The 144,179-nt window shown below is 40.0% G+C and overlaps 1 protein-coding gene across 1 annotated transcript; it reads left to right on the top strand.

Annotated features, from left to right (window-relative positions):
• Positions 1 to 70,439: 70,439 nt before the first annotated feature.
• SPSB4 (splA/ryanodine receptor domain and SOCS box containing 4) lies at positions 70,440 to 136,633 on the top strand (the record flags this gene model as incomplete). The annotated part of the gene is made up of 2 exons (XM_079539753.1): positions 70,440 to 71,142; positions 136,506 to 136,633. Exons 1-2 carry the CDS (start codon positions 70,449 to 70,451, stop codon positions 136,631 to 136,633), a joined length of 822 nt encoding a protein of 273 aa, XP_079395879.1. The 5' UTR covers positions 70,440 to 70,448.
• Between the last annotated feature and the right edge of the window lie 7,546 nt (positions 136,634 to 144,179).

Genomic DNA, 144,179 nt, shown 5'->3' with positions numbered 1-144,179 from the left:
TGGTTAATTCTGGTTTCTGATGGAGGAGAAGTTCTGATTGCTGTACATAGTTTTTCTTTTCTCTTAACCCTTGACATCTGTATTACTGAATGCTACTTATTTTTCATTATCTGTTTGTTTTTAAGAGATAGCTGCTTAAAAATAAGTTGTTATCAATGCCTACTAATTAATTGTTGTTCAGTTGGCAGTGTAATAGCCTAGTTTTGAAGAGAAGAGGGAAAAATACAAAAGAGAAACGGAATTAAGAGTTAAGATTATGGTAAGGACAACGGATTTGAAAGCTGACCTACTGGCCTGAGAGCTTCTACTATCACATTCTTTGATAGAATTTCAATTTGTACTTTAACAGGGGCTTCTTATTTTGATTATCAATCTATATGGATCTTGATGAGTACTCAAAAGCATATTTATAACTAATCTTTCTTTTCCTGTACTTTGCCTGTCAGTAGTACCACTGGGTTAGCTGAAAGTTGCTGGTGTTAGTTTATAGAATTAGTACAGGTAGAATCGTGTCTGTCAGATTCTCTCACTTTGTTAGGCAAAAAAATAAGTAGATCAGTGCCGGGGGAGAAATCCTTGATCAAAGTATCTTTGGATAACCTCAGTATTGCAATGTAATACAAATTTAATGCTGTATTAATTAAAATTATACACTGTCACATTTCTTTCCTGGTATGCTGAAATACATTAATGTTCTTGGAAATTTCTGAAGTTTCTGTACATATTTTTTTGCTTAGGATAGATGCATTTTCACCAGCATTTCTGACTGCACTAAGCCTGCTTCTTTTCACACAGTTTGGTTCCATTGAGGACTTTCTTACTGGCTCTGCATATTTGACAGGGTGCAGAAGCTGACCTTTGGATGAACTTCTTGTAATTTGCTTTTCCTATTTATTAATGATTTGAGATTTTGTAGAGAATCTCTAGCAGCAGAGCAGGAGATAAACAATAATTTATGCCCTCATTAAATCCTCAGTACTACATTTTCATTGAACTTTTCAGTAACTGGAAAGAACTAAGCCATTGTTCAATGTTTCTGTAATCAGAATTGTCCTTCTTAAGTAACCAAATGCCTACTGAATTTCTTAATGTGCTTTCAGTGAAAGGATTACATAGTGGCATTATTTGGAGTTGAGCGTAGTAGCTAGCAAGCATGTTTGTTTTCCCCAAAATGGCTTTTTTCCTTCTAGACTGCTCTGATGGAAAGTAATTTGATTGTATGTTTAAACAGCCCAGCCAAAGATCTTTTTAATCACTTTTCAGTGCAGCTCATTCCTGCACCTCTGTTTCCTGTTGATAACCCACTATTTTGTCATTAACTTGAAAGTTCTGCATGTAAACCTCTATCAAAGGTTTTTAGAATACTGCATGAAGTTCTGGCACCCTCTGCTTCTCTGGCTCCCCCTCGCCCTGCCTCCCTTCTGAACACTAGGTAGTGTTTTGCTGATTTCTGTGGTGGCTTTTAAATGCTGTTTTTCTTTTCCCTTGTTTGTTTTCCTCACTTTCCTGCCCTCCTGTTTTATCCTACAACACAGCGGTGTTTTTATTTTTGAGCTTATGTATTTGAGCCTTTATTGATTTTTTTTTAATTATTTAAACATTAATAAATTTATGGACATCGCTTATGAGTGTGGTTGATTGTCTGCTGTAAAATCATTGTTCAGGTAATATTATAAAGGTACTGAAATTGGTATTAAAATGTCTGCTCATATCATCCCACACTTTTTAAAATGAAATTGCAGACACTGAGGAAGTTTGAATTCAAATGTGAAGTGACACGTACCTGTGTATTTAACATATGGTGGCAGCAGCTTTGCTTTTTCTGGCTGTGATCCAATGCTTGAGTCTCCTTTTCTGTTTCTTTGCTCATTGGAAGTTCCAGTCACTTAAGGTGGATCTGAAGAAAAGCTATTAGGAAATAGATGACAAAATAATGGTTAAAGAAATGTAGAGTGTATGAAATATAGTCTAAATTGGGTAGTTAACTGCTTTCTGATGCTCTATTTCCGGATCATCAGCATCATTCCAACAGGATTTTTTTGTTTCATTTTGAAAATGCTGTTTTGCTTTTTAAAAAGCGTTTTAACATTTTTTACTTTTTTTACATGAAAAAAAATATTTGTGTGAACATGCTTTGTGCAGTCGCTGTGTAATGTTGCCACATGATTGGTAAATGTGTCAAATTTTTTATAGTATCAAGAAAACTTCTAGGATTATGCTAAAAACAGCTCTGTTTGCATGTAACTTTGTTCCCAATCAGAGCAGCATGATTGATCCTAAATAGTTTATAAATGCTTTCTATTTTTATGATTAGCTTTTTTCTCTGTAGAAATATAAGTAAAGCAGGCCCTTTTCAGGATATTGCATTCCTCTTTGCAGCAAAGCACTGTTAGTAAGATATACTCTATGCTTTTATTCTTTTTTGTTGTTTTTTTTCCTTCTCCCTCAGGGTCTGCCTTAAGTTGTGTTTGTCTTTGTATTCCTGAGGCAACACATTTCAGCTGCCTGAAGCACAAACACCTCAATCCCAATGTCAAATGGAATTTTTCTAGAAAGATCCACTGACAGAGTGAAAGGGAGTAAAGAAATCCATCAGCTTGCTAAAATGAGCGTTGAAAGGCCTGGAAATTTTAGCATTTAAAAAAGAAAATGTTGATATCCTGCCAGCCATCTACTTTCTGTGCTCAATGCTTGTGAGCTGCTAAGATATCAAATTAGGCTAGTTAGCCTCTTGAAGCTATCCGGGGGAAGCTGTCTTGTCTCCTTCAGCTCCCTGCTGACTCAGGAGAAAGGAACTAGCAGGCTGAGCTATGAAATGCATCTTTTAAGTGGACAACTTATTTACATCTATTTTTTTTCAACTCTCTTGCAAAGACTGAAAAATAAGTTTAAAGTTCTACATTTGAAGTAGTACTGAAGTAAATCTTCATGCTATGTGTACTCTACTGCTAGAAAAAAGAACTAAAAAACAGTATCTTCCTTGAAGCCTTTTATGACAGGATGTACAGAGGAAGATGACCTGCACATTGGAACCTGTTAAACTTGATAATATCAATGTTGAAATCACCAGGTACCCAAAGAACATAAGGCTGACATACAAATCACAACATTTGAAGCTGTTTGTTATTTTGACTTCCCTCTATTTAGTAAGAAACTATTTTAAAACATCTCTTAGCGCTCATGAGAGCTGGAGACCCCACTTTAAAACCTGGGATTGTCATGTAAATGTTTCATTTCTGAAGCACACCCTTGTAGTAGGGTTTGCATATAGTGAGACCCACTATACTAATGCCGTTTTCTAACCTGGTAGGGAAGAAGTGAACTTGCATGTTGGGCTAAACTTTCTGTCTGTGCAACCAGAGTTTGGTTCCTGCTTTCTGATGCCTGTTCAGAAACAGTAGAAGAAACGAATGGCTGCTTTGAATTTCTAGTTTTGCAGACTGTTCCCCCAAGCTAAGGGGGACATAGCACTTTGATGATCAGAGTCTCTAGGATCTAACTCAAGAAACAACCTTGTCCTCTGCCCAGCCAAAACTGGGCAAAGCGAGCGGGCAGATAGGCACTGTGGTCAAATGCTGTGTTAGTGTTAGTGCATCACGAATGGTGTTGAGAGGAGGCAGACTGCAAGTCACAGTGATGCAATGTGAAACGTTCTTAGAGAAATTTCATACTGATCTGTTTATACTCCACCTCTTTTTTCTTTTTTTTTTTTCCCCTCCAGCAGAAGAAGTGTTTCAAGATACTGAGCTTGGGAATTCTATCCCCAAAATTAATGTATATGACATCAAGAAGCAATGAGCAAATTTTAATGATTATTTTCCTTTCTACTTTTCTAGGAAATATATTACTTTATTTTATATTTTCTTTAAGATTTAGGGACTACCACAGAGATGGCAAAGCCAAACAATAGTGCTTTATTTTAGTTATAATTCTTCTATGTGGTATCTCTTAGAAAATTACAGGGGCTGAAGCAGTTTGTGGGAGAGCAGTAGGGCTGCTTTCATTCAGAGTTCTGGGTTGTTATGATTTTTAAAGTCAGTTCTTCAAAAAAAAAATTAAAAATCTATCAAGGAGCGGCCTTTAAACAGAAAAATAAACTAATGATGAGAACCAAATTGAGTGCAATCCCATTATGTTACCAAGGTGACCTCTTGGTGTTTTTAGCAAAGATAATCTACTATCTTTGTTCAATAGTAAAACCCTTCAGGATATCAATTTACATTATTATTTTGGTAGTCTCTGTAAAAATCATTAAGAGAAAAAATGTAAGATGAATTGCATACTGTGTTTGATCTTCTGTATAAGAGAGTAAAGGAGATGGATGGCTCTGATTTATGATTCCTTAGTTGAAGAATTCAGGATGCTGAGTAGGCAAAGCTGCTATTTCTCAGTGCTGAGTCATAGCTTGTTTTGTTCTGTTCTTTGGCCAGCTAGTTATGGTTTGCCTGCAAAAGGGAATGGCTTAAGATGAGTGCTGTGCCTTTGATGGGTGGGCATTGCTGTCACATTCTTGGGCTTTCATTTTCATGTTTCTTTAATCTCTTGTGTTTTGCATTGGAAGAATAAATGAAAGTTTCAATCATTTCTTACATAGCAAACATTTTTAACATCATATGCAAGACTTTTCCCATTTAGTCAGAACTTAACTGTTTTTCAAATGAGAGCAGCTATTGAGGATGCTTACAGGCAGTTCAAACCCTAGTTGCATGTGCAGCTTCCACTTGGGAGCTGCAGTAATTTCTGCTTCATGCAGAAAGCACTGTCCTCTCATCTACTCTCACAATAGAATTTCTCTGAAATGTGTTCTGCTAGTTTTTAGGGTGGAAAGCGTGTAGGAGAGTATGTGGGAGAAGTAAAAAAAACTTTGATTTTAGTGATTAATGTTAGTATTACACTTCAAGGAAAATAAACATCTTAAGTATTTGGTGTGACTATGGAATTAGGACAAGATTATTTTAGGACTAGTTTTATTTTATCTTGAATTCAGTGCTGAGAATTTTAAGGTCTTTTATTTGTATTCATTTCCTTTTGTTTCCCTTTGCACCCTTATTTCTGTTAAGCCTCGTAAGTCTATAATCTGTTGTGCCTTCACATCTGTCTAAACACAAATGGTATTTCTGATGTTTTTTGTATCCTGAGGGAATTCATAAACTTTGACCCTATAGTTGATATTAATGAGTCTGACTGACCAAAATCTGTTTTGGACTATCTGTCCTTTAAATGGCTGCTTACAGTAGCCCTGATATAGAGAGCTGATGCTATCTTAAATTGCAGGATTTAAGAAATAAGTGGTTTAAAGATTGATTTTCTTTGAAGTTAACAATAAAATGTCTGTCTACTGCACTGCTTCTTTGCATATGCCTATAAATGTCAAGACACAAATTTTCTTTTAAAACCAGTAGGGGCTAGAATCAGTTGAAATGTCTGCTTTCTTATGTTCCAGCCACTTCTAATGAAATGGCTTTAATATTTAAGTAACTGTTTTTATGAGCCTCTGTTAGGCTTTAATAGGTGTTCCTGGAGTGCAGCTGACTTGCTCTTTAATAGTTAGCTGAGAGGAAAAGCTTTTATTCTTTTCCAGCAGGACCCTGAGGGTATCATTCAACACCCCAAGGGCAAGAGGCAGAGCCTAACTCTAACTCAGCATTAAGATGTAATGGTAAATTTGGATTTGAAGATTTAGCGGGTTAGATCTCAGCTGCACTCATTATCTACTTTTTTTAAATTCTACATGTTGTATGTCCAGAACATAATCAGATGCTATTTCCTACAGATAAATTTGAAAGTTAACTATTAATGCAAAGGAATTTCTCTTCGTGTTTTGGGCCAGGCTAAGTTTTGTGTGAAAGATGATTCTTGAGAAAGCATCTTCCTCTATATTAGAGACAACTTCATCACTTTCAAAAAAATCACAAATGATTTGTTTTATATACACACACCTCATAAGGCATGACGTCTTATGTCATAGTAGATCTCATAGTGAGACTTACTGTCCTGCAATACTAATGCTGGTAGGCATCGTCTTCACAAGATTTTCATGTTAGATGGGAAAAACAAAACTGTCATTTCTACTAGTGTACTATTGAGTTGTGGATATTTTATAGTTGCATTCTCTCATGTTTGTTGGTTGATTTGGGAAAGCTAGGAGACTTTTGTCTGTTTTAAGAAACAAACAAAACTCTACCACCAACAAAGAAAAACAAAGCAGCAGTAATTTCTGCTTGCTGAGATGCTGAACCTTGTATTTTATGTTTGGGCTAATCACTTAAATCCAAGAGAGAGTGTATGCTTATATTCTACCCTAGAACGTAGGATCCCATTTGCTAGTTAAATACTGTGTTTCAGTAAGAAACATTGAAATATGATTTCTTCCTAACAGATGTTATAGCTCCTGTCTGAAGAGATGCAATGCAACTGGGACTCAGACTAAAACATCACTGAAGGTGAGGCCTCCAAAATCTCACAAAGTATAAAATTGGAGCAACTGCCAAGGTTAGTCTGTATTTTCCACTTACGTTCAAAATGGAATTTGTGAAAAGCTTGCACATACTGGAACCTTCTAATGCTATGATGCACAGTCATGAGACAATTTCTTGTTTATAGATTATTAGTATTAAAAGCAATTTATATATTTTATTATAAATAAATATTAGTATTTATAAGCAATACTGGTTAGAGAAAAGTATATTCATTGGAAGAGTTTTTTAACGTGGAGAATAAGCTAGGTTAGCAAACATTTGTAAAAACTGTAGATTTGTGGGACTATAATGTTTGAAACAACTGTTTTACAGGAACAATAGATCTGTAATTCAGCTACCTGCAAAAAATACATAAACTTCATGCATTATTCCATGTTCCAAGGAAAATTCATGTAACTTTATAATTCAAGTTATTAAAAAATACTTAGCATTTTAATTACTGCAATTTAATTTTTAAAAATCAAATCTGCCGAACAATGGTTCTTTTGTGAGGATAACTGATGTGTCTAAAACATTTCCTTAAAAATACCTTAAAAGTATGTTTAAAGCTAAGTCACTACTGAAGACCAAATTTGCTGAAAATAGGTAAAGTAAAAGTACTGTCTTTGACTTAATATTTGGCAAAGAAAATACTATTGTGGGTTTTTCTAATAGAAATGCTTAAGCACATTAATTTTAGTTATAATAAAGTATCTGCAATATCTGCTGTCATATTTGTTTTCTAGACAGCTAAACAGTTCAGAACTTAAATCTGTACATATTTTTTTCCCCAGTTTTCACTTTTTTTCCCCCTTGCTTTCAGCAACTACTGTTGTCAGTGATGTGCTTATGATATTTTTCCTTTTGCGCAGAAGTGTTGATAGGTTGTAAATACTGCTTTAGGGTTAATTTTCTGAAGTGATGTTTTGAATTGTAGCTATTTTAAGTCACTAGGCAGCATAAACCAGACAGACTAACAAAATGTGAAATATTATGGCTGCTGGGCATAGATTGAAGGCTAAATATAATTAAATTGAAACAACAGGATGAACAGCGTCAAGCTCAAAATAGAATCCACATAACTTACAGTCTAGTTTGAAGCACTCAGTCTTACTCTTGCAGCTCTAGGACATCGAGCAATGGACATTTAGTGGTTATTATTTTCACTCTTACTAGAAAGAGGAATTTAGTAACAGAATTTATTGGTTTTCTTAAATGTAAATTATATAGTTCAGTATAGAAGCTAATTACTGTGGAGCTTTACTTGCTAAACATGGGGTACAAGTAAAGAATATTTGTGCTAAAGAAAGGGAGTAGCTTGTCCCTTTCAGTATAAATCTCTCTGGGAGAAGATCAGGAAAGTGAAGTAGAATTCTGTTTTGTGATGTAATTTCCCCAAATCATAAATCTTAGTGGCAGAAGGAGACATGGCTGTGGGTTGTTTTTTGTTTGTTTGTTTGTTTAAACAAAGCATCTGTATGTGACTTCTCTGAGCCTTCATCTGACCTGGGTTTTTTCACTCAGTGGTATATGGCGTTCTCAGTAGTGGCAACCTGCTTGTATTTAAAGGGTATCTCAGGTATAGAGGAAATGATGGAGTACATAGTACCTGAATCTAGTCACTCTCTATTAATCAGAAATGTAGGAGATGGGGATAACTTATTGTTTTGCCCATTCTCACATGAAGACAGCTCTTCCCATTGTCCTTCTGTCATCCTCACTATAGTGCATTCTTGTGTTCTGAAAGAGGCATCTTACTGCTAGAGAACTACAAAAAAATGGGCCTCATCTGTGGAGACTCCATGATTGCTGTCATAGCAATGGAGGCTTGCCAGTGTGACTCTCATCTGCGAGAAGGGTTGTAAGGAGGAGCTGGGGAACTACAGGCTTATCAGCCTGAGCTCAGTGCCAGGAAAAGTTATGAAGCAGATCATGTTGAGGGAGATCACATGGCACATGTGGGACAACTGGGAGATCAGGTCCAGCCTGCGTGGATTCATGAAAGGCAAGTCTTGCTTGACCAACCTAATCTTCTATGATTTAGTGACCCACCTGGTAGATGACAGAAAGGCTGTTGACACAGTCTTTGCAGACTTCAGCAAAGCATTCAACATTGTCTCCCAGAGAGACGATGCCCAGAGAGTGGTGGAGTTAAATCCTAATGGCGATCAGTGATCAGAAGTGCTCCTCACAGGTTGGTATTGGGGCCTGACCTCTTCCATATCTTTATTGATGACCTGGATGAGGGCACTGAGTGCACCCTCAGTAAGTTTGCAGATGACACTAAGCTGGGAGGAAGTGTCAATCTGCCTGGGGGTAGGAAGGCCCTACAGAAGGACTTAGACAGGCTGGATCACTGGGCTGAGGCTAATGGGATGAAGTTCAACAAGACCAAGAGGTGAGTCCTGCACTTTGGCCACAGCAACCCCAGGCAATGCTACAAGCTTAGGGCAGACTGGCTAGAAGACTGTGCAGAAGAAACAGAACAGGAGGTGTTGGTCGATGCTCAGCTGAAAAGGAGCCAGCAGTGTGCCCAGGTGGTCAAGAAGGCCAGTGGCATCCTGGCTTGTATCAAAAATAGTGTTGCCAGCAGGAGGAGGGAAGTGATTGCCCCTTGTACTCAGCACTGGTGACTGAACTGTGTTCCATTTTGGGCCCCTCACTGCAAGAAATAGATTGAAGCCCTGAAGCATGTTCAGATGGGCAATGAAGCTGGTGAGGGGTCTAGAGAACAAGTCTTCTAAGGAGTGGATGAGGGAACTGAGATTATTTAGGCTGGAAAAGAGGAGGCTCAGGGGAGACCTTACTGTTCTGTACAAGTACCTGAAAGGAGGTTGTGGCAAGGTGGGGTTCAGCCTCTTCTCCTGTATAACTAGCAATAGGACTAAAGGGAATGGCCTCAAGTTGCACCAGGGGAGATCCAGGCTGGACATTAGGAAAAACTTCTCCAAGAGAATGGTCAGGCAACTGGAACAGGCTGCCCAAGGAGGTGATGGAGTCACTGTCCCTGAAGGTGTTCAAGAAACGTTTAGATGTTGTTCTAAGGAACACGGTTTAGTGGTAAATATTGGTGATAGGTGGATGGTTGAACTTGGATGATCTTGTGGTCTTTTCCAACCCAGTGATTCTATGTATTTGATTTGGAGAGAATAGTCATTAGTAGTGTTGGAGCTGCTCTACCAGAGAAGATGCTAATATCTTTACACTTAGGACTAATTTTGCATTTCTTGACTAATGTGTATGTACCTTTTAAAAAAAAAAGTTATTTCCTTCCAAATACCCAATATATATATTTATGTATATATAGTTTTTTTTCTAATAACAAAATTAGGCAATATACGAAGGCAAAAAGCAGTTTCTCTTGCACTGCTTGTGAGGTTAGGATACTTGCTGTTTTTAAGATGAGCCAGTATTGCACTGTAAATCAGAGATGATCAAAGGAGCGCTAACCTGGCTGTATGGGGACTGAAGAAAGCCTAACTGCATTTATACAGAGATTTGCTCTTTTTACTTTCCAATGGGGTGGTTGTACAGTGCTGTGATGTGTGCAACCTTGTGTTGAAAGGATATTGTATCCAAGCATTTGTTGGGTTTCAGCTTCCTGCAGTCCCGTTTGTCTCTGGTTCATCCCCCTTCTAGTCTGACTGTGTCTGTAGCTGTGAACCAAGTTCACAGATACTTATCACAGTGGCTTGGCTTTTGCAAAACTGTATGAGGAATTCAGGTTCTCCTTTATCTATCAAAAAATGCATTTGCCTTTAACTATTAAAAGTGACTAGTAAAAGGTATTTTAATATAAATATGAAGTAATTTGCCCACAATTCCAAAAAGTAAAAAATCTGATGGTTTTTATGTAGGTATCAATATACAGGCATACAGACACACACATACACTTAATCATTGCATTTTATGGACATTTGACTGTATTTGTGTGTGTTTATGTTTGTATATATGTATTTCTATTTTGTAATTGTTTTTCTCTTATTACTGTAGAATTAATAAAAGGTAATTTGCCAGCTTCTTTAAAAAAGAAAACAGAAAACAGAAAGCCGGAAAAATTTGTTTAGATTTCTGCTAGAATAAACATGTCAAGTTGAACATCCTAATATGGGCAATTTTGTTCAGCTCTGACATTTTTGCCTTTGGCAGTGATTAGAGAATTGTGGTTTATGTCACAACCAACCACCTACGCTGCCTAATTTGATCCTGAAATTTCCATAATCTACATGTTTTATTTTGTTTTGTCGTTGAAATTGAAACCTCTTTGCGTGTTTTTTAGCTAATTAATATTTTTGACTCTTCTAAAATGTTTATACTTAGCTTGAAGTAACGAGAAATTGGCCCTTGTGAGAGGCAAACGTAATTTACATTGAACTCTTTGAGATAATTCTTTTAAAAATCCTGCAGGCTCTATCCATAGTTCCTCTTCTCAATTGAAGACCTCTCCTGGAAATCTGTAATTTACTCACAAACTCCTAAGAAAACCAGTATGTCATTCCCTATGAGGCATCAAGCTCTAAACAACGGTACAGAGTGAAAGGATGAGAAACAATGAGCATAAATTTAAAGAAGGAAGGTTCAAAATGGATTCAGTGTTTTTATTTATGTATTTTATTATTGTTGTTGTTTATTTTTCTTTTACAACCTGAAAGACAGTGAAGCTATGGCACGGGTTGCTGAGATTGCTTAATCCCCATCGTTTGAGGGTTTCTGGACCCAACCTGCTTTGAGCAGGAGTTTGGACCAGGAACTCCCCGAGGCCCCTTCCAGCTTGATCATTCTGTAACAAGTCATTACATACATGCAAAATCAAACTTTTTTTTTAATTTGTAAGGTATGAAACACTTGGTCTGAAATTTAAAATTGTTGATAACAAAGCTGTGCCTGAGATATTTCAGTATAATGGGCAATTAAAACTGTACCTATTTATAAAATATATGAAATTTATAAAAAAGCAGGCACTTTCTCCCCTTCACAGCTGTTCACTTCTGGAAGCTTTTCTGCTTTTCCTATTTAAAGGCCTGTCACCTTCTTTCTTCTTTCTTCTTTTCTTCATCAGATGTGGAAACATCCTTCTTGAAATTCGTTGTATTTGACAGCACACTGCAACTTAACGCTCCTTTCTCATTGTATGAGTATGCTAAAATATGCACTGTGGGATATGCTTGAGAAATTAAATTTCTGTTGAAGCTGTTGTTTGTTTTTTTTTTTCTTTTTGTTCTGTGAAGTTCTGTAAAAGCCTGCTTGACTTAAAAAAGAAAACAAAAAAGAAGCAAAATTTTAATAGCAGAGATTTGACAGCTGCTTGCAGGATACACTACTATTACATTTCTTGATTTAGGACCTACATGCATGCATTTACATGCATTTTTAAGGAACGTTCTTTAGTCTAGTCTCCTTTAGGGCTAAACTAGATGAATGGGGATGGATTTAGGTATGTACAGAGCACTTAACTTGATGTGTAATGTCTATACCATAGGTGTCCAACCTTTTGGTTTGCCTGGGCCAGACTGAGTGAAGAGGTATCCTCTTGGGCTGCAAATGCAGAAGTGGTAAGACCTAAGTCACTCAAAGTAATGCCTCCTATTTATCTAGTTTCCATGGAAACTAGAACCAATACAAAGAGCACAATAGCACTGTTTGATGGAGTGCGTTCTCAGCTTCAAAGCACTACTTTTCAAAATAGTCACCATCATTAGCTATGCATTTTTGCCAGCAATTAACTAGAACCTGCATGCCATGCTCAGTAAAAATGTGCATCAGCAGAGGTGACACTGTTGCCAATGCTGAAACGCACCACCCACTGCCTCACTGTGTTCATATCCACTGTTTGCTCTTCAGAAACATTCAGCAACCATCCATGGATGTCAATGGGTGCAATTTTTTCTGCACAGAGGAATTTACTTCCACACCTTTGCTTAATGCACACTTCCATGTCAGATGCCATTCTGTCAAAGTACTCCTCTGCTGCCATCTGTCACACAGCAACAAAATGTAAAGGAATATTGTTAGGAAGGTTCAGCCTCTACTGTTATCCCACCATCAGCCTCTGATGACATGGGCCAATGTAATAAAACAGGAGGCATTGCTTTCTGAGCAGTCCATTAACTGCAACTCTGGGCAGACTTCAAAACATAATATTGGAAGGATAGGGGAAATGTGCCCTGCAAAAATGTTATATTACTTTTATAGCTGCATGTAATTCCTTAGCATTATAAAAGTGGACAGAGACAACATTTCAAGTTCTTTTTAACTTGAATGCATGTTACTATATATGCGGACCAGCTGATAACAAAACAGTAGCCAGTTTGCCTCTGTTAGTGAAATGTGCAGCTGTAACGTAAGAACTATTGAAATCAGGGAGAAGGATGAGAAATTGTGTGAGAGGATGATTACAGAACAGAAAAGGAAGCAATGTGAAACTGAAGGAAAGTCATCTCTTTACTAGAAAGGATGTGGTCTCACTACTGCAGAAGGGTTTAATTTTAATTCTCAGAGATTTGCACTTCTTGTCTTCCTTGGAAATGAGTCCCGCTCTGTTCATGGAGACTGTTTTTTCTTCCCCTTGAGTTCCATTCAATCTTTGTTAGTCTGAGTTTTCCTCTTCCCCAGATGATTATACTTTTTAATGTAATTGCTGTATTATTTCTTTTTGAAATCTGGCTTATGATTTAAATTACAAAAGAAAAGCTCAGAGAGATTTCCCTGAGCTTTAAACTTCAACTGACAAAGAAAAAAAAAATGCAGCCACACCATTTTCTCTCGTGATATAATCAAGTTTTTTGAGTTTTAAACAAATTGAATCTTACATTCCTTTAAAAATTTAAATAAATGAAGAAGATCCCCATTTTGCACTAACACCTTTTAAAAAGTGTGGTAATGATATCAAAACAGGCTTAAACTCAACCTGTGGCATTCTCAGCTCTTACTCCTGGGTACAGGAATGTAGTAATGAATGTATAAATGTGTGGGAGTCTGTCTATACATATATGTTTACAAAGTATGAATATATACTAATTACATGTATCTTTCCCCTGGAAGAGTAATCACAAAAATAAAAAAAATAATAATAAAAAAAAGAAAAAATGTAAACAAGAATTTTCCAACAGACAACACAAAACTAAGTATCCAAATTAAAAAAATGACCAATTAACAAAAAATTTAAAAATTGTGTTTCTCAGTGCTGGTTTTTGACCTGAAGCAGCCTCAGTGGTAATGAGAAGACTCTGTGAATGCTCGTCCTCTGGCTTCGTGAATGCTTGCTGCACAGTAAATAATACTGGAGAAAACCTATCCCTTTGTCTCTGCTTTTTTTTTAGTTTTATGTTAGTGTTACACTTTTAGATACTCTCAAACTCCAGGTTCATCCTGAAATCTAGTTTTCTGTTGCTCCTTGAATGCCCTCCAAACAGTGTTAGCATCCCCAGGTAGAGTCTGTTCTGTGAGCTACGTGTGCCTTCAATTATTTTTACATGAATTAAGACAATTAAGGCATTGATTTATACTGTTTTGAGAAAATCCTGCCCTTCCTCTCATATGTATGTATAAAGATACTCTGCACTCTCTAATTGCTGAGCATGCCCAGACCCATATGGATCAGGGTCAGTTACATTGCTCAAACCAGCTACAGAAAACTTCATCAGCAAAAAGAAACGTGAAGGCCACGTGCACAGTTACACAACAGAGCTTTTCTCAGGGAAGCAGGCTGACATTGGTTGTTGTGACTGTTGTGATATGTTCTGATGCTGACCCTCAATTATGAACTAATTGATCTGCTCTCACAGCACAGTAGTTATTCCCAAATGTAAGTTTACTTCTGTTTTCCCATAATAGAGTGTTTACATGAATTGTTGGGAGAGAGAGGCTCTTGCACTATTGCTGAAAAAGTCTTGAAATAGGCAGTTTCTAGCATGTGTAATACATAGTGTGTATTAATGCTGTACATAAAGAGCTAGTGAGACTCACTGAAATGAACTGTGAACTTCAGTTTTGCAAAAAGCAAGTATTTCAAGGGATTGGATCTGTTGGAAACATTAACTGTACCACACAGTAAATTAATTAAAATAAAGCAATGTCAGTAGTATGGGAAGGGAATGTACATATTGGCTGAAATAAAATTCAGACCCTCTTATTTCTTAAAATATGCAAAAATATGCAACTTATTATTATATGTATCCGAACTTGACATCTCAGTGTCTTTGCGCTTGGATGGGACCTATTCTTGCACTGCAGAGATGTGAAGGTCTGTATACAGTGTTTGTGTAAAACATAAAGCTGTTTTAATAGAAATGTAGAAAGCCGTTCTCTCTGGATTGTTTTCCCGTGTCTGGAAAGAATAGATCTACTTTCTCTCGCTAATGCTGTTGTCTGTGTTTACCTGAACAGGTCAGATCTTGTGATTTGCGTTTTGTTATAGCTTCTAGGGTAGAGAATCACACTGTTCCCTCTGTTTCACAATGGTGAACACTTTTGTAACAGCCTTTCTTTCTTATCCTTTTTTTTTTTTTTTTTTTTTTTTTTTTTGCATTTCTTTGGCTGAAGTTTGTTTTCCATAATCTTTAATATCAAAGAATGCATTTTATAGAGAATTGGTTATGTGAAGCCCAACTGAAAATGTGTACAGAAGTTTTATGACCACTGCATCACCTCTGCCTTTCTTTTAAGAGATCTTTTTGGTCTTTAGAAGAAGATCAGCCCTCCTAATCTGTTTGCAAAGCTCCTATGGAGTCTCTTTATGTATGGCTAGGCCTCCTAGATAGGTCCAGGATTTTTGTGCCTGGCAGGTGGATTGATGTACAGTGTTTGTGCTTTGTCTCTTGTGGGAGAACATTCTTTATGTTCACATTTAACTTGTCAGTAGCGATCAGACATCTTGTGGGATCTCAGCTGTGCCTTTCATATTCTGTCACTGCTGTGAACAAGACTGCATAGCAGCGTGCAGAAAAAAAATTGAGGATAACTTGATGGAACTTAATTCAAACACAACTGATGCTGCGTTTTCCTTGTAAATTTCCTTGAACAGTCCACAATTCTTTCGGAATCGTGGAAAGCAACACCAAGTGTGCCTGAAGAACGCAAAAAGAAAATAAGTTATGAATACTGAGAAAAAAAGAGAAAGAAATTGCAAAAAGGAAACTTTCTTCTATAATGCTTCTTCTAAGTGGTTTATCTCTATGCTATTTGATGTAATTTTAGCACTGGATGAGGTGACGTTTCTAGCAAACTGCTTCACTATTTTGTTTTCATCTTTTTCATGTCTGATTGACAGTCCCACCTAGAAATAACAATGAAAAATTCATGAGGTCAATCCCCAAGTGATTCAGAAAGGACTTTCATGGGATTTGATGGTGGCAGTTAAATTTCCTGGGGCACAAGTGTGTTTTAAAGAAAGGGGTAAAAGTGCATTATTCTCAAAATAATCCTGACTGAAATATGAAGGATAATTTTGGGTGAATAATTAGAAAAAATGTCCCAAAACTGTTTTTAATGGTATAGCATAAAAAGCTGTATTAATAGAGACAAAATATGTTTGCTTTCTCTACAGATAAGTGAACGATGTATCTTCTCTTACTTACACAGGATGACAACTTGCATTTTTTGCTCCCTTTAGTGAGAATGACCTGATAACTCTGCGTCATTGAGTGTGGAGAGTACAGAACTGTTAACTAAGTCTTAAGATGTTTTTGTGTTGTGATATGACAGTTAATTCTTGTATTTTCCATTTTCTCCCTCTATAGGTAACAGCATTTTCTTTCTCTTTTTTGTTTTTATTTAACAATTGGCGAGGAAATATCAGAATGTGTGACTGACGTTAATTTGTATTTGTGATCTGCACCGCCAGGAGATGAAGCCCTTTGTTCCTATACTGCGAAGTATGCGGATGTATAGTTACAGAAAAATGAGGCTGCATTCTCCTCCTGCCTATAATTCATTGTTACGTGCTGCAATCAAGTACTGGGCTTGAACTAGCAGGAGGTAAACGCGTTTCAGGAAATCAAATTTCTGTGATGATCTGCTGGTGCTTTTAGAGGAGCATTTCAATGAAGAATTTGGCAATGGAAATTCAGCTGTTATGATGGCACATACCTGGAGAAAAGCTGGTTTGTGGGCTCCAGGAGTAACACGGTCTTTCTCATGATGCATGGGAAAATGGTTCTGTTTTCAGATATTGAGAGAGGAGCAGCACAAAAAGATGTATGCCCAAGGGATCTGGCCAGGATCCTTACATGTGGCTATGGTTGTTGGGTATTGAGTCATCACTGCATCATTTGGGCTTCTCTTGGATGGTGGTAATTAACTGAGCTTTGGCAGGTCTTTTATGTTCCTGAGATGTCAACAAGTATGGTGTGTGATTTGTCTTATATATCCTGCTTAAATCTCGAGTTGTCCATTTTCTTTGTTTCCGTTTCTGGTCACATTATGGCTGCAGTATGCCTTCTTGCTGGTGTAACAGGATGAGAAGTGATACAGGTTGCTTCATTCTGCTGCAAACATCGTGCTCTGGTGCTTGCCATTTTGACTGCTGGCAGTCGGATTATCAGTACTTGCCACTGTTCCAACTCCCAGCATTTCTTTGGGTGCTTTTACACATGGATGTTTCCATTCATGCTTCATTTAGACCAGTCTTAATGTTTCTATTGCAGATATTTACATTATTGTTTGTTGCTCATTGGTGCTCTTTCTGCTTTCTGTCACAAAATTACCTTTTTTTCTGGAAGCAGCAAATTACTCACTAAAAGTGCTTAGAAGAAATGTGTTTTTGATAGCAGAGGATTTGTTGGGATGTTAGGTTAAAAAGACATTCACCCCTTTGAGTGTGGTCCATGTTGGCACCTGCTGACAGCATTTTCATAGTAGCTGTAGAGAACTTCTGTCAAACTCTATTGTAGTGAGTTGGCAGCTGACTCCGGAGTCCTGTGGGTCCCTTTTGCTCAGTTAGCATTAAGAGTGAAGGAGCACTAGGAACTGTGAAGAATCATTCCACTGCCGACAGGTTATCTTTAATCTTCTTGCCTTCATTCATCTCAGTGTCATATTTCACTTGTAGGATGTGGGCGGGATCTTCTTAAACAGGAGGTTGAATTTGGTACTTCAGAGTCACTGTGGTTAGAGATCTTGCTACCGTGATGGCTGTAATCCTTTAAAAACTGCTTTGTCCAGAAGAAGAGTGTAACTTTTATATGGATAATTCATGTGGAAACTAAGTTTTGTGTTTTCTTGGATTTGTTTTGGGCTTTGGTGTTTTTGTTTGTTTGTTTGTTTTTGTTGTTTTTTTTTTTTAAGATCTCTAGTATATATGATAGTTGTTCAAACTAATTTTGAACAGTAAGAACATTATCATAGTAATTACCTGAATGTTAGTGCTTTCTTTGTGTTTTGCTTTTATCTATGTTTACCCATGGTTCTGTTATGGCACAATAGGTTTTGTGTCTTTAAAGTTTGGTTTTTTTAAAGAAAGTATTTCCTTCTGTGGGAGAAAAAAAAGTGCTCCCTTCTCCTGATATCTTGGCAGTGTGTATTCTCTCTACCCTTCTATTTCTCTTTGACAATCATCCCTACTCTTCAACATGGCTATTTTGGTTCTGCTGAGATTGCCTTTTTCAAATAACTGATGTACAAATAACACAAAACAGACTTGCTTTGTTTAGTTTGCTTTGGAAAAGCTTGGAATATACACAAAGAAAAAGGTTCCACAACAAATTCCCTGTTATCATTCATGTGGCACTTACTGTTTCTACTGCTGCTAAGTTTATTTAGATCTGCAGGTATCCAAAAATGATTTTTCTGATTACCTTATTCTGGAGTGTTCTCAGAGCATTTGGATTGCCTGCTGTTGTTTTACCCAAATTCACTTCTGCCTTTCAGCTTGCTCTTCATCTCATCACACTTTGAAAGCTTGTGCGTGAACTCAGCTATTTCACAGAAGGTCTCTGGAGAGGCGTTGGTGGTCTGAGGGGTTCCACAGTTGGGTGGTCTACAAAACAGCCCGCCTCAAGTCTGGGTGAGGTACAAGAGGAAAGAATGCAATTACAGGCTAATTAGAAATCCAGATTCCCTTTTGCAAAATGTGAAGTTTCCTTTTCTGCCTCAGAGGTGAAACAGACCTTAGAAGCACTTAAAAACCAACTTGCCAGCTAAGAAATGACATAGTGCAAAATAGCTGGTAACGAGAGAATGTATTTTCTTCTTGATTCACATCAGCAGTCTCTAACTACTCACCTGGTAGCTACTCTGGTGGGAAAATAGAGCCCTGTCACAATGAGTTTCTCCCATAAAACCTTCTTTAAAAAGGATCCATTCCTAGAAAAAGTTTCTCTTTTCCCTTTGTGTACAAAGCTTTTTTTTTCCTTTTCTGTTTGTTGGTTTGGTTTTTTTCTGGTTTTGCTATACTGCTAAGAAGTGAGATAGTATGCTCTGGGCAATATGGCAACTGTCCTTTCTAGAGAAAAGACAGTTGCTTACGAACATGACTGATGACATATCCATGCTGTGAGACTGGCTTTGTACTTGCTTTGGGTGTTGTCTAAGGATTTTAGTAGTGCGTAAGAACAGTTGTCAGAAAGATCAGTTTACTAAATGGGTCTGGCAGAGGCTTTCTTCAAAATTATTACATATTTTTGGATTGTAGGAAAGCATCTCTCTTCAAATGTATCATTAGATTCCTAGTGGAAATATTTGTCAGATGTTCACAGTCTACATAAATGTTCATGCCTACATAGATGTTAAGTAAATCTTATTAACTATGTTAATTCTAGCTGTGTATGTCCCTATTCTAGATGTAGATGTCTCTGTTCATTACAGGGGAGTTGGACTTAGAAGACTTTTAAGGCTATCTTCCGACTCAAAAGATTCTATTATTCTAATTATACAATCAATAACCTTTTAAAATGTCAATTCCCAAATTGCAGAGTTCTCAGATCATTTAGAAGCCGAATCGTTGTCCCATTAATTTGAAAATGTTTCCCTTGATTTAGTTATCCCTCTGGAATCTAACCAAGGAAAGTAGAAAGCAACAGCATCGTGTTGGGCTGTGTGAATAATGAGCAGGAAAGAATTCTTTACCTTGGGGTAAATTCACTTCCCATGTCTCATTCACTGTCATATGATTAAGTATCTATGAGTTCTGCTAGAGCTAAGTTGTAGGTAACAAATTTCCAGAATAGGGACTTGATGCTTCCCATAAAAGAAGGAACATACAGAAATTCTGAGAATGATTGAGAAAGATCTGCTTTAAGACCTAATCTTTCTGATCTGGTCAAACAGATATCTTTTATTTTAGTATCCTGCAGATGAATCTGATCATCTGCCAAGCACCACCCAAAATAGATTGTTTACAGTAATGTGATTTTGTGAGAGGGGCCTTCTTGATTAAAGCAAGAGAGGAAATATTGCAAGTAAAATTAGGATACGGCTCCCACTTGAATTTGTTCCTTCCTCAAAGTTTTGCAGGAGGTACTGTGGCTGGAAATTAAAACTTATTTTACATAAATACTGGTATTTCACCACTGTGTGCGTTATTGGATACTCTGTATTGGTAACTGTATTGGTAACTAAAAAAAATGAGCAGCTTAAAATACTGAAATGTGGTTAAAGCACAACGGTGAGGGTGTCATAGGAATGCCACTGGGACAGACTGGAAACAGAGCGGGGCGGGAATCCTATAATACAGGTAATACAGGATTTGGAGTGGTCAGGATTGCTTTCGTTTTGTGGAGTTTCAGACAAATTGGTATGGAATATGTTCATTTATTTACAGAACTGCAGAATTTCAGTTCACCCAGATTACAGAACTAGTTGGTTATTTATAACATAGAGGAATGAAGGAACTTGTGCTCACAGTACTTGCCTGTTTGATACCTGCACACCTCATTCTGTGTTTCATCAGATACTTTTGTTGATTCTATCTTGCACTGTACTTTATAAAAAAGGCAGAACAAGTTGTGAGCACCTCTTAGGCCCGTGCAGATCACCGATGCTGTACAAAAGTAATAGTTCTCATCCTGTGAAAGACAGCATATCCTCAGTGGTGTACATAACTCACTGAGTTTGCTAATTCACAGGCACAGCGATACAAATTATTCACAGTCTCCTCTTTTCCTTATGCTGTCGTTGCAGTTGCTTGTTTTATTCTGAAATCTCATTATCAGATTTGATGAGTGTTTGATATTTGGTTTTGTTTTTTTTTAGTGACCCTTTTCTTAAGGCTATCACTAGAAATACATGAGGGGTCTGCTGGCCAGTAACACATTGGCAGCAGCACGGTTCCTTGCTAGTTAGCACCTATTAACAAGGACAATGCTAATTTGCATTTCTAAGGGTAAGTGTGAAGAGCTATATTTGAGGTTTGGGTGGTGTGGGTTCTTTGTTTTCTTTGGAAATCTGTACACATAGCACGTTTTAGCTTCCTAATGTTCCTTTTTCAGCAAAGGAACTAAAACCATTGAACTAATGGCATAAACTAAGCATCCTGTACTGTTTTTGTGAAGCCTGCTCGGTTTAGCCTGAATCTGAAGTCCTTTGTGATGGTTCAAGTTACATTTAATGAATACTTTTTTTTCTCCTATATTCACTTGTTTCCTTTCTTGATGTTAAAGTGTTTATGTATGTACTTTATCATACCTGTGAATAGCTGCTTTAGTGAGTCTCAGAGATAACGTTAGTATGAAGCTATTACCTGTAATATGGTTTTGTTTTTTCTCTTCTTAATAAGCTGTCATGGATTCTACTATACAGGCAGTTTAGTGTCACAATTAGTCTAGTAATATGCCTGTGTTGCTCTTTATCCTCTCCTTCTAAATTAGGGAGCCCTAATGGAAGAAATTCTATTTTGTATTTATGTAATCGTGATGTTTTTTAAAGGTTTTTCATTTTTCAGCATTGTTGTCTTGCTTAAAAACAATCAAGGAAATGAAACAAAGCACCAGCAACAACAACAAAAGAAACAGTACAGCGGTGATGATCATCCAATAAGCAATAAATGGGCACCAATAAATTCAGCATATGCCAGTGGTACTCTGCAGCTATTCCTCATTCTAATTATATCAGAAGTTACCAACCCAGTCAATACATGATATAAATTCTTCCTGTTATTCACCAGTGCTGAATGCTGTCTCTCAAGCTGAATTTAAGTACATTCTTGTTGTCTCTCATTTCATCCTTTTTAAATGGACACTATAAGGTACATCAGTGATGGCTTCCTTTGCCACTTCCACTGTTAATGAGTCCAGGTCAGATCGGTGAGTTCCCTAAAAGCTCAGTGGTGAATTGATTGCTTTCAGTCCCGTTTGAAAGAGATAGTTTTGTTACTGAGCTTACCAAGGCATCTCATTCTGACAGTTTCAAGTAAGCATTTGCTGATTCATGTAAAATGCAGATTCTCAGCTTGGTATAGTTTGTCACCGGTAGTAACTAGGATCTTCTGAAGTAAATTAGATTTTGATCCTTTAAACAAAATGAGAGCAGGTTTTGCAGTGGACAAACAAGGCGTGCATTGCAGCAGTAGCTTATGTTGTTCTCTGCTTTTTAAGAAAATATCTACAGATGAAAGCTGTTGTTTTATCATTTTTTGAAAAACATATTTTAATAGAAATCATTGCTTTTGAGCAACACATTGAGATGTCCTTTAATACACCCCCAGTAAAATAAATAATAAAAAGTGCACTACAACAAAATTAATATGAAAGTTCAAGATATTCTGTACAAGAGGTTTTTGTGTGTGTATGTGTTGGGTTTTGTTTGTTTGGGTGGTCAATGTTTTATTTATAATGCTGTTAAAAATTGAGATAGTAGCATTTTCAGTTTTTAAGTGTACACCAAAAAGCCAATTTAGAAACTTGAAATCGGAGACTGAATTCCCATTGATTTTGCTCCTTGTTATTGCATTCTGGGAGTTAAACTAACCAGAGTAAATTAGGGAAGTCAGTAGAGAGCATTATTCAGTTCCTGGCGCTACGCGTGTCTGACTGGATGTAAAATATTAAACCTGTTTTTTTAAATGATGAGTGGGACTTCAAGACTAATTTATAATAGATGGAAGGCTTGCTATTCCCTCTGCTCATACTTTCTGCTTTTTTTCTTGTATTGGCACAGTCGTGACAGTTTTCTCTCTTACTTTCCCTGACATCTTTGAACACTTGGGCATGGTAGTACTGCAACTTCCAGCAAATCAAAAGAAAACAGATAAGAAAAACAGTCCTGCATAAACTTCATTTAATTTGCATTCCGTTTTTAAATTCTAAGACAATCTTTTATAGCACTGAAGTAAGTAGTCAGAAAACTTTTGAGAATGTAGTGAGTTTTGACAAAGATGATTTGGGGGCGGTGGTATTGTTACTACTTTTTCTAAAAGATTTTGATCCCAAATAAAAGCTAAAACCAATGTAGATTGTTTCAGCTTCTGAATAGTGTTCTTGCTCCCTTTACAACATGTATTGTCAGAGTATACTCTGTAAAAAAAAAAAAACAAAACAAAACAGAAAACAAACAAAAAACCCACAAAACAACCTCCAGCAATGCTAAGATTAGTACAAGGTTTAACAAATGATGAGCTGTCCTACCTAGTAGGAAATATGTTAGCAGTAGTAACTTTACTCATGGAAAATATTGTGAAAAATTTAATTTATACAGAGGCACTGAGCAGGCAAAAATGTTTGTTATTACATCTTCTTATGTTCTTATGTTCTTTTTTTTTTTCCTCTGTGTAGTTTTTTGTATACTACTTCTAAGTTTCTTTCACTTGTTTTTAAAATGCTTTTTTTGGAAAGGTTAGCTAGCAGAGATTTTTCCTATCTGGATTTTTACCCTGAATATTCAGTGTACCTTAGGTTATACCACACTAGCTAGCATTTGTATGAACTTTCTCTGGATTAAGATAGAATCAGGAGAAGCGATTAAGTTCCTGTAAACTACAGATTACTTCTTACAGATTGTTCTTCTTTGAGACCCTTTAAGGATTTAGAAGCAGGCTTCCCCCGGGCAGCCTCTTGCCTGTGGATATCTTTATCTTCTGATAAGAGTCATTTTTTCCTGTGTCTGAGTTCAAAAGTGATATTCCTGAGGATTCTGAAATGTTTACAGGTGTTCACGAAATTAAATATTAAAAAATCGATGTAAAGTAACATATTCAGGTAATAGAATGGTCTAGTCAATTTCAACCAATTCTATTAAAAATCTGCTCATGTTGAAGTATTCATGCTTATCTGATGGCCTTTGCCTGCAGCTGGCATGTGAAGGTTACTGGCCAACTGCAAGTAGGCATCTCACTCCAATGAGCAGGTGCCTTCTTGGACTCTTCTCCATGCTTGTCCAGAAGGGATCTCCAACTGCTTTGCTGTGCCCAGCCCTGTGGCTTTATTTTGTCTTAAGGCAGGGTGCAGATTGTACTGTCTGAAATGGTGAATGAGGCAGGAAAGAGTTAAGAAACTTTGCTTCAACCAGGCCACACACAAACTGGAGGCATTCACACCTCCCTGTTATTCTGATCCAGATAGCTGAGAGAAGGGGAGAGGTGTCAACCTCCTGCCAGGGTTAAACAACAAAGTCCTCCCATGCTCTTGTTGACAGGTTTCAAAGGTGACCAAGAAAACTCAGAGGAGAGACAACGTGGAGACATAGGTTGGGCGAGCTGAAGGGAATTTAAGAAGCTGAGGCTAGGATTGTTTAGGTTGAGAGCTTGAGCAGAAAGATTTTTATGGACCCTGAGGCAGAGTTTGTTGTTGGTATTTATTATGCTCGTTCAGTTGTTCTAATATTACACAGTGATAGAGTAGAAGATGCAACAATGTAGCCATCTGTAGTTAAGGCAAATTGTTTTAATTACTCATCCCCTTTTCAGAATGATACACCTGCAGGTTGCTGCTTGTGATGGCTGCAGTGTGGTCAGTTAGCAAACTGGCTGTCTGCGTGCTGCTATGTTTGGCTGCATGCTCATCACAGAGAGAGGAATGGACTGATTATGCACTGCAGGAAAATATGTTCAATGGAACGTTTTCAGAGTTACAGAATTTTGTCTTAATGATAGGTAAGGAGAATTTTGTTCTCTCTTCCCAGAAAGTTAGTTGCAGTTCAAGTCATGAGATGTATAAACCAAGGAAAGCAAATAAAGACATGACTGTGGGAAAGGCAAGAATCCTTAAAATCAGGGAAAAAAGGAGAAGTCTTTTTTTGTACGTATGTAACCAAGCTGTAAGTAGCTGTGTGTTTTCAGTAGCTCTTCCTGAGCTGCCAGTGGCTAGATGAGACCTGCCACATCATTTTTTGCTTATTTATAATGCCTTTCTTCATCAGATAATGTAGTGTCTGTAGTAGTAAATAGTGGCTACCAAATTATCTGACTGCTTGGTTCAGATGTTTATCTGTAAACAGGTTTAAATCAGTAATTTTTCTGTTAGTAAAGCAGAATATATATCGTGTCCAGCTGCACTCCCTGGTTTATTTGACACTGGGCTGCTTACAGGTTTTCCATGCAGAAGAAACTCAGAGGAAGCATTGGTTTTCTTTTACTGACTGATATTGATAGCCTTTTATGCTTAGGAAGCATGTAGTAAATCAGAAATAAATGCTAGCAATCTGGAAGTTAATTTGTTTCTTTGCAAGCATCAAAACCATACGCAAATATTCCTTGAAAGTATTTTAACTCATGGTGTTAAATTACTTGGGAAATTGGAATTGCTAGAAAAGCATAATTGCAGTTGGATATGCAATCTCCAACTGATTGAAAGTGTATTTTAATGGACACTGAAAAAGGTAACAGCCATATGCATCCCTTTATGTGTGTGAAAGAGGTGTACAATGATAGTACTTGGTGCAAACTCTGAGTTTGCTACTTTCTGGGAAGACTTGAGGATAAGTTTTATGGTAATCCCGTTGATGCTACAATGAATTTTTGTGGTAAGTGTGAAGAGGAAATGACACAAAACTAAATGATGTTTGAAATACTGAGACTACAACTGTGTACATCGTTTAAAATGTTTGTACTCCTACTGTTTGTACTCAAGTGGTTCATTTTTAATTCTTTTATCTTCAGGTGATGATTTGTGCCATGGAAGGCTTATTCTTATGAAGGTTTCTTCCATTGAAGTTTGGTACACACTGTATGAGTGAATGCATTGTAAAGGGGTTGAAATTTAGCAGGAGCATCTGATGAATTTAGAAACAATGTTGTTCTCTCCTATAATTTTCAGACTTTTCTGAAGGGAATGCATTCAAGCCACAGAATCCTATTACATTCTGTAAAGTAGTTTTGAAGTAATGCATACTTTACTGTTCTGTAAATTACTATCTTCTGCTAAGTTTTAGTATCATACACATCTCCAGGGATTTCTACTGAAAAATTCAAAATTATCCATGTTTGTCATTAGAGGACTGATGGTCCTCTAATTCATATCTGATGTTTTTCTTGCCTTTTAGTGAGGCATCAGGACAAGAGCTTATTGCTTTAGCCTCAGCTTTAACTGACACTAGCAGAAAGGAAGGACTCCATAAATATTTGTACAATTGAGTCTCCCTGGAAATTCACTTCCACAGATGTACTCAGGTGATGTTAGCATGTGGTGGAAGAGGAAAACAAGTGAACTCTAGTCTGCAATTGTGCCAATACTTTTTTATTTAAACACTGCATAGTAAACTTCAATATTGTGAGTATGTTGTAGTTACATTACATCATTTATTTATTTTAAAATATTTTTTAAACAATCTTGTATATCTTTGCTTTTATGTCATGGATTTTAATTTGTTTGTACAAATGTTGGAAGTTTATGCTCTATTCAGCTAAGTTCAGTTGAAGGTGATGAAAGTTGTGGGTCTCTCCTGAAGGATTTCCTTAATGGCCTCTTTTTTTTTACATGAAGTAAATGTCCTTAAATTATTTAAGAATTCAATGTATTTTTTTTAAAGATTTTGAATGATATACTGTGGCACTGATCTTCTAATCTGGGATGCTATTTATTGTGCACTGATGCTGACAGAACTGTTTTTCTCCCCTTTGTGCTTTTTTCACCTTTAGAACTTGCACAAGGTGATTCTGGTATCCAAAGCGATGTTTGGGGGTAAATAAAATAGGTGATTTATAAATGCCCAAGCAGAGTCTTGAAGTGTAACTTGAAAGATATGGGTTTTTTTCACCCAAAGTTTGTAGATTTTTAGGTAGTCAACAGCATTCTGATTTGAAAGATCCTGAGAACATCATGTTTAAAGAGTGACCAAGGAAGTAAGCAAATGTTTAAGCTTTTTCTTACCCTGTAGATATCGAACACAAAGTTCCTTGAAAAGTCCTCATCTGGATTTCTTAATACGTCAAAAGAGAGAAGTTATTTCTAGTATTTCCACATAGCTGCATGTTCTTCATTTCCACAGACCCTGTACTCTTTAAAGCTGCTGGTTGAGCAGGTGCTTCAGCCTTAACAGTGGTTAAATCTGTCGGACTAGTTCTGTGCCAGCAGCATTTCCCGGCTCCTGGTGAGGGGGCTCCTCCCAGAGGTGGGGAAGGCACACGCCCTGCCGGCCTTGCTAAATTCCACTTCGAGTCTCAAAAGAGCAGGAGGTGCACCTGAACCTTTCCAAGTTGCCATTGGCACCTGCCAATGTTCTGCTCCTCCAGCACATGCCTGCAGCACAGGGACAGTAGCTGCTACCACCAGTGCTGGCATAAGTAGCCTACCAGCCCTCTTGCCCTGTTTGAGAGCTTACAGAAAGGCTTTGCTGCCTCTTGAACTGTGTTCACACCAACTGTTCAGGGCACTGATTTGTTCCCAAGATTGCCTAGTTTTTTTTTTCTGTTAGGAATATAAAATTTCTTAGGTGTTATAGGAAGTCACAATTTGCAGAAATGCTAAGTAAGGCATAATATGGAGTGTATGTAATTTAAATAAAATGTTTGAGGTTTATGCCAATTACTTTATTATCTAATGTATGCACTGTTATTAGGACAGTTGTTAGGAGGTGCAACTAGCAGTCTGCAGATGCACAACTGAAATCCTTTATCAATTTGTACTTTTGTGCTCACACCAAGCAAGTGGAAGAAATAAACAACTTGACCTAACCACCTTCAGCCATCTGCATGGAGAACTGTATTTGAAATCTATGAGATGGGAACCATGATAGTAGTCACTTTTCAGGCTAAGAAGCCATTGTAACTCTGAACAAATGACTAACTGTGAATTAACTGAAGGAATTGTGTGCTTTTTCACCTTTATTTGTACTTACTGCTTTTGAACAGATCGTGGAGAACTTACTGTTTTGTCATTTGCTCGTTTATTATTTACATATTATTCCAGCAAACTATTGCTGGATGGCAGGTCATTGGAGTTCTTGCTTTGAAAATTTGTTACTCATTTTATGGTGATTTGAGATTTTGTTCTGCAATGTTTTGTATGTATAAGATCTTGTTTAGTTTCATGCTGTTATGGGAAAACTCAGGAGTCATATAATAAAGTTAGAGTAGAAATATTAACACCTCAAAACTGTCGGAAAGGAGGTATAATATTTTGATGAATGTTACAGGAACCTTATATAACTCATACTTTTTGGAAAGAAGTACTTCATGTAGCCTGTACAAAACTGGAGGCAGAGGTAGTTAGAGAAAAGGAAATTACACAATAAATTTTCCTTTGTATTATTTTCATTTGCTTATAGTTTGAACCATTCTGGAATTGTAGATTATTTATAAACTGCAGAAATAAACTATACAAATCAAAGTGTAGAAATGTCATCACAACTCTTTTCTGATGATTTTCTACTTAAAAACTGCAAGGGTGTATTTTGCATCACTGCAGCATAAATTTTACTGGTGCGTCAGTGATGAGCTGGGCAGTTGGTGCTAAAGGTGTTCTAGCCTGATAGGTATGCTCTGTGCTGCCTCATTAATGCTGCATGTTCCATTTTTCATGAGGAAGGAAAGCGAATGATGGAGACTTAACAGGCATTGCAATCTATGCTTTGTAGCCTACTTATACAAATTCTTTTTATTCTTGTTCTCATTTTTTTTTCTACAACAGGTGGGATATACAATCAGTGATCTTCAGCTTTTTAAGGAAATTGCACTTTGTGTTTTGATTTGTAATCTATTTGCATGAAGCAGAGGAGTATCTTTCATTAACTTCACAGATAGAAAAATATGGCTTAAATTTTTTTCTTCTTCGCAGAAAGTGTAATTAAGGTGTAGAGTGTCTTTTTGCTCGTTTTTCTTTTCATTTTTCAAGATTTTTGCTAACTTACTGCCACCACTCTCAATCACTGATGAATGTCGTTGGGTGCCATTTTATCCAGATGGGAGATATTCAGTGACACACTTTGCTTCATGCGCACTTCCGTGTCAGATGCCATTCTGTCAGACTGCTCCTCTGCTGCCGTCTGCCACACAGTGGAATGTAACAATATTGGTTCAATCTCTACTGCCATCCCACCAACATCTGCCTCTGATGTCATGGGCTGATGTAGTACAGTTAGGAAGCATTACTTCTGAGGCAGCCCTTGTAGTATTTTACAGTATGTAGGAGCTGTGTAACTTGCCTTTAATTGTACTTTGGTTCTGCTGTGCAGAGCTGGCATGCTGTTTGTGTTACTGCTTCAGTTGTCATAGAGCTAAATTCCATGTTTGCATTTCTGAAATGACCAGCAGCAAGATATCTTTTGCTTGGTATCTTCTCTTCCACTGCCGCTCTAGATTTCATGCTCTTATCTGTGGTATAACTGGTATTGCAGTTTGCATTCAAACTATGAAAATGTTTACGTTTCTGAGGACTGAAGAAGTCGGTCAAGGCTAAGTGGCTGAAAAAGAAATTGGTTTGTGCCTCTGCAGAGTCCTGCTCTTTCTAAACATTTGAGGAACCTGGACTGGCAGCACTTGTGCAGCTGTTGAATAATATGTATGATTAACAGGAACATCGCTATCAAAGGCAAGGCGGGAACTCTGCTGCTGTATTTTGTTCTGCCCTTTAGGTTCATCTGCTTGGAGAATGATGCAGCTGATGAATCCTTCATCTCTGCAGTACAGCTGCTTGCAAATAGTTTTTTTCTCTTCGACATAAAACATCATGTTAATGTTTTAGAATTTCATGTTGTTATTGTACGGGGTCTTAGTAGTTAGTAGTAGTCTGATACTTTTAGAGTACATGTGCAATTTTCTATAGCATTGATGCTTAATGTATGTCTAGAAATAATGTTATTACATGCACTGATAAGTAGCTGCTCTGGGGAATAATAAGCAGTCACCAATTCCCCATTCCATGTATCACTGCAGAAGCATCAAGATATATAAATTACCTTGGGTTAAAAGGAATTGCCTTTCTATGTCTATTTCAGCTGACTTGTGTTGAAGTAAAACCCCCATAGCTTCAGTTCACTAGAAATGCCTATTATTTGTGTATGTTTCTTGATTTGAAATCTCTCAGTAGAACATGGACAAATTCATGAGGAAACAAATGCCAGCATATGGCAAGTTCACAAAGTCATGATGGTGAAGGTGAAATGTTTGCAAATAGTGTCTGCAGTACAGCCAATGCCCACATATTTGTTATAATCACCAGGTGTGGCTGAATACTGTGAAACTTCTTTGTTTTCTCCTCTTTTTTGTGTTATAGGGTATAAGTCTTATGTGTGAACAGTATTTGTCAGCAGTGAGCGTGTCAAATTGAGGCCTCATTAACTTCTCAAGTAAATTAGATTGCCAGGTCTAACCTACTTGTGCCTTTTATTTGATGTGTCAGTTGTACACGTTACGTTCCAAAAAACTCCGGTGTGATTATATGTTCTTGAGTTGAGGGTTAGATGAAGATTAGGGAGAACTTCAAAGCTACAGTTAATCTGAGGAAAGATGAGTTAAAACCAAGTCATTAGAGATCCCTTTGAAGTGTTTTCAGATTAAGCCCTGTCTCTTTTAAGTGGGATACTTATCTGCCTTTCAATATTTAAATAATAAGACATGACAGGCAGTGCTTTTCTGAAGGATTATTGTATGCCTGTGGTGTGCTGTAGAGGCGTGAGGCCAAAGGCAAGGAACTTCAGTTGTGGAAACACTGTAGTAATCCTTTCCAATTCACTGCCAGAATCCTTCTGCCAGGGTTAAGCAGACAGTTTGAAGGTGAGAAGACCACACACTGTATGCACTTCCAAATGGATCTTGCAGATGATCGTGTGACATTGGCATTAGCTAGAACTGAGTATCACTGTGAATGTGATGTTTTTGTTTTAGAAGAGATAAAGAGATGTTACAAAAACATTTTACTAGAAACAAGTTTATTAACCTTAAGCAAATTAAAATGCTGCCTTTTTCTGCGACCCATGCAAATCCATTTTGGCCTGTCAAGCTTTAATGCAACAGTTAGAACAAGCATAGGAGACCTGTGGGCTGCGATCGTGTATATGTTAATGCAAATGAAAGCAAACTGAATTTTAGAGTGCTTTTCTGTATAAAAAATGACAGATGGCTTTGTGTGTGTGTGTATGAATATCTACATATTCATAAAACTCTTAACATTTCTACCAATTATTCTACATATTCATAGCCATACCAGAGTTGTTTTCATAGAGTGTTTTGGTCTCTGTAAAAAGAAAACCTGAGTACAAAAGTTCATGGAATTGTGGAGTAATTTATGCTAGAAGGAACTTCAGGAGATTGAGTGGCCTGGCATCCTATGATGGAATACTACAAATGAGACAAACAGGAAGCAGGGATGGAATAATTAATATAAATACAAAAAGTGTGCAGTACTCATTCAGGTCCTAATAGGTCCAGTTACTGTCTATGAGCTGGTGAATGCAATCATCTGTGTGTCGACAAGTAGTGGTGTTTCCTTGAGTGTATTGAGGGAGCACTGGATTAGCAGGTGCACTGCTAAATCCACTGCACTGATAGAGAAAGGGAGGGGAAGGTTTCTGCATTCCACTATAAATGAATAACTGACAATTTTATAAAATTCACATTCTGTTTGAAGGCTTCTGTTCTTGCTTTTAAAAGCAAGAATTACCTATATGTGCTGGAGCAAGATCTGAACTTATTTCAAGAAGTGACCCATGTAATGAAAAATTAATCATAATAATGGCTGTGCATTTCAAGTAAACATAATATGCCAGACAAATCTCTTTTGTGCAGTCCTGTTGCTGCATTTGTATTTATCCTTTCCCTTGAGAGCTGTTGCATATAAATTCTATTAGGTCACCTCACAGATCGTTGTAGATGAGAATGTGTTAATGCTGACAGTAATTAGTGTTTTAATAGGAGATTGGTATTAGAGAGGCTGTTGTCTTAATTTGGCTAGGGGCATAATGTTTCAGAAATAGAGTTTGTAAAGTAAAGCTTTCTCTGTCAAAAAGAACCTTGAATATGTGCATATACCTATAGTGGGCATCAATCCAGGCTGCTTGTCAGCAGAAACTTGATTGCATGAGAATTTCTTTTTCCTGATGATGCAAAGACCAAGATCTGATAACTGAGATGTTGCTAAGCAGCTGGCATGCTCCCTTGATTTCAGAAGTCTTTTCCAAGTGGATTAGTATTAGAAATCATTACCTGCAGATCTTTAAAGCCTTATTTCTCAGTCCTAGGCCTGTCAATGTGAGCTTTCAGGCTCAATCTGTATTTTGTTTTTTATAGGTCACTTTCTATAAAGACCTGCATTTCATACCTTTGTTTTCCTATTTCATTATTTTCAGTGCAGTTTAGAGTAGAAAAAGGAAATTCGTCTTTTATGGAAGCAAATATTTATTTTTAACACGGTGCCATTCAGTACTCATTTGATGACTTTAGCATGTGAAATTTCATTAGAGATAACCTTATAAAGGTTATCACAGCTGGAACTGAAGGTGTTGAACTGTAGTGCTGTTAGTATGATGAAGGCTGGATAGCTCTGTGGATGCCACATCACTGCCATTTTTATCAAAGATGCCTGGGCAGTTATTGTCAGGGGTTCCTGCAGCAGCCTGCTGGTTCAGGGAGTAACATAGGATTTTCCCATTTTCCTGTTACACATTTTGTTCTCATATAAAGAAAAACAAAAAAGCAGCATGGTTTGCATATTATTAATATTATATGTAATTTATCTCCATGATAATTCTCAACTTTTTTAGGAACAAATGGTTCCTGATGTCCAAAGTCTCCCAGTCCACTCAGGGTGATTACTAGTTACGTAAAGCAGCAGCTGAAGTGTGTGGGCAGAGCCCACTGCACATGTATAGCTTGATGTGGATGGTGGTATGTTAGAACTGCACCCATGTTACCAGTCACACTCCTTCAGTTTTGGACTTGGATTCACTGGGCTCCATGCACAGGGATGCCATGATGCAGTGTGTGTATGTGTGCCCCTCTGTGTGGGAGCTCTGAACCTGTGTGGCCTGGAAATGTGATGGTTGGGGTATTTTTTGTTTGTGTTTTTTTGTTGTTTTTGTTTGTTTTGTTTTTTATTCTTTGTCTTTTCTCCTTGGGGAAATTTCAGTTTTGCTTAAAGCGTGGTTTTAATTTAACAAATGTTATTTGCCTAAAGGTTCAAACTAGATTACAAGCCAAACTGCCATATTGTGATGAAATTCTTATGGCTTTCTATTTTAACAGTAGCTGTGGAACTGGCAAATGGTTTCCTGTGTACAGAAGGTTATTCTTTGATAATGTGTATGACACAATATTTTCAAGGTAATGCAGTTTTCTGCTTGCAACAATTAAGTGCACAACCTGTGATAACAATCCTTCTATGGAATAGAACCATAGCAGATTTTTATTTTTATTTTTAATTCAAAGGAGAGTTTGAATCACAAGTCAGACAACGTGGTATCAGTGTGATGTTAGCTGTGGAAAATACACCCAGATGCAAACTTCCAACTTACTCCTGTCAAACGTAAAGACACCACACAATGAGTTCTGGTACATGAGGACAGTAGATACACAGAAATTACAGAATTTTCACGAATGTTTTAAAGTGCATTGAAAAGTTATTGTTGTTTTACACATCCTATTGTATATTAGGTAAAAAATTTTCCCCCAGTGTGAGGATAACCATCTGCATCATGCAATATGAAAATGTGTTAATTATTCATGAAACTTTTACTGACTGTTTCCAAATGTATCTTCATTTACTACCAAAAAGATACAGACAAAATAACAGTGAGGGCAGCAGTATATGGTGAGAATTCCAATTTCTTTCTCCTGCAGACTTTAAGATTGCCATGAGTTCTCCTTGTTGAAGGGTCAGCTGAATGTCGCTCCTGATAGGCAGTATTTTCAATTTCCATGTCTTTTTTTCCATTCCTCTCCCAAATACTCAGTATGTTATTTCTGTAGTGGAAAGCAGGAGGATACTTGTGTTTCATCCTATCCAGTTGCTAGTTTAGGATTGTAGATGAAACGCCCATATATGCTATGTAATGTCAGGGAGGAATGTTGTCTGCACATTCCCAATCTATTTGCGATTTGGCTGTTTGGGGAACATACAATAGAAGGTGTTAACTTAAAAATTGTCCTCTTTTTAGTATCTTTGTTTCTCTTGTTTTGGAACTTCAGTAGAATGCTACTTACTGATCTGGAGTTTTCCTTCCAATTGTATTTCTAAAAATGAGTTTTACAAACATTTCAGACGTATTATATGCACAGCAAATCTGTTCCCTCAATTTATAATTCCTACAACTGGAATATCTCTCTCACTGAGAAATATTTTGTCTGCCTGCCTTATTTGTTTCAGTTGGCAGATAGAAGATGGTAAGAAAAGTTTTAGGATAAATCTTTAGATTGAAGTTGTCAGAGCAGCCTAAAGAAATTCAAGTGGCCGAATCTCTGTCCTAGCCAGGAGCTTTACAACCTTTTTATTCCTGTCTATCAGCTCATCAGCAACGATTAAACCAGATTAAGTCTTCCCATTCAGCCAGTTTCTGTGGGTTAATGTTTACTAAGCGTTTGACATAGTGCCACTGGCTTTTTTCTATGGCACCTGCTGTTACAACCCAGGGGTTTCCCTTCCCATCCCAGTGACAGGCCGGCCCAAGTCTGCCCAGCTATAAGGTCAGGTGCGTTCAGCCCAATATTGTGTATATAAAATATCATTTGCTGAAAACGTTCACTTTTGGTAAAATTGAATTTTCCACTATTGATTTTTATTGTAATGAGGGATTGTATTACCTGAACATAAACTGCTGTTGGTTTAAATAAACTGATTTTGTCTGGTATAAATCGTTCACGATTGTGCCCATAAAGATTCTTATTGACCAGAGCTTTGCGGATATCTCATTAAAAGCATTTGTCACTGCGTGTTGCTATCTTTATGCAGTAATAAAACTGCGATATTACCTAACGTTTGATTTTTCACCCTAACATGGTATAAAGCTAAATCTTGATTTCCTTTCAAATGGTAAACAAGCGGTTTTATGCTCTCAACGTTAGTGCTAAACATTTCCAGCCTCGGCCACATTCCACGGAGGAAGACGAAGCAAAATTCAGTGAGATTGTTTTCAGGTAGAATTCCTCTTTTTAATTGTAGTTTCTGCCATCTAATATGTAGTTCGAGGCAGGAAGTCTGTTAGCTGACTCACAAGAGAAAGAACTGCCTGATTTAAATTTAAATTGTATTGTTCAACAATGTTGTGTAATTAGATGGGAAAGCAGGCAAATCCTTTTATTAGACATGTCTTTGTAGACAGTAGCCATGAGAGCCACAGTGGTTGATGCTAATTACCATATTTTGTTTAAACTTCCATCTAACTGAAAGGATCATTCAATTCAGAAGCTGCAGCCATACAAAAAACACAAGTGCAGTTGAATTGCTGCTGCCAAGCAGATGGGGCTTTGATCAGAATAAGTTATTTGCAGCCTTATTGTCTGCTGCCAGGGTGGGGCTTGTATGGAACCACCTCGTGCAGAAGGAGAAGAGGAGAAAAGGGTCTTGCTGATTTGAGAGAAGTTTGTGGGAGAAATTTCTCGTTCTTGGTTTATTTTTGCATATTGAAATACAAACTTGCAAAGAAAAAGTGAGGTCGTTGGTATTGGGCTACACTAATGCGTGTGATGGTTTTGTTAGGAACATGTTGTTAAGTTTGTTTTAGCCGTAGGATGGGATGAGGGAGAACAGGGGATATTGAGCACAGCTGACATTGTGGTTTTTTTTCCAAGGTCTGTTCTGTCTAAAGTACACGATGAGAATATTGCACTGCTGTACTCATTCACTGCAAAAACCAGACAGCTTTGCAGGTCTGGGATACTTTCTGCATATCCACTGATGTAAACTATGTAAAATAGTGACAATTTACAAAGCCATCCAAAGAGTAAGATTGAGGTGAGAGAGGAGACAGGAGAAGGGACAACATATAAAAAGTAGCATTAGCTAGTATTACTGGGATGTATGGGGGATCTTTGATTGCATCATTTTATTGCCACAGAAACTGATTACAAGCATTGACTGGAGAAGGGTGGGAAACATTACTTGGAGCTGTGTGGATCTCAGGTGGAAAATCTTTACAGATGGGCAACACTGAAGAACAGAAGTAGACAATACGTAGCACATTTATTTCCTGTTATTGAATTATACTGTCTCAGACTTCTCTTCCAGTGAAAATTAAACTATAAAAGTGAAGGTAAATAATTCCTTCTGATATATATAAGCATGTATATATACTTAATGAAAAAGGATAGCCATGAAGTTGATCTTATTTTGTCCTGCACCCTAACTGTCTGCATTCAGGCGCTGAGCCTTTCTCAGGCATGGAAAGTCTTTCACAAGCTGAAGCAAAACAAAAGTCAGACTTGGAAACACTGTATTTCTTCAGCGCTGTGCTGCAAATGGTGTGGCAGAACAGCATCATTTCCAGGCAACTAAAATCGGGAATATTTGGAGGCTGCTTCAGAATTACCTTATTTGATGCTTTTTTCCTGAGATGACAATCCTGTTTGTGGGTGCGTGAGTGCATGCTGATGCTCAGAGTGCTTGAGTTTTGGCCTTCACCGTGCAGATGAGCCTTGATAGTGATTTACCCCCTAATAATAATGCATGGTCATAAATCCAGATGTTCAGATTGGTTTGATTAGTACAGTTGAAGTGGATTGGAGATAAATGTTTAGATTTACTGAAGCTCCCTCCAGACCAATCATAATGTATCTCGTATTGTGCTGTGTTTTCCTTACACCCCTTCCTCTTTCCTTTCTCTCCTTGTCATTCCTGAAAAGAAGATCTCCCTTATGCTTTATACAATAGTTTCAAAAGAAAGTTTGCAATCTAGTCTTTGTATCAGACTATTGGAACCGAAAGCGTGATAAATTTTAAACTCAAAGCATAATTCTTATGCTTTGTAAGCCATACTTGGTTTTAGAAGCACAAAAATAGAGATATGTTTGTTCTAGGTAAATGGAGTGCTCCTCCTAAAAGAAATAGGTTTGAAAATTGTTTTTGTATTAAAAGTTTTCCTTTTACTACAAAAAAAAAGAAACTTAGATTTGAAATGCTGTGTTTAGTTGAGCAGATTTAAGATACAAATTTCTAAACTGAGTCCAGTAGTTTTACCCACCTTGTCTCTCAGATGAAACCGTAGTTGAGAATATGCATTAGTAGCTTAGTCAGTAGAGCGTTATTATTAGCACTTGGCTTTCTAAACGTGGTGAACATAGAGTTAAAGATATTTCCACCATCATAAGCGGTATGGCAGCACATGAATGAGACACCCAACAAATCTCAAGCTCTTCTGCAGAGGTGGCACACAATAAATATATACATTAAGTAAGGCATTCATATACATGTTTCCAAGATGGTATTCATCTGACTTTCTAAAAGATGGTAGAAGACTTGGGAACCTCTTAGGGCATAACTTTTGGAAAGACTGTGGAACAGTAGGACAGGTCTTTTTTCTTGTCTGTGAGAGTGCCAGTGGATAAGCAAAACCTTTTTGTCATATTTTTGGCAGTAATTTAACTTTTTTAAAATCTATTTTCTAAAAGTTTTGGCTTTTTTCCAGATGCAGGAGGCATCGGTGGTGCTGGAGAGTGAAAGCATTGGTGGCAGGAAGCAAGTAGAAACCCGGAGGGGTTCACTGTGATGGGAAAGGTTTAGATTTCACTTAGCTGTAACATTTGACCTGACAAGAAGTTATGAGTAAAAAATCCACATTTTGATCATACACACCTGAATGCAGTGTACTGCCAGCATAACAAAAGTTTGTTGCTCTGCACTTGAGAAATGCACAGTGGAGTATTTGGATAAGCATACCTGGTGTCTGCTGAATACTTGGGCTCAGGGGCAAATGTTGGAGAATGCGTGCTGTTCCAGAAGATGAGTGTGCTGCTTCTCATGGGGATTTCATCACAAGAGCACTTCTTTGCTTAGTAAGAGCTTTCCATCGCTACAATGTCCAGATTAGTCCTCAGACTGAACTCGCAGTTTACTTGTTGTGTAGCTGAAAGTTCATTATTGAAGTAATCCTCAAAGTACAGTAGGAAGTTGGAGTGGTAGAGAATAAAGTCTCCACACACTTCATTGTTTAAAGACCAACCTGTGCAGCAGAAGGGCAGTCATAACACCGATCTGTGCATGAATCTAGGGACTAATACTGCAATTTACTGACTTGACAATACCATGAGCTTTGCACTCATTGCAAATTTGTGGCTTTAGAAGTGAACAGGTGAAGTGATAAAAGAGGTGATAAAGATCATAATCTATGTGGAGTAACATGGAGGAGGACAGAGTTGTTTCATTCACTTTTATCCTAAAAAGCCATTTGTTTGACATGGTTCTAGAAGTTCAAATCAGGTTAAACAAAATGCAGAAAGTCTGGGAAAGCGCATTAATGAACTAAGATTATTTATTAGAGATGTGAATTTACCACCAAGTTGTGCTATAGATCAAGTTATATTATCTTTGGGTAGTTTATGTATTTATCTGTTTGTGTATTTTTACAAGAATGAACTTTAAAAAAGATCTGCTAAAAAGCTGCATAGTTGCTTTCTTTTTACTTTCTTTTTTTTGAAATACCAGGATATTTTATGAGCCATTATCATATCACAATGACCTTTGGATTCACAAGTTTCTGTTCTTATTAGTGGTTAATTTAAAAATTCAAGGTGACAGCTGTGTGGTTGCTATAGTGATAGTTTGAAAATAAGAAGCGCAGAGGATTTATTTTAACCAGGAAAGAGGAAAAAGCAAACCAAAATCCTGATCATGTGTAAATAATCTAAAATTGGCAGCAGTTCGGACATGAACTTCCCAAACTGTTAAGCATGGATTACAGCCATTTGGCATGGTTTTTTTTCAGTTGTGTGATGTTGTGTAATACAGTAGCTGGATGATTATACCATATTTTGGGAGAGTATGTAAATACTTGAAAACTTTCATGTAGACACCTCTGCCTTTTCAGTTCCTCAGGAAATAGTTCTATTTTTGAATATTCTAGTTTAGCCAGCGTCTGTGAAAGCCATTAAGAAATGCTAAAGCAATGAGTTCTCTGTCTTATGGATTTCTGCTCTGTAGTATCTGCAAAGCAGCTGATGCATTTTGGGACAGTTTCTGAGGACTGATTTATTTGGGGAAATGAATGTTCCATAGGCTGAAGGAGAAATTACACTGTATTCATGCTGTTGTATTTAGCTTCTGTCTTTAGCCTCTACTTTTGGAGTCTGATGATTCTTAGGTAACTAACAGTAATGCATAATAACTCAGCAGGTAGTTTTTTATGTTTAATTATAAAATAACTCAGTTCTCCTGAGAATTGTGTCCGTTTCCATATAGGAGACACTGTAAATGTATCTCAGTGTGGAGTTGTGAGGAGAGGGGACTCCTAATTTAGGTTTGTAAAGTTAAAGATTGAGAATAAAGACTGTGAATGTTGCCCTTGATGTGCAGCATATCAGATGACATAAATATGAGATGAAAAATAATTGTGCAAACAAATACTCCCAATTTTCGTGGCAAATTTGCCACTCGCTTCAAAGTGAGCCTGCTTGTAAAACAAGGACACGAGTAATTAAGGAAACTGTTTTCAAAATACCTGGCCTTACAGACAGCATTTGTTATGAGAAAAAATATCAGAAATTGAGAAAATTTTTGGGGGGACACTTGAGTAGGGCATCAGTAGAACATTACATTTTAATGTATGTTTCTCTGATAGATAAATGAGAATTCATAATAATCTAATTTTTTAAAAAAATAAGAAGAAATACTTGAAATAGCTGCTCCTAATCTAGGAAGGTTTTCCTGTATATTACTAAAATTAATTCATTTCAGATTAGGTTCTCAAGAGCAGTGAAGAATTTAAATAAATTGGTTCTTTTTGCTGTACTATAAAAATGTATGTGGTTAAAAAATTGCAGTTAACTAATGCATTAAGAATTGTGCACTTAAGTACTTTCCTTATTTAAAGCAGAACTTCACTTCTGCAGAAGCTATAGATGAGGCTGGATAAACCGTATAAAGGAGACTGGCAGAGCTTCCTCTGGGTTGTTTTTGTTAAGGTTTTTCCCTTATAAGACTTATTCTTCTTTATTGGCTCAAAATCTGCCAGTGACTTTCCTGGCTCACTTGAAGCACAGCAGAAATGAGAAATGTCTGTTGTCTGTTGCCCTTGGAACTAGTCCTTAAGAAGGCTTTTGTCCTTAAAAGTGTGGAGGAACAACATTGAGCCTCAGCTAAATTTTCACTCAATTCTTAGTTTCTAGACAGAGAGGCTGGATGCATTTCTTTCGCTCCTTAAAGATTTCTCCTCCCTCTCTCCACTCCATCGCTGTCTTTGCAGAGGTATTTTGGCTGGAACTAGAGCTGTGGTTGGGATGGCTGACACACAGTAGTGGGAGAGAGGGAGATGAAAGCCTGAACTGCTCAACTGTTAAGACTGTCCTGTATTTGCCAACCTTATTTCTATTGGAGTTTTACATTGAATAAGACTTCAGTACGTTGTCTTAATGATTAGGTGATGCTGTTGTTGCATTAGTGCTGCTTGCTAATACAATTAGCAGGTATCAACCACTTTACTTTTCTCAAAAAAAAAAAAAAAAAAGCAATAATAGAATTTCCTTATCAACTCATTTTCACAAGCTGAAATCCTGAGCTATACCTTTATAGAAAAGTAGTACAAATGTAGTTCTTTTTGATTTGAAAAGTCAGGCATTGGATTTGAAATAGCTTAAATAGCCCTACGAATACATTCGAACTGTAGTTGTCTTTGTAACCTGTTTTAGGTACCGGGACTGAATCTTGACGTATATTTGTTTTATTTTTGTGTTCTGAAAGCAATACCACTTCAAATTACAGGTTCGTTAATCAGCAGCATTAATTAATGCTATCAGTCAGTCCCTTCCCTCTAGGTAGCTATTTTCTAGAGAATGTATCTTGCTATGCTGGAATGAAAATAAAATTGATGCATGATTTTGTTAAATGATGGCTAAGGTTTTGCTATGTGTGTGACTTGGCTGTTTGTTTATTTTTATTATTTAATACAAATGTTGATGGATGTATTTTCATCTTCATTTTAATAACTTCAGGAAGGGATTATCTTTTACTAAGGAATCAAAAAGTATTTTTCATTTTCTTGGCAGAAAAACTGTAGATTTGAATTTGACTTTATTCTTTAAATGGAATTTTGAGGGCATTATTTTTAGTTCTTAGGATATTTACTTTTGTATGAGGAGAAATACTGACAATTTTTAAAATCTATTTTTCTTCCTGTAGTGAGAATCTGTCAATGTATATATTAGAATTAAGATTTAGAGATGCTGGTTGAATTGCATTTAACTTTTCAGTTCTGTCCATCCACTATCAGAAGGAAAAAAAAGAGTACAGTCAGGTGCAACTACCTGGTGCCTAGCAGTGCAGAGAGAAAAGCATTTGACTGGAACCATGTCTTAATAGCAAGATGACCAGTGTTTCAAAAGCAAAAAAGCAATGATATAGTCAGTAGAACAGACGCCTGCTCCTTAAAAACAAAAGAAAGCAAAGAAAATAATAATGATTACAATGAAATAAATCCTGAAACCTACTGTTTGTGAGAAAGTGAGTTACTGCCTTACGAGTTTGCTCATGCAAACGCCAGTTGAACAATAGTTAAGTTTATAGTATTCACTTTAAATATATATTCTTTGGTGAGTACTTCTTTTACTGAATATGCTTTATGTTGTTTTTAGTTTCTTGGTAGCATCCTCCTCTCATCTTCTAGATTTTGAATACGTTTTGACAGCATGATATATGGTTTGGGGAAAAAAAAAGCAGCTCAATGCATCTTGTATGTGGGACTCTTTTTAACCTAAGAAAGTTGTAAAGGATCTTGTCAAAGTTGATTTCTTTGTGTTGATCTAAAGAGCTCAAGATAACAGTGTTTAGCAGCGTTAGTAATTCATACGGATGGCAGATCAGAGCTATATATTAAATAGCTAGCTGAATATATGTAAACTTCTAAAAGCCTGCTGTCTTGTCATTTGCATAACATGTTAATTAAAAAAACAAAACGCAAAAAAAACCTTCTAATATACCTTATAGTAGCACTGTGGTATGATTAAAGGAAGTTTAATTTGAACTTGTATTCATTTACTTAGCAATGTGAAAGTTATTTTGGCAACATGCTATTTATCTCCATCTCCCAATTGAGTTCTCTGCACCACAGTAATATTATTGCAGTTTAATGATATAGCTGCTGACTTGCAGCTTCACTACCATGTGATTACCAAGCTTCTCAAGCAGCCCGCTCCTCGTCCAAGACCCTTATTTAGAGGCTGTGGGCAGCTGCCCCAGAGGTGCCTAATGCTCTGTGCTCACAGTTCACTTCGTGCCACAAAGTACTTGGGAGGCAGAGGCCTGCGTTCCTGAATTACTTCTAAAGGGAAGGATTGAATATTCTATTCCTGCTATAGTATATCAGGTTCTAACAAGGACCACTGAAGTGCTGAAACAGACAACAGGGGAATCTTCCTCCATACCCACCCACCCTGTGCAGTTGCCTCCTTTGCATGCCGAAGACCAAGCTTTGCTCTCCTCCCACACAGCACAGGGAGGGAGAGCATCCTTGCAAGATCACTCCTTGCCCATAGGAAAAGGTGGCTGGTGAATGCAGCCCTGAGCTGCCACACCAACACGGTGCGGGCAGTGAGGGTGCCAGAGCTGGTTCTCCTGCTTTGCTACCACTGATACTGAGCGGCGCTGACTGCAGCCTGGAAGTTCTGGTGGTCTCATGCCCAGCCAGTGCAAGAGATATCCACAGTGTGATACCAGACAGTTCCTCAGTCCAGGGTACCCAAACATGAATGTTTCAGGTCTTATTCAAACATGAGCTAATTTTGTGATAAGGTACTGATGTAGTATAGCACTGAGCATCATTTGAGATTTAGAGTTAGCAGTGGTTCTCTAATCTTGTGTTTTGGAATTGGACTGATTGCTATAGGGTTTAACAGGGAACAAAATTCATTTAAAACCTCCCCCCACCCTCCTTGCAGAGACTGCATTCAGAAGAGAGTAGGAACAAAGGGGTGCTGGCTTCCTGGGAATGTCGGTCTCAAAGCTACACATTGCCTTAACAGAATATAGGCGCTTAATGAGAAAATTCAGAGGTTTCAGGATAGATTCTTGATCCTTGTCTTTAAACAAAATGAAACTCTTGCAATAGAGGATGTCAGTTCTTCAGTGGTAATTTAAGAATAAAATGACCCACTACTGAAATAGTTGTCTTTCACACGTTCTTCATGCAAACAATCTGACAATAGTAGTTAAGCATATGATCTCCAGTAACGTATGGGATGTGTAATTTTGATTTGGCTAATGCTAACAGTGCTCTACCACGTGAAAACAAGGAAAGGTGACAATGCAAGAATTTCTGCTTCCCTTTTTCTGAACGAAGAGGGTCGGTCTTCCATCTATTTCATAATAAACCTTTTAGTTCCCTTGTCTTTTCTCATCAAATGTTCACTCATGGCTTTTTATGCATCTCAAGAAGACTGCAAGGAACAGAATTGCCTATACAGAAAGGATATGAAAAAATCTTTCTAGAAGAAATTGGACTTATCACAGGAGAGTAAGGCTTTGTCTGTGTGTCTTTTCTTGTGAATGTATCTATATGTGCTGAAATACATATACACATATACAGATTATAGTGTTCTGCAGATGTACTGTGAGAGGTCTGCTGCTTTGTTTTGCAACTGTGTAATATGGTGTGTGCTGTTGTGAGATGAGCGTGGGCTTGGTGGCTGAGAGGGGCATGTCAGATTCAGGCATTGGGGGGCAGCCCCAGTTAAACTTAATTTGCTTGGATCAAAACTCAGCAAATGAACACTGGGGAGTATGTTAGCATTTTCGTGCTGAGTTTTTTATATATGGTACCTTATGTGTTTCAAATAAAATGGAAATGGAGCCCGTAAGTAGTATCAAGAGTGAATTTGCTTTGTAGAAAGTGTTTCTGAGTTATCAGTATTCTCTATGTCTTCAAGACAGGTTTTACTGTTCTTGCAAACAGTTGTGTGATGGCTTGAATATGGAATTGTTACCAGTTAGCTTCTAAGGTTTTGGTTACATTTGCTTTTTTAATTTCTTAGCCAAATTGTACTTCTACAAGAAGTTAGGACTTCTGTCAGAATTGGGAAGAAGTTACTGATCAGACATAATCACTTTTATTGACAGAACAATCTGGAAACGTAGATACTAAATGCTGGAGCTCATGCATGTGGAGAGCATAACATGTATATTTTGTAAAATACTTTAGAATTTAGTAAGGGTAAAATTTATCAACACAACCAAACAATTTTGTTTCCATTGAAGTGCCTTTTAATAGATTTCTGATGAAGTTGCAACTTCCTCCAGAAAAAGTGAAAACAGCTAAAATGAAACAATAATAGAATCTCATGCAATTGCAATGTCGTCTATGAAATACATCATCTTTCAAAGGAAAGGAGGTCTTGGCTTATCCAACTCCATGTCCTGACTGTGCTTCCTAGTGTCATTGATTTCAGAGTGTGTGGCAGACTTTTTCCAGACAATGAAGTTCTCAAGTTAAAATGTTTGGATCGTGTTGTCCAGGAAGCAATCAATTGGAGGTGAAACGCTTGGGATATGAATGTTGTGTTGCAATGTGTTGATCCAATTAACTGGGGAGAAAAAAAAAAAAAAAAAAAAAAAAACTTCTTAAAAAGAAGTTAAAATTTCTGAAGTAATTGTTTTATGTCCAGCACATCTCTTCCTGTCCCAGTGAACTCAAAGAAACAAACTATTAATTAGCTCGCGGGTCAGTGTCTGAACCATGATAGCATTTGTTTCAAGCTAATGCCTGCTAACATCTCGGAAGTGAGCTAACCTGAGAGACAAAATATACACCAGCATTAACTTCTAAGAAAACTAGATTGATATAATAGGAATCCAGTCGAGTTCTTATATTCATCGGCCACTGTGTATGCTCTTTCATTTTCAGTTTTCACAGTAGGATTTCTGTGACAGAGATGTAAAAGAAATGGTGGGTCTCTAGGTGTAGGGGCTTTTAGAACAAAATTGTTTATTTTAGGAAAGGGAACTGTATATTATGCTTTTACATCATCAGACGTGCATTGTGTCTTCTCTGCATTCACATGGCAGCAAAATATTTCTAAATTTGCTTACCTTAATCTCCATGAAAATCCATGTGCTTTCTCAGCGTTAGCTCTTCTCATTTTACTCTTCATCCTTACTCTTCTGTGACCTGCTGTACTTGCCTGAGCAGCTGTTCCTGCTGCATTACCTTTTCCCCCATCTGGAAGGCAGATGGACTCATCCGCAAAGAGACAGTATTTGTTCATGGATCAGCTTTTGGAATCTGAAGTGAACAAGTGACAACCTTCCCAAGGATGCTGAACATGTCCGTGCCTTGGCAACGTTCTGCAAATACAGAAAAGTCTTTCAAGGATGCATAGATTTTTGTGCGTGTGCATATATATATATATATATATTGTAATTAGAAGATTACCTTGTATATACCCTTACACTAGCATTTTATGTCTATGCATTTTTTTGTTTCATTCTGTTATTTTTAGGAGAAAATATTATGAAAAGAAAGGACTTTCCTATTAGATAGCAGCAACTGCAATAGTGAAAATGTGTTACAAATTCAGCAAGGACTGTGCCATTTCAGAAGGCTGGTGCCTGTCTATATTGACCTATGGACTCTTTCAGACTCTTTTTCAGAAAGACATTTTGCTGTTTATTTAAATATTTGGGCTTTGTTGCCTGAAAGTTACTGCAGTGACTCCTTGCAGTTTAAATATGATGTAAAACTTTTCTCAGAAACTTAGGAGAAGTGCAAGATGAGCTGAAAGTACACTTAGCCATTCAAAGTTTTGTTAGCAGTGGGATGTACTGTATGCATTACTGTATGGAAAAGCTCTGTCCAAGGGGAACTTGTTTCTTTATTAAACCTATTTTTAAAACAATTGTAACATATTGGATGATTAAAAGTATTGAATAATGTTTTTCAGGTGTATCTTGTGTGAGTTAAATTAAGTAGTTTTCTTTATGTTCTCAGACCTCAATTTCTGTTCTGAAAGGCAGACAGTGAGTTGTGTCCTCTGACAAGTGACTGCTAAACGAGTATCCCTGCAGCAGTGTGCATTGCTTTCTTTCCCAGATACCTGTGGGTGCTGCCAGTTAGTGCTGGTAACACCTTGCAGAAAGCGAGAGAAATGAGTCTACACGTGCTGTGAGTTACTGGGAAGTTGGCCTGTAGTTGTGAGAGTCCCAGAAAGAAAATTCTACTTTTAGGCTGTGGCTGTTGTAACTGAGGAGTGAAACCGCCTCCCTGTACAGAACCCTGCTCATTGTGTGATTTTCACCTTTGTTCACCATCTGTCCTCACTGGAGCTGACGTCTGCCATCTGAGGGCTGCCTCTCTGATGCTGAATTCTCTGATTAGATGCTTATGGCACCTTCAAAAAAGCATGAAAGCAAAGACAATCGGGTGTCTTTGTGTGGTACACGCTTCCATATCCCCATGGTGCTTTTGTGCATGCACCCTTAAGAGCAGCCTTTTGTGTGCCTATACCCCAGATGGTTGCCTGCAGTCACAGTCTTTAGTAGAAGAATCATATTCAAATGGTTTAATGGATAATAAACTGTACTGACTTTGCTTTTGATGTGAATGGATGTTTTCAAGTTGAAGAAACAAAAGATCTCCTGGGGAAAATTGCCAAAGATATGTATCATTGTAAATCTTGAAGGGGGTTGAGGGCAAACTGAATAAATCACTTAGGGCAAACGACTCAGTGGCTTTGCTGCAAAAACAGGCAGTGCTGAAGTTAATAATTGAAACCCAGAAAGTAAGGTGGATTAGCAGAATCTCTCTTAAATCCTGTTGTCTAAGTTATTGCACCTAAGCAATTAACACAGACTTTTTTGTTTGTTTTGCATTCTCACAGGCCACACATTATGCCTGGTATATTTAGTGATTTAATTTTACTGAAACCAAATGCTTTCAAATGCTTCAGAGTTGCAAGAGTACTCCCAGAAATGTGTGCAATAGTGATAGCTAAAAACCTCTGAGAATCTCTCCCCTCCCCTCTGCCCTTCGAGTCAGGGAACTGAAATATGTGACATGCTCTGAAAGTTTCAGATGAAGTTTCCTGGAATTTCAGATGTTGGTGACCAGTCTTTGTAGAAAAAGAATCCAAATGGATATTAATCAAGCTTAGGTGATATCTTTGAGTAATTATTCAGGGCTGGGAAAACAAAGGGTTTTGTTGACTTTTTTTGTTTGTTTTAAACATGATGGAAGAAAAATGTGTTAATGTTGATATCTTTTTTAGTTCTGAGGCATGTTGCTGTATCACGATGCTTTCTGAACAACAAAAGTGTAATTTTTGTGGAAGTAGCAATTGACACTGGATTTTTTTTTTTTCAGCATAGTAAGATTGTGAAACAGAACTCATAGATGTAGCTAATATTTGAGGAATGTTAGGAATATATAACAAAGTTGAATGTCTGGAATGTTTTGGTTAACAGCAACATTGTATATTTACAGGGAGGATGTGAATAAATCTGCCTTTGGTTTCCCAAAGTTATATAAAATGCAGGATTTTTCTTCAAGAATCAAGGCAAATGCAGGGTAAGTTCTATGTTTTCAAGAGAATAATCTGGTTTGGACCTACCTCTTGATTTGTTTGATATCTATCTTCTAAAACACTGTGGAAACTAAGTAGATTCGGAAAGCAGTTTTAAAACAAAAAGCATTCTGCTTCAGCTAAGAAACAATGACTTCTGACTGAGGTATACATATTACTTAGGTATTCAGAAATGCATCATGTGGAAATCTAGGTGATACATCTAACCACATCAGTTCTTGTGACAGTATTTGATATAACAGCTAATGTACTATGGATTTGCATTCTGTAGTTGCCTGTGATCCAAGTATCTCGTGGCTTTCCACAAGTAATTATTCTGAGATGTCTTATTTACTTCAAAAGAAAAAGATAGGAGAGAAAAGATCATTACAGTCGCTTCTGCTAACTGTAAGGTCAGTGAGAAAAGATCATTACAGTCGCTCTTGCTAACTGTAAGGTCAGTGCTTTTCCCATGGGAGACCATAATGACTTATTTTCTCACTTGACCAGTTCAATGGACAAATACTGACATTAGCAAAAGCATCAGTAACAGTTAAAAGAGTTTCCTCAGTAGCTGATGTGGCAGAATGGATAAACAGTGCTTTATAATCCAAGCAGTCTGGATAACTCAAGATTCAGTCTAAATGTAGCTAAGATGATCCCGGTGCTTTAAGAGTGCTGAGTTCTTGCACCTTGGTCTGACTGTCCCTTTGAAAACAACAGCAACAAAACCAAAAACATTATCTACTGCAGCACCAGCAATCTTGTATACTAACTTGGTTTTTGAGTTTCCTGTGACAGTCATGGTCCCAGACTCCATATCCATTGCTTCTTTACTGAGATTTTTGTGTTTAATTTCTCTTTTGAAAATGGTCTTTTAATAGTGGCATGTGATTGCTGTAATATAGTCTGGAAAGTGCTATCCAGTGATACCATAAGTGCTATACAGTGATACTTGAAAATTAGAAGTTGTACATGGTACGATTGTCTGCATTAATACATTCCAAAGCCAAGAGTACAACACCAGAGTTCTTTGTTTAACTAGAGGTCAGTCAGTTTCTGATGACACTTGTGACACTGTAATGAATTCAAGGGGTTTAATGTAGTTTCAAAGCAAGTTCTAGTGAACACCTACTTGTCCTGGGTTGCAGCAGGCAGTGGAAGTAGGCTGACTTCCCTAACAGGAACTGCCTCCTCAGAGGTCATTCTCAGTCAGAGGCTTCTGCATCAGAATGTAACCACTAGAATTTGCCCTTTTGGTCTTGCAGAATCCTGGATAAGTAAGTAGAATGAATTTTTCATTGTTTTCAGTGTTCTAATAACTGCTGCCATTGTTTGTCAGTTGATTGTGTTATGTCTTCTGAGATGTCTCTGCCTTGTTTACTGCTGGCACAAGACAAGCAGTCATTACTGTGTTTAAGAGAAAAAACTCTAAAAACCTTTGGCTGTCTTGCTTCTCTGTTGGTGGGAACTTATGGCCGCCTCTGTCCAACTAAATTTTGCATAAAGGAACCACTTAAATACCAACTCCATAGAGAAATCAGTGACTTTAGTCCTTGTGACTCTGGGCTCTGAAAATAATACATGAACAAAAAGAACATAACAGCTTTCTTCTTAACTTGTAAGTATTGTGCTTTCGTAGTCTGAAAGTAGTGGTGTTCTTTTTTTTCCTTATCTGATGTGTTTGGGAAAGAAGCTTGTCTATGTTAGAGGATATGAAGTATATAGTAAGCTTTGGAAGTACATTTGGGAGTACGGGTGGCTCTGCTTTTAGATGGACTTTTGACATTTTAAAATAAGCCACGTCTGCAGTGTTAAGTGTTTCTGAATGTCATCCTTGTTTCTCAAATGAGGCATTCAAAATCTTTATGCTCTGTTCAAAATCTTTGAACTAATTATACATTTATGTAACCACTGATTTTCTAATCTGTGTGGGCTTTCATTGTTGTGGTTCTACAAGTTTTTACTTGAAGAAATAAATTCCAACTTCTGCCCAATGACATGGGAGAGCAGATCTCTGTCTTGTAGCCATTTCTCAGCTCACTGAGATGCAGGTGTCCTAGCTTCCTAGTTAATAGCTTTGATAGAGTGCAAGCACAGGTGGTAAAGTTTGAATTCGCTGCTACAAGGACAGATATGGTAGAGAAGCTGTGTCACCAGGAAGTGCTTTTCATGTGGATTTCTAAAATCTGTGAGAAAAAGAAATCAACTCATCATAATTTTCAACTTTTGTTCCTTTATAAGAATGATGATTCTAGTATTGCTCTAATGAGGGGGTTGTTAGAAAAAATACAGATTTCTTAAGTGCCTTAAATAGAAAATGTGATGCAAGAAAACATAGTATTTATAATAAAGGAATGTTTGGATGTTGTGATGAGGGACATGGTTTAGTGAGAACTATTGGTGATCGGTGGATGGTTGGATTGGGTGATCCTGTGGGTCTTTTCCAACCTTGGTGATTCTATGAAATCACATTTGTATTATGTCTGTTTTCTGTTCCTTTAATGATCAGTGTGGAGAGGTACATGTGTATTCTCATCTATATATGAGGCACATACATATTTTGATCTATATAAGACAGTGTATTCTAGCCCTCATTAATCAAAATGACACTTTCTACACCTTCAAGTATTTTTGCACTTGCACATAAAGTGTGTTCCCAAGACTCTGTTCTGCTTCATTGATCTCTGCATTGTTCAATTTTCAGACCTAGGTGTCTAAAGCCTAGCTGGAAAGATAGAAAAGTTGACTTCTAATATGATTTCTTTCATCTTTTATATGTGGAATTGGTATTACAAACTGTGCAGGACTTTCCAAGTTTGCTTTTTGCATTGAGCTTGGCACAGACACGAACAACATCTCATCTTATGCTGAAAATCATACTGCCTACTTCCAGAGAAAGTGCTAGGAGACACAGTTGCACTGGGAAACTGCTTAAGGGAAAGGGTTCTGTTAGAAACTGAGGAAAAGAAAGCATGGCACAGGCTTTCCTCCTTAACTGTTCAAACCTTGCCCATTCTAAAGCTTCTCTCCCAGATGAAAGCCAAGGGGTAGATCCTACTGGTACTCAAATCCAAGAGAATCATGGGATTTAAATTCAGTAACTTGTCCACTAGGAAAGAATATGGAAGACCAGTCGTTCCAGGATTTCCCATTGTGTGTATACAAATCAGCAGCCACCTGAGTGAATGTGGAGCAGGAGAAAACCTTTTCTTGACTTGAAGAACTTTACATATGAAGACTTCCCATTAATCTATTTAATGCATAGAATACATGGTGGTTGGGAGGTAGGTGTGTACACAGGGCCAGGAGGGGGAATTCGATATAAGTCTAGCTTCCTACATCAGTTTGGTGGACATTCTGAGTGTGGGAGCCCTACAGGCATCTCCAGATCCCCACAGAAGCCACTGCCATCATCTTATGTTTGTCTTGCCCATGGGGAATGTGTGAAACAAACGGTCTTTTGCATTGCAGCTCATCCTGAGGTATTTTTGCTGAAGACTCAAAGAGTTTGCAGCTTTAGGGTCTGAGAATCTTCTCTCCATTGTTTATGGTTTAAGCACAGCCATTTTTCTTGTCCTGTTAGTGCTTTGTACTTGCTAAGGTCTGAAGGCTTCAGTAAAAAAAAAAAAAAAAAAAAAGGTAATGTGAAAGTAAATATCATCATGAAAATTGTAAAAATTTCTTGCACTCCACCCCAGAAGTACAGAGTACAGATAGCATTTGAAGAAGTAGAATTTGAGGAAAAGCAACAGTGGCAAGTACTGTAAGTTGTTCACCTCTGTAAGCTTTTACTGTCTCTTCCCACAAGAGACATCTGTTTCATGTCACCCATAAGGAGTGCAATGTAAGGACTGCTACTGTGTCCCCTTAAAAGGTTAATCTTCATTGGTTCCCTCCTTGTAGTAAGTTTTGGGGAGGAATGTGCATAGGCGGTGCAAGAAAAAGCTGCTTCTGAAGTGAGATGTGTGGAGCTGTGAGCTGAGCAGGGTGTGTGACGGGCAACTTAGAGCCAGGGTTATAAAACAGTAAAATTATAAAGTTAGGGTTTAGAGATGTTAATGAGCAGTGATGGAAGCGCTCACCTTTTGACTCTTGTGTGGCTTACAGTGGTTTGACAACTTGCTCCGGCCGTGACTCAGCGCTTACCTGGAAGCATGCGTTTATTTTTGGCATCCCAAAGTGTAATTCAGCTGCCCGGTCACAGGCAGAGAGCGGGATGAAACACTGAGAAAGATCTCATAGAGAGATGAAACACTGCAGAAACCCCCCTGCAAACCCCACGAACACGCCGGCCCGCCCGGGGCGCTCCCGGCTCCGGGCGGGCAGCGGCGCCCTCCGCGCAGCCGAACTCCGGGTGCCGGGGCCGAGCTCCCCCTCGGCGCGGGTCCGCCCGCGGACGGGAGGGCCGGGCCGGGGGGAAGGGGCGTCACCATCTGGTGTTAATTCCCCGGCCATCGGATTCGTGACCCGCCGCGATGAGATCAGCGGGATCGGCTTTCGCGAGGGGGCACGGCGGTCCCCGCCGCCGCTCTCCCCAGCTGCGTCGGCTCTCGCATGCGGCGGCGGCGGCGGGCGGCGCCGGGGGAGGCAGCGCGCACAAAGCCCGGTAGCCGCGCCAGGCCGCCTCCCGCCCGCACCGGGCACCGGGCGGGGCTCCCGGGCGGCCCGGCCCGGCCCAGCCGAGCGCGGCGCAGCCGAGCGGGGCGCGCCGCCCCGGTCCCGCCGCCCACCCCCGGGCGCCCTGCCCGCCTCGCCGCTGGGCCGCGGCTCCGGGCAGCGCCGCGCGCCAGAGCCCGCGCGCCTCCCGGGGCAGCAGCTCCCAGCGCGGCGGGGTCTTCCTGCCACGGGGAGCACCGCGTGGGGAAATTGTCCTGCGAGTCGCGGCGAGTTTCTTCTCGGCCTTCTTTGAGTTTACTTACACTTCGCGTCCTCTCCTCTGGATTGCCCTTCTGGTCGCGTAGCGGATCCGTAGAGTTGCTTTGATGGTTCTTTTATGGTAAGTTTGGGGCGGATAGGTTCGTCTGCTTGTGGTAGTTCAGTGTTTTGTTGCATGGGAGGTCTGTGGAGACGAGGTGCTTTTTTACACAGTGCTGTTTTCCACGCTGGTGTTTGAAGAAATACATTTCTGGAATGTTTGCTGTTTAATAATGTAACGTTTTGAAGAAGAAATTACTTATTTGACTTGTGGAAGAGAATTATTCCTACATGTTAGCTTAGCTGAAGATTTAGGTTTCTTATAAACTTGTGTTGATTTGACTTTACGCTGGTGAAAGCAGACCCTCCTGTGTAACGCCTGCCGCAAGCCAGTATTTGGCAATTTTTAGTTGGTGCTTTTTCAGGTACTAAAACCTCGGCTTCACCGTTCAGATTGGCTGGAAATATTGAGCCATCTTAGTGAGGGGAAGAGGCAACTCGATTCGTGTGCGAGGCTTGACTTGCCACAAAGAAAAGTACTGCCCGAATTCGTCCTCTAGTTACTTCTAAAAAGTCCTGCTGCTGGCGGTGCTGGCGTGCAGCGATTCTGCGGCCGAGGGCTGGAGAACCGCGCGCTGCGCTCTGCCCCATTCATTCTCGAGGATCGCCTGTGTGTCAGCGCGGCAGAGGAAGTTGATGTGGCAGCGTCCGTGCTGGCAGCGAGTCGCTTCTGTTCCTTTGTGTTCAGTACTTGCGCTTGGAGTGCTGTGCGGGGAAAGTGTCCTTTGCGTGGGGATGGCTGGTCGCTGGTTTGATACTGGCTGAAGTGTATAAGTTGTGACTGATATTTTCACAGCATGTTTGCCACGGGTGACAGAAACGATCCCTGATAAGGTGTCTTCTGGCTGTGAAAGGCTTCGTCCTCCAGGGAGGAGCCAGTCCCGAGGAGCCGTTTGTTGTGCTTGGGGCTGGAACTTGCCCGCTTCTCCAACTATTTCGAAGGATGCTGCATTTTTAATGTTGTTTCTGTAACTAAAGCAGCCTGTCAGGAATGCGAATATCAAATTGCTGCGACATTGTCTGGTGCTGCTGACAGAATAATGCTAGATACCACACATTCTCTTAACGAGTCAAAGTGTTATAACTGGCGTTGGTACTAGCTGGTTCTCTTAGTGGCTGACATGCCTCAGAGTCCTGCTTCTGGCTGTGCCAGGCTGTGTGCAGGCTGACAGCTCCCACATCACGAGGATGAGTAGCAGAGCTTCACGGCCTTGTCAAAGCTCTGCTACAGGTGTATGGGTGTTGCTGGGCTCCATCCTGCAGATCCAGCACCAGTGCATCTATGTGGCTGTGTCTTTGTTAATGTTACCGATGCCCTTTCAGAAGCCCCAGGCTTCCTGTCCAACAGGATTGGGGCTTTGATGTAATCAAAGTTGTGGCTTTTTCCAAGTAACCCTTGAGAGTTGAGGGTTTTGTTTATTTGCATTGGTTTTTTTTATTGTTTTATGTGTAGAAAAGCAAAAACAAACAACGAAACCCCAACCCTCTAGTGAAGTACTGCCTGAGTATCTTGCTTCCTGAAGCAATCAGAGCTGGTGCTTTTTGATCTGACCAAATTAGTCATCCTCGTGATTTGTGTCCTGTACCACACAGGAATTTCTGAGCCATGGGCCACCTCTCCCATGACTTCACGTGTAGAAGCTCATTAACTTATCAGGCCTCATTGTTGCTCTGTGAACTTCTGTAATGGATTTTCCATATATCTAGAAAAATCAAGCCAGCTCTTTTTGTCTTATTTTCTTTTGCAATCACCATTTGCCCTTCTTCTGTGGATAGGTCACAGCCCTCTTTCTGGGGGGAAGGAGAATACTTGGCACAGTGGAACTCTGTGCTGGATTTCAGAGTGCTGTTTGAGGGTTACTTCAATTGGATCTTCTTTTTTTTTTTTTTTTTTTAGTTGAGACAGCTGGAGACTTGGCCTGTGCTTACACACTAAAGCTACAGTAGCCACAATGGAATAGAAAAGCAGAGCATGGTTTCCTGATAAATTTACAGTTAAAAATACTTAAAGTGATTAGCAGAAGTGGTTAGGCACCCAGCTGTCCTGTCTCCTTAATTCCTCTTCGCCAAGATGAGAGTGAAAAAGAGGGTGAAAAGAAGCTGAAGGGATGCCTTTACCAGAGCAAAGCTCTGTACCTCATGTTGCATTTAGACTGCATTTTCTCTTTAGCTCATTTGGCTGCTCACTGCTGTTCACTGACATCCTTTACTCGTGTGCTTTCGTGCTCTGGCAGCGTCACTTCATTGCAAACACGAGGCTTCTAGAGCACTTCTGGGTGCTGTGTATCCCAGCTTGAGCAAAGCAACATGGAGCAGTGTTGCTGTTCACTTCCTTTTCCTCCTTCTCCTAGTGACGATAAATGTACTCTTCTTAATGTAACATACACAAAGGGAAATGTAGAGGTTTGATGTAAATGTTGCTGGACTTCATAAGCCCTGGCTGAAGGCCAAAGAGAGGCGGCTGGCTGAGGGGAGCACGTGTTGGTGTTGCTTGGTCCTGCTGGCCGCTCTGTGAAATGGGGCTCTGTGCTGGTGGAACTCGGCTTAGACTGATGCAGTTCGTTTTGTTCCGTTTTGCTGGGCTACGCTAATAGAGCACACAGCTTGAGGCTAATGGAAATGTAGGCCACACATGTTGTCCTGGGGTCTTAAAGTATTTATTAAGCCCATTTGCTGCTCTGAAACCAATGGTTAAAAAAATGTGGTTATTCAACCAGTGGCCTTAAGTCAAAGCTCAGTGTACGGTTGCTATGCATAGCTAAATATTTGCTGATAATTCTGTAAATTACTGTTGTTGGACTTACTGTTAGAAAATAAACATGTGCTGTGGACTGAAACTTGCCAGACCAGATAGCTACCTCTCCCACACGTGTTTTTCATGGGATTGCATACGTTGTCGAGAGCAACACAGATTCATTAACATATACATGTCTTTCAGCAATGACTTGAAGTTGTCTTTATAAAATGCAGTTTAAGATAGGAAGAGCTCTGGTTGATGGGTGAGTGCTGCTCTGAAAGCAGTGCTTCCTAATTTTGATGTTAGCTCATGTCGTCAGGCGGATGTTGGTGGTGTGGCGGCAGAGGTTGAACATTCCCAGCAATATTCTGTTATGTTTTGTTGCTGTGTAATAGATGGCAGCATGGCAAAATGGCATCTGACATGGAAATGCATATGAAACAAACGTGTGAAACCGAATTCCTCCGTGTGGAAAAAAATGGCACCCGCTGACATTCATGGATGCAGCTGAATGTTTCTGGAGACCAAACAGTGGATGTGAGCAGTGAGGCCTGAGAAGGACTTTCAGCTAAGAACTGCCAGAATCCGATTGGCAGTATTTACTTAAAACCTAATGGCTGTATTTCAGCTGCCCCTTTCCTGTTACAGACTGGGCCTGCACATCAAGATCATTAGGAAGAAGTCACTTTTTTCCTTTTTTTGCCTAATTCTGGACCAAAAATGGAATGGTAGGGTCTAGTGCACTTAAATTTGTTTGTATATTTGAGACTTTGTGTCATTTTTCTTAAAGGGATGTTTTCTTTGCCTCGGAGACCAATGCAGTTAGTTCATCCCTTATGTATTCTTTTCCTTAGTGAGAAACATGGGTGTTCAGCTTTGACCTAGATCTGTTCACAATAAAGTCAGCTAAACTTAAACCAAGGCTAAGCAGCAGCAGTTATATTTCCTTCCCTTTTGTGTATCTTTGGGTTGGACACTGTGGGCTAATCCTGTTGGTGATGGGTGTCAGGTGCCGAGTTGGATTGTGTTGCGCTGCAGCGTGTGACTTAGCAACTTTATCTTTGAGGATTTGTCAGAGGCTGAGTGACAAGTAAGCTTTGGTGTGCAGCATAAAACATGGCAGTGAAATCCATCTTTGAGCTGACTGCAGACTAATTCTTGCAGAGCCGTACAGCAGAGACTCTCTAGTTGAATTCACTTTCTTGTGAATTTCCTGAAGTGTTCTTGTTGGCTACCCAAGACTCAAATGCACTTACGTGCTGTTTTGACTGGGCTGTCCTATTTTAACAATTGCTAAGGAACATCTCGCAAACGGACTTTGAGAGATATCCCACCTTTATCCTGCCTTGCCAGAAGAATGAGGATTTCCTTCCTGCAGAAGTAGGTCCGTGTCCTGAAACGTAACCAGGATCTGGACTGTTCTAGCTCTGTCTTCTGTAACTTTTCCTTTGTGTTATCTGCTGGTCTTTCTCAGCAGTTAGATGCAGTAGAAAGCCTGAAACTTTTCTGTCTTAAGTCTTCAGTAAAGGGTTGTAAAAGGACTGTTGATGTGATGGCTGTTCGCTGTTGCTGTTTCCTTAGATTTCGTTATTGTCAGTCTCTGAGGCTGCTAACATCTGGCTAATATTAATTGTGATTGTCACGCTTGCAATTCACAATGTACTGATCATTCATTAAGTATTTATATAGTCCTCGTTTTTGATGTTGCAAGATAAAAAGGGTGTGTTTTCTGTCATCTTTCCTATTCAAAAGCAAATAGCACGTTGAGGCTGCTGGTTACTTAAAACGTTTAAAATATCAGATAAAGAAGATCCTCTGTACTTTGGTCAGTGCTAACATAACAGTTTCCTGTTATCTTAAAAATCTTATGTGTAGTTCATTGATGACTTGAATAAAGTAAGATTCAGCATTGTAAGTACAGTGATCATCTATCGATGATGTGAAAACGTGTATGCATCTGGAGAAAAGGTAATGAATTCAGTAAATCAACTAAGCGTAAAAATTCATCAGTTTTAAGAAATGAAATGTGAAATGTAAGCAGTTGTTGTAGGTGAGGGACACAGATAAAATCGGTTTCTGTGAGATACTTGTGTGTGCTTGAACTCCTTGCTGTGGGACATTAGTGCTGCATGGCATTATCCCTCCCCTTGCTTGCTGGAGTGGCTCCTGTTAAGTGGTGCTGGGAATAGAAGAAAGTGGATGAGATTGCTGCCTTGAATTCATGTCTAGGGATAGGGTGGTCTTTTATTTTATGCTGTTTTTTCCAGCAAGCCGTTTACAGCATTGATAATTGGCTTTAGTTTCCTACTCTTAGACTAACAAGAATTAGCAGTTTATTCACTTATATGCACTTCATTCTAGCAAAGTTGAATAAAAGTGCAAGCGAAGAAGAAATCCATATCTGTCAGGCTGTCACAATTTGACTACTGGAAGAAAACACCAAAAGCAAATTGAAGCTGAAAGGTATTGACACTGCAGAGACGTGGGACTTACTGATCTGGCGTTACTTCTGTGCTTTGTCTCCATTCTGCTAATAGAGGATGCTGGAGGAGGAAGCTTCAATGAAGCCAAGCCAACTTGCTCCTTTAATTTGTAAATTTTATTTTTTCATCGCAGTGAAATAGCTTTTAACTCATGGGAGTTATGCCCAAGGTTGGGCAGAAATGCCACAAAGTAGTGAGCACAGACTAATGTGTAATTACTAACGCGTGTGTCAGGAGATGAGAGGAGACTATTTCTCTTGCCCCGTAGCTTTAGGTTGCAGAGACTGATAGACTGCTGTAATGTACTACAGTTTGCTCTGCCTGTGCATGGAGTTTTACTGCTTCTGCATATGGATGAAGATAAGTGACTTGATCGTTTGTTTGTTTTGATTGTTAGAGTGGGAAGTACGCTGCCTAAATCTGCCATCTAAATTTAGATGCCTGAATTAGGAATGCAGGAAACACAGTAGTGAGTATGGCAAGTAGCTCATCTCCCCAGGAGCTTTGCTGACAGTATAGACACTCGGACACTTACTCTTTTAAGCATCTAGACTGTGCAGAGCAGGCATCTGTTTGCACCTGTTATGAAAAATGTGTGTGGGATGCTTCCTCTGCATATCCTTACACCAAGGCATAACTGACATTTAATAAAACTTTCATCACAGAGTTCCCACTTAAGTGGCCTTCACAAGGGATATTCTGCTTGGATGTTTTTGATCTGAATATTTGCATATAGTGGGGTTTGATTTCACAGCTGTTCTATGTTTGGATTCTGAAGGAATGTGGTGTGCTTGAATCGAAGCTAGGGTCTCTTGTATAAACGTAATTGTAGGGGGAGTTTTAGTGATCACTATTACAGCAAGGGTGTATGGTTTGACAGGCTCTTAGCAGAAGTCAGGTCTTGCATTTAGGTCTCTAATGGTGCAAGAAGATATTGTATGTAACAGCTGGCTTTTTAAATAAAGCGGGGTATCTTTTAGTTTAATCACTCGGTCTTGTAACAGGGAAAAAAATGTTTTGTAAGAATTCCAGTTCTGTGTTTTCTAGAATGACATTTTAATTGAACGTTATGTTTATTACATTAATAATTGTTATTCTGGTGGATTCCTACCTGTTCCTCAGCCTACAGAATCAGCTGTGCTATTAAAGATGATAAACTTCTGTCCTGTTTGTCCTATCAAACAAATATTCACTAGGAAAGGAAAGGAAATTACTACTTTTACTGGCTATAACTCATATTCAGCTATGCTTTTCTTGTTAACACTGAACACTGTACAGCTGCTTCATATGCAGTACACGAATAGCTTGTAAATAACAAAAGTAGGTTTAAATTTCATACATGTACTTAGCAAAGCTAATAGCTGGTAATCAGCCTAATGGCTGATGATAGATTGTGCAGTGCCAGCAGGGGAGCTTGTGCCCAGGAAGAGTAACACAGGATTGGGAATGGCTAGAGAATAGTTGGTGAATTTGGTGCTTTCTTAATTCTCTCAATTAACTTGATTAAGCAGCTTAGATTAAATAGACAGTATTGGGGGATTGAAAGTTCTCTCGTGTAGTATTTCCCATTGCCTTAGAAATTAATTCCTTTAATGTTGTGTCTGTGTAAAGCAGGCGGCCTTGGTTGTTCCTGTGTCCTGCGCAGACATGAAGTGGTATAAGCTTAATATGAGAGGCACACACAGCCTTTTCTCCTCTGCAATTGGATCTAGGCTGAAGTCATAAATCATAGTGATTTCTGTACAGTGCAGCTGAATGGAGGCTGACTACCATATTTTATTAATATTGAAAGTTCCCTGTGCTTACATTGCTATTAATTCTTCCTTGCAGAAGAGCATGCTGTGTTTTTTTCCTTTGCCTTTTGCTCTGCTTCAGAGCTGTGCTTCGCAGTGGAAGATGAGCTCCAAACTCAGTCCTCTGGTGTGTGAGCTAGTTTTGGCTGGTGTGCTGTGGTACAGCCTTGCCATTGCACTGCCTGGGAGCATTTTAGATATGAGATTCCTCATTGAAAAACACTGTAGAACGCTGTGTACTGTGCTCCAGCTATAGCATTTGAGGCTGTCTTTTCTCATTGCTCTTGTACGTCTGTGTTGGCTGCAGCTGTGGCACAGTTCAGTAAATATTTTTCCTCCTCTCCTTGCCTGATTGCTCCTGTGTTCTTTTGGCCACTGCTTTAAGGCAGCAGTTCCCAAACAAGGAATCTTAGTGACCACTTGGGGGCGTACCTGAGATTCCTGGCTTTACCACCAATGTCCTTACCAGGTACATCCTCTTTCCTACCCAAAGTCTTTGTCTTCATAGCATCAGGTAGGGAATTGGGGTAGGGATGTTAGATAGGAAAGTTAGATGGTAGCACAGAGAGAGGTTCTACCTCTGCTTTCTAGTTTTCTCCCTTTATAGTAGGGGCTGTGGTTGCGTTAGGGGATCTTACAGTATTTTCTGTTTTTTAGAGCACAGAAAAGCAGCCTGAGGCCGGAACCAGTTTCTGCATGTCCCACAGCCCCTGGTGGTAGTTTTATCATGCATTATCAGCTACTGCAGCACAAATATGCCTCAATTCCACCAGTACATGGCCACAGAATGATTTTCTGAATAAATTGAACTACTTTTTCACTATTGGATGTTGTGATATCATTAGATATCACACTGATTGTCATTAAAGCCATGTGGTAGATTTGGAAAGTGGGACCTGTGTTTCTAACTTACTTTTACTTACTAGATTTTTCTGAAAAGACCTTGACACTACTGCAACGTTATCTCTTCCTCTGGATTACACTGTGCTACCCAAAAGCCGTACTGTTTTAGTAATGGTGGTGAGTCTGTGCATTTAGATTGAACCAAGTATGTGCTGCCTGATGAAAGTTGGTAGATGAGTGTGATTCTGTGGTCTGTCTTTTCAGCAGTGCCAGGGGGCTGCAGTAGCCTGAAAAGCATGTGCTGTGGGGTTGGATATAAACATCTTAAACTGGTGCTGAACAGCAGGAATAATGTCAGAATGGTTTTGGTGTATGCTGTTTCTTCCTCATTCTTTACGAGAAGAACATTAAGTGAGTTAGCGTGTTGGTTCTGTGCTGTATGAGATGAATTCCACTATCTCCTCTAATTTTAGAGAAGAGTCATTTTTTATATTCATTGCAAATTGGATGTTTACAGACTTTAATTTTGTCCTAATGATGAGCTCATGTACATCAGAGAATCTAAATTTTGTCAGATTAATCCCACCCGTGGGTCAGGTTAGTATTTCCAAATGGCAAAGTCAGCTGTAAATAAATAAGCGCTCTTTCAGGAACTGAAGTGGGCCAGTGCCAGAGGAGAAAATAGAAACAGCATCTGCTGGAGATTCCCTGTGGTGATGAGTATGAAGGGAGGTCAGGAGAGCTTGTACGGAGAGGTGGGGTGGGGGCAAAGCTGTAGTTCTTAGGAAGAATGAAAATTCCTGATGGTAACACACGGAGGTCTTTATGCAGCTGGGATTAGTTTGGTGTAGAAGCTTGTGTCTCAGTGACTAATGGGAGCTGGTCAGCTTTTATAAACAATCCTGTTTAATTGCAATTACTTTGAGGATAGGGTTTTTTTTGTGAATTGTTGGGTCCTAACATGAGAGCCCTATGTAAGTCCACTGGGAAGGGTGCCTGAGAAAGCAAGCTCTTGGTGACTTCCAGACTTGTTGGGAAAAGGGTTTTGCAGTACTGAACAGCTGACAGTGTGGCACACAGAGAAGGGATGGAAAGGAGAGGGAGGCAGTGAGGAGACAGGGATGGCTACAGGCAGGCCCTTTGCTGTAAGTCTGTGTTGAAGAGACGTGCAATGGAACTGAAATATCCGTTCTTTCCTTCCCTCATGTTAATGAACTCTGTTCCCTCCTGTGTGTGCTTTTCTTGAGAATGCTAAAAGAAACCAAATCCAACTCTGATAAAGTTGAAAAAGAATCATTTTCCCAATGTTTGTAGTGTAGGCCATATTGAGTGTTACGGTTTTATAACTCATTGGGAAAACATATCTTTTTTTCCTGGGGGTAGTCTCATAATTGTAAAGACATTTCTAAATGTCACTTTAATTCTTTATTATGTTGGAAACCAAGGTGGTCTGTCCATCCCATAGCAGTCTAGGGTTTCACTGCTTTTTCCAGAAGTAAGAACTCTGGTTTCCCCCCCCCTGTTGCTGGAGTTCCGTTCTTTCATTCTGTGCATAGAGCTGCTGATCCAAACTTAGACTGAGCATATTCTCTCCAGGGCAAAGTGGGGCCCGCCTGAGTTACTAGAGGGCTGGTGCCTGGCAAATTTAGATGATGGCTTGAAGGTTCTTTACAATCATATCAAATTTGTTTTTTTCATGTACAGTTTAATTGGAGCATGCACGTTTTTGTATAGCTTTGGCAAGGCTTCCAGAACATTATGCTAATTGTTTTAGTTCACTGGCAGTATATGTAGACATTGAGTACTGATATCTTTTTATTACCATCAGAAATTGTATCCTGGTACGGCTTTTTTTCAGATCATTTGCTTTTCTTTTTTTCTTCCTCTCTTTTCCCCCAGTGCATTCAAGAATGAAATAAAATTAGTAATGAAATACTGCTTGCAACAAAAGTCTCTGCAGAAGACTGTTTAGCGGCAGGAACTTAAGTGGGAAGTTATTTTGAGAAACACAGCCTTTGCAATGGAGCTTATGGATCAGTCTGTGTTGAGACTCCTGTAGGTAGGCACAAAGCTGATTTATTTCTATCCATACCTCTATCAGGAAGTCTCGTGGGTTGTTTTGTTTTAAGTACTTCCCTGTGGTCAGAAATATCTGGAATTGTTGGCACTTGTAGCATGAAATTCTTCTAGGATGTGCAGTTAGGTCGGTAGTAAGGAGATGGAGGAGAAGGACTCTCAGTGTGACAACATCTTTCACTGTGGCTTTTCCTAGTTGGAGGCCCTGTCTGGTGCTAACAGTGGAAAGTCTAGGTAATGGGGATGCTTTTTCCTGTGTAAAATAGTATTTATTTGAGAAGTCAGCCCTTCTTCTTTGTCTAGCTCTGGCAAAAAGAAAAATCCAGAAAGGAAATAGCAGTATGCCTGGTCTCTCCCAAGAGAGGACCTGTCCTGGGTCCTCACACAACTCTTATGCCTTCAGGAGCCAGAGATGCTTATTGTGGGGACATCAGTGGCTGTACAGCTTTAACTCTTTAAATCCCTGTGGCCTTTCCCAGACTCCTCTGCATTACTAAATGCTCTGCTTCATTCATTAACAGCAAGCACAGCAAGATACTGCTCTGTAAAGCAAGGAAGCTTTTAAGTGTATGAGAACAAAGAATTTTGTAGTTGGAGTTCAGGTAGTTTGCTTCTGTTTTGTTACTCCTTCATTCCCATTTGTCTGTGCAATTGTTTGCTACTGACAGATGGACTTTAGCAAAACCATGCTTAAGACAGATGAAATTCACTGCTGTTGCTGTTTTTTTTTTAAAAGATAAAATATTTGTTTATTTAAGAGGAAGTTGTTTGGTCTCTTTGTCAGAGCTCAGGAGCTCTGTGTCACTTTGTAACCTCACTTGGGAAATATAAAACCGTCATAAATCAGTGCATGGTCTGAATTTCTGATGCTGCTTCCTTAAGATGTATAAAGGCTGTTTACTTTACCTCTGTTCTTTAAAAGAAGTCCCTCTAGAAACTGCAGGACTAATGAAGCGTTTCTTCCTGCTCCCTTCAGGACTTGACTTGAAGCTGCAGGATGCCTTGCCTGCTATTACAGCTTGAAGCAGGCTCGTTGGGTTCAGAGCTCCTTCTCAGCCGTTGGCTTGCAGTCCAACCTGACAGTCCGTGTGGTCACTTGCAGTGTGCCTGCCCACTGCCCAGCTGCCCCTTCCGTTGTAGTGTAGTTACTCTGAGCCGCTGCTGTTCAGACTTGGCAGGGGGTGACTGCTGGCTGAAGTAGTTTAAGGGGGAAGGGTTAGGAGGGATGCAGATGGTGTGATTGTGTAAGCCTATTTTCCTATTAAACAAAAGAATACGCTTTTGTTCGGAATGGAACTTGTTCTCGTGCATTCATCCTCAACATGTTTGCAGAGTACAATGGCTGGGTGCCCTCCAGCCCTGCCCTCCCCCCCCCTTGACGCCCTGTGTGCAGCAGTGGCTTCCCTGCAGCCTGTCCCAGCCCGCCTTGCACCAGGCTGAGCAGCTCGCTGCAGGGAGCCCATCTCCAATGCCTGGCCACTGTGTTGGGCTAGAGATGCAATATGTTTATGTCACTGGAGTTTGGCAGCTCTGCTGGAAATATTAAAGCCATCCAGGTCAGATCAGGTGCTGCCTCGTATGTGCTGCTTCAGCTGCAGTGTTGGATGTGTTTGCCAGTGGCCCACCAGCAGTGAGTGTCTGACAAGTATTGTTCCTAAGCTGCTGCTGCAATTCACATGAGCATTGAACAGTGTAAGCCTTCAAAGCGCTACAAGCAGATGAACGTAGTCTGGTCGTTCCAGCAGCACTGTAATTTTTAAGCCGTTAGTGAGTTAGTTTTAATAAATGGTACAGAGGCTAAGAACTCACTCAGCTTTATTCGTCGATGGCTAAACACGTTGACAGGCATTGTGGAGATGGAAAACGTCTTGCGGAGTCTGCTAAGTCTGCAGCAGCCTTGTGACTAAAACAGGAAAGTTCTTCCTTACTCCCATCGTCATCGTAGAAGTGCCCCTTGAAAGCCACCTGTACGCACTGGCTTCCTCATGGCTCACTAAGACTCACCAGGTGTGGGGAACATCGAGTCATGCAGTGACTGAGCCTGGAGCTGAGGGGCCAGCTTTTCACTGGAGTACACTATTACTGTATCTGCAGTTGAGATAAAGTTCTGGAGAACAATTGCATTAAGCTAGGGGAGTGCTTGTTTGTCTGATAGTCTATTTCTGCTGTCTTTGGAGCTGCCTGGGAGCAGTTCTGGCACGTCCCCTGTGATGTGAAGTTGGCTGCATGGCCAGTGTGGTGCTTTCCAGTGGAGTTTTTCTCATCTCTGACTTTGCAACTGTTTGCATTTTGAAGGCCATTTGATTCCATTGGAAGTTACATCAAAAGAAATGTAAGCAGATGGAGTGTAGTCAGCCTCATCCATGGTTAAGAGTTCTCTGTTTTGGAGCCAGTTTGTAAGAGTTGATTATACAAAGCTGTGGAGTTAAGAGTGTAAATTAAATTGCAAAAAAAAAAGTTAGGCTCGTGAAAAGTAATAATGACTGGAGAGAAATTGAGATATTAAAGCTTAATTACTTTTTGAGCTTTAAATCTTGTGTGTTCTGACACCTATTGGTATTACTTATTTATTTGATACAGCATGGCTGAGTAGAAATGTAAAGTGGGAAATTATACTGTATAATGCAAAATGAAACAGAAAACATAATTCTCCCGTTAGTGGTAAGCCTTATTCATGTATTAATTTGCTCTTTTAATAGAAGTATGACATTGAACATTCAATATGTCCACTTCTGGAAGGCGTTGACCGTAGGGGAGGGGGGCTGGAGGCTGAAAGGTGCATGATTCCTTGCCTGAAGGGGGAGGAAGATGTGAACTCATGGCTTAAATTTAGATGCTGTGACTGAGTAAAACCCAGTCGTTCAGTACTGGAGAGTTAAGTTCTGGAAACCTGCAGAGAGAAAGAGGACTGAAAAACAAACTAAAACTTCAAAACAGCTCAGTTTCAAAATACAGTAGATGGAAGCATTTAAAAATATACATTCTACTATATTCATAGCTATTCGGGATTCTTTCTGAATTCATCATCTGACTAAACTGCTTCTAACTGTGGTGTACAGATGGTGTGATATTTCAGATTATTCTAATTCCAAGCAACTAAATGCACAATCTATTTTAACAACAAGCTTATCTTGAAATTTGAAACAATTACAGTTTTGTAACATGACAAAACAAGTTACCCTTTATGGATGCACATCCTTGGGATTTTCACGGAGTTGAAGAAGTCATGAGTTACTGCTGCAGCATTCATCCCACATGTGAAATGTTCTTTTGCTAAGTGTGTATGCAGCACAAAATGTTATCTGTAGCACAGGATAGCTCAGGGTGTCCAAGCATTTCTGGCTTCTTGCATTGTTACTGTATATTCCCAGTTTGACAAAGGAAGCCAGCGTTGTTCAATATATGCAATAAATCAGAAATGTTGGATGCCAGGACCTATAGCTGAAACCAAGCTGGCCAATATTTTAGGGTGCCAAAAATGTACTGAATTCATTGTCACCCTTGGAGCAGTGTTGTCATGGTTTCGTAGCTGTTTGCATGCTGTGAACAAAAACCATAGACACTGGGCCTCATGCCTTTACATTTTCTGCTAAAAGTCCTTGTTCTTCAACTTGTGGAATGCTTTTCATCAGCTTGTCCAGCACAACAGAGCTTGTGTTTCTCTTCTTACTGTCTCGTCTGGAGAGAGGCTAGGACCAGATTCAAAGTGCTGGAACACTTTGGGGATTTGTTCTGTTCAGACACCTGGCGAAAGGACAACGGCTGTGCCCAGGGAGAAGAGGCACAGATTTGGAGACTTCTGTTGCAGCCCTTCCTGCAGCCTATGGCAGCAGGAACAGTGCTGCAGGAGCTGGATGCATGAAGACAAAAAGCCAGCCAGAGGCATTTACAAGAAGAGTGGGGACCACTGCATAGGATTTTGCCATGCTTGTAGGCAGAGGGGTCACCTTCCTGGAGGGATTATTTCAGTATTATTTGTTAGAACTTGCTTTGCTTATTTTGGTGCCACATTAGTAGAACTGATGTAAGCCACAGCATGTTCTTACTGTAGTTTTGCACTATTTCTGTGTTATTGTTTCTCATCTGTGTTTTTCAAGTTATCTGTGTTTTTCAAGTTTTCTGCGTATGTTGTTCATGGTAATTGATGGGGAAACATAAACATGAATGCTGAAAGCTGACTTCACAGGAAAACCTGTTTCTTTTATCAGCAGTTCTGTTCTACTGATGCCAACGTACTGAATTGCTAAAAATGCACTGTATTTAATTACAGTGGAATGATACCCCAGCAAGCTTTTTTCTGCTGAGTATAATTGGTGTTTTTGTTGTGAATAACTTCCCTAAATATTTTGGCAGTCTGCATGAAGACACAGCTAAGCGATGCTGACACACTTTTCCTGTTAGGAGTTGGCTTGTTCTTGTACAGTATGCTTAATCTAATCGTCAGATCCTGACAAAGCATGGCAGGAGTGTGAGACTGAGACAGAAACACTTTAGGCTACACCAACTAGCAGTCTTTTCAGCCAGAGCTTTCCAGTTGCCTGGGGACAGTAATGGTATGATTCTTCTACTCTTCCTATGAAAATACTACCTTTTTTCACAAAATGTATTTTTTTACAAGGGTGTCTGATGACATTTAATGTTTCAGTTTTAGCCTCTGAATGGATATTCTGGAGAGATCATGTGCAATATGCCAAATGGGAATATTTTCGTATTTCTTAACTGCTGTGGTGGTTTGAAATTGCTGGAGGAGCAGCGCTCTGTGAAAGCGACATTTTCCAAATCAAATTTGACATGTAGTTTGCATTCAGAGCAAAATTATACAGTGAAATCACGTGTTGCTTTAATTTTAGAATGTTTATATGCCTATATATGTTGTTCCTGATTCTTTTGTATATGTCATTCCTAATGATTTTTGACTTTGAGAAGACGGGCGAGGAGCTGAGTTTCCCTAAGTGAAGTAACATGAGTGTTGCATTGCCTCCTACACACGAGGTCACAAAAAGTCACAGGAGGTTGATGACAGTGCTGTGCTTCAGCAAGTTTTCATCATTTCAGGGGATGGTGAGAAGTTGTGACCAAATATTTCTGTAAGCGCATTGAGTAGAGCTTAGCCTGAAAGGAACAATCTTATCCCATCCTGTGCATTAACCCTCAACTTTTCCAAGTTCTGTGTTGTCTACCATTTGGTCCTGCAGATTGGAAGCCAGTTTTGTGGTTTCTTTGCCTGGGAAGTTGTTAACAATTAGCTCTTCTTCCCTTTGCTAGCATTTGGGCTTTCCTTACAAGCTCTGTTGAGCAGCAGGTGTGATGAGGAGCTGCCTGGTGCTGCTGGCAGTGGTGGTGAACGGGGCACTGCCAAGGCTGCTGTGTTGACAGTGTAATGTTCCCCAGGAAGGGGAAAGAGCAGCCAGCTGTGCTCCTGGGGCTGCACCCCAGAAAGCTGCACTTGTCTGGCAGGATGAAGGATGAGCTGATGCCTCTGCAGATGCGATCTTGCTTCAGAGCTGGTCTCTGCCATCTGCTTGCTGTTAAATGGGCAGGATGCTGACAAAGGAAGGGAATAGATGACACATGACTGGAGGCAGGCTGGTCCTGCAGGCAGCCAGAGGGACTGTTGTGGTCTTCCAGGAGCACTGTCTGCATGAGGTGCTCCTTGCAGGGCTCGGGTTAGTGGTGTGTAGGCTATGGAGCGGAAGGCATTTGCTGCAACCTCAGATAAAGATTTCATGTCAGTTACCACTAAATGCACATGAATGGAGCTGTGAGATAGCAGCTAGCGTGGCGTTACACCTGTGCTGCTGTAGCAGTACAATTGTGTTGAATTTGCTCTTGCTTTTACTTGTCCAAGTCCTCTGACAGCTGAATGCTACAAGTGTGGTTACAGTTGGCCTTATAGCAGAAGCTGAGAACAACTGTCAGACATGCAGGACAAGAATGGAAAGAGAGCACACAATATGTTTCAGTGGGTGGGAGAAAGTATTTGATGAAGGGCAGCTTTGAAGCTCCATGGAGCTCTTACCTTTAATGCATCAGGAACTATAAGATTTTACATTATCATTCAGTCCTACGTACATACAAAGCCATTTGGCAAAACGTTGCAGTGCATGATTAAATTGTTTGATAATGTTGATATGTGAACAGTGTGTTCATATCTTTGACCAAACATTATGAGATACAGTTTCAAACCAAAATAATTATGAAGCACATCCCAGCGTAAAGACACAATTATGCTTGTATCAAGGTATTTATGATGATATATTTTACTCCTGTGGATTACTGATCTGTTTATTAGTAACCTATTCTGTTACAATTTGGGGCGCTTTAGGAGTGTTTGTCTATGGCTTGCCAAGTGAGTCCCTTCGCTGTTTATAATCTTTTGGTAACCTGCCAGTTAAATCTCAGTGCCAAGGTTAGTTCCTTGTGTGATTGGGAAGTGAAATGTGAGGATGCACTGAGGACTTTCCTGGCTGACTCACCTCAGCACGCCAACAGGAACATGGCAGTCGCCTTGTGCTTTCAAGATGAAATTTTAAGAGACATGTTGAGTTAAATCTCTTCCAGGAATCACTGGGGTTCCTCTTAAACAGCTGACATTTCTCTTCCCATATACTCCCATCAAGCTCAAATAATCAAGCACCTTTTTGAAAGGAGCCATCCAATTACTGATCATGTGTCCTTCTAGGAAAGCTTCTTGTCTGATGGTATTTACTCCTTGTCACTTCTTTGTGTGTATATTACTGTCAGTATTTTGTTGCCCTCTGGATAATTACTGTGAAATATAGTACTGACCTTGCTTCTGCTGACCACATTCATCACTGTATCTTTGAGTCAGCTTTGCAGAAGTCTTCAAGTGCCTCTGCAAGTTTGCAATGGCAAGCATCAAGTTAAATCTAATTACTGTTTGAGCTTCCAGATTCTCTTTACATGGTGTGGAAAGAAGGAAGAGATCTTTCAAGCTGATCTCATGTTGGATAATTTTCAAGTTGCTGTACTGTTTCAGTGAGAAGAAACTCCTGGGGAATGTTATGAATCTTCCTGCAAGCACGATATGAGGGACTTGGGCACTTAAGTTGAGTTCTTATTTTAAACTGTTGAAATTAGGTGTTTCGATTAAAATTAAGTACAGAGAAGTTTTTAGTTCTATGCACATGCCTACGTACGCCTTTGTGGGACTGACTTTCCACAAGCCACCAGAAAATGAATACCTGTTGCATGGATTTAACAATCATTTTAAAAAAATAATTTTTGATTTCATTGCTTTGGGAAAAATAATAAACCCAACCCTTTCATATAACACAGACATTGATTTGTTTACTTTCCCTGTGCCCCTCTTCAAAGTGATGGAGCTGAGATTCCTCTCTGTCAGAGATGCTTTCACACTTTGCTAAGCAGGGTACCCTAAAAATAAATATTTAGAATTCTTCAGCCGTTTGCTGTTGGCTTCATTTCTTCTAGAGGAGCCCAAAGCTGAAGCCCTGTTTTGCAAGGGCCCAGGAAAAAGAGCACTAGAAATGGAAGGAGATGTAGTGCATATTTCTGAGAGTGTGAAACAAAAGAGTAAGTGAAAGTGAAGATGCAGCTAGACACCAAGTTTATTGCTGTTGCTGGGGAATACCATGCTCCTTTCTCAAGACTGCTGTGAACCTGGCCAGACAAAATGGGTAGAAGGGCAGAAGGTGAGGAATGTCTGTATCCTATTATGAATTGGAGGAAATGACTGTCTGTGCTCTGTGTGCTGGTGGGCTCAGAATATGCTGTCATCAGTCTGGTTAGTGTGGTACGTTACAGAGCAAAAAGTGGTGAATTGTCAGCTTTTGTGTTTCAAATAACTACCAGGGAAAATAAGTTGTTCTTTAAAAATATGCTGTGGGTTTTCTATTGACTTTCTTCAACTAACTGGAAAATTTCTGTTGTTTTTTGTTTTTTTCCAGGAACATTTTTTTCTCTGAAAACATTGCTGCTAAAAAGCTCCAAACAGGAGAAGTAAATTCAGTCAGCTTGTCAGGCCGCTGGCTCAGTGTACAGGCGCTTTCATGAGGTAACATTGGGCCAAAGTCAGCTTTTCTTTCTCCTTGGTAAATCTGCAGCCAAGCAATGGGCCAGAAAATCTCAGGGAGCATAAAGTCTGTGGATGTGAGGGAGCCCCCTTTTAGGCCAGTGAAACGAGAGCTGAGAGGCCCGGATTTCTGTAAGCCTGCACGGCTGGACATGTTGTTGGATATGCCCCCTGCAAAGCTGGAGATCCAGTACAAACATGCTTGGAACAACGAAGATCGCTCTTTAAATATATTTGTAAAGGAAGATGATAAACTGACTTTTCACAGACACCCCGTGGCCCAAAGCACAGATTGCATCCGAGGCAAAGTCGGCTACACAAGAGGGCTCCATGTCTGGCAAATCCACTGGCCCACGAGGCAGCGGGGGACTCACGCGGTGGTGGGAGTCTCCACAGCCGAAGCGCCACTGCACTCGGTGGGGTACACGTCACTGGTGGGCAGCAACAGTGAGTCGTGGGGCTGGGATCTGGGGCGCAACAAACTTTATCACAATTGTAAAAACCAGCCTGGGGTCACGTATCCTGTCTTCTTGGAACCGGATGAGTCTTTTGTACTCCCAGACTCCTTGCTGGTGGTTTTGGATATGGACGAAGGAACGCTCAGCTTTATGGTAGATGGACAGTATCTTGGAGTGGCCTTCAGAGGACTAAAAGGGAAAAAACTTTACCCCATAGTCAGTGCGGTTTGGGGACACTGTGAAATTACAATGAGATACATCAATGGACTTGACCGTAAGTCTTACCACATTTTATTACGCTCTCTTTCAACTCTTCTCTTTTTGAATTTGTTTTATCTTTTTATCTTCTAATGGTGAGCCATGTGTACTAGGGGATGACTTTACTTGTGAGTAAACTGCATCCCGTAGTTTTTACTCACAACTAGTATCAATGAGGATGGTATGGATTGCATCAAAATATTTTCTTTTGCAAGAATTTTCTGTCTCAGCATGCACAGTGGTACGATATCTGTCTCCAGAGGGAGTGAGCAGACTGAGGGGAAAAAAGAAATCTTGAGAAATTTCTGGATATATTGAACAGTGAAGCTCTTGTTTACTTGAGGATGTGTTTTAAATCTGTAGTTTTCAAATAGGATCTTATAAAAGTTTACAGTGGTAATGGGAACTCTTGAATAGTGTGTAGAAACATATGTGAATTCAGACCTATAGGCTTTCTTTCCATAGTTGTCTTCCCTGGACCCTCAGAAGCAACAGTTGATTCCTGAGAATCTGGAAACTCTGGTCAAAAACTGCATTCAGCATTTTTTTCTGAAAAAGAGTCCTTCTCTTCATTTCAGAAGGTGCTCTCTCAGGGTATTTTCTTCTCTAGAAATGCGGTTTCTTGGATTAAGCTTTAGCTGGTTTTGATCTAGAGGCATAATATAAAATTAAATACTTCTGTAGTCGGGAGCAGCATGTTGCTGTTGTGTCCCTAAAGTAGCACACCGGTGTGTGTGTTGCAGGCTGAGTTTGGTCCGTCTCTTCTCACTGCTTGGGATCTACCAGATCCAGCTGCAGCTCAGCATACAGTAGCCCAGTTATTGCAGTCAGCTTATGTGCTGCTGGGAATTATGCAGTGAAGGCTGAACAAGGTAGTAAGTGGACCTTTGTTCTTGTTAATACTATATTATCTGACTCACAGTATGAGCTGGATTTAGCAAAAAAAGGTTACTGAACTAAAATTCCTAGATTTTTGGTATGAGTGGAACTTGTCTCGTGCACTTACTATTAGGTTATTCTCTTTCTACAACACCTATGTCTTTCAGTTTGTGATTTATAAAGGAATTTACTCTTCAATTAGGATAGAGTGGTCTGTTTTTTCCATCAAATTAATTCTCTGCTCATTAGCACTGCATTTGACATACAAAGTAGAAACATAATTAAAGAATGTGACCCTTATTAAGATTACCCTATTATAAGCATCTATTATGGGCACTGGGGGGTGAAGAATCTTTATCTGGAGAAGCCATGTCTGAGGTTATTATAGTCAAATGCTAAATAGCTTCTTGAGTGCTTTTGTACATCTATGAAAATGAAAATGGCTGTTGGAAGATCCTAAGTATTTTGCATTTACTCGGACGTTGTGGTGACAGCTTGCTACAGAGTTTTTAGAAGCTGGTGGGGGTGGGATGCTTTTGCAAACTGGAGATTTGTGTCTGAAAGCAATTTCTATAGTGCTGGGAATATCTGCCAAGGTAAGCAAAGTACAGCTTGGCGTGGTCCACCACATCTGCAGAAGGAGCCATCCCGCATTCCTTTTGTGCCCTTTGCGAGGCTGCTCAAGGCAGCACTAGAAAGATGAAAACGAAGGAGAATATGAATGGGTTTGGTAGAAATCATAAAATAAAAGGGGATAAGTAGGGAAGCATGGCTGTGGACTATGAGACAGCAGGCAGAAAAATTCCCATCCGGTCTCTTGTGGGTTATTTCGGTTGGAAAGACGGGATGGCTTCCTTAGATGATCCCAGAGGAAGACAGAATAGTTGTTTCTAAGCACGAACCCATGGCTAAGAGTAAACTTGTAAACCACGCTTTTATGTCCGCATGAACGCTGACCTGATCATGTGAAGAGGAAGCTTAAAGCCACTTCGCCATGAGGCACTTTGACATCCTGGAATCACGTCGTTTGTTATCACATGTTCACTGCTCCCTTACTGTCCTGCACAATAACAGCATTCAGGAAACCAAAGTAGCTTGTCTAGCTGGTGCTCTAAAACAAATATCTCCTCTGTTAAAAGCTTTTCTGTCTAGCCCTACATGTGTGTGTGTTGTTTTTTGTTGTTTGCTTGCTTTTTAACCTCAGGAATTTTCTTTTTCTTTTTTTTTTTTTTCCCCTGGAGGTATCTCATGCTGCTGGCTGCAGCTTTTGGTAGATCTGGGAGTGGTAACGTGGCTGCTGGTGAAATAGTGCTGTCAGACAGTGACTTGTAACTTGCCGTTTACTGATTGATCGTTACTGCTCAGCGCACATCGCAGCTTAGGTGTCTGTTTATGTGATGTCTTACAGGGCAAGCAGAGACCTTGGCAGCAGGGATTTTCAGCAGTTCAAGTATTACAGAGTAGGGCTGCAATTTGAAGCTGGAGAGTGTATTTGAGACTACGCAAGTTCAGAATACCAAATTTTGGCTTATACCTGTCATATAATTTAAAAAATTTATTTGCAGTGTATTGTTATGGCTGTAACAAGTAGAAAACATGTAAGATCAGAGTTTTTAAAATTACTTTATCTAAAGCAAAATGTTTCTGATGACTGTAAATTGCTTGAATTGTTTATTTTACAAGCATAGGTACAAGAAGTCCTCTATACCATACCTAGTGGTTATCATGTGATTTCTAGAGCTGGTAAGGAATTCTGCTCTTCCTCCCAAACTATTTCCAAGTATTGGATGTAATAAAGAAGCTGTTTGGTAGGTGAGCAGGATTTCTTTTTTTTACACATAGAATGAGTAAAGATGTTTCCAAACCTTTTAAAGAGCTTCATTTTTAAATTTGAACTTTATCCCACTTTTCAGAGGAATTTCAGAGGCAGCCTCTTTTTTTTTTTTTTTTTTTTTTTTTTTTTTTTGTCTGGCAAGAAACAGTACTTTCTGATGATATGGTTCACAAGTGGAAAAATATGTATGTATCTATATTTAATCACTTCTATGGTGACTTAAACAGGTGTCAGGTATTATTTTTGTTTATTTTGACTGTCTATACTGCTCCTGTGTGGTAAGAGCTGCTATTTTTGTAAGGAGCCTGCCTAAATAAAGAGCTGGATGTCAGGGTTTCTTTAAACAGGAGTGGACAAGCAGAAGCCTTTTATAGTCTGAATGTCTGCAGTGTACCTATTTCTGTTCAGAAACATATGTCCTACGGAGGCTTTCTAGTCTCAGAGGAATAGTCTGAGCCTGAAGCAAGTTTTGGAAATGATCAGTGTTGCAGTGTGTGTGTTTCTTCGTGCAGTTCTGGGGTGTAGAAGGAAGATGAGATGTGTCTGGGGCAGCAGTCGCTGTGATGCCCAGGGAGGGAATGAGGAACAAAAAATGGAGCTGGTAAAGGCATGGTGGGCAATGACCTGAGCTGCTGACATGGGGGCTATAAAATACTAAAGGTTGAGGAAAGCAGGGGGATAAGAGAGATGGAATTGAAGCCGTAATTGGTATGTGTGCTTGGGGATTGTCTCCATGGTGGTTCCAGCTGTGAAGAATGAAGTCTCACTTTTTTTTTTTTTAATCTTTTTCAAAGATGAAGTTGAAACCAAGAGTTACATTTGATATGAAATGATAATTTGTGAAAATCCACCTGACTGCTTTGAATTACTCATGAGTTTGCGCAAGATGTGTGATTTAAAGAAGTAACTTTGAATGTTCTGTTGTAAACCTTTCCCGAAGCTTCAGAAGCTCCTTTGAGCATCACATATGGATGGGCAGCGACTTCCACAAGGCAGTCTTCTGCTCACACTTGAGAGACCAAGAGCTGCGGGTGTTGGTCAGAGTTTGGGAGGGGGGGAAGGTGGACAGGATGGAGATGGAGAGCAGTCCTAATAAGCATGCTCAGTTCTTCCCTGGACAAACTCCTTTTATCCGTGTGTATGGGAACTGCTGAGTCACGGCCTGAACCTCTGATTGATCACCTGAGGCGAGCCATGAGTCAGCCAGAGGAGCACAGGTGAAGGCAATTCACCTGTGCTGCCTGAAGCTACTAGGAGCTACTGATAGCTCCTAGACCTATTTGAGAGCTGGCTACCAGAGGGGAAGGATCTCTTCTGGAGATCACCTCTCTTGGTGTTTTCTGGTGAGCTCAACCGAAGGGTAAGCTCTTCCACTTATTCTCTTTTGTGATCGTTGTCTACTTTGCCTAATTCTCTTGATTATATTGTGATTATAACATCTTGATATCTATTGATTATACACAATTATATTGTGATTATAACATCTTGATTATACACCGTGTTTGCCATGTTGTTGTTTTCTCGGTGTCTGAGTTGCACAGAATTTTACATCAGATTTCTGACTCACTGTTTATTGCAGTAATTAAAAAAAAAAAAAGCGCAAATGCACAGTGAGGACAGGATGTGTTGTTTTTCAGATGCTTTTTTTTTTTTCATCGGAGTACTTTGGTGTTTTAAAAAATGCTGGGCTATTTACGTCTGTTGTCTGATGAGGAATCCTGGAGACTATTTATAGACTAGAAAAGAGAAATAGCAAAGTGCTGCAGATCTTCCCAAATACACCAGTACTTGTGTGTTTAAACAAAGCAGTGGGAGGACCCCATAACAGTGCTGTGGTGGGAAACTTACTTCTGAGTAAGTGAACGGAACACAGTGATTTGTTTTGTTCCTGAAAACTACCTGCCAGAACAGCCAGCGTTTGGAATTCCAGCAGAATGTTTTACAGAACATCCAGAATACAGACTGCCTGCATTAGTAATAATAATACGTGATCTACACACACACATAGGGAATTTATTAGTGCAACTGATAGGTACAAAATTCAGAATTTAGTATCTTTCGGAGAATGCAGAAGGAGTCTGCAGAAAGGATTTCTAGGTATTGTGCAAAGCAACAGAAGTGTCTAAATGGAAGCTCTGCGTTCCCCGTAGCTGCAGACTGGCGGGGCCTCAACCTGGGAGCTGCTCTTTGTGCCTGTGTGAGCAGAGCTGAGAAGAAGCAGCTGGGGGTGTGCATCAGTGCTGTCCTTCTGGCATGTCTGAGAACACCTGGTGTCACTTGCAAATTTCTTCATCCTATATAGCATGCTTCCACTGGAAGCACAGAGCAGGCTATCCCAGCTGCTGCTTCAGAGTGAAGTCTGCTTGGGATACGTGGTGGGATGCATCCCCTCCTTACAGACTCCATCTCAGTGTGATCCAGACAGTTTTAAAGAAAGTTTCTAGTGTGCCATGCCTGTGCCTAAACTCTTCATTGCTGTGTGTTTGCATTAGGGAAGGATGTATCAGTGTACAAATCAGCTGTAAAAGTCTTGAAATCGCATGTAGAATGAAAGAGCCCCGATTTTTTAATTATGACATGTTGATCACACTGTAGGAATTGACAATCAAAAGCTTGCACCTCACTGCCGATGTTCCTGATTATAAATCCTTAAGCTATTTCTTTAAGAGTGAATGAATTTGACGAGATGTGGGGCTAATGCTGCCCGGCAGCTGTTTGGTGGTCCAGCGGAGTTCATGATTTACTCCTAGAATTATTTTGCCTTTGGAAGTTGCAAGAAGGCTAACTCATGCAGTGGGGGAAAGCCAGGCTGGGCACTGAAGAAAGATCTTTCTCGTAAGAGCGGTCAGACACTGAACAGTCTTCCTAGAGGGGTCGATGCCCCAGATCTGTCCAGCAATTCAAAAGGCATTTGGGCAATGTCCTCAATATCCAGCTATAACTTCGGGTTAGCCTTGAAGTGGTCAGGCAGTTGGACTTGATCACATCTGCAGATCCCTTTCAACAAAACTGTTCTACTGTATTCTAAATTTACCTACAGTGAACAAACATAGATGAAAGCAATCGTGTAAACTGTTTCACGTGCTAACAGCTTGTCCTCTGAGACTGCAGAGAGCTGCAGCAGACATAAAATTGAGGCTGTTTGGAGGACATTGGCTCAGTTTCAGGATGCGTATCAGTTACTGTATTGAGGCAGCTCAGGAGCAGTAATTCAAGGTTTTGGATGCTCATCCGCGGGGCTGCCTGGGGAAATGGTCCTTGTCGCTTTGGCTCCTGCCTTCCTGAAGGTTGGCTGCTTACAACTCCGTGACCCTCTGGAGGGGAGCACATGGGGTTTGCGGGCCTCTGTGTTGTTTCAGGAGCTGCAGGGGAGGAGGGGCTCAGGGTAAAACTGCAGAGGCTTTAGGGTGTGAGGCCTGTTCAAACCTTAGCCTCCCGGCCTCACTGAATGCCATGACTTAACCCTTGAATATTTTCCAGGCCTTGGGTTAGAGTTCTTCAGGATTCTTTGTGGACTGTATGTCTCAGCTAAAATAGCAATTTTGGAGCTCTGGGAATTAAGCATGACTGCTTTCCTATTTCCTATTTTAATTCACATTGATCTGCCTGTAAAATGTTCCTAATGAATGTTTGTCATATGGACTCTTCCCCGCAGGCCCCTTTTTGCTGTGCGGAAATCTAAGTCAAACCTGCAGAATTACCAGCTACCTGGAGTAATGGATAATTTCTCATCAAGCACACTGGATTTTCCCCCAAGTGATTTTCAATTACAATTTTTAAATGAATATGTTCTTTGTTTAGATAAACCTGTTTGTTTTTAAATAAGGTATTACTCCAGAGGTTGCAGTGAAATAATGTCCTGTGAAGATGCAGCATTGTTAGATCTTAGGAAGAATTTTCCCTGCAGATGCGCAGTTAGAGGATGAAGTGGTAGTAACTGAGCTGCTAATGCTGTGAAGAAGCAATCTTTAGTTTTCAAGATGATTTAACAGAAAAAATGACTTTCAGTTCCTGCTTTAGAAACCAGGTAGCTCGTTGTTGGGGCTTCTTGTTTTCAGTGGAATACCCACCTCTTCCCCTAGTTTAAGCACATTTCTTGTTCTCTAATTCTAATTTGTTGACATTTTCTAATTTATTCGGATTTGCATCCTTTTCTCAGAAGTTTCATGCCAATGCCTTGTCTCTTGAATATGCCACACGGTAAATTGGCTTTTTGCCCCAGCCTCCTCCTGCCCCTTCTATCTCTCTCTGAGATACTCTTCTGGCATTCTTCAGTTCTCCAGCTTTTCTTTTCCCTTCCCCAGACAACTTTCTCTCTCCTTTTGTTATTATATGTCTATTAAAAATTAATTCTTACCTTTGTTGTTGTTGCTCTTAGCTTCAAGTAATGCAGTTTTTTTTAAAATTAATAACAGGAATTTTTAAATTAATAACTGGAATGTCAGGTGCAGCATCGCTTTTCCATAGGATGGAAATGTCAGATCTGATTGTGTGACTTTAGCTGTAGTGGTGAATCATCTTTGAAATCATCTGTTTGGGTGAATACTGAATACTTACAGATTTTTTTTGACTTGTATAAATTTACTGTAATAACACACAGAATCACCAGATTACCCAAGGCAGGCAGTAGATAGTTGCTTAGTGTATGTAGCCAGAAAAACTTCTGAGGCTCATACTCTTTTAAGATGAGCCATGTCTTGTTTTATACAGCTTTCACCTAGTAAGACCTCCAGTGATAGAGACAAGAAGCCTCAGGCAGTTTAAGGCATACTTTGCAGATGTCAAAGTTTTCTCCTCGCAATCTGGTCTAGTCTATTTATTTAGCAGGGAATCCAGTTGTCATTGACCTATGACATGGAAAGGTGCTGGTATACTTAAAAGTTCAGTAGCTCCTGAGGTGAAGAACAAGCTTCAGTAGTCTGCAGCTGTGTTATGGTTTGTGTCCTGGCATACCTGTGCTTTTTCTTCCCTCTGTCATTCATAAAGATACCATAGCTCCTGCCAAATCTTAGTTTTAAGGAAACAACAGAAAAGCATGCCAGTGTTCTCTCTTCACATCTCTGTTTCTGTTCTGAAAATTGAAGTGAATCTAATGATACACTTTGAATATAATATCTATTACTCTAAATTAGCAATTAAACATTTCATAGCCTTGCTTAATCGTTTTCTGAGTTTGCTGGAACTACTCAGCTATTTCTCAAAGTGTTTCTCAAAGGTTTGTATTAGAAGCTGTGATTTGCAAGCAATATTTCTTTTCAGATTTGCTCTGTGTGCATTGCTGTCAGGCACCAACCTTCCATGCTAATAACTACGCCTGGCAATAGATTATCCAGTGTATTTATTTTGTTGTCAGAAATGTGCGTGCTTTCTCCATATTGACTATGATTTCATATAAGTTTCCTCACAAATTACATTTCTCCTTATGATGTTACTTTTAAGTGTGTCTGTAGCTCTGGAAGTTTCTTTCCTTTTCTAATCCTGAGCTCCTCGTACAGATGGATTTAATTTTCTTCTCCTACAGGCAGGGTAGCTGAAGAGAGACAGATAGCAGCCTGGCTTCTTTTATCCAGAGCAGTGTTTCACTCAGATAAAAGGTAGTAAGCTATGCTGCAAGCCATCATTTTGTGTTCCTTTTTTCTTCCATATTGTGTCTTTGAATTTCCTCTCCCTTGTGCTGTGTGGCTGCAGGCACTGGTGCACCTCATAGTGTCCTGGGGCGAGCCACCAGGGGAAGCTTTGCCATAGCAGTCAAGCCCTGTGTTTGGGTTCAGTCCTCTGCTGTCTTTCAAAGATAACAAATAAAAGTCCTGTTAGCGGAGACAGGACTGGATCAAAGCTGCTTCTCGCCTTATTTGGTTAGCATATATGGAGAGAATGTAAGTTACTTGAGTCTTCCACTTGGAACTGTTTTGGGGTGGGACTGATTTATCAGGTCTTTCTTCAGGCCTGTTATCAAAACAACCTTTAGTTTATCGGAAAAACTCCAGTACCAGAAGTGGGAAATGGGATGTCAGCGCTGAAATTCAGGCTTCAGGCAGGGGAGGTATAACGTAAAAATTACTGACAAAACTACACTTCATCTATAAGAAGCATGAGGGTTCTTTCCATTGCATAGCTACGAATTTTAAATGTTAGTTGGTGTTGAAATACAGAAGTTAAAATGATGACACTTTTTCCAGGATCTTGTCTGACGTTCTAAGCATTGACCAGTATTCTCTATGGCTGGTTTTGGTTTACACATCTTTAGCACTGGTGCCAATGATGTCTATTGTAATGGAAGCTTTATTCACTGATTGCGTTGGATAAAAGAATGGACTTAACAGTAATAAAGTGAGGCAGTGTTACTTTGCATCAGTTAGTCAAACCAAAACCTGTATTTTTTTAGGTGGCCATGCCAAAGAAAAGGCAAATTCCATACATTTGCCAAGCTCTTAGGATGTAAAACAGTGCAGGGTGTTACCATGTCTTATGTGAATGTTTCTAGAAGTAATGAACTTCCAGAGCTGGCATGTCTTTCGATCTCTTTTTTTAAAAATAAGATGATTTATTAGAACTGTCTCTGTCAATTTCTTCACCTCGCTGGAGGATATCTTTCATATGTTTCTATTCTGAACAGCACAGGTTGGTTAGATGTCCGATGTTAGTTTCTTGGAATCAGTTGCATCTGTCCTACCAGATGAAAATTTACTGTGTCTCTAGGAATGTTGTATGTATGACATCCTTTTTATTTGTTGAAAGAATTAAGTTTTCACACAGATTTTAATTAGATGTTTTCTGACTGTGTGCCAGTAGGCACAGCTGCCGTTAAGCACATAATACAACAGATTTTACTGAAGACTCTAATAAGGCACTGATTCTGTCCAGCAGGACTTATTTAGAGTAGTCCTGCAATGTTTGCAGTTTGCATTCATCAACCTGTGCATTTAAACTTGCAGGGTATAACTGCATCAGTGTTACAGAGCCATTTCTTGTTTCCCTGTATCATTGTTTGGCAAAACAAAGGATCTTGTTCCAGAAAAAGCAATTTGTGAGAACCCAAAATTAAGCACAGAGTAGGCGACACTGAAACAAGAGGTTCACAGTTAGGTTTTCTCAGAACAGGCATTTTTACACCACATCATGCTGCATCTCCTGTGCATCTGGATATTCATGTTTACGTGTGCAGCTTGAACATTAAATTTAAAGATAAGACAATTGGTTTGCAATTAAAAGTAACTGTAAATGCTTAAAATATCACTCTTGTGCACGTCACTGAATTTTTAAAAAGCCTTTGTACAGCACATTGAAGCTAAAAGAATTTCTTCCTCTTGTTTCAGCCAACTTGACAGCTGACGAGTATTTAACCAAGATTCTTTCAGATCCTGATGCTCTTCTTCATTTTCTGAAGCTATTAATTTTACTTTTTGGCTTTCTCCTAGGCAGAGAGCGTGTAACTGCTCTCAAAAATACCAGTACAAAACAAAGAGCATGGAGTTACATTAGTAACCTGTTCACCCTTGTACAACTGGAGTGCTTAGTATTTCTGTGACTGCCTTAATTCTGAATCATTTAGAATATGTAAAACGTAGTATTTGAATAGGCTTTTTGTAAAATCTTTGTCTGTAGAGGTTAGAATAATTTGAAAAGCTTAGATATCAAGGAATTCCCTCGTGTTGGCTGCACTGACGTGTGTCATCCGGCCATGGGCACTGCCTGTGGATCTGCTGTGCAAACAAAGGCAGCTGACCGACACGCTCAGAGCACACTTGGAGAGTGAGCACTGCTCCTCCAGCCTCACATTGTAAACCTTTATGTTCTTTGTGGTAACAACTGTCATAGTGCTGAACCTGCACTTAAAAACTGATACAAATTTCTCACTGATGTTATCAAAGACTGCCACTTTTCTGGAAAGCAGTGTTAGAGTTCGTGAGTAGCTTGGGTTAGACCAGGCTGGAACACGTGTTTTGGCTTCTGAAGAAATACCAGTTGGTTTCTTACCTCATACTGATTTTTCAGTGCACTGCAAAGTCTCCTGATCACGTGTGGACCCGCTGTATGTTTGTTATTTTAACTAAAGCAATTGCTTTAATATGCTTTGTATGGCTGTACTCTTGCCTGCATTTTTACTTGATGTGTGCTTGCCATATGTGTAAACAATTTGCTGATTTTAGTGGTCTGACCTATTGGCCTCTGCCTGTATAAACAAATGAAAGCCAAAGTTCAGAGAGATCAGAGGGGGAACTTTAAACATCCTGCAAAACCTGCAGTCCATTAAGCATACATTAGTATTTGGTTACAGCCAGTCCTTTTGTACTTCCAAATAATTTGTTCATAACACATTTGGGAAAGCAGGATAGCTTCATCTGATGCATGGATATTTCAGGGCACTTCTGAATCTTTTTTGCTTAAGGGAACTTCTTAATCATGTGAGTACATATGTATGTGGAACTGTATTTCTGTAGCTACAAGAACTACAGAGTATCTATTTTCATTCTCTCGTAGAGGGCTGAAGCCCAGGCTTGGGACTTTCATTTGCCTAAAGGCCTCACCTGAATTTGCATTTCCCTTGGTTTAACTCTTTCTTGCACTGATGATTTCTGTATCTCTGAAGCTGTGGTTGGGGGATAGTCAGAAAGACAGAAATTAGATTGGGTGGAACGCTTGGAACTATTTGCCTGCTGAACTTCATGCTCATCTTCAGTGAATCATTTCAGGTGTTGATAGTCTGCAGGGTTAGGTGAGTCCTTTCTTCCTTAGTCCACCCTCTTCAGACACTCAGTACATGGGTGTGATGGTCTGGCATTTGTTGAATGTGCTTGTGAGTGTTGGAAGCGGTTCCTTGAAGAACAAAAATAGTCCGCTGTTAGTGAGATTTAGCAGTTCTGACTTCCACATTTTTTGCCTGAAAATGTAGTAATCAACTTTGATTACCTTTAATAACATGTTGTGCTGGCTGGTGCCTTTAAGGGATAGTGAAGAAGATACTGCTAAGTCAGTATCAAAATTCTTACACTTCCCAACTTTAGAAGTCATGTAATCCTACTAGCAAGCTGAAATACTCTGCTAATAAGTCAAAAAGTTATTTCATTTTTTAAATTTCCATTCCATTTCTCTGCCTTGGAGTTCCAAATGCCATGGATTTTGGCACAGGAAAGATCTTCCAAAGTTTGCAGAGTAGGCTTGTAAAATAAATAAGCTGGATGAATAAGTAGGTGAGAGAGAGGGCTTGCAAATTTTTTTTTTTTTTTTTCCTCTGAAGATACTTTTGTGGCTTCTGGATAGCACTATTACCAGCTTAATTAGAATCTAGTTAGATCAGTTCTGTTTGATATGGGACTTTTCTGTCTGTAGATTCTTTGAAAGATGGCAACTTTGTCATGTGATACTATTGCAGGGTGATACCTTAAGAAAGCAGCTTTCAGTGGTATTTTCTAGTGTCAGAGGTAATGCTAGCATGTTTTACTTTTCATTTAGAGATTTGTATGTTAAAATTGGAGGGACAGGCAGTTAGAAAAGGGTCTGTAATGTACAAAAAATGACTGATATCACAAGAGACAGATGACCAACATTCTTAAAAGAAATGTGTGTCAGGAGAGATGAAGTGAGAAGTGCCAGCAAGATCTCTGAAAAAACAGTTGAAAGACAATGTGAAGAAGGCACCTGTGCTTGAAAGGAAGAGGGAAAGATGGGGAAGTATGGTGTGGATGAAAAATGCAAAGCTGCTGATATTTTGACAGGAAGAAATAAGCCTGGCTGCAGTAAGCTAAACAGCACACAGAAAGGTCAGGTCAGGTCTTTCCAAGTTCCAGAACAACGAATATCCCTACTTAACTTCACTTTCTGCAGCAGTTTCTCTGTCAGGAGCTCATATTGCAACCCCCGCTTTAGGGCAGGGAGTGAAGATTTACCCCTGGGTCCTCCTGGCGTCAAACACAAACTTGCTGAGCTTTGCTGAGCGCTGATAACTGCTTGTTCTGTAAGCTGAACCAAGAGCCTGTAGAAGTCAAACAACTTGGCAAGTGTTTGCTGTGGCTTTCAGTACTGGCTTCTCAGGAATCACTGAGATGCTGTTGGCATCTAACTGGGTCTTTGTCATTTGTGTCTTATCAACTGAACTTTTCAGTTTGAGCAAAAATGAGTGAACTGTGAATCTGAGTCTGAGAGGCCAAATTAACCCTGCAGATTCTTCTGACCCAAAATATTCTTAATGTTTGACTGACTTATGTTTCTAAAAATCTTCATTAATTTTCTGAAGTCTTACTAAAAATTGTTTCTGTGAGTCAGATCCTCCGTCCTCAAAAAGAATTCTACAAACTTCTGTGAATGACTGATGAATAAGAAATAATTTAAGGTTTTGTATAATTCCATTGAGAGAACAAAGCAAAAACTACATCATATGTAATGGGAACGTTTTCAAAATCCAACACATAACTTGATATACATCAAATACTGGAGTATTTTATCATCCCTGGCAATATGTCTGAACTCTTCTAGATCAGTGATATGAGCAGTGACTGCACATGCATGCAAACAATTTCCTGAAAATGCAAATTTTTTTTTTCTAAATTGCTTAAGCAAAGGGACTTTCAGGTTTTCTCTGTCTCATTTCTTTCCAGCAGCTTTACATGTATAATATGTGTAAGTGCATATACTGTTACCTTAAAGTGTTAATGAAAACAAGTTTGCCTTTAGAGCAGGAAGGAGATGAAACAAATCCAAACAACGGTTTGGGCTGTGTACCAACTGGGGCTGTGCTTTTAGCAGCTTCTGTGGCTGGGGAGCAGCAGCAGCTGTGTACTTTTACTTCTTAGCCATGTATTGTTTCTCTGTTTTTCTCAAAGTAACAAGTCTGCTGTGATGCAGATCTGAGAACTTACCTGGTTGTGAGAGAGTATTTGAGATGCTGCACGAAGGAATATTTAGTGCCTGTAAGCTCATGGCTAAGAGGAGTTGCAGTAGAAATTTCTAGAGATTGCCTGTTCCCAAATTAAAAAAAAAAAAAAAAAAAAAAAAAGCAAAACAAAAAACCAAAAAAACCCCACAAAAACAACAGAATGAAAAAGTCTTTTTCTTCTTTTTTTTTTTTCTCAGAGGTAGGGTGAGGGGTCTGTCCGCTTAGGGAAACTTCCTCTGCAATGTTATGCTGCTGACATAAGAGTTTTTATAGTTGATAAATAGAGAAATGCAGTTATGGCTCATCATTTTGTGTGTAGAGCTAGTTTCAGAGTAGGAAGAATTGTGACACTGTGGTGGAGGAATTTGTCCCTTGTATTCATCTGTACTCACAGCAATCCTTTGTACTCACTGATCAACTGCTGGAGCTTCCTGTAACTGCTTGTCAGACCACTGGCATCCTGGTTGTTTCTCTGTTGTTAGAAACCTACTTCAAATGTCAGTATCAAAAAGTAAGACTTAATTATGAAATGTGCGTGGGCATGAAATCTAAATGTCTTTTTAAACCTAGTATGCTACTTATTGCCCATAGTTTTGAATTACCATAACTTTTATTTAATAGAAATTCTTATTAAGTGTACTGGTTCTAATTTACAAGTGATCTTAGTATAGCAAGCATAGTTATAGTTGCATTAATAGGGAAAAGTTTTGTCTTTGCAGGGGGTGAGTAACAAATTACTGCATCTGGTAAAGATGTCAATTTTCCTTCCTATACTGTGAAGAGAAAAACTTACCTGCAAATATATTGAGAACTCAGCATGTGCTCTACCATTAAGTAGCATTTACATATATGCATTTCATATTCAGAGATCCCACCTAGTCCATAGGTGGCATTCTGATTTAAGCAAATTTTGTTTGTTTAAGGAAAGATTAAATCCTTCACATGTTGGGCTATTATATGAAAAAAGAGAAAGCGTGTCAGTATTTGGGCAAGGGGAAGCAGAACTAACATTATGCACATCAATTTTTCTGTCACTTATTATTGCTTGTAATAACAAATGCAGTTATCAGTTTTGCCCTGTTGTAGTCACCCTATAAATAGGATAAGCTGGAGATCAAAACCCCGTTACATTTAACGTTTTCTCCTCAGTACAGAAGAGAGATAAGACTTTTAAACTGGAGCTTTAGGGTAGCTCTACATGGTTAGTATTTGAAGTAATACATGAAAGTGGTTGTTTTATAGGAACCAGCCTGCTCTTAGAGCAGATGGAAGTGGCAATGAAACATTCCCTTTCTTTGGGAAGTCATTCAAAGTGTACAGCTGATGATGAAGAAAACCATTTTCACTTCTATAAATAATATGAGAACATACATTAGGTGTGCAAAAATTTCAAGCTTTTAGGATTAAGACTTCAAGCCTAAGAAGCAGATGGTAAGTCCACTTCCCAGTGCTAATCTGGCAGTAATGTCCTGATCCTCTGTGGAGCTCAGTACTGCTGTGTTTGTCTGACATCCATAGGCTGCTGGTAAAGGGCATCTCCCTGGGCAGTCTCTGCTGATCTGGCTAGTGCTGGAGGAGCGCCCTTGCCAGCAAGCAGGTATGGGCAATGCTGTTTCCCAATTTTGTCTCTAGTGAGCATTATAAAATATAGAATTTCCTGGAGAAATAAAAGCAATATGTTGTCCTTTTTTTGTTTGGAGGGTTGTATGCCAACTTCTGTTTTTTTGTTTTTTTTTTTTTAATAATCTGTGAATGATGCTCTGTTCCTGCAGGCTTGAAAAACGGTCTCTATCCAGCTGATTCTGCCAGTTGTTTTGCAGAAGCAGCATTTCAGATTGGTTTTTGAAGTTTTTTTGTTTGCTTACTTAAAGAGGGAGGGAGATGACATCTGGAGAATTTGGGATAAGCTAAATGAGTCGTAACAGTGCAGTTGGGCAAATATGTCTAGATATGTCTCGAGTATATCTAACTTTGAATTCATCCCCTATGCTATAAGTGTTATAATTTTTGTTTCTTATAAAAAAGAACAACTTTCTCTGTCAATGAAGAAGTCATTAGTTTTGCTTAGTGTCAAAAATGACAATAAAACAGTTTTGGTTGTAAAGCACTCACTTAATGTTGCAGATTAAGAAGCCAAAGAGAGATGGACTTTCAGCTCATAGATGCTGGAGGCACTGAGCAAGTGCCTTTCTGCACCTTCCTGCCTCTGGCACCGAGAAAGGGCTAAAGGGCTGTTCTGCTTCTCTTTCCATGTCAAAGCCACTGTTGGTTACAAGATTTCCTATAGACTCTTTGACTTTGTTTGACAGGGCCTACATAGCTTGCTTCTCCTCCATTTTATCCGGAGTCCAATAAAGCACTATGCAGACGGAATGTTTGTAAGGCCTGATGTTTGGTGCTGCATGGTGCTGTCAAAGGATTACATTTGTAACTTTTCCAGATCTTTACCTGTTTGTCTTTTTTTTTCTGAATGGCCATATAGGCTATCAGGAATGAATGAATGCATGCATACATATAAATATATATTACATATTGTCTGTCTGTATAAAATTCTTGCTTGTTTTAGGGCCTATAATGAAATTCTCCTAAGATGCATTCAGCTCTTGCTGAGAAAGTAAGCAATTGCTTCATTAAACATGTAATCGTGTATTGCAGACAGCAGTCTGAAGATGTTCCTACCTTTTCTGTGAGGTAATTGTGGCAGGGAGTTCAGTGGCCCCTAGGGCGCACAGAGGCTGTCTGTCTCTTGTTTCTTTCCTCCCAGAATGAGGCAGACAGCAAGTGATTTCTGGGTTTAATTAGCTTGACAAAGATGTGTGTCCTGAATACCTTAGAAGGCGTAATCATTAAGTGTAGTATCCCTGTAGGCATTTCCTCGATGTCCCTTACAGTTGCTCATATCCCATATCCCCAGGCTTGCTGTTCAGAAGGCTGTGAGGATATGTGTGCCTTCCTTTTGGCTCAGCCTTGCACCAAGGGGCCATCTCTGGTGATTTGGTGATTTGCATGGCCTGATGCTGGCTGTTGTTCTCTTTTGGAACTGGGCAGCTCTGCAGAACTGCTGCTGCTCCTTGCTGCCTGCACACGGTCTGCCTGAGCCTCTGAGCTCAGACAAGCAGTAAGTGTGAACTTGGAGCTGAAACAGGCTCTGCAGTGAGAGACTTCATTAGCAGCAGTGCACTGTGGCTCCTGAAAGTGGTGTTAAATTGACCTCCTTCTGGCTCTTTAGAGACCAGGGATTTATTTTTATTGCGTATGTACTGCTAAAATTGTACTCAAATGATAGTTTTGAACAAAAATAACTGGCTGGTGGTATTCCTGATGGATGATTATTTATGCTAGTCATACAGAGGATTTTTAAGAGATTTTTCAGCCATTGCAAATTTGAGAATCCATTATTAATAATGAATCTATGAAACTAGAACTTCAGGACTGGAATGGTGATTCTGCAGCACTTTTGTTGGCACTTTGGTGCTCAGAGTGCAGACATTTTCATGTTACTCCCACTGAGGCCTCAGACCTACTTTTTCAATGCTTTTCAATTTATCTAGATGTTACAGTTGAGAACACAGTTGTATTTTCAGTTATCTAGTTAGCATTAAAAATAACAGATTCCATTACTGAAGGAAACACAGAGTTTTTGTTTCTCATTGAAGCATCATTAGGAGCTTTAGTGTTTGGATTAAGAGAAAATTAAAAATTTAAGGAAAAAATCGGTCCTTTATTAGAAACTGTAATAAAGAATAGAATTATTAGACAAGAGAGTATATATGATGATAATTACTGCACAGAGGGGAGTTAATGTATGCTGTCTGAAGGTGGATCATATGTGGGAATAAGGACAGTTCTGTAAGTTTTGAGAACCTTATAAAAGCCTGCCTTCCAAAAACAACTGTACACCATTGAAGCTTGCAGCTTAGTTATTTAGAGAATTTTCAGAAAGGCAAGAAACAAGAGGTAGAATTAAACATTTGGATTTTAAGATGGAAGGTTGTTAATAAGGTCTCTGCTGAGATCTACCCTGCTCAGTATATTAGTAATGATCTGGAAAAGAATGTGATGGTGCAAATTGGAATGAAATAGGAAACCTGCCTATATTATTGTAGCCTGCTTACATCTTGAGTTTGCTCCTATTATTCATTCCTGTGTTCCTCTTCCTCCTCTGTGCAACTGTAAAAGTAGCAAGTAAGTTCAAAGCTAAATAAATACAAAAATCTTAGTAGGCTGGATAAGGAAGACAGAATGGCTTCTGCACTAAGAAAGAATAAAGCGTGTAAGAGTGTCTGTGTTGGACCTGACCCAAGGTCCCCTCTGGTCAGTGTCCAGCCTTCAGCAATTGCAATTAGTAGCTGGCTAAGGGAGCGTACAGGAGCTGGATGAGCATTTGGGATATTTCATCCCACAGCCTCTAACCAGGTGGATTGACTTCCTCAGCCATATATATGTGTGTGTTAATAGTTCTCAATAGCTTGTTTCCTAAACTCTTTAGTTTCCTTCTGTGGATCTGTGTAAGCTTTTTGTATCCAGATCATGTTGTAGCAGTTTATGTATGTGTGATGTGACAAACCACCTCTGCTGGTTTGTTTTGGCTAAACTCCTCAGCCTCTAGGAGAAATATCTGCAGGAAATACCTATATTTAAAAAAAAAAAAAAAAAAAATTAGAATCTGTGGTCTTAAATGGTATAGGGGAAAAGTGACTATTGAGGGTCTTCTGTAAAAATGTGATAGCTGAGGTATTCCAGTGAAATATTGGGTGTCTTATTTGAAAAGCAATTTTTTTACAATGAAAAAGTACATCAGATGAGTTACTGCAGTAAAAAGTATAAATGGGATTAAAAGGGAGTTACGTGTATTTACTGTATTACACAATACAATTACATGTATTTATTACAGAACCACTGATGTTCATGGCCATCCATCCAGTTGCGTTCTTTACAACAGGAAATTTTTAAACTGCTGGTGATCAGAAAATGGAAAACAAAATAATAAAATCACATACTCATAACAAAGTTGAAATTTCATGTAGTGCTTCCTTGTAATTCAAAATAAATATGTGATTTAGCTATGTTTACTAAGAGTTTAATGCCAAAAGATAACAGAAATGAGGCTCTACATGTGATGATAAGAGAGCTTGTATTTAATATTTTACTTATATTTAGTAAAATATCAAGTAATATTGAAGAGCACTAAAGTTATGTGAGTTCCATTAGAGATTACGGGGTTGGTTTGTCTGGTCATATAAGGTAAATTCCATTTCCACTTTGCCTCTATAAAGAAGATTGGAATAAAGTATGGAAGTACTGTTAGAATTATTTTATATTTTGTTACATGTGTTTTGCATTACCATTTAAATGTTTAAAATAGTTCCAGGAGACTGAAAACAAGTTTTTGTCAGTTTATAAAATACTTTCAGCAACTTAAAATGGAAATAGCTTCAAATGGATTATTGTAGGTAAGCTTAAAAACTACCCTCGATAAAGATTAGACCATGACAAAGTTCCTGCTGTTGCTTCTTAGTGGAGTTAATTCTGCTTACTTCTTGAGCTGAGCATGGATATCTATTCAAATTTAGGTAACCTTTACACTTAAAATTAAGCTATATGTGCAGTTTGCAGTGTTTCCTTAGAGCTACTTAGGGTTTATTCAGAACTGCTCTTCACAAATATGTCGTAAATATCAAATCTTCCCTTCTGAGGAAAAGCAGCAAACGTTCTGTATTCTGTCTTTCAAGAGAAAGCAGACACAGCCCAAGCGGAGGAGAAGGAAAGTGTTCATAGAATGGAGCTGAGCTGACCTAAAAACCACCTATTAAATCTGTCACAAGTGCATCATCAAATACCTGCTCCTGACTGCTTCGTTAGAAGCAGCTTTATGAAACATATGCTGATTGGTCAGAACTGACAAAGTAACTATTTAGTACTGCTATTTAGTATTGAAAATAATACTATTTAGCATTGAAAATAAGTTAGATTCTGAAAATGGGTAAATTGTAAAATTACTAAGATGCTCACTGGTACCTTGTGGGTTGAGTGCTCACCTACTTCTTTGGTATTTTTCACCATCAGCTTCATCACTGAAGCCCTTGACCCACTTTCATCCACTTTTCCCCAGTTTGGAAGATTTCCATTGCTTATTGGGCCATAATGAGCCACTTTTTAAAAAGAACATATGTGAACCTGAGGAAAATGGCCTTGCATGTTTTGATGCAAAAAATAGAAGTATTGTGTTAAGACTCCAATGCATCTTGCAAGGCAAATCACTGAGACAAAAGATAAAAGTATTCTGTTATGTTCTCAGTGCAGAATTATTGAGGAAAACAAGACTATTCACCCAGTAAAGCTGTAGTGGAAGGTTTTAGAACTATTGCTTACATATTTCTTTTGCTAAACTAATATATTGGCTCTTAAACTAATGTACTAATCCCTGCTGCTAAACAAGCCAACCTATATCAGTAGCTTTCTAGGTATGTTTTGTCCAAGTTCACATCAGACTTGTCCTTCCTGATTTGCTTCTGCTCTGTGTCCCTTTAAATGATCACGTATTGATGTATATCCTAAATTAAACATTTGGTAACTGATACTAGCCTGCTTTGTCTTGTTCTTGCATATATTTGGAGATTGATCTAAAATACATCCTTTTAGCATGATGCAGCGTATGCCGAAAGCTGCCTCTTGCCTAGTCTTGGCTTGTGTTGTTATGCACTGTTACTGTGAGCATTGACAGGTGGAAGTCTGGTCTTGGGGAACTGGTGGTGGAATATACTCAGTAATGCATCCTATTTGTTTCCATGGAAACGACAACAGATACAAAAAGCAAAATAATGCTGTTTGATAGAGCAAATTCTCAGCTACAGAATGCTCTTTTTCAACATAGTCACCATCATTAGCTATGCATTTTCACCAGGGATGAACAAGAGCCTCCATGCTGCACTCCTAACATCCACACCAGCAGAGGTGACCATGTATTTCACAGCTGCTATGATGGTTGCATTGCTAGGAAAATTTTGCCCACTCAGTGCATCTTTCATTGGTCTGAGCAGATGGAAATCAGAAGGTGCCCAATCTCCACTATATGGTTGGCGTGTTAGGACAGGCTAGCCAAGATTGGCAACGTGCTCTATTGTCTTCAAACTGGTATGGCATTATTGTATCCAAGGAGAAAGATCGTCTTCTTCGGTCTGACTCCAGATGTGCGTGCCTTTGTTCAGTCAGCATCGCTAAGTAGCGCTGAGTTGATGGTTTTTCTGGGTTCCAGGAAATCCGGAAGAGTCATCCTGTTCCTAACCTAAAATACAGTGCATGTCACTTTACTTGCTAAAGTAAAGTACTTGCATCTTGAACCTTTTCTTTGGGGAACTGATATATCTCCACTCCATGTACTGCTCTGCTTACCTCTGGCTCATAGTGGTGACACCATGACTTGTCACTAGTAATGCTACGATCCAGGAAGCTAACACCTTCAGCCTCATATTTGTTCAGGAGGTCCTGGCAAACTTGTGTACAGTGTTCATTTGTGGGATCCACCTGGCGCAAACTTTGATATATTCCAACACTGCTGTCATTGCTTTCAATGCAGTGAAGCTGATATTCAGCCCCACACACAGTTCCCTGATTGTAATCTGCCCATTTGTGCTTATGAGCTGATTGAGACACTCTTCATTTTGTGGTGTGACAGGTGTGCCTGGGTGTCTGAATCGTGGCTTGTCTTTTATGTCACTGTTGCCACTGCTGAAACATACCGCCCATCATTTCACTGTGCTCACATCCACTGTCTGGTCTCCAGAAGTGTTTAGGAAACATCCATGAATGTCAGCGGGTGCCATTTTTTTCCACATGCAGTAATTCAGTGACACATCTTTGCTTCATACACACTTCCACGTCAGACTGCCCCTCTGCTACCATCTGTCACGTGGCAAGAAAATGTAATGGAGTATTGGTAGTAATGTTCAGCCTCTATTGCCAACCCAACAACATTCACCTCTGACGCCATGGGCCAACATAATAGGAGGCATGACTTTCGGAGCAGCCCTCGTAATTGCTACAGAGAGGGAATAAGGAATCAAGATACCTTTGGGGCAGTCAGTGAGCTGCTGCAAATCTTCACTTTACCCCATACTTCACTAACAAATACATCACCAAAATAGTTTTCCAGACAGGCTGCCAGTTAACAACACTGCTGTTTTATAAAGAGTTGGATTATAAGAAGAAAAAGGCATGCATTTTCTACTTCTCTCCATTCTAACCATGAGGACTCTACTGGAAAAGATAGTTTTAGACAAAAATTATTTATGGGTGCGTTGAATCATTGAACAACCTTGGGGTAATTCAATTGCACATTGACTTATCTGCCAGTAAGCTCAATGTGTTTGATGTGCATTGATCCAACTTTGCCCAACTTTGGCAAGGTCTTATATTAGGAAACCCACGTCTTCTGGCCCAGAATGACAGCACCACCAGTAGTACCAAATGGCCAACAAGCAAACCTCATGGGACTGTTGAGCATTGGGCAGTTGCACTGGAGCATCGAGAAGGTCAGCAATTGACCTATTAAAAAAAGGGAGTAAGGCATTCAATTGTTCTCTAAAATGATTACTTTTAAGTGACACATGAAATTTGTGTGCATTTTTTATGTTCAAGTCTGTGTGAGAGAATAAGTCTGAAACTGGCATATAGTGATAAGTTGTTAGATAAATCAAACTGACTTCTAATTCACGGAGCTGGGAAAACTGTAATAGCTTCTGTCCTATGGTTTAAAGTTGTACCAGAAGCTTGCCGCTGTCTTTTTTTAAGTTCAGTACTTGTTCACTTTCACTTTGAGGTTTTCTGCTTCTGAGGTACCGATGCAGTGTGCAGCCCTCTCAGTGGCAGCACATCAGTGCGAGGCACTGACACGTGTGCTGAGTCGGAGTTTGACCAGCTGTCTGTCTGTCCTGATCACTTTTTCCTACTTGTGAAGGTTTGCAGAGTGTTACACAGGCTAGGACATAATGTTAAATGACGCTTGGTGTCTGGTTCACTCTTCTGGTTTTCCTATTCCTTTAGTTAAACTCATAAATCTTAGCTTTCACTATTAATATCTATGTAGGAGCTATGTTCTTCTAGAGGAATTACTTGAACTCAGTACCTTCTTTCTCTCTCATAAATGCTCTTCTCTTCCAAGTGTTATTTTAAAGATGGAATGTAACTTGACAGTGCTGTCTGCGCAGTCCTGCCTTTGTGCACCTCTGCCCTGCTTTATTGAGAGAAACTGATCTCTTGAAACCTTGCAGTGTAACAGTGCTGTGATGATGTTCTGGCTTTGAAATGCTTGATGTTCTTTCCTGACATTAAGGTCCCCGTATGATACCAAAAATACCAAGGAGGATAATTTGTAACACGTTGCACACAACACCTAAAAGATTTGGCTAAGAAAACATTGTTTTCCCTTTCAATGCTGATGTTTTGGGTTTAATGTCCCATCTTTTTAGAAATCATTTTGTTGGTAGTCTGGGTTGACCTAGGACTGAAAAGGGTTGAATTTGAAGCAGTTGCCTGTAACCAGCACGGAGCACATGAGCACAGGGGAGCTCCAGCATGATGATCTTGCTGCCTTCCTTCTTCTTTCTTGTTCTCCATCTACTCCCTGCCTCCCCTTCAATTTGTGTGACATACTTCTGCTATACTGTAGCCACAGTTTGTGTTTTTTATCCTTTCCAAGCATAACATTTGCTTTCCCTTGGGATAAGGCAAGTATTGTAAGCAAACTTTGCAGTGGCGAAATAAGAGGAGACTTGTGGGGTCAGTATTGTCTAATGGCATTTACTGTTTGACAGGAGTGCTTATGGGGGTAGACCTGAGTTCTGTTTCTGATACGGTGTTGTGCATATTGAGTTAAGCTTCATTGGCAAAGTAGAGCATGTGAAATCTCTCAGGATAGTTCTTACTTGTAAAGCTCTTGTTCTCAAGCATCTAGCTAGTGCAGTGTACAGTATTTTATCCCGGGCTGAAAAAAACGGGAGGATGACAACATTATCATCACTTCTTGGTATAGGATGATTTGAAGGATAGGTTATTAGATGTGATTTCATTAAGAGGAAATTATTTGATCTTTGTATGGCAGTTGACTCACAATCAAATCAACACCAGTATTCTTTAAAAAGTTCTGCGAGAAGTATGGAAAGGGGCCTTAAGGCTTTATTATGTAGGAATCTGTTCTATCCGATGTCTGTTTTCACTGGTCTGCATTCAGGTACTTTTTAATTTTGGAAGTATGTTTGTTATTTAAGCTCTTAGAGCAAATGTTTACTTTCTATTAAATGTTACTGCAAAATTCTTTGTAGTGGAGTACAACTGTATTAGGAATACATACCCTATTATTTTACTTACTCCTTGACTATTTGATTTCCTCCTTTATTACAAAGGACCTTTTTGTGGGGAAAATGGTGCAATCTGTCATACTTCTGGGAGCTGTGATTACTGTAGAGTTAGCATGGCCACGTGTTCCTCAAAGGCCTGTAAGGCAAGAGAAAAAGTTTGGTATATTTCATTTGGAAAGCTTGTGTTGGGATGAGGCCAAACTAAACACCAGTGCCTCTCTGCATTTATGATTTGCATCTTTTCGGCTGTTTGGGTTCCTTGGTTGCAATGATACTTATACATACCATTGGTGAAGGTCTGCCTGCAAGGAGGATTGCTCCCATTATCATGTAGAACAAATACATGAAGTGCATCTGGGGAGAGAATATTTCTGTTTGATTTCTAAAGGAGAAATTTTACTGCACGTACCTTGACAAAGAGTTTCTGTAGATGAGTGAATATCTTTCCATGCATGGAAATTTTGGAAATACGTGGGAATATCTTCACATTTTTCCACTGCAGTTTAAACATGTACTTTCAATATAAGATTTTATAGGTATTCTAAATTACTTGGCATACCATTTTTTTTTTTACTAATTGGACTTTCCTCTATGTGCATCTACATACCTATATTGATATAAATAAACAAAACAACGAATTTCTAGGATTGGAAGAGCCATCTTCTGTCTTTGTCCGTCAGAGACAAAGCTGCAGCAGTGTTGACCTCTTTTCATGAACTGTGCTCTGTTCCTTGCCCAGTACTACTTCAACCAGAAACTACTGCACGGTTCAGGAGTTGGCATTCAAGGAGAAAATTGATGATAAAGAGCTCTTTCAGTTAGTGTGCACAGGCCCCAGAAGGATCCACTGCTTAGAAGGAAAATATGAACTGGAGGTAAGTTACAAGTTTTAATAGTGGAGGTTACTTATAATCCTCTGGAAGGTTTCATCAGGATACATAAACCCCCTTGGTTGCAGGTTTTTGTCATTTGACTTTGACCACCTTGATAAAAAACATATTGCACTCATTGGATCTGATGGTAGGATTGCAGGGTTCTGTTTCATGACTGTCACTGCAGAGGCTCATTTGAATGACTTTGAGTCTTCTGGCTAAATATAAGAAGCTGAAATTCATTCAGTCTCAGCCAAAGCAAGCACTTGCTCACATTTGTTCTACTGCAGTCAAGTGCAGTTCTGCTTTTGGTGTTCCAGAATTACCTTTGGCAGTGCCACCTCTAGTCTCCTGTGCAGTTCCATGCTATGGAGCCCATTGCTGCTTGGAGTAGGCATGCAGCTTTGTCAAGTAATGTTCTGCATTTCAGGAGAGACAGATCACAGAATCACAAGGTTGGAAACGACCTGCAAGATCATCTAGTCCAACCACCCTCCCATTCCTATTAGTACCACAAGTTACTAAACCATATCTCGTAGCTCCTCATCCATGTGCCTCTTGAACACTTGAACAGATCAGAGCAGTCTGGTTTTCCTTACGCTCTTGGACACAGTGAGGCACCCAGTAGTTGTTCCTTTCATGTGAGTTCTGGAAATTAGAGGTTTTCAGAAACCTGTGTTGCACAGTAACCTTTAATACTCAGTGATTTACGTGGTCTGCTGGTAATGCACCAAAGATGTGAAAGTTTCCTTGTCCGTATAGCCTGTGAGTCCTTGAATAATGCATGGTGGCAGGCTGGCAGCTGCTTTAACAGGCTTTTTGTCAAGAGCAGAGGTTGGCTCCTGCAACTGGGTTCACCTCTGAGAATGGCACTGCAGGATTCTTCTGTCTTGGTCATTAAGTCACACAGTTACTAGCATTTCTTTTAGACTGCACCTAATGGGATTATGGATATTTTATGTCATCTCCACATCAATAATGCAGTATGGGCCATGTCAAGAATTGATTCTTCTTGTTTGGGGAGGGATGTGGAAAGATAATTTAACTGTTGGAAGTAGGAGATTCATTTCAGTAGCTCCAGTTTTAATGGAAGTTCTAGGTATGACCTTGAAGTCACAAATGGAGACAAGGAGGCTAGCTAGCAAAATTTTGTAATGACTTTGGATTAGTCCGTAAATTATAACTGCACAGTGAAATCAGTATTCCCTTGAGCAATGTAAGTTGTACTGCGGGGGCAGATTAGTGCTTCGGAGGGGAGTGGTTGTGTTGTTCAGCTATATATCAGTGTTTCATTGTATCTGAGAACTAGGTTGTTCTGTGTGTGTTTGTTTTTTCCCATGGGGTAGCCTGTGAGAAGTGTTAATTCTTGTGTGTGCTATTTCCACATCTGTTCTCCTTCAGTCAGATAAAGTCAGCACTTCTGCTTGCTGGTGCCAAGTGTGCCCTTCCGGAGGATTAGCGGAGTCCTCCAAGCTGCCCTCTGGAGGGAGGAGTCCTGCTCAGCTCAGCTGCGCCCCTGCAGATGGCAAGGAAAGACCATGATTTAGCAAAATGCTCCCAGACAGCAGAATATTAAAAAGTGTCTGATAGTGCCACAGTGCTGTAGAAAGCAGTGGGAACACTTGTATCTTGTAGATAAGCAAGAAGTGTACTAAATCAACTGTAGTTTTGGTTGAGAGAAATTCCCCTGAAGGCTGACAGTAAACTTTTAATTCAATCTTCAGGATTTCGGAAGTGTGAATTTTGTATGCATGAGTTAACATGCATCTGCCTGGTTCTGTTCACCCTGGGTGTGAGATATTGAAGTAGCAGTATTGATGTGTTTTTTTTCTCTGTAATTGTGGTTTGTTGTTGTTGTTTGTTTTGCATGCTGTAAAATGTATGTAAAATGCTCAAGCATTTGAGGAGATGATGTGCCAAGAACTGGGGTGATTAACATGCAATGATAATTATTATTTTGAATGAGAAAAATATTTTTAAATGGAGCTTTTGCTCATTGATGTGGCACTGAAAGCTTTCTGTTTGAGGTGCAACATTGCAGTTACTGTTAGTCCATAGTTTCAATACAGAGTGCTTTGAGTGTTGATATTCCTAACATAAATTGCATAGTCATGGTTATATAAAGGATAATGATTTAAATGTGGTTCTTCACCTAAAATTGCTAAGGAGAACTCTTCATTTTATTAATATTAATAGAAATGCATTTTCCTTCTCTTAGACTCAAACTTAACCCCCTTTTTTTTTTTTTTTTTTTTTTTTTGATACTTCAGTTCCTTACACTTGTAAGGAAAATAATGTATATGTTATCTTCCTTTATTTTATACTTACAGACTGACAAGGACATTTTCATTTCTCAGATCTGCACCCATCAATTGCAAGATTCCTACAGCTCATGAAAGATGAGCCTAGCTCTGCCCAGCAGAACACAGGGCCGAGTGGATAGCTTATTGGAAAAAAATTCTAGTCTTTCTTTTCTATTGAGGAGGTCATGGTGGAGCATATGAAGAAGCAAAAAACAGCTAAATTTGTGATTAATCCCTGCTTTGTTAACACAGGGTGTATTTCAGGCAGCATTTCTGGGTTAAATACTCTGCTTTTTATCTTACAAGGTGAGGTGATGAAGAAAAGAGATTTCTCTTACGGTTTTTGAGTGCTGAGTAATTGCTTGAACTGGGAAATAAGGAACTAAAAATGAGGGAAACAGTTCTGGTGCTGTAAAAGCCCCATTTGCTTTCATTTCAAAGGGTTTTTTTTGGTGGGCTAAATCTTTTGTTGGAGTAGTATAGCATGTCTTTTTTTAACTTCGGACAGGCTTCAATCATGAAGCAAACTTTACAACTGCAGAACAATGCAATCAATATTAATGCATTGGGTGCTTTTACAGAGTACGCAGTATTGTATTTTCTTTTAGTCAGTCCTGTAGGTTCTAGTTCCATGTTATGCTACAGACCGCTCCGGCGCTTCCTCATATTGCTCAACATTACAGAGAAATGATTCCTGTGTTTGTCCAGAAGCCATTCACCCGTTATTCAGCCACTTCTTACAGGCACTGGGACAGTACAGCTGTCACCTGTACCAGTCATGTGTTTAGTTCGGCTAAGGCATATTTGGAAAGCTGATAACAGCTGGAAGTGCTGATGCCATGCTTGTGTGTTAAGCACCAAAGGCAGTGTAGGAAATAACTGGCATTTACAGAATTTTCAGATCTGTACATAAGTTCCTTTGCAGTCAGTGGCACGTAGGTGAAAACAAAGCAGTGCTCCAAGGGCCAGGTACCAGGAAGTCCTCATCTATAGGAAAGAGACCAATTTACCAGTGGCAGAAATGGGCTATTTGCACATCTTATGGAGGCAGCTGATTCTTTAGTACTGACTAATATTATGAAAGATTTGCTCTTCTGTTGGTACATAGTAAATTAAAGTAATCAACTGTGATTATAAAACAAGTCATTTGATCTAATAAAAAGCACAAACAAAATCCAAACAAAAAAAACCCAACTGCTGATCCTTTTCAGTCTTTCATCAAATATGATTTTGCTGATGCTGGCAGAAATGAAAGGCAGGCACGCTATGAATACACTTACCCTCTTTTAAATTTGTCAGTGATAATGAAAACTCACATCGTTTCCCATTGACATGAAGAGTGCTGCAGACTTGCTGAGTTAACAGTCTGACTCTATCACCCTCTCTGTGCTACCAGCCCATCATTTTTTTCCCCTCATTCTAGCTGGCAAATCTGCAGCATCCAGAGTTGATGTAAAACCTCTGGTTATGATAGAGGCTTTGTTCCTATTGACACTTTATCTTCCTGTGAGACACATGTGTTTCTGATCATTGATTTTGAATTTCTTGTATTCTGTTTAACTTGTACAACAATGAGAAAAGTGCACTTATTATGTTGGAAGATTTGCTTTTGCAAGCACACTAGCACTAAATTTACTTGGAAATAAATACTTATTTACTGGTAGGTTTGCATACTCTGAAATCTCAAGGGGTACATTTTCTAGGATTCTTTTTACCATCACATGCTCTGATAAGGACTAATGTCAAAAATATTTTTAGCACCAGACATGATCTTTGTGAGCTCGCCTCTTCTTGTGGTGGGTTTCTTCCATAGGAGAAGGGAGCAAGCTCAGGCTGGATGGATGCCCTGATCCCTCCAACTGTCACCATGGCTCCCTGTTACTTTTAGTGATTTCAGCTGAAGGGGAAAAAAGGTTGAGTCAGCCATCAGCTTATTGTAAGACCACGCAGACAGTTGTAAATATAACCTGTCTGGTGATTTGGTTCCAGTAATCAGCACAAAATAGCCGTAGACTAAGTGTGACTTGGAGCCCTTCTCACTGAAAAAACCTTGGAGGGGTGGGAGAGAGAAAGTGAGTGATATTGCTTGAAGAACAAAGTGTAATATTCACTGCTTAGAATGTGTATTTTCTTGTGATATTAATTGCCTTCCGCAAAAGTGGAAACAATTAACTCGTAGACTATTGCTCTGGGTTAGTATCTTCCAGTTCAATGCAGCTTTCATAAATACAACTCTAAAATAATATAATATCTGAACCTGAGGGTATAGGCTCTTCTGTGCTTGGGGACAAACTTACGGAGTGGGGAACATGTTTCTCACAGTACATTTCATAATTGTTGATAACTTGAGATGAAGTCTTGAATTTAGCTTGCAGAAATATTTGAGAAGGATGTGGTTGCAATGGGTGTGTGTTTAATTTTCGTAAGCATGGCTTTTCTATTTCTGTTGATAAAGGCTTGTGAATTACATGTCTCCATTTGAACTTTGCAATAAGTGGAAGTGTGTGAAGTGAACCAGTTTCCCCTGCAGACCTTGCACTTGTTTATTTGCAGTGCTTAAGTCTACAAAGGCATTAAAGCAACAGAGCTGCCTCCAAAGGCAAAAAACCTTTTTTACTGAAAGCACAACAGCCTTGCAGATCACAAGTACATGAGCTAGGCTGAGTGAGGAAAAGATTGGACCATTCTCTGCATATCTATAGGCAGCTGGAGTTTTCCTTCAGGAAAGGATTGTAACAGTTTGGGTATTGACTTCTTCCTTCTTTCTTTCTAGCTCTGTTAATGTGGTTAGGATCTCTCCATACTAAACGGTCCAAAACAGCAGTTAAATTTGATGTATTTTTTTTGATCCAATATTTTGTATTTAACCTGTTTCACGTGTTTATGGGGTGAATGAGAGATGCAGAATTCATTTGAAAAGGCTGATTTGTAACACCGTGTGCAACCTCTGCAGCAGAAAGCCCCAGTGTGTACCTTGTTTCCATGCCTTTATCCAGAATTCTTGCACAGAGCAAAACAGTGGAAGCAGATTGCCTCTGCCTGGCATGTGGAAATGAGATTTCAGAAATAAATCAGTGATGCCTAGATTTGCTGTTCTGAAATGGAGATGGGTTGCAAAACGAAGATGATTTCATATAGATCTCTGTTAGTCCTGCTAGTGCTGCTCCAGGAGACAGGAATGAAATGTAAGGTATTAAAATAACAAAACCCCCAACTCCTTTTCTTTCTTTCTTTCTTTTTTTTTTAATCCTTTCAGCCCACTTATACATAGTCCATTTTTGAAGCGTAGTTACTCTGTCAAAAACTTCTCAAATTATCATGAAGTCTATGGCTGCTAAACAAATGTCTAAAATGTTCCCTTCAAATTAATTCTCCCAGCAGGGCCTGCACAAGTCGATCTGGAAGGGGCAGCTTAAAGTCCTACCTCATTTGTGGCTCACAAGACTCCTACCCTTAAAAGCCCCTGAATTAATTTTAAAGGGGCTCTGAACAGGCCCCAGGTACTGAACATGAGACCAGGCAAGAAGGAAGCTGAGGATACTAGACTGGGGATTTAAAATGCCTATTGAGATGGAAATAAGTGGTTTCTGCCCTGTGAGTATAATTTAGTTAATCAGTGCAGCTGTGTATACAGTCTCTGCCTCTGAAGTTTTTGAACCTCGTACTATAGAAGGTAATTTTCAGTATTTCAGTGATGGGGTGTGGCAGAGGGGGCTGTGCACGATGAGTCTCTGAGGCAGGAGCAGCTTGGGAGCGACCCTGCTGTAAATGCTGGGGACAAAGTACAGGTGCAGTGTACAGGTACAGTGCGGCCTTCTGAATGAGTTGCGCGAGCAGCGCTATTAATTCAGAGCAGGGCTTGAGCCCATCACAGCACACGTCCTCTGGCAGACATAAAGCACAGATAATGAAAAGTTTCCTCTTTGGGATCGCAACAGAATTTTCCAGACATGGAAAATTTAAAACCAAGATGAATTCTTCATCCAATTCTTCATCTCTTCAACCAAGATGAAAACTTCATCTCCAAGATGAAGTTGCTGATGGTGTGTGGCCTCAGGAAAACATTCCATGAGTTTCAGTTGAAAGATGTGGGTTAATTGCTGATTCATCCTCTCAAGGATGTTTTGCACTTAACTGTACATTAAAAGAAATGAACGCATTTTTCAGTGCGGTGCAACATAACGATAGCAGCCTTCTTTAGGACCTAAGTATTGAATTTTGCTACTTGCTTTTTCCAATTTATTTAAAATTTTATAAGTAAACCAGTTAATTGTTGGAATTAGCGTGTGAGAAAAGAATGCCATTTCCCAGGGAGAGTTCTCGACTGACACTTTAAAGTTTATTCTTTCTTCAGCTACCTAATTTGTTCTGATGGCCTGAAAGGCTGCCAGTGTCTCTACTGATTCAGAACAAGCTGACAGTGTTCTCCGTACTGCTGCAGGGATAGCTGGGTCTTTGGTGACTGTCCTGAATGAATTAAGGCAATGTTTACGGGCTGGAGGCTGTGAAGGCAGCATAAAATAATTTTGAGAGAGCAGTCGCCTCTGTTCATGTAGAAGCAAACAAGCAAAATGCCCGACACCCTGCCTGAAACAGCCCAGCGAGACTGCAGTGAATCTAGTAGCAACAGAAAGTTGATTTCATATGCTTGTAATTAGGGAATTTCATCAGGGCACGGGGCAGATGTTATTGCTAGGAAAGGTCATGAGTGGATGGCGACCGAGAGTTGGATGCTGTGTGCGTTCGCTCATCCCGTGCCAGCTGGAGCTGTGGGCACTGAGTGCTCTGCGGCTGCTGTGCTCCACACAGCTGTTGGCTGGCACTGTGCTTGTGTCAGCGTCCTTCTGGTTCTGGGAAAACTTTGGGCATGAATGAGAAGATGAAAAAAGTTATTTTAAATAAGCATATGAAATCTGAAACGTCCAGTTCTTCTGTCTTTGGGCAGAGATGACTGTTGTATGGTACTGCCATCTACGTCTGATTTTAGAAACCTGTGTATGAGTCAGAAATGCAGCAAGATGTGTGGTTTTGTTTTCGGGAGGCTTAATTTGGAAGGTAATCCTGTTCTCCTTGATGTCAGCAGGATGTGGAGCAAGTGATGGGGACACCTTTTAATGCTTCTTTCATTTGCTACTCCACCAACTCTGGGCCTGGCATTTTTCTTGAGAGCATGCTGCCCTTTTTCTTAGTGCTTCCAATGCCTGAACTTTCTACGTTCAGTTGATGTATTGCAGATCCCTGTGCTGGAAATAGCAAGGAAGAGCACACGTTCAAGCTTCCCAAATGTGTTGTCGTGACTGTGGATAACTGTTGTCTTTCCATAGCCCAGGGAGCATGTTCACAAACTTGGACACTGTGCTCCCTTCAAATACGAGAATTTGTCTTTTTTTTTTCTATTTCCATCAATAATATTAATACTAATGTAATTCTTGCATAAGAATTTACAGGAAGTTTTCAGAAACAGCTTTCTTTCCACTTTCATTCGCTTTTATTAAAAACCAGTTGAAAACTGTAACACTTTCATTGATAACAATTTGCACTTCATTGTAGGTTTTGAAAATTGTGATTAGACTTTAGCTTTAAATTGCCTGCTGTTTAATTTGTGATGTCAGTGTGCAGTTGTGTATACAATACAAATGATATCTATTCAATACCAGATTTGGATTTTTAGTATTGCAAAATGGTGTTTGCTTTAACAATACATCCGTGTTCTACAAAATGTGTTTGTGTGGTTAGTGATGTGATACAGAGTGATAAACTCTTTGCAGAATTTGCATTTTACTTTTTTTCTACTAAAATGCATCCCTTCCTGTTGCATCAATGTAGTCTGTTCAGGATTCAGGATATTTTTGCAACAAGTTTTGAAGAAACAAAGATAGTAAATTGCACCACATCACAGAATTGCAGGAATGTAGAGGCTGGAAGGGACTTCTGAAGATCATCTAGTCCAACCTCCCCGCTCAAGCAGGTTCCCTAAGGTGGGTTGTAGAGGAAAGCATCCAGATGAGTTTTGAATATCTCCAGAAAAGGATACCTCATCACCTCTTTGGGGAGCCTGTTCTAGGGCTCTGTCACCCTCATAGTGAAGAAGTTCTGTCTCAAGCTCAGATGGCACTGGTTTGTGTTCTGATTTAATTGCCCTTTGTTCTGTCACTGGGGACCAATGAAACAAGCCCTCACCATCCTCTTGGCCCCCCGTACTTGGATGTTTATAAGCATTGGTAAGAAATTCCCTCAGACCTCTCTTCTCCAGGCTGAACATCACAGATCTCCCAGCCTTTCCTAGTAAGTGAGGTGCTCCAGGCCGTAACCATCTTTGTAGTGATCTGCCAGACTCCCTCTGGTAGTTCCTTGTCTTTCCTGGACTGGGTAAGGAGGCAGGTGTGGTCTGTGCAGCCAAGTCTGGTCTTCGGGGAACATTGCTCTTTGTGACTGGCTCTGTGCTGAGGTAGCTGTGATCTAAGATGATGAAAGCCCATTGTTCTATCAGTTTTTTGGTTTTTTTTTTTTTTTTTTTTTTTTTTTTTTTTTTTTTTTTTTTTTTGTATTTAAATCCGAGGAACAAGAGAGTGAGGAGTAACAATCCAGTGCAGGTCAAATGTCTATGGATAATGGTCCTCAGGAATACAGTCACAGAGAACGAATCTGTTTTTCTGCGAAGGAGCACCTGTTGCTTTTCATGGAAGTGCTAATCCTGGAGCAGGTGCTTGCTGGGAGCACTGGTGTCAGCTCTCTGGCCCTGCTGTTTGCACAATGTGTCGAAGACCCAGCATGTGTCCTTATAAAATGAAGGTAAACTGATCCTTATAAAATGAAGGTAAACACTTGAAGCAGCGCTTGAAGACTATGTATGTATAGATGTCTATGTATGCCCTCCCAGTATCAGGACTTCCAGAAGATGTAGCAGTTGGGCTGATCCAGGAGGAGCAGAGTTTTCCTGCAGGGCCCACAGAATACTTCATTCTTGGAAGCTCTCCCCATTCCTTGTGCAGCTCCCAAGGAAGTAGTCATTAGGAAGAGGTTTAGAGCTTTCTTAGGTATCTAAAGATCACGAAGCATATAGCCGTACGAAATAGGTAAAAAATGTTTTTTTCCTTCCTCTTCTCTTCCTACTATCTCTGCTTCTCTCTTGTTTGGGGTGTGTGTGTAACCAAGATCTATTTAAAAGGTTTTTTTCTGGGTGGCTGTCTGGCTTCTTGGATTTTGTTTGTTTGTTTGGGTATTTTTGTTGTTGTTGATATTTTGTTTCTTTTGTTTCAAATCAGTCCTGGCATTCCTCTCATCTACTGGAAATCATTTTCCTTATCTAGTTTTATCACAGTGTTTCTTGGAAAGCTGGGAGGGAGAAAAGACATGGCAAACAAGTGCTGTTACATGATAACAGGGTGTGCACACAGCTAGCCCTTCAGACGACTGAGCTCTTATCCGTACTCCAGCTTTTTTCCTCTTTAAAATACAAATTCTTCAATTATTTTTGTGTAGAGGTAGCACTAAGATATGGTTTGTGAAGGCAGCATGGTTGGTCCTTGGGCTGCTTCCTGTAGCTGGAGCAGAGCACAGAGATGCTGTGGGACTGGGCTTTGAAAATGGATGTTGTGACTATTCCACAGTGAATGATTTCCTTTCCCACTGGAACATGTCATTGAAGCCAACTGAGATAGATCCTCTTTTTCTGAGGCGGGAGCCAAAATCTGTCCCAGAGGATGAGCTGCTTTGTAGCAGTGCAAAATGCTGTAGGCCCTGAAACAGCCTCTAATGTGTCTTGAGGCGAAGACTGTTTTCCATGGGGATTCTTTCAACTGACATCAGTGATTACTCTGAAGTGTAAGCAGGAGGCATCTAAACACTAGTGGAGATAAATATATGATTTCTTCAACGTAAGTTGGATGGAAATCCTCGTGTGGAGGTTTTCTATTACTCCTCTGGGACATTTTGGTGAATCACAGGGAGTGGTTTCTGATACCTGGGATGTACTATTTGTCAGTTTCTCAAGATGAAACATTGTATTACAGTATCGTCAGGCCCAAACAGTGATTGTAACAGTAAGCTTTGGAAAGTGCCGGAATGAGTGGTTGGCAACTGGTTGGCAATGCTCAGATTACATCAGGAGAAAATAAGATTGATAGTACAGGAAGTACGGTACTTCTAGTCTGAACTTATAGGAAGGATGCTGTTGTTTCATTATATAGAAAAAGAAAGTATTTTCTTTGTTTGGAGAAATGGTTATTTGTGAAAACCATTTTGAAGGAGTAGCGATGCTGTGGAAAGTAGCAGAAACCTAATGCATGCTTTCAGCTTACTAAATTTATTTATTTTTTAAAATGAGAATAAGGGAGTAAACCAGTTCTGCTGACTGTATTACTGCTTGAGTTTTATTCAAGACTGGTAAATGGTTGTGAGGTGTCACGGAGTTGACTAGATCAATCTATGACTGTGACAGAGGCAACAGGCCTCTGCGCTCCCCCCCCACCCCAGTCCCACAAAAATGGGAAGGAAGGAAGGGAGGAAAAGAGCAGCGGCAACAATCTATGGAGGAAAACTTATTTTACTATAATACCGGAATACAAGATAACACGATATATACAATTTAATTGAAATTGAGATTAATAAATCAGACAAGATGAGAGAGAGAGTTCCCGGGACCGAGTCAAACCTGAAAAGCTTGGAACGGCTAGGAAAGCACCTCCAGCACCCACTGCAAGGCAGCAAGAGAGCGCCCCCCGCCACCTGGAAGGGCCAGATCCCGTGACTGCTGTAATGTACAGGGATAGGTATCTGGGATTGGGGCATTAACACTTTAATGCTCCGTACGCTACATAATGTTTTGATGTGGAATACTGAAACCCAAAAAACAAAAAAAAAAAACATAGAACCGTGACAGGGGTTGATATACAGACACAGGTACAGGGCTTGGAAAACCATCTGTGGAAGGAAACTAAGTCATTCGGGAGTGATGTGTACATCTCATAGTACCCAGTACATCTGACCTTCAGTGTGGTGTGACAGAGAAGACATTCCTTCTTGGACAGGACGAGTTAAGATGCATCTCCTGAGCCTGAGAAGCAATAGAAATAGGAGATCACTTTTCAAACAGTTGGGTTTTTTCTTTTTTAGGATATTCTGGGTCTGTGCCTGCAGAGGAATAAACTTTTAGTGTCTGTTGTCATGAAATTCACTGGAGTTCTTCTGCTGACTTGAATAGCAGCAGATCGGGCCCTGAGTGTTCCTAGCAGCTGTGGCACTGTTTTCTGCCTCACTTCCCAGTCTGGCAGCATGTGGTGAGCATCTGCTCCCGTTGGGCTGGAGCCACGACAATGAAGCTTTTGTGCAGTGAGTATTTTGGAAGAGGAGGAGGCTGCGTGAAAGTTAGTTTTGGGTAGTAGGCAATCACTGTTGCCGTCAGCTTTGGTTAATGCTGTTGATGCAGTGATACATTGCCTGGGAAGGAGAAAATGAACAATTTTTTCAAAGCAGAACAGTTCCCTGGGGCTGTCTGTGTTATTGAGATCTCCTCTATGAGTTGGAGTTGGGGTGTAGCCAAGCTACAGAAATATGGGTGATGCAGTGAAACTCTTTCAGTTTTTAATCTCTGGTAGCTCGTGATTCAGGTATTGGCTTTTGCATTCAGTTATCCCCCTGCCCCTACAGCCAGGTTTGGAGACACCGACTGATTAAATTATTTAGTAGTAATAGGTCTGAAGTACTCGCATGAATTTGCAAAAATAAGTCCAATGCTATTCTCGGTGGGAAAGAATACATGGAGTTGATGATTTATAGTAATGTGAGCTATTACAGCTTACACAGAACTGGAAGAGGGGAGTTAGTCTGGAGACACAACCTCTCAATGTCAAGGTTATTGCTTGTTATTAATATTTATACATGAGTGATACTAAGGTGTTCTATAACTGTGCTGTGCAGCTGAATGAATTCATTTTGCTTAGGCAGAGGAGCTGGGCATCTGCAGTCATCAGTAAGCAAGGCACGAAAGGAAACCATGAGAAGCTTGTATGTGTTTGTGCCTCAGCCTGTTTATTGCAGGGTTGATGGTACCTGCTTTTTTGTTTTGCTAGGTGACTTTTGTTTTGTTTCTCCCAAGTAAGCGCTGTCCTGATGGAGATGGGGAGACCTGTGTTTTTGGCCTACCACCCGGCCCTTGTGCTGCTCACACCGCTGTCCCATCCTCCCTCAGTGGTTCTGTGCCCACCTGCTCACCCAGTCCCCTAGTCCTGTGCTCATTTACAGTGTTGAAACTTTCTGTACTTCGATTTAGTGGTCGGTGAAATTTCTGCATCTAAGTGTGTTTAACAAAGACAAGGAAATAGTTTTTATGATGAAGGCTGAGCAACTTCTACAGAAGTTGGAATGGCGCTCCTTTTTTTTTTTGAGTGACCGGGCAGCCAGTGTGAGGAGTGTTTGATTTAAGGTTGGGGCTGCACCCTGCTGTCATGTGTGACCTGCAGAGGAAAGGAGTGAGGCTTCCTTCCTACAAAGCAGCCCTGCATGCTTGGAAGGGTTTTATGGACAGACACGAGGCCAGAAGGAAGCCTGAGGTCAGAGGCTTTGGGTGGCTGTTGGTAGGAGTGGGAAGCTGACAGTGGCCAAGGATTGTATCCCTGAAGGGATGGAAGAAATAGCTTCTCCATGGGCATGCTGGGTGGAGTGTGTCCCAACCCAGAGGATGCCTGAGTTGATTAGCTCAAAGCAAGCCAGAAAGAAAGGCCCTACACTGCCAGGCCTAGCAGAAGGGGAGGAGGGTTCTTTACAAGACTTTTCTAGCATAAGTTCTGTTTTATCAATGAGCCAAATTCCTTTATCTGATATTATCTTGTTCTAGTCTATTCTGATGAAACAATCCTTTGAGATTTCCTGTGGTATTTGGGGAGCGCTTGCTTTAGAGTAAAGGTTTGGGAAGATTTTTCCCCAAATGTTTGCTGAGTTGCTGTGAGCACCTATTCTAGCAAACTGAGCAAGGATTTTGCCTGTTTAGTTTTGAAGTTAATCTTTCTAACAGAGCAGGTTTTGTTGGGTTTTATCTGAAAAATGTCTGGATGAAATCTTAATATGGTTAAGCTTCCTGGGAGTTATTTTGGGACTGCGATTTGTCCTTTTGTTTGTTCGTTTGTACAGACTTCTTTCTTAGACGCCTGCTGAGTTCTTTATTGTGTTCTCACACAACCTTGTACTTTGACAGCGCAAATGCTATTATTTTCTTTTTCTGTGGGATAAATTGAAGGATATTGTGGTCTAGTAAATCTTTTCCCTAAATAGCACTGCAAGATAACCTAGTCATGAATGTTGCCACTTTGTTTAGAATGCACTTTGCTGCTTTTCTACTCCTTTAATGCTGCATCAGTTGAGATGAATGAAAATGTGCAAGAGATAAAAATCAGATTTAAGCAGGAAGAGATGGTAAAGTGCTTGTATTTCTGCATTTCTTACACAAAAGATGAGGGTGTACTGCCTGATACACAATGTAATACTAAATTTTATCCTAAGGTAAAGATGACAGCAGCAGCTAATTTTTCCTTCTTCTTTGGCTCCACTGCCTCCTCTGTGAGACCATGCTAACACACGTTATTTATTGTGTGATGGCAGCGTGCTTCCTGCTGGAGTTGACTTCCAGGATTTCTACCAATGGTACTTCTGGGAGAACTGCCATAGTGGCCCTTTGAAGTAAGAATGGAATCGGTGATGCACTCCCAGACAAAACACAAACTAAAAGCCCTTTACAAGCATTCTGCAATAAGCAAATGACTTGTGTTTGCATTTCTGTTTTTATGATTGTGGTTATTTTTGGGGGGAAAGCTGCTGCTGGGAAGCTAGTTACTGTTTTCAGTCCTTCTAAAAATAAATGTATTTTTCAAAGTAAGTTGCCAGTATCTGTGCATTAGATATTACTCAGTAATCATAGAATCATTAAGGTTGGAAAAGACTTTTAAGATCATCTAGTCCAACTGTGTACCTACCAGGCACGTTCCCTGAGCCTCCTCCAGACTGAAAAATCACAGCTCCCTCATTCACTCCTCATAAGACTTGTGCTTCAGACCTCTCACCAGCTTGTTGCCCTCTGGACACTCTCCAGGGTCTCAAATCTCTTTCTTGCAGTGAGGGATTCAAAATTGAACACAGTACTCAAAGGTGCAGCCTCACCAGGGCTGAGTACAGGGGGATAATCACCTCACTGATCCTGCTGGCAAAGATATTTCTGATAAAAGCCAGGATGCCATTGGCCTTCTTGGCCACCTGGGCACACTGCTGGCTCATGTTCAGCCTCGTCTCAATCAGCACCCCCAGATCCTTTTCCTCTGCACAGTCTTCCAGCTGCTCTGGTCTGAGCCTGTACTATTGTATGGGATTGTTGTGGCCAAACTGCAGGATCTGGCACTTGTTCCTGTGGAATATGTTCTTGTTGGATATGTTATATATATATTGTTGAATATGTTGAGTAATATTCTTTCCTAACTGATCCTTAGTCTCCAAGTATTAAGGAACAAGTAATTTTTCAAAAACTAGAATTCAATTAGGAAAATAATGCTTTTTTAAGTGCTACCAACACCAGCAACTTTTTTGTTTCACATTTAACTCTGTTATTTTCATAAGTCAACACATGGGAGATAAATGGTTTACTCCAAATTATTTGAGATCTGCAGAATGATATGTATATGTAATGAGTCGATTGGCTCCAGTTGGGATATGGTGAATATGACATAAGACATTGCTAGCATGGTGCTGGACTGAGGTTTACACTAGCTAATAAGCTTAAAGAAGAGTTTTGTCGTGGGACTTAACGTCTGTATGCTCCAGAGAGGAGGGCAGGAATTTATGAAGGGTTGCACAGAGAAGTGAACAGGGGATCTGGAAGGTCTGTGCTGGCTGAAATGAAGCAGTAATTCATCAGTCTGAGGGCCAGCAAAGAAGATATGTGGGGGAAACTTGGCTGAAATGATGTATGGCAGGTGATAAGTGCAGCTTTTCTGTACATTTACAGCATAATAGAAAAACTGTTCTTGAGAACAAACTCTTTAATATTATGGTTAGACTTTAATTACATCAGATCTGCCTCCACCGTTTGTATTGCTGGCTTCCCCCATGCTCATTGCTTTGCTGTGGGGGACCTGGCGCTGTGTGCAGAAATGTACCTTCAGAAAAGAAAAGGCTTTGGTGAGGGAAAGTACAGACAGATCTCTTGTGAACAGTGAAACTACACATCTTGGTTGTTTGGCTAGGAGGCTCTGGAGACTAAAGCTATGCCTCAGCTGACAGTGGTCACTGGCTGCCTGGCATTTTCTTGGGAGTGCTGTGTGGGCAGCTGGGGCTGGAGCTGGTGGAAATGCGTGGCCTTTGTGGGCCTTTGTGATAAGGAAAGAACTATTACATGTAGAAAAATGAACTGGCAAAGAGGTTTGCGCAGTCTCAGAGAAACATTAGGTTTTTTTCCCATCTGTTTGAAAAGAATTGTGTTCATAGCTTTTGATTATAAAGAATAAGAGAAATCAATTCGAGTTTGCTTACAGAGCACAGCAAATAGTACTGTTGACTAACAAAACAACCAAGGACTTGGATCAGGTTTTCCACTTGGTTATGCACACGTCTTTAGAAAGTAGGGAAGGTCTTCTTCTGTTGAACCATGTTGCATGGATGCAGAAGGCTCCTGGCTGCAGGATCCGGCCTCAGGGAGGGCAGGATGTGACATCAGCAAATAGTAGGACAATGGATGCTAGAAGGGAGAACCAGATCCTTTGCAGTGCTCTTTCCCTATGGAGTGCAGCACAGCTTCTGATCCTGTATTTTTAGAGTTTTGCTGTCCAAAAACTGCCGTGGGACAGATGTGCAGCAGTTCAGATGCAGAAGGGCATGGCTGAAATAGGGACAAAGGATGAGCTTGTGCCCTGCCTAAGGCTGTAGAGAAAAGGAGATTTAGGAAGTAGAGGAGAGGGGGGTGCATAGCCAAAGCTGAAAATGAGTGAAGGAGGAGAGAATCAATAGTTCATTAGATTTGTAGAGTGGAAGAAGGAGAAAAAGGATCAATAGTTCATCAGATCCAGAGATACAGCTTGGGAGATGTGGTTGCTTAACACAAAAACGTTTTGCTGGAGTCACTGTTCACGTTCCATTTTTTAACCAGTGCATGTCGTGCAGCAACATATATAAATGTATGTAAAAGATTAATGGGAAAGTAGGAATTAGGGGTAGAAAGCTCGTAAAGCCTATGTTAGGGGAAGGCCCTTGAAGAGATCCTGTTGACAAATATGAAAACATTCTTTTAGCTTCTCCTGCCCTCCTTCACCAGCAATGTCTTCACTATGAACAGCATTGCTCAATATTGTGCAGTTTCCAATTAGGATTTTGATGAATGTGAGTTTTGTCTGCAGGATTTGGCTTTGTGGTTTTAATGGTTTACAGCCCAGGTGAAAAGTAAATACTGTGCTGTAACTGACAGATTTCAGACATGAGTGTGAAAGTTTCTACAAAATGAGCTCACTTATTTAACACATGTGGGCTAGAAATGGTGCTGTCATGTTTCCATGATTATGCTGTAGGGAAATAATAGCTACTATACTATAAAAATGTATTTTTAGAATGAAGGTTGCAAATATATAGTATCAGATTGTCCTAGCCTTCTTAGTAGATGTAAATAATCTAATCGAAAGGGGCTGCTTTTGTGACAAAGTAGCTATTTTCTGTATTTTTATTAATTTAAAAGATTGCGTCTTCAAATTAAATGGTAAAGGTTTCATTAGGGTCTATGAAAATACGCAGTGTAATGTCCATAGGTACCTTACAGTAATACAGGGATTCTTTCTTCCATTCAGGAACATCATTAGATTTAAGTATTTCTGTGTTCCACGCTTCGTAGGAAGAGCTCTCCAGTACTGTGTGCTGATACAGCAGCAGCGCCCACAGTGCCTGTGCGAATGGAAGCCATCCGTTTGCCTGCTTTGGCTGTGTAAGAAATGCAGCGGTTAACCTGTCACTGCTTTCAGATTAAATAGTGCAGGCAGACTTTTAATGGCTGCAAGTGATGAGAGCCTCAGATGCAGGGTTCCCCATAGCGCTGCGAGCTGATGAGCGTACTCCCATCCTCTGTGATGAATAATGCATGGCCTTGCTTAGCGTTAGTAAGATACCAGTTATTTCTTCAGAATTTTAAGGGTTTTTCTCCTGCTTCTGTTATTATTTATCTGCCATCCTGTTTGAAGAGAAATAGTTAACCACAAGTCTACATATGCTGTTGAATTTAGGAGACAATTTCATTGTGTGAGTAAAGGAGATTGACTGTTCAAATCAATGTTTTGTCTTCCCAGACTGACAAAATGACTCTCTTGTGCCACAGACGTAGATAGTGTACTAATATTCAGGTGATTTTGTCTTTAGACAACAGGCTGCTGTGTGCCTTCCGCCCTCACACCCCTTATTCCCTAGGTTAGGAAGAGAGTTGCCATTTGCAGTGCTTTTTCCTTTGGTGTCTTTCTATGCCCCTTCTGAGGCTAAACAAAGTAAATGTGTTTTGTATCTTCAATATCATTTCTGAGTGGGTTGGAAAGACAGATGTACCTTCCTAGGATCGCTAGGGAACAGAGTCTTGTGCTTCTGTCTTTGTTTATCCTGATGGAATATCCTTTTGAATGTTTTAATTAAAGCTTAAATCTGTTCTTCTGCACTGTGTCCTGCACAGCTGCGGAGAGAATTTTGGTGCACTCTGTTGATTTTAGCAAGATATTCTCTTGACTTTGAGTAGGTAAGGCAAAGATTTGAGAATGGCAGGGATTGACAGTGCACCTGCTAAAACAGACTGCTCTTTATAATCTGTAATTCAGATGTTTATTTTAAAAGGAAATAGTTTGGTTGGCAGGCTATGAAGTATGTGGTGATAGCGGAGTAAGCCTAAGCCTATCTGGATAGCATGAGGTAGAACCGGGTCATGACATGTTGTGCTTTTTCTCAAAGCATGATACTCAACAATTTTTCAGCTAGTTAACTTGATTTGCAGGCACCCATAAAGAATAACTGAACCCTAACAAAATGATTTTTGATTCATCACGACGCGCTGTAAGCTGGACTGGAGAATAGAGAACATTAAAATTCTTCTGTGGTATCTAGTGACAATTACATATAGTCCTAAAATAGTTGAGAATAGGTGAGATTTATTGCTATAACATGCTAACAGCTCAGGGCTAGATCGTAGTTTTTATTCATTATATACTCTGTTGCATCAATTTATTGTTATTACTGTTATTGGTAGGGAGGAGGTGGAGGGCTGGATTCACTGCTTGTGTGGAACAGTGTAGCTTTGGCTTGATCACGTTGTTACAACAGAAGCTTAGGCAATAAAACTAAGAATTCCACACTATTGTAGTCAGGACCTTTCTGTTGTATCCAGTCTGTCTGAATAGCTCTCTTGTGAATAAATTGTTCTGTTTTCATAGCTATTGCCTTCCCTTCTGCTGCCACTTGAGTTATATTCAGATCAAATCATTTTCTTTGCTATTTGCTCTCAAGTTGAAAGGTAGTTAAGGACTTTATTCCATGCAGAAGGACCACCTAACATCAGGAGCACACGCTGGTTTCTATTAGAGCATTGGATGGAATGAGTTGACACTGGGGATGCTGTGCTGACAAAACTGTTCTCACCTCATGTGTTGGATTCTAAATGTGGGTTGGCTGTAATTTACTCACCTTGTAGTAGTCATCACTGTTGTGCTACAAGTATGTAAAGTGCAATAAATTATATGGCACCAACTAATTTAGTAGTCCAGAGCCAGTTTATTTCTTGTGTGTCTGGTTCATTTTGTTAAAGCATTGCCATAGGTGAAATCAGGAAGGGAAGCCACTTACATTATTTTGTACTGCAGGAAAAGCATTAGAGAAAAACATTTGGTGGTGGCAGAAGCAGTCATTTAGGCTGACAGAATTATCCAGTGTTTCTTATGCCTATTCTAATTGACTCTTTTTTTTCCCCATGAAAAGTGGTATTGTTGTATAAGCTTAATCCACAAACTCTGCATGCTTGATGCTATGTGTCTGGTTAAATTTTTCATAGGTCTAACAATTGTTTAAAATTCTTCTACATAAATTACTTATGATTCTTGTTCTTCTTCCTGACTGTGTTCCAATGAATTTTGTAAAGACTAATTACTGTGGTCCCAGCTAGAGATGCTCTTTTACATCAGTGTTCATTCACAACTTGCTTATTTGTAGCTGCAGGCATCTAGCAACCCTGGGAAGCGTTTTGTCATTTATTTTTCACATTATACATCCCATCTGGTAATGGAAGAAGCTAATAGTTATAAGCATATCATCAACTTGAAATCAAGTCATTTTTGAACCACTGTAATTACCAGTTCCTTCAGCCACTACTGTTGACTCTGAGCATCTGCACATGTGCTTGTGTGCGCCTATAAAGGGCAGGGGCTTTCTTGTCTTTCTCTTTTGCTGCACAAAAGATTTAGAAAAAGTCCTAATAGTGGCCTTCCTCCATCTGGGCAGTGCCATGCCATTTTCCACTATGCCAGCTGCAGTCTGTAAATGCAGCCTCTTCTGTGTGTTGCTGATGGTGCTGTTTGGTACATGACAGCATCACTTTGCAGCCCTGGAAAACAGGCAAAAATGGTGTAAGTGTGTGAAGAGAACTCAGAAGTGTACTGCAGAAATTCAGAGTAAATCTTTTCTGTAGGTAGGACAAAGCTTAAGCTGCTCTAAGAAAAGACCAGTTGGTTAATGGAATGGCTGTACTGCATTACTTACAGCAGCAGGATATAAACTTAGCAATTGAGTCTTTTTTCTTCTTCTCCAATTAGCTTCTGTGCACCTGCTCCCCCCTCCTTTCTGAGAATTCTGTACTCTAGCTTAAGATGTTACTCCTCAGCTCATTTCTGATATTCTTCCAAAGCCACCTTTATTCTGAAGTGGTATTGTTTCCTAAGCAGTTGCCTTATATGCTGGGTGTTACAACCTTTGATTCCAATCTCTCCCGTCTTCTCCCCACTGCTACTTTCATTGTAGTAAGTTCTGTAAGTGCAAGTTCTTCTAATCTCTTACTGCAGTCAATCTTAAATCAGGCTTATAAGTTGAATTACTGCATAAGAATGTTGGAAACGCTAGAATTGAACAAATGCAATCAGTTCATTTACCATATACTACAATTTAAAAAATCTTCAATAGGAAACTCAATTAGAGATTTCATTTTACACCAAATCTGAGAAATTGAAGGGTGATTTTTTTTAATTTTTGTTACAAACTGAAGAAGAAGGTGTGATTGAGCATTTGCTTTTGCCACGTGCTCATTAATTTGCTGCAGAAAGATACGATCTCGGTCTATCCCCTTGACACGTTTTGCTGCCCATGTTAGGAATAAGCCATCTGTTGTTTTCTGAGTCTATTTCACAGTCAGTTTTATTCAAATGTGCTGAAAGCTGCTGAAGGAAGAGATTTTTGTCAGGCACTTAAGTATGACTAAGTGGAGTGACTGACGTCCAGATTTGCTCCTTGAGAGTGAGGAGTTCAGTGGTGGAATTAGGCTGGGCACATCCTAGCTGGAGCTCTGACACTGTTCTTGTCTGCATGAAAAGCCACTGCAATTCTTTCCAACCTGTCATGATAAACGAAACTAAGAAGAGTATTCATCATATGCAATTAATTTGACAGGCATTTTTGCTACTAACAACACTATGAATTTTGCCAGCACTACTCAGGATGCTGGCATGTGAGTAATCTCACTTCTGGGCATATTTGCAGCAACTGTGGACGTATAGGTGAGCCATGTTCTTTTCACCCGCTTAGGGAAAATGTTCCAAATACTTTTTTTCCACCTTTTTTTTTTATTTAATCCGCTAGTGATTGTGAATCAAAGACAGAGACGCTGACAGATCAGTGAAGTGTTGGTCATAAATAATTTAGATTGTGATTGCCACTGACTCCTTAGAAGGTAAAATACTACTTGAGTATTCGTGAGCAGTGATAGAAAGTAACAAGGGTGGAACTTGATTTTAGATAAGAGGAAGTTGCAGAGGATCCAGCTTGTAGGCAGTGGGCAGGCAGGGTGAGCTCCCAGTTCCCCAGTCATCCCAAGACAGAGCAGGGTGGTCTGGCACTGCGGTCACTGCACTCGTCTCACTTCTGTCACGGCAGTGCATGTTGTCTGCCTCCTGTAGGAGCAGCCTCATCCTTAACTGCACAGCTCTTCCAGAGGAATCAGATGTTATTTGTCCAGCTTAGATGTTGTAGCATATCTCTGTGTGTTCTTGAGAAATAAAGAGCCAGTCACTCATTGTTAGCTGTGAAAAGAAAGAAACAAGTATGTGGTCGTAATGCACCAAGTGCCTCCCTCCCTGCTCCTCCTGACTGGCACAGCTGGCTTCCTTTCAGACTTACTTTCCCCAGTGCTGTTTTATAACTGCACAAACTTCACTTCACATTGAAGGCTCTGCAAATGCTCACTCAGTTAATACCTTCAGAGAGTTTTCACACTGTGTGAAAGCTGCTGTAATGGAAACCAGTCTGGCAGAAAGGTCACCTCCTTTTAATGACTTGCGTTTTGCTTTCCTTTCTTGGTAACAGCAAGAGGAAAACCCAGAAGTCTTCAGATATTGGACTTTCAGTGTATGTGCTTTGGAAAGAAAACAAATTTTTCCCAGCAAGGAAGACAGATAATGATGAGGCATTTTCAAATGTTGCTTGCAAAAGTCTGCTCCTAGCTGTACTTTCTACTCCTAGTATCTGTTACGCTATGTATTCCTGTTCTACAGAATGAATTTTCTGCAAAAATCCCCCTGAAATTCAAAGTACAAAATCTCATTCCTTAAAAAATGGCTTTGTGAAGTAAAAATTGTGTTAAAGCCAAAACCAAACAGGAGATTATAAGAGACCAGTGCAGCTTTCGTGCTGTCAACTCTCCGTTCTTCACTGTTGTAATTTATCAGCAAAATGAGCCATGCGAAGCCTTTCTGAATGGAGCAGACTTGCTCTGACTTTCCTGTACCAGACAGGTTGCCACTGCCAAAGGGAAATAAATTCCAGTTCTCTCTGGGATGGAGCTGCCTCAGGTGAGTACCACTGGCAGAGCAGCCCAGCTCTTTGCATTCCTCACTGGAGGTGCTGTGTTTAGGAAAAGGCTCTGGACTTGCTTCGTATTGCTTATCATGGTAATACAGATTTGTGGCCTTTCATCCACATAGGGTTCTCTCAGATGTTCAAAGCTATACTGCGGTCTTCGGCAGGGCTCTGCCAGTTCTGCTGCGTCTCATGTCCAGCACTTTCCCTTTATTTCCAGCATGGATAGTGGCCAGGCAAACACTGAAACTAGTTCAGCCTTGTGAGCTGGAGCTGTGCTCCTTCAGCAGCTGAAGCCTGCATTTAGAAAACCAAAATAAAATCATTTCAGTTTCTAGGCCTTACAAAGTTATCTTAGGAAACACTTACGATGTAGCAAAGCAGTTATCAAGCTCCTCAGAATTCCAGAGCAGAGTCTGCTGAGGGCCGGTCAAGTCTGAAGTGCAGCACAAGCATGTGTGCGTCACGGCGAGGTGCTGCGGGAGCGGTGCGGGGATCTTTCCCGCCGCCATTGGCTCCTCTGGAGCCTTCTCTGTGGCCGGTGGGTGCTGGCGTTCACCAGGGGCCATGGCAGGACGCTCACAAGCGTGCCGATGAGCTGGTGGCACGGCAGGCAGTTGGCCCCGTCGGCGGCTTGGTACTCAACGCGGCTCCTGCCAAAGGTGTTCATTCAAGGATGACGTGGGTCGGGCTGTCCGGCGGGCCGAGGCAGTCGGGGCGCTCCTCCTCTTCATGGTCTCCGCCAGTTCCCTCTCCCTGCCATTGTTCTCAATGAGTTCTTCTCCCAGCCTGTATGCATAACTGAAGTTGCCACTTGATCCAACTTCTGGATGGTGCTGGTGGACGAAGGTTCTGGCTGCTGCCTGGTGCTGCTGGCTTTGGTTCTCAGCCATGTGGTTATGCACTCTGCTCCCATGCTGGTGTCCTGACCGAACGTTGTCTGAGCTCAACCTCTGGAGGAACTTCCACTGGCAATATAGCCTCACAATTGTACTTAAACTGTTCCTTTCACAGTATTTTGATGCATTCCCCATGTTTTGGTTTATTCCTTGTGATATTTATTCTGTTTCAGATGCAGCAGTTTTCCAAAAGATTGGCTAATTCAGCTTCCTCTTACAATAGCCTTTAATCCATGTAACAATACAGAAAAAGCAATATATAGATTGCTTCTGAAGATAACTGACACCATTTTATTTTGAAGATACTAGTAAAGTTTGATGGCTTACCACTTAGGAACATATCTTAAGTGTTCGGAGTATGTACTATTTCCCTAGAGTGATTTATAATGGAGAACTTAAGAAAAAGGAGGAGAGTTTGGATGGGAACACTTAAAATTTCTTGGCAGAAGCTTTTTGCTAGGGAAGCTAAGTTGTTTGGGTTTTTTTGCTCCCTTTCCTTTTGGGAATGAGAGATTTTGAGGAGGAAATGGCCGGTCTGCGTTCCTGAGAGCGCTTTCTGAAGGCAGACTTAGAGAGCAGCCTCATTTGCATCACAGACCACGTCCCTGTGAAAAATGCGGTATGTGCTCTTAACCTGCTGGACTTGGCTGGCCGGGTTTGGAGCCGAGCCACAGCAGCGAACAAAGGCGGCTGGTGCTGCTGCTGACCACGGCTCCTGCACTGCAGAGGGCAATGAATTGCCTTTTTCTGCTGGACAGAGTGAAGTCACGAAGGTGTAACTAGAAACCAACCTTCTTGTTTCTGAAAGCAAAAATGGAAGACTTGCATAGGATCAAAAGCGTTCTGGCATTACATGAGCAGTGCTATTTTGCTCTTACCAGGCGCATTTTTGGTTTCCACAGTGATAATTATATTTTAGCAAATAGTAGATGCAGAGATGACATCATAGTTGCTACATTTTCCAAAAATACTGAATTTCCAAGATCATAGGTGTTACCTTCTCTTAAGCAGAGTTTCCCACAGACCTGTTTTAATGCTGTGGCAGACAGTGCTTCACTGAGACCCTGCTGGAGGAATTCTATCCACTGCACTGTGCCTGCATTGTGACTTTGCAGAGCAAGGAGTGTATTCCAGGGGGTCCAGAAAGTCACAGGAATCTGAGAACTTCTGGTTTGCTTACTTCTTGCATTCCGTGTCATTCCTTCAAATTCCCTTCTTTGTGGTCCCTGTATTACTGTGTGCAAACAAATGTAATTACTTTGCACATCAGTGCTAAAGTTTTTAGTAGTGGACTATAAATTTATTGCAAGTTTGATCTGTGTGGCAACAGATCTAGCTGTGCCTGATGTGTCATTTTGCACAAGATAGATGCCTAGAAAAAGTGGAAAGCGAACAGCATGGCTGGCAGGTATGTTTCAACTCAAAATAAATATGAGATTGCCCTTTTGTGACTTTGTGTGGTGATGTTTGCCTTCATTTTCTTTGAAATTTCACTTTGTCTAGGATAACAAATGTAGAAAACAAGAACTTAAACTGTGAAGGGGCTGCTCACGATGCAAGGCAGCAGCAGCTGCTTGGAAGAACAGCACTGGAGGGCAGGTCTGCGGGAAGCTGTCTGCCTCCAGAGGTCACTGCTTTTCGATCTGACTGAAGATAGAAGTGCATGGGAGGCTCACTCTAAGGTCCTTTTTACAGCTGATAAACTGTGCGGTCCCTTACCTTCCCCCTCTCATGCATTTGTTTTAGATGGAACCCTGAACCACAGGCTCAGTCACAATTTCTGTGATCAGTGTAGTTGTTTAGGCCTGGTAGCTTGGGGAAGGGATGCGTCACGACGAGACCTGACAAACACGCACACGGATCTGTGTTCAAGTGAGAGCAACCGGAGTCATCTTGCCATCACAAAGCAAAGCAAGCTTTAAAGCAAGATAAAAAATTAGTTGGGTGGTTTTTAGAAAGGGAATGTATGCAGAAGCAGATTTTCAGAGCAAGTTTTAAAGAAGGATATGGTATTCACCGGAGGATGGCGATTGTATGTGAAGACACGTTTGGACTGTTCTCTGTTCGTTTTTCATGACTAGCAGACAGCTCAGCCTTTTGAACTTCCTATATTTGCGGCAGGCCTTTAGCCAATACATTATTACTTGGGAACGTTCTCATTGCAGAGCTCCTCGAATATGTTTTTCTGTAAGCTGTGTGTTGCCATAAAGCGCTTCCCAAAAGGTTTCATTCTCATATTCTAATGCTCAGTGCTCAGTGCTTAGCCTCAATGCTAAGGCGATTTTTGTAAGATACACTTGTTTGAATGGACTAAGCTGAATCTTTCATCAAACCTGGACAAAATCCCTGAGGAAAAATACACATAAAATTAATTGAGCTCTACGTATTTGAAAGCAAAGATTTGGTCCTGCTGTGACTACAGAACACAGAAGAGGAACAGACAGTTTTGGAACAGGCAAAATTGTGTGACCTTTACTGTCAGTAGTAATTGCTAAGTCCATGTGGATCACCCCAAGCATGAATTTGATGAAATAGGGAATATTGTACCCAGCCAGCTCTTTTTGAAGACACCGTGCATCTGAGAAGCAACCAGATGAGTGTTTTTATTGGGGAATGTCTTCAGGTTGTGCTGAGATCTTTAAGCAATGATGCATGTTTCTTTCTATGAAGTTTGCTGTTGCTGAAGTATGCAGCTTCTGTTCAGGGCTGTATGGGGAGGAGAGGTGCCCAGTCCTGAGCAGCTGTCACGTGGCTTTGATGTTTTAAAGGGAATAATGCCCTGGAAGCCCAATTTTAATTGATGTTACCAAACAAGTGAAGTGGTGATAAATAATGTATAGTCCTGCTTTTGTCTTGGGAAGGTACATCAACTCAGGACATAATATGAAAGCATTGCCTGCTTTTACTGTGCTGGGAAGTTATCTTAGAGACTGTGCATATTTCAGTCAGTACCAGGGCCCTGAATACACAAACCCAGAATTCTGATTATGCTTCTGTGAATAAAATTAAAGCGTATATTATTAAAAAAAATGTATATTTCATTTGAAGTATTATGTACATTGTATCAACCTATGAATTTAAATCATAAAGCTGAGAAGACGTGTGTAGATCACATTGATAATGAAGCATGGGGAGTGGGAAGAAGCTTTTACTTTTTCCTTTGCTGATATTTTTCTCAAGTCTTGATGCAGTGCTTACCAGCCCTGAACAGCTTTTGTATTTTGTGAACTAGTAGCATTGTGCTCAGCCTCCACATTCCAGACCTCCCAGTCTTCCCAGGCAGGGATGAGCACAACCTGCCTGCAGCCCTGGGAATTTCTGCAGAGGAAATCAGGAGGTGCAGGTGACAAATGCTTGCTGCATTGCTAGTGGCGTGGTTGTACTGAGCAGCACGTGCATGGGCCAACTTTTGAGTTCCTGGAAAGCAGGCAGGGTGGTCACTGCATTGCCCTCCTTGTTAGCTCTTGAGTTGGAAGTTGCTTCGGAAGGATTCAGGCAGTCTGCTTCTCATTGCTGCAGTGGCTGGAATCTTCACATATGTGCTTTGATATTGTTGCAGCTGGAAAGAGAAACATCTATCCTTGCTCGTTAATTCTGATTTTTGAATTAGTTTTTTGATAAACACGGAAAGGACAAAGAGATGCAAAAATTATCAACACTGTGGGAGATGAGCATGTGTGGGTAATGTTACCCAGAGCTCCTAAATTTTCTTACCCTTAATATTAGACTACGGACTTCTTTGGGCTTGTGGGTTTTGACTCCAGTTCAAAAAAACCTGAAAACAAGCACAAGGCCTTGACTTCTGCTCCCAGAGAAGAGAGTAAAAGCACAGCCAAAATAGATAACTCACTAATGGGATGGTTTAGAGAACATCTTAAATTGAAGTCTGGTCTAGGTGGCTGTTTCCACCCATAAAAAGAATGACTCTGGAAATGTCACATTTCCAAATTTTTACTCAGTCACTGTGTGCATTATTGACTTAATTAGTGCAGAAATGTCTGAGAAATCACAATGACAAAGGCATATTCCTACACCTGAGGGATTAGTGTTTTTCTCAAAAAACTGTGAATAATTAGGTAGAAAAAAAGTATATCCACTTAATTTTACAGGCTGGTTGACATTAAAAAAGACTTGGCAAGGGGAGAAAAGGCCACATATCCGTGGATAAGGGATGCTATTTAACAGTATTTACCCTGGCAAAATTCCCTCTGGCTTTCCTGAGAATGCTGATGGAGTGAAAAAAGCTGAGTTGACACAAAGGAGAAGGAATTTAGTGGGAAGCATTCTTTTGGGCTGTGTGTAATTCTGAATCTGTTTTTAATATTTTGGGGTTTTGTACTCTGGATTAAATATTGAGCTGAAGAATTTGTTTTGATAGCTTAGCATTTCATCTGCTGGACCATTATCACCTAAGTTTTAGAACAAAAAAAGCCAAATAAACCGCTATGCTGATGTTTACACACCCATGACTAGAAGAGTCTTTCATTGTTAAACATGAGTTCGCTGAATAACACTGTTTGCTCTGAGAGCAAAAGAGCACTGAAGGAAGGCAAGAAGACAGATGATAAAATACTTAAATGGTTTATTAGGTCTGAAAATGTGGTTGAAAAGAAAGCACTCATGGTAGAGTTATTATTATTAAAAAATGCATATATATGTTTATACATACCGCGAGTGTAAAATTGGACTGACATTCATGTCTTGCATAAACTGACAAAAAATAGTGTTCAGAATGTGAGGCTGATAGTTAGGGAATCTGTGTCCATATTCTGTTTGAACGTAATGGTAATTCAGCAGCAAACTGACATTCCACTAATGAAAAACAAACACGCACGCGCATACGTGCTGTCTTCCTGTTAAATAGTGTTAATTTTTGATTTTGAAATTTCCATATCCCAAACTGTTAATAAAATAGCAAAGAAAAAGATGACAAAAAAAATAGCCATCCCTTCTTTTGGCCTGGAAATGGTTTTATTGTTTTTACTAAGCTCTGCTCTCTGCTATACACTGTGATGATTCTAGTCATTTATTGAAGTAAGTATTGGCTAGTACAAATCAACTTAGTCTTAGTCTTTGCATTTATCATTTCCCAGATAAGAAAATATATCCGCTTGCAATAAAATCATGTTGAATTCAGCTGATATTTTTGTACTAAGAGATTAGTATACAACTGCTCAAATTGTAGAATACGAGAAGTATTTTTGCTGCGTGTTAATGATAGTATTTGCCCAGTTCCAGCTTAATTCCAGCACATACATACTTATTTTTACGTTGGAAGAAGGAGTGGGTGGTTCAGATTTTTTCACTGGTGTTCACCCCTCCTTTATGTGTCATATGTATAAATACAAATATACGTATATATATGTATATATATATCCACACACATAGAGTAGTAAGCTGAATGCCTCAGACTACTACCTAAATTTCTTTGGGAAGCTTTGAAAATTTTGAAAGAATTTTAGTGTATGCTCTGTTCCTTTCCTTCTGTATTTATGTTTGAAATTGGCAGAGTTAGTGGCATAGTGGGATTCCCTTTCCTACAGAAATGAGAGGTACACAAGTAAGTGAAGAGATGAGTGAATTGGTCAGCTTTGCTTTGTCCCCAGGTGCAGTGCTTTTCTTAATTGCCAGCCCTACAGATTGACTTGGGAGCTGACCATCCAGGTAGATCTTTGTTCACAATAGCTTCTCTGCCGGCCAAACGATGCTCGCCTTTGCAGCGCCATCAATGAGATGGTGGCTAGGGGTGGGGGGGGCTGGAAGGGATATTTACTGATGAAGCTTGTTTGACAGCGAATCAGTAAGAAGCAATAAATGCAGACCCTTTACAGTGTTTCATAGTTCCGTCCAGAGTGCAGTCACACTGCTTGGTATGTCATCTGCACTAGTTACTTCCTCGTCTTGTTTGACATCAGTTACGTCTCGTGCAGATGGTGGCCATAAAACCATGGGTGGATAGCATGAGGACAAAAGGATCAAACACGAAGCTGGGAAGCGTGATGGAGGAGAGGGCCCAGACAAAAGGCTCTGGACTCTTTGCTGTCCTTCTCTTTGTGTCTTCATTTTCTGGAACAGCAAGCTAGCACTTTCAGGGGATGAGTCCTTATGTGTCATCTGAGAGATCCAAAGAAACTGTGTTAGCTGGACTGGTGACCTAGAGGAGGACAGGACAGTGACTGTGGCTGGTATGCTGCTGCCAGCCTAGTTCTCAAATTGCATTAAGCTTTGTGCTGTGAGGAATAGAGTGATGGATGTGTGTAGAACAGCAGCAGCTTCAGCCACAGCTGCATCTTCTCTTCAGCCTCTTAGGCCAGTGGAGACAGCTCAGAGAGGGCTTCTTCATTCAGAGGCTGCAGAAGGATCAAGTATAGGAAAGCTTTTCCCAGCAGTGCTGCCCTGAAGGGGTAGAAAAATTCAGTGCAAGCAAAATTCTAGTTATTTATCAGGTTCACATCCCATGTGAAAGCCAAGAGATTTTTCTTGAGGTTTAATGTTTGTCCTCATGCTGAATCCCTTGACATGCTCAGGAGTGCCAGAAGTCACATGAGTAGTAAATCATTCTTACCAGGTGATCTGCTCAGCCTCACCTTGAGCACTGTGTGCCGTTTTGGGGGGTCACAATATAGGGACAAAAAACAACATCCAAAGGAGGGCTGCAAAGATGGGGAAGGGTCTGGAGGGCAGGAGGGGAGGAGGAGTGGTTGAGTTCCCTTGGGTAGTTAGGCCCAGGGCAGAAGAGCTGACGGGAGCCCTCATGGCAGCTGTGGCTTCTCACTGAGAGCAGACGGGCAGTGCTGAGCTCTGCTCTGTGTGACAGCATAGGACCAGAGGGAACGGCATGGAGATGTGCTGGAGAGGGCCAGGTGGGGTCAGGGAGAGGTTGTGCACTGGAGGATGATGGGCGTGGAACAGCTCCCAGGGCACTGGGCATGGAGTTCAGTGGGCCTTTGGACACTGTTCCCAGGCATAGGACTTGGTTTTGGGTGGTCCTGGAGCCAGGAGTTGGAGCTGATTCCCCCTGTGGGGCCTTTCCAACTCAAGGGATTTTGGGATTCTGTGATATTCCCCTCACCCATCCCTTTTCCTTCAGCAAACTTTGCGTTGGTGCTTTAAAGGCTCAGAGTGTGATAACACATAACCTAGAGCAGCTGTAGGAATACGTAATAAGGAAATCAGCCTTCCTTGCTTTTTTTTTTCCTCACAAAATGACCATTTTCAATACAGGAGTGCCAGTTGTAGGCAGCAGTGCAGCAGTGTGAAATTTCAGGCAGAGCTTTGCCAAGGTTGAAACATGGTTACAGGCGCTTGTGATAAGAAGAGCTGAACAATGGTGAGTAAAGACAGCCCTGTGCGTCCAACTTGGGGCATCTGAGTGCTTTAGAAATGTCTTCAGAGAGCATCATCTGTGTTTGCATGAAAGGAACAACAAATCATATGTTCAGCATGAAAATCAGATCATTTCTAGTACCCATTTTGTGCCAGTAGAGTTTATGTTACTTAAAGAAAAAAAAGTCCCTTTCAAGAAATGTAAATATAAATAGTAATGAAATAACAGGATCGAATTAATGCATTGAGCCTGATTTGCAATTTCATTGCTCCGGATTTATTCCAATATAATTCTATTAATATGAGAAGTGGAGTAACGAAGTGCCAAATCAGGTCTGTTGTTTGCAGATCTCCCCCAGAGCTCATTAGGGTGCATACAATTGCATTAAAATTTTAATGATGCACTACACAAGCTTTTTTGCTTGGTTTGAGGAAATCTGCATATGTTGGAGCCTCTGGGTAAGTTAAATTGAAGCAATTGAGAAAGTGTCATGTAGCAGTAATACAAGGAGTGTAGTAAAATATTCATTGTCTCTGAACAGCTCAACACAATTTTTATAAATCTAAGCAGGATAGTCATCAGTTCTGTCACCGGTCATCACTTCTGTTAATTATGGCAAAGCTATGAAGAAAGCAACAGTGGGATGCAGAAGATGTTTTAATTCCATTTCATTGCCAGCTAAAGTAAGTAACTTTATTATGTAGTCTAACATGAAAAACCCATATAGAAAACTACTGTGGTAGGTCCAGCTGAGAATATATGAGCTGTAAGCCTTGGAAATCTTGAATGAGCATGTATTGGTTTAGTGTGATAGCATTTAGAAATTCCTGTGAGGCTCCAGAGTGCAAGATGACAGCTTAGTGCATCGTCCCACACAGCAAGTAGGTCATAAGAAATGTAACAGGTAGATAGAGTAGGCCACTGGGAGAAGGGCAGACAGAGAAGTCAGACAGTCAGATGGGTTCAGCACATATTTGTGATGCTTTGTCTTTTTGTATGCCTTTCTCTCATCCACACATTTTTACTCCCTCTCTTAAAAAAGTGTCCTTCAGGAGATTAACCCAAAAAACAAAGTGTGCTTAAGAACAAGAGTGAAAATTTAGGATTTCGAACATTAGAATATTCTAATCTGCAATTATACTGTTAAGACAGGGAACGTGCTAGTGAATCGAGGGATGGGCAAAGAGTTGCCTAAAAGCAGTCTGAATTTTTCCCCTAGAACAATAAAAACTTGTTCACAACCATAGAAGTTGTTATAGGCAGGTCCTTGTGCAGGGGTGTTTTCTGTGCCTGTTTATGAAGCACGTTTCTTGGAGAGAGAAACTGGAAGAAGTGTTCAGCGTATTTCAGTTATCATGTTGCATATTGTCTGCACCGTGTGACTACCTGTTACAGGAGCTGTCTGCAGTGGTTCATCCTTGAAACCTGAACTTTCCTTCAACTTTCTCAGTTACTACTTTCCCTATAAATCTATCCATAACTCCCTAAACAACTCAGTGAAATTCTCATCCAAGCTTTAATCTTCTCACACCTTGATACGTTTTAAGTTCCATCTTTATGGCCTGGCATGCACAAACTGAATTTAATGGTGATAAATGTGCTGAGAATAGAATCTGTAAAGTGTGCATTAATCTGTGCCAGATTCTCATTCCCAACATGTTAAGCTTGAGGAAGCTGAACTGTGAGGATCTAAGGAGCCCATTCCTGTAACTTAGGCTCATCTTTTTTACAAGCACTTTTTGTTTGTTTGTTTTTAGGTGGTTTAAGGTGTCTTTTCTACTACAGAACAGTTAGATCATCGCTGAAATAACTGTCTCAATTTAGCTTCATCCAGTGTTCAAAACAGAGTGGGGAGTTGTTTTGTGGAAGTATTTGAGGGTAGGAGAAGAGCAAACAAATCTAGTTCAGAAAGCAAATCTTTCAATCCTTCCTATTTGTGTTTTCCTGATACGAACAGGGAATGAAATCATACGTGTGCTTCCTCTTTCAGAAGAGAAATGGCCGTGGTTTTCCCTCTCCCCCTCTCAGAATACAAAAACAGTGGACTACCGAGCTTTGCTGCTTTCATTGCTGGTAAAATTTGTCATTATCTGGATCCATTTTGCAGCTTCTGAGAAAAAGAGCAGTGCTCGTAATCTGTGAGGTGGATGAGTAGTGTGTTAAAATATTCTCAAAGCTGAATCATACCTGTAATTTTTATTACTGTGAATGGAATTATTATAAAGCACATGTGCATTTGAATTACCTTTCCTAATTCAGAAAATGAAGGTGTTCTGGAAAGGTCCTACATGTGTTGTCAGTGCATTTATTTGTAAATTTATCCCCGATTTGGGCTGTGAGCTAGACTTTATATTGCCCTGTGTTGTAAGTGTGCTTCAGTTCATCTATTGCCTTTATTAAGGTGGACCGTAAACCCACCTGGATGGTAAGAACTGTGCTGAAATACTGTTCAGGCAGATGCTCACTTGAAGTCATGATGATGAGCTAAGAAGTTCCTTGGGGCATGGTTAAACATTTGCTTTTGAAGCACTGTAATAATATTGAAAATTCAGTTGACGATACAGCAGCTTACTTCATGAATGTCTGCGTCTATGAGAGCTTAAGATAACTTCTGCCATCAGATAGACTAATGCTGCCAGTCTTTATAGGTGTTCCATCAAGTTGCGAGTGAGATTGTTGAGTTTCTGAGAGGTAGCCTAGTGATGTTGAAGGTACTGCTACCAGCTCTGACAATTAGTGCTGTTAAACCACAAATTATCTTGCAACTCTCTTCTTACATCTGCAGGACCTGTTGTGTTGATCTGTCCTAGACCTGTGGGCATTGTTCTGTATGAGCAATCATTTCTTTTATTTATAGACTGCCTAGGAAACCTTTTGGGTTGTCACACAGTAAACAGCTTCATCTTGGTTTGCTGCCTTGTTTTTTTTAACTCCCTCCCAGAACAATCCCCGTGCCAAGACATTTGTTTTTCTTTCTTTTATAGTAAGGGAAGGGGAGAATGAAAGAGTGAACCAGCTCGAGTTATTTAATTCTGTGGGGGTGGTGGACAGGTTTGCTCTAACACCATCTCAGCTCCCTAACGCTTGCCTCAGGACTTCGACTTTCTGTGAAGTCTCTGGACGAGGCATTTACCCACTGTTTATCAGTATCTTTTCCTTAGTAAAACGTACAGTGTTATCAGTCTCTGCTTACCACTTGCATGGACCAACACTAAGTCAGTGGAGAATGTTTGAGCTTTCTAAAGAGGGTTGCTAAAATATTTAGATATGGTTCTCTATATATACCCTTCCTACAACTGTGAACAGGCAAATTACTTTTCTAGGGAAAAACACTCCTGTAAGCAGCGTGCTTGTGGCCTGTGCTTAGGCTTACTAAATTGAAACCTTTAGGAATAATTGCAAAACTTGCATTGAATTCACTGGATGTGGGCATGTGCTCTGGTGCTTTCTGATGATTGTCCTCTCTTGTCTTTCTCATAGCAGATTGCAAGCAGTGAAATGTGAAGAAGAGATTACAAGGAGGCATGTATTTACAGTCAAATGACCCATTCTTTATCAGCCTTCTAACAGGAGGCTGCTAGCTTTTGGAAATTTGGGGGGGATTCTTTTTCTTTCTCCTTTCCTCTCAAGAAAGTACAGCTGGAGAGCATAAGCTGAAAACAAATTACACTGCAGAATATTTGCTTGCTCACTGCTGCTCTTCGAGGTTAATTCTGCAAAAGGTTGCCTGACTGAAGCTTTAAGCAGCACATAGCTGTTTTACACTTAGAAGCTGAAGGTATGCTTAAATGATTCCCCTGGCCCAGCACATGACATGCAAGCAGTGGGGGCAGAAGTTTAACACGGAGTCGTTTTTCGAACTTCTCTACCTTCCTTTCCTCTTTAAAATATTTAATTTCAAATACCAGATTTTTGGAGGAACATGTGTTAGCTCAGCTACAGCGGGAGAGGTGCTGACATTATATTTATAGTTTTCCTTTTTTTTTTCTTTTCTTGCCCAGTCTGCTAAAAGCAAGGTGCTAATGCAGTGCTACAGGAGGTTTTATTTGTTCTGGAAGACAATTGCTGGAGATGCTGCCTGTCAACTGATAACAAAACCTCCCCATCTGTCACCTTTTGCAGAAGGGAGCAGGGTGGCTTGCAGCTGTGCATGAAAGCCCTGCAGGGCAGCAAGGGAATGGTGGTGGGGCTGCAGGGTGTGTGTTCTGCTGCCGAGAGCCTGCTGCTTTGGGCACATGTGTCTGGGAGAAGTGTGACCGTGTGCTTGGGTGTGCTCTTCTGAGTTGCAGGCTTCTTGGAAGTGTTGTTCTCCTGAATCTCCAGAGCTGTGACTAAAATGTGGTGTTCTGAGGTACTCCGTTTATGTGTCTTGCTGGGTTAGACTGCAGAGCTCATAGACACCTATGGCAAAGATAGATAAGAAATTTCTTTCATCCTGTTATGCTTTCACTGAATTTTCATTACTGCTAGGAGATTTATTAGTATTTTTTATGACCAGTCATAGCCTATGTTCTTTAAAATATTATTTGCAATTTCCTTTTTCTAGAATGTGCCATTTAAAGAACACAAGTCAAATTTTCCATCAGTTGCATCAGGGAAGTCATAAATATGTCAAAGGGGGTGTATTTATGTACCGTATTATGTTGGAGAAAGATTTTGGCCTGTAGTGTGCAAAATTAAAACAATAATTAAGCTCTGACAGAACGGTTGGAAGGCAAACTACTGCCCTACTTATATCTGTATGTTTATTGTATGTGATATTTCAAGGGTACTTACAAATTCCTATATACCCTAATTCACCCTAGTGGAAATGCTTGGGTCACGTTGCCTATTCACAGGTGTTTTGGTATAATGAATTAGAGGAAAAATTTAAGAAAAAGATTAAAAAGTAGTGCTGTGGTCTGAAGCATGGAGGACTTGGTGCCCTGATCAGGCTGAGGGCCACCCAGCAGCACAGGCAGGCATCGGGTAGTAATGGAGTTTGCAGAGGCTGAGATGAAGACAGAGTGGTTCAGAGCTGGGGCCTGATTGATGTGGAATTCCTGGAGGATGAGAGGACAGAAGAGGGGGAGTTGGTCAGTATCTACCAAGTACGTAGTAAACAGAAACCATTATGCCTAAATAATGCTCTGTCTTAAGGCAGAGGCATTGTGCTCATGAAACTGAGGCATCTCCTCAGTTTCCACACCTCTGTGCAGCAGGCTTTTGCAGAGGTTCTTTCCTTTCTTTGTTCTTGAGGCAGTGTGGCTTCACCTTATTCCTCTGGTGAAGGGGTATACATTTGGGAACAGGAACAATGTTAATGTTTGTTAATCTTTTATGGCCAGAAATACCAAAGTAGAAGATAACTTGGTGGTTCGAGTAGACATAAAAAAAAAAAACTCCTAAAAATTCTTTTGTGACACTGGTGCTCACAAAAATCTCATTTTCCAACCAGATTTAGGATTGCTTTTTTTCCCCCTAGACAATTGTTATTCTATAAAGTAAGATAAAAATGTACTTTACAAATTAATGAGAACTGCAAATGTTGTGGGTTGCTCTAGGTTTAGAAATGTATTTCAGAAAGTGATTACTGTCGTTTGGCAAGTAACTGCCTTGTGCTGAAAGCTGTTCTTTTGTACAAGCATTATGTAATGTGGCAGTTAATAACATTAATGTTATTGGATGTTAGATGACTTCAGTATCTTGACGATAAAAGCCTGTTTACAAAGATGAGGCATTCTTGTTGGAGTGCCAGATTGTTAAGTAACCGCAGGTTGCCAGCCTAAATGAACTTGCAGCCTGTAATGATGTGTGAATTGCTATTGCAGATGCATATTTATTGGGAAAATGCTCTGGAACACTTCATTGGTCACAGTTACAAAGCGTGCTGTTAGAATGCTTGCATGGATGTGCAGCTCGGCGTGGCTCATGATGGTGTCTACTGCCTGGGGCACCTCTTGGTGGCATGCAGCTCTGTGCCAGTGCTGGCAGTGCCCCATGCCTCCTTTTAAATTGAACTTGTTGTGAACTCCTGGGAGATATGGGAACTAAGCCGAGTAGTGATATTTTTTTCACTGTTTTTTTTTGCTGTTGAAAAGTTTCTTTCGGTGATGTGACATCTCTGAGAAGCTGCCTTTAGGTAGAGAAGTTTCATACTAACCCATAAATGGAAAGATTCCTGCAGATGCATTCAGAAATGGGACTGCAACTTGGAGGGAGCCAGACCTGGAGGCTACCAGCTAAGCTAGGGCTGATTTTTCTTCTTGAAGTTCTGCTGGAGCCTGAAAGGAAACTAAGTTTCCTGTGCAAAGCTTGCTGCCATATGCTGGAATATCTCACTGTTTCTTAGCCTGGTTGGGAATTCAGTACAAAGAACCATTCTTGTGAATTATGTTTTCTTTACAGTTTTGTATTTCAGCTCAGTAATTCATTCCTCTTTTTTCTAATTGATAGAGTATTACTGGAGTGCACATACCTTCACTGAAATGGCTGGGTATTCTTTCTTTCTGGAAGCTTGAATTGCTCTAATTTCATTCCATTTTGGGCTATTCTAAAATAAAATATTTGTTTAGAGTTAGGATAAAGAGTAAACCTAATGGTTTACTAAATACTTTGATTTGAATTATTGTTTTCTGCCCTTGCTAGAGACACCGATCAGTTAATATCCTCATACTTAAAAGTTTTTCAAAGGTAAACATGTAGGAAGACATATTTCAGTAGCCACATTTACAGATTACCGTGTGGCTTCAGAATATCCATTTTGCTATCTATTGCATGTTGGAATATTTTCCTGTCATTTGCACTGTTGAGTATTTTGGATGCATGAGGTCTGTGTGTGTGTGTGTTTTAGGTGACGTGCACAGCAGTGTATGCTTGAGACAGTTGAACTTTTCCTTTCCATGCTTTTATCTCTAACCGAACTTCCATGAAAACATAAGGCAGTTTTGGTGTTTGCATGTGACTAATCCTGCTGCTGTTAGAGCCGGTGATGAACAGCCTCCTCACCACCATCCAGTTCCCTGCCAGCAGTGCTGATGTCAGCCCAGCTCCCTCTCACCAGGCTCCAGCAGAGGAAGTGACGCAGTTGATGAACTATCAGCACCAGGGCGCAGTTCTGGCAGAGCCTGAGCTTAGCACCCAGCTGGGACACCAGCAAACAGCACTTGGTGAACCTGAAAGCATCTCTGAAATTACCACTCACATCTGTGCTGTGGGGCAGTTGTACTCTGGCCTTTGCCCTGCCACTTTCTGAGGCTGTGCTGGCACCCTCAGCCCTGGGTGCTGAGGAAATGTCCCCAGCTGACTCTGTCCACGTGACTTTGGGGCTCGGTGCTGCTGAGGGTCCTGCCCAGCTGCTGAGGCCGGGATGCACTCCCCACTGCTGTGGAGCATGGAGTGAAGGCAGTTGTGCAATTGTCAGTCTTTCCACAGCCTCTCCTGCCTTCTCAGTGTATACAAAGGCGACTACCTGAAATCGGCCCAATTTTCAGGATCTAACTCATGCTTCCTAAAACCCCAGCCTTTTCCCAAATGATCTTCATTTGTAAAATACTTCATAAAAATACAGCATAGGAGAGTATTTGCACAGAGGCACATAGCAAATGTTTCGTTGTCGCTCTGTTGATGTTGAGCAAGGCTGCCTAAAACTTTTCACTCTTTAATTTTAAGCAGCTTTACAATTATATGAGCTATTTTGAAACATGATATGATTTCTTTTCCTGAATTTAACTTTTGGTCATTTAGGACTATTCACAGCTGCAAGTTTTTATTTAAAATCCTGTTATTACAAATTTTCTGCAAACTCTTAGCAGAACCAGCAACCCAGAGAATATCACATCTACTTGTGTAGGACAGACTTGTAGGTTTCTTTGTTTCTTTGTTTTAACTGCTGTTTCATAGAAAGGAAAATAAAGATGGTGTAGTTAAATTTTTGAGTTGCAGAACACCTTCAGTGTATGTGATTCAGCAGCTGTTGCAAACACTTGGGGGCACTTTCTTTAGCATTTCAGAATTCCCTGTAGAAGTGAGAAAAAAGAGGCTCACTTAGCAGTTCAAACTTGAAAAATATTTTAACCTTTCCTTAAACTGTGTTTTAAAGTTTAGAATTAACTCTGTTCCCAGCTGCACAGATGGCTGCATTTTGCATATTCCTTTGTCTAGGAGAAGAAGAGACCATGTGATCAGTTAATGGCTTAAAACACTGTTAGTCTTCATTTTACATCTTCTTTATGGGACCCTCAGGGATTGGGGAAGATACTCGGAGAATTGTTGTTTATGGTTAAGACCTGTGATATGTGTTGTACTCTGTGTCCTGGAACTCATGAGCTATTTTTGCTCCGACTTACTAAACCTAGTTAATGAATTTTAGAGCTTCATTCCTGAAGCATCAATATTCATAATTCTGATACTTAAAAGTTAAAACTACTATCTCAAATATATAGAAGATGTTACTTTATTTCTGTAAAGTGTGGGTTCTCTTGAAAAAACACCTTTGAATAGCCAAAATTCTACATGAAGTGGAAATGGATTGTAAGAAGAAATAGACTTCACAACTGAGTCACAGAAGTGGTTTTAAAGCTAAATATGCTTTTTAGGCTTTCAGCACACCACAGAATGTTTTGTAGGCTTTTTCCTTGGACAGTTTTTGGAAACACCATAATGAACTGTGCATACTACAAATCAAATGTGGTGCTAGGATAAGTGACAAAAAATCCATGAAGTCAGTGGTCTGTCAATTTTAGTATATAAAGCCAATCCTTAAGCCTGGTATTTTGTCTTCAAGTAGATTTTAAAATGATAGCAACTGAAGGATTGATAGATTAACTTTTAGATGTGTAAACCTACGTATGTGGGACATGTAAGAGCTCCTGACAGAACTGTTGGGAGCTGAACAACTCTGAGTGCTTGTAAGAAAACGTGTCAAGTTCATAAAAGGCTCTCACTGTTATAAAGGCATGACAGATTTTTGCTCATATTTTGGGATCATTAATATAAATGCTGCTGGTTTTACCCCATAAACACAGAAAGCTTCCTGTAGTCTTTAAAGCTCTTCTGTTTTAGAGCGATGTGTGCAGCCAAGTGCATCTGGTTCAAGTTGTTCTTGAGGATGGGCATAGCCTGTCTTTACAGCTTTATTCCTATTTCTGCTGCAAACCAATCTCCATTGCAAATCCCACAGTTACTGTGGTTCACATTACTACAGAAAGGAAATGCTATGACCTTTCTGCAGTTCCCTGTAACTTGCACATCAGGATAGGAAGGAGATAGAGTTAATATAGTTTGAGATTCTGTCATCGTTGTTTGGGTCTCCAGTCTTAACTTCTGTCCATCAGAAATTTCATTTGCTTTGTGTTTTGAGGTTATTTGTGTCTGTATGAGAGCAAACACAGTGGCTTCCAGTCTGCTGAATGCTCCTCCCCTCATTTATTAATGGGGTAAAGGTTAAATTCCCTATAGATTTTTGAGGGGCCTTTATTTATTTATTTATTTATTTATTTAGCTTCTGGTTAATTTCTAAGAAAGAATGGCTAAGAGAGTGTCACAGGAAAAGCAGTGTTTGCTGAGGTCTGGTTACCCTTAAGTACTGTTTCCAGTTCCTGAGGCGCAGAAGGAGTTGGTATGCAGGGGTCAGAAGTTGCCAGTTTAGTTCATGTTAACACAACATACGGAATGTTGTGTTACAGAGCAGAAGCTCTTTGTCTTGTTAGAAATCTGGAAATGCAGTAACTCGTTATGCTGCAACTTTGGAAGTGTGAAAAGTGGTTCTGTGTTATTTTAAGCCTTATAGCCGAAGAAGCTCAGTGTGAAATTGTGGTCAGCTGGAATGATTGAAATGTGCAGCATTATCTCTTTGCTTCTATGGAAGTTCTCAGTTACCTTATGGTCGGCAGGGTTTTCACAGTGCCACTAGCTTCACTACTGCTTAACACAATACAGAATCTATGTTAATAACACAGACTGTAAGTGGAGATGCTGAGAAATTAACTCTGTCTTTTTTTTTCTCCAGCGGAGCCCCTGCCTTTAATGGACTTGTGCCGAAGATCAATTCGTTTTGCTCTTGGCAGAGACCGCCTGCATGACATAGAAATTCTACCTTTGCCTCTGTCTCTGAAAAATTATTTGCAGTATCAATAAGACGTCTAGAACCCTCCGGCCTCACATTGGACTACACCATTGCAAATAGCAGAAAATTGTTTACAGCAAATTAAACATTTTCGTGATGGACACTTAAGTGTTATTTAATTTTTAATATATATTTTTTTCTGAATCAGTGAAAGCAGATCACTGTGGGGGACTACTAAAGAATGTGAAAACATTGATTTGATCAAGATTCATGTGCTATCTGTTGCCTGTTGTGTTTACAGTCCTGAAAGCCATTATCTTAAGCTGTCATATATTGGTTTACTGTTGATGCCTCGAGTAAATGCCAATAGAAAATCTGACCTGCAAGATCCCCTGTCATGCAGGACAGAGCATTCTTCAATAATGTGGTTTTTTTTTTTGTTTTGTTTTGTTTTTGGTTTTTTCTTTCTTTCTGTCTTTCTCTCTTCTATATCCTACCCCACTATGATCAGCTAGCAAAGGAAAACATGAAAAATGCTTAAATCTGACCTTTGGTATCCAGAGTTGTTAAGAGCTTTGAGTGTTCCCAGCATCATCAGCCTGTAACACCTAAAAGCTCTGACATGAGGGAGGAGAAATTTTAAAAAAAGGAAGAAAGCAAGCAGGTTGTCTAGAAGAATGTGTGATTTAAAACATGAAAGGAAAAATCAGATATATGTGTCTGAAAAGTCAATTTTTTGACACGGTAAGTGAGATGCAGTCCGTTGCTTTCAAGACCAAATGTAGTCCCTACAAAGTTCTGCAGTCTATAGCGATGTGCTCACTACCCCAAGAATTCAGGAGACTAATATTTTAGACAGCTCATCACTTCTTTTTTGAACAAATTATTATTATAATGTGGTATGAACTCTAAATACTTGGTTCTCTTCTTAATGTATGTGTGGCTATAATGTTTATTTATCTGTTTAGAATCTGTGGTGTTCTCATTTAACTGTTTCCCATCTTGGGGGTTACTGATTTTGTTGTGTTGTTTTTTTTTTTTTTCCCCCCAACTTCACCTGAAATGTTATTAATTTTTCAGGCTCATCCCATTTTTAAGATGCTGCTTTCTATTTGCATTTCTTACATGTTTCAGATTATCAGCCTCATCAGTTACCTAGTTTTTAAACTGGAAGTTGTTGCTATGGCAGGTTGTCAAATGTTTAGACTGAGCTGCCTTCAGCATATTTTAATGTGAATTTACTGATGAATGAAGAGAAAATTTCTAATAAAGTCTACTGTCCAAAATAAAACTCATGTCTTCTTTGATGAACTTCAACTGCATACAGAGTTGAAGTTCAGCTCCTCCTGCAGCTTTGTGAGTGTTTGTGTCCAGGAGTGTTTTGGAATCGTTTCTTTGAGTTCCTGTACGAGTGGAGATGATAATACTGCAGGCAATGTAGTGTCCTGTTTTCTGATTTATGTCACTGTCTTTGAATGTGGTTGTTCTCGAGTCTTACACTTTTAATGTGTTTCTAGCCAGGCTCCTCCTCTAACTAATGCCTCAGTTATGTGTTAAATTGCACTTTGAGATGCAATGATTGTGCTGTAAATTGACATTTAACTGTGTGTGTGACACAGGCAAATGTACTGACATGGAGATGGTTGTCCTGCTCTCAGTCACCCCAATTACAAATTCAATCTGAAAAGAGAAATCTGAGGTAAAAATACAGCAATATGAGCAAGTGTGGAAGTAGCAAGAACAAGATAATGTAATGATGTCAAAAATGAAATAAAGATTTGCTTCTCTTGGGCTTAACTATGCAAGTTGATGACTATTTCAGCATTGATGTATATTTGGGCTTGCTTTCACTTAGGGTGAGAAGTACATGTTGTATCTCTAACTTTGCTAAGGGGAAGAAATTACAGTTGTGGTCAAGATTGCATATTTTTCCCATTTGCTTTGCTTATAATTTGAACCTTTTGTCTTACTAGGTAAAAAGGAAGAAGGTGATGTAAATATATAAGAACTCATCCAAAATGAAAGAGCAACGTCAGGTGAGCAGCTGTTCAGGAATGGTGGAGTAGTCACGGTACATCTTATTTTTCCACCACTAAAATCCATTTCAGGCAAGCATTTCCTAAAATTAACGTTTTAGTGTCTGTAACTGGGCTTCAGGTTCCTGTGAATAACTACAGTGGTGCAACAGTGGAATTGTTCTTATCCTTTGTTCTTTAGCTAGGCCCAAGATAACAGCCTTTTAATGGTACAGTAATGTGGAACTGATACTGTGAGAAAATGAAAGGTGCCTTTGTGTGTTAATTGAGTTATTTTGTGATAGGATTGAGATTCCAGATGGTACCTCTTTCTCTGTACCAAATATCCTTACTTGAACTTCCAGACTTTTTTTTTCTAAACATGTAACTGTCATCCAAGAGAACTTGATTCTTGATTCTTTTTCTGCTGTCCTTTGTGATGCTGTGGATGGTAGATGCACCCCCTCGCACTGGGTTCAGGCCCTGTTCTGAAAGGTTCAAAATCTTCTGGGTTTAGTTTTCTTAGTCCACAGAAATGTTAGAGAAGAGGATATGCCAGAGAGAACTGCCAGTGTTCATGCTAAACTTAAGTTTCCAAATAGATTCACTTCCAAGAAGGCTGTAGGGAAGCCAGTGTCTGTCAGTATAGCTAAGATTGAGACAAGCAGTGAGGCTAAATCAGAATTCCTCCTCAAAAGAAGTACCAGAACAGAGTCTGCTCTCTGATTTGCTGAATTCTGCTCCTCACATCAGTTCTCAAGGCTCATGTTACTGGAATGTAAACATTGTCAATTGTCTGTTTCTGGAGTGACTTGAGCAATAATTTATGAGGTGCTGATGCATTGGCTTTCTCCCAAAACAGAGGTCAAATGCTAAATTACAATGCAGTTGAAACTTCTCAGTCTTTCTATCCTTTAAGCTTGGGTGTGGCAAGATACCATACCTAAAGAAGTCCACCCTCTGACAAATCTAATAGAGAGGATGACTGCTTGTTATAATGCTGTACTACCATATTTGCTGTAAGAGCTCTCTTATTTCTGTATTTTTAATTTAAAACCACTTCAGCTTTTATCACACAAAGAAACTTGGGCAGTAGGTGCAGTGACTTTCAGCTTTTATGTCCTTGCCTCTGTACAAGAAGAGCATAGCTTTTCTAGTCGTGATCTGGAAGTTTTCCTATGGCTGACACACCGAGAATAATGTAAAGTATTTATAGCAAAAGACATGAATCTTTTTTGTGTAATTTAAAGCAAAGGGGCATGTAGCTAGGAGCTGTAACGAAGTTGTGTCCTTTGTGATGGGTAAATGCTAATTAGTGCATTGGAATAGGAATTACTTCACCTACCATTTGATCTTAAATGCACTCCCTTCCTAGGAATTACTGAAGATACAGAGTCCCTTACCTTAAAGTTGTGGTTAAGACTGGATATGTGGTCAGCTTCTCTTCATTATTTTCTAAACGTTGCCCTTCATCGTTCTGCAGGTGTTGTAGAGGAGGGAGCTGGATTTATCCACCTAGAGGCGTTGCTTTCAAGATCGCCATTCACAGAAGCTGTAACCTCAGTGGTCATTTGTAGGACTTAGTTTTTAGACTTAGTAAAGCTGTAATTTCATAACACCTGAATTTGGAGTCCAGTTTGACAAGCTGTTCACATTTAGAATAGCAGCTGATGTACGCATGTCCCTGCTGGTCTGACAAAGCCAGTACTATGAAGGCTTTTTCTTCAGATTGGAGCAAAGAAAATGTTCTGAAATGTCTGCATTCTCACCCAGAGGTAATATAATACAATCTGTAGAGCAACTGCAACACTTAATAGTGCTCTGGTGTTCCATGTTTTTATCTCAACAAATTCACTGAAACTGTTTCTGTTGAGATAGATTCAGACTTCACAGTCGTTTCTCAGTGTTCACGTGAAGCTGGGAAAAGTTCTTATGGGAGTAGATTTGCAAGAATCTTTTGAGTGTTTCTGATAGTTATAAAAAAGCAGCAGGCCCGAGATTCCAAAAAAATTCCTCCTCATCTCCTTTACAGTTGGCATTATTTAACTATAACCATATGTTCTCATGTTACTCAGCAGCAATCGCTATGCAGCAAAATTTGTATCAGGTCCAGCAGTGCTCGTTCAGGTATAGTTCCCACTGACATCAGTGGGAGATCTGCCTGAGTCAGCACTGCTGACTTTGGTTCCCATGTAAAAACCCCCAAACATTTCCAATACATTGTATTGAGTGATATTTTTTTAATATGTTAGTGATGTCAAGCAGATGGTTTCTGCAGAAGTTTTTTTAATTTGGAAAAACATGCTGGCAAAGTGCAGTTAGGTGAATGCTTTGAGAAAGTTAAACGAAAAAACGGTGTCTAGTTGAGACTGGGAGTGATATTCAAAGGGGAAGCTAGACTTTGGCTCTGCAGTGGTGATTTTCAAAAACATAAACTTCATAGTGGTTTTAATTCTGCATGCTTAAAAGAATTCAGAGTCTTTATTCATTTCTTTTTATTTCATGAGAGAACGTCTGGTGATCATGAAGTAAAAATCTTTTGTTTGCTTGATAAATAAAATATTTTTAAAAAGTTATTCCTTAGGAAATGTTCTTTGTAGATACAGAGCCATGTGAAATACACAACGTGCAGAGGCCAAAATGAATGGCCTCACTGCCCTTTTCTTTATTTAGATTGCAGTGGTTCCTTCAGAGAAGAACTGCAGTGTTTTACAGGCAGTGTTTAAAATAAGCTGTTTGGAAGCATCTGGCACAAAGCAAAACACCACTAACTGCAGGTAAAGGAGAGCAAATAGGAGTGTGCTACAGTGGGGGCAAAGCTCTTGAGAGCAGCATTTCTGTTGGAATTCAACAAATGCAACAGTAAGTAGTGCTGTGTTTCCATCTCTTCTTTTAGGCTCTCTATGGGGTGCAAGTAAAACTCGAGGAAGGCTGTTCATGCTTCTGTCACCACCAGGTATTGATGTTTAAAGTTTAAGTGTCCTTTTCCTCCCTGGATATTATTTCCACAGACAGCACCCTGAAACCCCTGCAGTGACTGCATGTGCCTCAAGACTCTGAAGGATTCTGGATTCTCTGCTGTCATATGAAGTTCCACCTTGTTCTGCACACTGGAGCTTAAGGAATTAACTTCTAGGCACAGAGCACAACTGCTCTGTCATTATTGCTATAACTGCAGAAACATGTGGATACCCAAACTATTTAAATGCAGGGCAAATAAATGCACAGTAAAAGGCAGCTTCACCTGAAATTGCAGTCTTACAATGAGCACAGTGTTCATATTATATAGAAAAAAGATATATTCACAGAGACACAAGTAACTGGTTTATACATACCTGGGAAACTAATGTGTGCTTTCAATTGCGGAATGCTTCTACCTGTTTACTCTTCACAGAGAAAATCAGTTTGGCAAGTCTACTGCTTCTCCTATAACAAAATGTGAGCAGTTCTAAGACATGTGGCCAGAATTTCGATGTACGCTTTTGGAAGTGACTCCTCAATCACAGCAGAGGTACCTGTGACATTATTTTGAGGCATGGAGTTTTGCTTTATTTATAGGTAAATTATAACTGCATCTAATTCATGGGAATTAAAAGGATATAGATCCTGCTGAGTTAAGTATTCTATCAGGCCTTGTTTAGAGATGGAACCAAACAAACCCAAGCTACCTAAGTAAAGCAAAGCCTGGCATCAGCTGCTGCAGCTATTAAAATGTTTACCAAGTTCTATGATCTATTTGCATAAATAAGCCCTCCAAAAAACAAAAACAAAAACAAAAAACAGAGGTAGTTTTGTTTACATTGGTTTCCAGAACACAGAAGTTGAAATCCAGGTTCTGCCAGAAACTGCCATGTTAGTGATCTGATGATTTTATTTTTCACTGTTTCTTTGTATGAACATCCAAAACAACTGAGAGTTTTCTTCTATTTCTTATAGTTCATATCACCATAGGTTCTGATATCCCTTTGTATTAAGGACCACTGTTTTTTACGTAGTGCTCTAATTCCTTCTGAGATGCTGACGTGAAGCAGACATGCATTGTGGACATCTCCAGCTGCACAGTCACTGGTACCAACTATGTTATGCTATGAAATTGTTGATTTATTTGTGGCTGACATAGTAGAAGGATTTCTTTTCATAACAGTTGTTAATAGGAGCAGGTCCATTTTTGGTCTTGGCTAACTCACTGCTAACAGTAGTGAACTGTGGACAGCACTGTGTTTGGCTCTTCTGTCTGATTACATCGAGGTCCCTGGTTGAGTTTGTATTTAATCTCTCCAAAGGTAATAGGAGACTACCAAATTCAGGATTTCCTTGGCTTGCATCAGAAACAGTGTTGCCAGCAGGAACACCAAAGTAATTATCCTGTACTCAGCACTGGTGAGGCTGCATCTTGAATACTGTGTCCAGTTTTGGGCCCCTCATTGCAAGAAAGACACTGAGACCCTAGAGTGTGTTCAAAGAAGGGCAGCAAAGCTGGTGAGCACGAGTCTTATGAGGAGTGGATGAAAGAGCTGGGATTGTTCACTCTGGAGGAGGCTCAGGGGAGACCTTGCTTTCTATAACTACCTGAAGGAAGGTTGCAGTGAGCTGGGAGTCAGCTTCTTCTCTCATGTAACTGGTGATAGAACTAGAGGGAATGGCTTCAAGCTGCGCCAGGGGAGATTCAGGCTGGACATGAGGAAATACTTTTCTGAAAGAGTGGTCAAGCACTGGAATGGGCCGCCCAGGGAGGTGGTGGAGTCACCGACCCTGGAGATGTTCAAGGAATGTGTGGATGTTGTGTTGAGGGACATGGTCTAGTGAGAGCTATTGGTGATCGATGGATGGTTGGACTGGGTGATTCTGTGGATCTTTTCCAACCTTGGTGATTCTATGATAATTTACTGATACTTGCAAGTTTCCTTTCCCACACCTCTTCGATGGGAGGAGCAGTTAGTCCCAGTTCTCTTCAGGTAGGAGAGATGCTTCTATTCTCCTGCTGCTGTTCGCTGGGATCTTTCCAGTGTGCCCAGGTGGGCTCTGTTGTACTGGGGAGCCCAGACCTGGACGCTGGGGCTGAGTGGAGTGGAATGGAGCGATGACCTCGAGCTGCTTCTAATGCTTCTCCTGATGCAGTCCAGGGAAGTGATGTCCATAGAGCTGAGGCAGAAGAGCTGTGCTGCCCAGAGCCACATCCAGCCTGGCCTTGAATGCCTCCAGGAATGGAGCATCCACAGCCTACTTGGGCAGCCTGTTCCAGTGCGTCACCACCCTCTGAGTGAAAATAATAATGAATCTGTAGTTGTGTCTCAAAAAGTTCTTCCTGTATGTGAAAGCCACGGCCTCCAGCTTCCTGCTGAATCTGAGCTGGAAAGCAGAGGTTTGAAGATCCTGGTTTCCTATGTTACTCCTACATTATTTGTTATTTGCTTTCTCCTTTTGGCATTTACTTACAGAAATTCAAAAACACTTATTTGTTGAAGGTTTCTGTATTGTACCTATATGTTGAATCCATAGGACAAAGTAACATATCTTATGAAACCAACTTGAATTGTAAAGGAATAGACAAATTTTCAGACTCAGAAATGCTTCCTACTATTGAAATACAAATGAGAATTTT

Source organism: Tetrao urogallus (assembly GCF_951394365.1).
Source record: "Tetrao urogallus genome assembly, chromosome: 9".
Classification (NCBI taxonomy): Eukaryota; Metazoa; Chordata; class Aves; order Galliformes; family Phasianidae; genus Tetrao; species Tetrao urogallus.
Note: the sequence above shows the minus strand (reverse complement) of the source record. Positions and strands in the feature narration are given on the sequence as shown.